The sequence below is a fragment of the Ochotona curzoniae genome, unplaced genomic scaffold (assembly GCF_017591425.1).
Source record: "Ochotona curzoniae isolate NIBS_2020 unplaced genomic scaffold, NIBS_Ocur_1.0 scaffold_3835, whole genome shotgun sequence".
Taxonomy (NCBI): Eukaryota; Metazoa; Chordata; class Mammalia; order Lagomorpha; family Ochotonidae; genus Ochotona; species Ochotona curzoniae.
Window position 1 is genome coordinate 23,223,618 of NW_024467114.1, and position 121,896 is coordinate 23,345,513.

Genomic DNA, 121,896 nt, shown 5'->3' on the forward strand with positions numbered 1-121,896 from the left:
CAAAACTGCTTTGAAGTAACTACGGGTTAAAATTCTGCATGTTCTTTTAAATGATGTTTTTCCCTTAATTTGGAGGCATTGTGGGTTGTTTGCGATGTAAATTAAAGGTTAATTGCTTTCCATAGCTTTGGTTAGAATGCTCAGTTCTAAACTTTTACTTTGACCAAATGGTTTAAACCTTTAACAATTAATTTGCATCTGAAGCTTTAAAACTAAACCTTCAACCTGGAATTCTCAAAAGATAAAAGTTCTGAACTAGGAGAGATTATAACCATCTAATAATGCCTCGTTATTCAAGACTAATCAACAACAAATCTTCAGGCTCCAGGCAGTACCTCAGACAAACCACTGAGAAAATCTACATTCTACCTTAAAACAACCCTAAGGATGCCTGGGTGCAATTTGGACTTCACTCTCATATCCCTAGGTGCAATTGAGTTCATTTTCCTGGGAGAGGGAATGTTTTAAGAAGTTGATTTGAACCAATGGACACTTTGCCAAAGAATAAGACTGATTATCTCCTGCAACAAGTTTAATTTTTGTCTAAGTTATTTAAACAGAAAAAAAAAAAGGTGGGGGGAGATATGTGGCAGGCAAAAACTAAGTGTTTTAAGATCCAACCTCTCTAGGACAAGGCAGCAGTCAGCCAAAAGCCGTGAGGGGCACGTGTTGCTCTTAGCATAAGGAGTTCAGATTCAGAAAGTCATTAGGGAGAGCAGGAGCTGGAGGACAGAGATCAACTAGTGCCAGGCTATAGAGATAAGTGGCATGACTGGCAAGCCAGAGCCCCAGGCAGCACACATTGGTAAAGTGATTGACCGTGAGCTCTGCTCTCCTCCTCCCCCTGAACAGGATCTACCTGAGGACCTCCTGGCTTGGGACAGTGATTAGTAAGGAAACAAAAAGTTTCCAAGTTGTATAAAAACTAGTTCCCCAACAAAAGGCACAGGAAAGGCATGGAGTTGCTCCTCTCTGGCCTGCTCCACTTGCAAAACTTTTTTCTTGTGTCTTTGTTTCCTTTTCTCATTACCGGTCACTCTTTTTTCAAACCCTGGTGCGTGCTGCATGGTGCCAAGGCACCATACTTCAGGGTATTGCATTCTGAATCCTGACAATAGTTTTAAGTGTGTTCCTTTCTCTTTTTCTATCTTTCAACTCTACCCAACACATGATTTCGACATACTTATCTTCAGCCCTCTTCTCTTGGATCACTTTATCCCTCCCTTTATTGCTTTTCTCATGTTTCTAATATAAAATGTGTTTCAGTCTCTGTTCTCCCGCTCGCATCCTAATCAACAGCCAGATACACATACACAAAAAAAGCAGGGGAGGTTGTTGGGATGGTGGTAAAAGGCTAGCGTTAAAACTTGCCCCAACACTTTGAGACTGTCTTTGGCTTTATAATAAATGACAGTTCTGATTGAGGACTTTTGCTATCTGTTATTACTGTGCTCTCCTTTGGACAACTGAAAAGATGTCTAATGTGCACCGCTTCGGTCAATGATTACCTGTAATTAACATCTACTTGCGACCTCCCCTGGCACTGCCAGGCCCCTGAAATCTGTAAAAACAATATAGCAGTTGGTACCTTCTATCTTGTTCTATAATGCACTTATTTATCAGGATTGCTTCATTGTCTGTGCTGAAGAGCAAATATCTGTATCTGTTGTGTTGACGTATCCCAAGCACTGGGAACAGTGCCTACCTAGTGTATAGTACAAATGTTTGCACCTGGCATGTAGTCAAATATTTGATAAAGCCTACAGGAGCGAGTGAGTGAGTGAGCTGCACAGGTGCTGCCTGAACTTTTGATGGTTCTTTCTCACTGTGTCATTTTGACTCCCAGGAGCCAGGAAGTTCTTCTCTAGACACACCTTTATTACCTGCTTCAATTCTCCTGCAGGTAACAACATCTTAGAGCATTCTTTGCCCCTGCAGTTAGTCTGTTTGTGTTTTAAGAATTCATTGTCGGGCCCGGCGCGGTGGTGCAGTGGTTAAGGTCCTCGCCTTGCACGCCCGGGATCCCATATGGGAGCCTCGTTTCCCTTCCAGCTCCCTGCCTGTGGCCCGGGAAAGCAGTCGAGGACGGCCCAAGGCTTTGGGACCCTGCACCCACATGGGAGACCCGGAAGAAGCTCCTGGCTTCAGATCGGCATAGAATCGGCCGTTGCGCTCACTTGGGCGGTGAATCATCGGACGGAAGATCTTCCTCTCTGTCTCTCCTCTCTGTATATCCGCCTTTCCAATAAAAAAAATAATAAAATTTAAAAAAAAAAAAAAAGAATTCATTGTCGGACCAGGTGCGATAGACTAACGGCTGAAGTCCTCACCTTGAACGCGCCAGGATCTCACATAGGCACTGGTTCTAATCCCGGCAGCTCAGCTTCCCATCTAGCTCCTTGCCTGTGGACTGTGAAATCAGCCAAGGATGGCCCAAAGTTTTGGGACCCTGTACCCATGTGGGAGATCCTGAAGAAGCTCCTGCCTCCTGGCTTCTGGTTTTAGATCAGTTCAGCTCAGGCCATTGTGGCCACTTGGAGAATGAACCAGTGGACGAAAAATCTTCCTCTCTGCATATCTGACTTTCCAATAAAAAAAAATAAATCTTAAAGAAAAAAAGAATTCATTGTCCTGAGGGGAATATATTTGCAAACCATCTGCAGGCCTGGTGGTTCCCACAGGGTCATGTATCTTCCATGAGAATCATACCCCACATCCTGCCTCCACTGGAGGTGCAGGGTGGTTTCAATGCCATCCTTCCTCCTTGCCTTTCTGTTAGGCTGATAACTCAAGTCAGTCCTTGGACTCAACACTTCCAGACATGCAACACAACCACTTCCCCTACCTCCACGCTGTGGATACCCAGTTCTTCAAGCCTTTCTTAAGAGGGGTTGGTAGAAGCAAGCAGACCCTCCTTGTACCTTTGAGAGTAGCAGTAGAAATGACTCTAAACTCCAACAATTTTTTCTCACAGTCTATCAACTGGCCCCTCAACCTCTGGGCTTCAGGTGTCACCAAGAATGCTCAGGCATCTCCTTTTGCAAACCTACACATTGAGGCATATTCACATTGAGAAATTATGTGTGGCCAGAAATGCAAGTTGAACTGGGAATGCTATGTTGTCCCTGACAATGTTAGCAATGACTAGTAAAGTCTTTATATTGAAGAAGGCCTGCTGAATACCTATTATTTTTCTCCCCTTTGTCTGTAGACTTCAAAGAAATAAAGAATGTCATTTAAACATTGAAATTTTGTTAAATTAATTCGTCCACAGGAAAACATACTAAGCCATATGCTACTCTAGATGATTTATCTCATTTATAGAATTCTTTGCACCCTATCTTATCTGTACAGACTATTCTCTCTTTTTTTGCATTTTGTTTATCAGAAAGAATTCCTTAAGAAACCATTTATTTCAGCTCAAATCTCTAGAAGTCATGTTAAAACTTTTTATGTTAGAAGTGGGCATGAATTAGTACAAGATAATACCCAGTATTCTGGGTAAATTTTTCTGCCTTTAGAAGATGGCTTGCTTAAATATTCAGAGCAGATCCAAATAATTTATTCTTTGTGAGGTGCACTTGTCTGGTTTGCAGATAATTCTTGGAGAACTTTCTGTGCCAAGATCATTGCCTGTTTGTGCTATAGTAAGGAATGAAATTGTAGCCTGTTCAATATAAGGTTCTGCTTTGAGTGGCACCTGCTTTTCCTCAAAGCTTTATTAAAATAGCTCTGCAGATACACAAAAATGAACACCCATAACACCTGTGGAAACTAGAACAATGAACTTTTGTTTTAAACCTAAGAGGATCTGGACCTCTCTGGGACAGTTTTTAGAGAGAGAAAAGCAGCACATCTGGAAGAAGAAAGAAGTTATCTCCTCCTCTGTTATATGATGCTTTATTTGAAAACACATGACCTGTACCTACAAGAAAATGAGCTGGCCAGATCTGCACTGAACACAGTGTAAGTTCCAAGACAACCAGATGGTAATCTCATTGCACTCATTCCCATCTCATCCCTAGCTTCATCCAGCTACTGTGACTCTTCTAAATACACCTGGGCAAGGCTTGGGTTGTGGGTTACCACCATAGTGGTCTCCAGAAATAAAGCACTCAGACTCTGGGAGAAGTTAGAAATAGAAACAGTAAAAACCAGGGCTAGAGTTTTCCATGCAGTCCATCTGTTCCACGCATTTGCAAGCCGGCAGTGGACGTAGGAGTGGATCCCATTTCTGTTTGAAAGAGCAGAAGTTACACAGGAAATGTGTGAGGCACTGCGCTCTCCACCCCACCTGCCATCTGCAACTCCAGCAAAGATTCAGCCACCACCCAATGGTCAGAGTAGAGAAGATGGAGCATCCTCCCACCTGCTCCTGTCTGAGAGTAGAGCAAACCACACAGCCGGGAAGATAAAGGAAATGTCCCCCTGGGAGACTCAAGAGGAGAAATTCTACTTGTACAATTTCTTTGTTCAAGGAGATAAAAGAAAAAGACTAAAAACTGTGTGCTTAAATAAGTGTTGAGATGCCACAGAAAAAAAATTTCAGTGAGAACATAACCTATAAGCAATGAGATGGGAAGAAAGTAGGATTTATTGAGGTGAGAAATACTGTAGGGAAGCAAGCATTTCAGAAAGCAGAATGAAGTCATCATTTAAGGCAGAAATAGCAGAACTGACACTAGCAAATTGAACGAGTAATGTGGAGGACAAACTGGAAAATTCCTTACAGAGTAAAGTGGAAAAAAACAAAGGAAGATATGGTGAAAAAGAAGAAGATGGCTGCAGAAGCCCCAAACTAAAATCCAGGTAAAGATTTAAGTAATATTCTGTGGCCCAGCATGGTAGTCTAGTGGCTTAAGTCCTTGCCTTCCATGTGCCAGGATCCCATATGGGCACCAGTTCGCATCCCGGTTGCTCTGTTTCCCATCCTGCTCCCTGCATATAGTGTGGGAAAGCATTGGGACCCTGCACTCACATGGGAGACCCTGGCTTCAGACCCTGGCTCCTGGCTTCAGATCGGCTTAGCTTCTTTGGCCATTACGGTCAGCTGGGGAGTGAACCAGAGGATGGAAGATCTTTATCTTTGTTCCTTTCTCTGTAAATCTAACTTTCCAAGAAAAATAAATAAACATTTTTAAAAGATTTAAGTGATATTCTAAGTGGAATTATCAGGGTACCAATTACAAACTGATGGATCAAAATACAGACAACAGAGCAAAGCGAACAGGAAAAGGCATAAGGTGAGAAAAGATGTGCAAGATGCTTCCATCTGATGACAGATCATCACCCAGAACTGCAAGGAAGGCTCCAAATTAGCAAGGGTGGATGGACAGATGGATTTATAGATAGATGGGCAGATAGGTAGATAGATGATAACCAGAAAGAGTATTAGATTGGACCGATAAATACATGATAGACGGATGGATGAATGGACAGATGATAAACCTAATCAAAAAATAGACAAAGTCTGAATTCATAGAGAAGTCCAGATGGCTCATAAACTCATGAGAAGATTTCAACCTCATTGGAAGTCACAAAAGGCAAAATTCAAAATAACGCATGATTCTTCACACAACTAAATGGCAAAAATAGGAGCATTTTATGACACGAGGGCTGGTGAGAATGAAGGTGGGGGGTGGGATTGTCTTGTGGAGTGCCATCTGGCAGTGAGCCAAATTTGTGAATGCCTTTTGACTTCTGCAGATGAGAAGTAGAAGATGAGAGGGGAGAAAGAAGCAGAGAGAGAAGGACCCCAGAAAAAAGTAAAGGTATATCAGGTAAAACAGAAGAAGTGATAGCCCATCAATAAGATGGTAAAACAATGGATAGAATTAGCAAAAATGAGCCAAAACCATTGTATTGTCTCTCTGGGCTTCTTAAATTTTTTATTTTAATAATCTAATAATATATACTATACATAAATTGCATAATATGGCATACATAAGTATCAGAAAAGAAGTTATGTTTAAATATACATAATCCCACCAGTCAAGGTTTATAACTGCTATTAACATTTGATATATTTCTTTTGGAACATTTTTTATGCATAAACATTTTCCCAAGTCATTAAGCATTCCTGAAAAAATGATTTCATAATTTCTAAAGATTAGAAACCATTACAACAATTGAATGTGCCATAACAATTTTGAATTTTCCCCATTGTGAAAAATGTGTGCCATTTCCAAACCTTAAAATTACAAATGAAATAATTTTACATACACTTTATTAGCATTTCTCATTCTATTTTTTGATCATTCATTCACAGATGTGAAATGATTCTGTTTCAACATTATGAAGGCTTCTTTCTCCAGCATGGATTTTATGGCACAGCCAGTTACACTGCTGCTGGGGGCTCCCATATTCCTGTACCAAAATGACAATCCCAGTCTCATAGGTAAGTAGACAAATAGATAGATGATAAACAGAAAGATTGTTAGAGTGGGCAGATAAATGCATGATGGGTGGGTGGATGGATGGATGGATGGATGGATGTGTTCCTCATTCAACTTCCTGCTAATGTATCCTGGGAGACAGCAGGCGATGGCCTGAGTACATGGGTCCCTACCACTCCCATGGGCGAACCCAGGTGGAGTTCCAGGTGCCTGGTGTTGATCTGGCCCCAGCTCTGTTTTAGGTATTTGAAGAGTGAATCATCTAATGGAAGATATTCTCTCTCGCTCTCGCTTTCTCTCTCCCTCTCTTTGTATGTAGGTGTATCTTTCTCTCGGTGTTATTTTGCTTCTTAAGTACATGTAAATACGTGATTTTTTTAGACATTTTTCCTTATGACTTCATTGCCTTCAAGAACAATTATGCAAGGTGGTACCTCTTTTAATAAGAAATCTTCATATAACACCATAGAACCTGTATTTTCAATAGTGCATGCCACACCTTAATAAGTGAACTATTACAATATTGTTTGAATTTGTCTTTTTTATTAGTAACTAGAGATTTTTTATGATTTCTTTATTTTTATTGGAAAGTCAGATATACAGAGAAGGGGATAGACAGAGAGGAAGTTCTTCCATGTGCTGATTCACTCCCCAAGTGGCCACAATGGCCAGAACTGGGCCGATTCAAAGCCAAGAACCCAGAACTTCTTCAGGGTCTCCCATGAGGGTGCAGGTTCCCAAGCCTTTGGACCTTCCTTGACTGATTTCCCAGGACACAGACAGGGAATTGGATGAGAAGTGGGGCCTGCGGAATCTGAACCGGTGCTCCTATGGAATCCTGGTGTGTGCAAAGCAAGGACTTTAGCTGTTAGGTTGCTGCGCCAGGCCAGGTAAGTAGAAAGTTTTTAAGGTTTATGTATTTGTTGCGGCCTTAGAAAAGTCCAGCCAATCTGGGCTGAAGCATGATCTTTCCAAAGGTTCTGGCCTCTCAATTCAGAATGGTCAATGGCTGGATTCTGCTTTTCTCATTGATTCTAGAAGAAGGCCTGACCTGTGTGAGGCTTCTAACAAATATCTGACTTTAATTTTGTTTTCATGGATATTGCACAATTTTTAAAGTATCAGCTAGGTGAATTGACTTAAGAAAATTCTATCGGTACATCAATAAAATGGAATATTTTTTTTGTCAATAAAAGATAAGTTACCAAGCGACAGAAAGACAAGGGAGAGCCTAAAACATGTCGGCAGATTTCCAGGGACTTGAGAGCAGTGCAACAAAGTAACTGATACCCCTCATGTAACTGATAGCAAGATGTCAAGATGGGCTCCTAGATAAACACAGAACCTACTGCATCAAAACAAGGGATCAGACACAGTTAGCAGCAGAAGAGGGAGGGGAATCCTGACTGTTCTATGCAATCATTCGAGTCAACTCAAAATGCTCTAAGAAAATCTAACGTAAAAGACAAGTATGCGTTCTTTCAAACCTCCCAGGTTTGTTTCCTTTGCATGTAAGCCTCTCTCTGGAAATTATTTACATCTTGAAATGGGAAGCAAGATTTATTTTTCTCCCCAGCGGAGGCAAAGCAAATGCAAACATTAGTGCCCAGTTCCAAGTGCTGGAGAGCTGGGAGCTTTGAGGGACCATGTTTCCCAGTGAAAATCAAGCTGCTTGAGCTGCTGGCAGGAATACCCCCCCACTGGTGGAGACACTGCAAGAATAACTATAGGAAGAGAAAACAAAGCATCCTGTCTGGAGCTGCCATAAGTAAACTTTAGAATAAAGCATAAATCAGTTATCAAAAATTTTTCATTTCAAAACAGTTTCTCTCCCATTGGTACAGAGCAGCCATCATCCTAACTCATATGTGTGATTCTAGCTTTATTTTCCATTGGGGTTTTGAGTGTAAAGACACCTTTTATTTTCCTTCTATACTTACTACTCTGACTCAATTTTGTGAAATAGAAAAGTCCTTTCAGGATTTCATGGGACATGCATCTTATGAAATTCCATACAAGGGTTACAACAGTTTTATTTCTTTTTCTGTATCTAGGGTAAGGGGGGAAGATATAATCCCATATATCTATAGTTCGGCCATATGATAACTGCTAGTGAATGTGCATCAGTCATGATTTAGAAGATCAAATGCATCTGCCTTTCAGGCATCTACACATCCCTTTCCTCTCACCCGTGTCTAGCACATGATCCTGCTCCCATTACTAAAGAAGTTTGATCTACTCAAGGAGATTGCTTGTGAGGTCAGTAGAACGTGCATCGATAACCATGTAAAGCCACTGAACTGGCACTGCAAGTGCCCTTCTTGTATCCTGTTGGCCCCTAGCAGTACACCACACAAAGCACAGATTCTACCTGAGTCTTTGTCATAAGGGTCATCTCTGCTGGTTAAACTTCATTCAGCATGATTGCCCTCGGCCCTTCACACAGACCAGGAACACAGTTCAACCGGCCCCTGAAGTTTACCCCAGCCCCTCTGCCCATCAGGTGGCACAGCTCTGAGATACATATGTCATTCACTTTTCCCAGGGTCTCAAGTAGCAACAGGCTGTATGTGCCTACAGTGAAAATCTGCTTTCTATTGCCTTTTTTTCTCTCATCCTTCTCCACAACCTTTCTGTGCTGGAATCCCAGGACTGCTTCTAGGAGAACTCAAGCAGAGTCCCAAGTTACTCAATGATGGAGCTGTGCCTTGTGGCTCTTTGATTACGCAAACAACTTCCTGCACTCAGCTGATCAATCCAGGTCCTGTTTATCTGGGACTTGAAATTTTCAACACTAACACCAAGGTCTTGGGAAAATTGGGATAAGAAGTCTTTCTTTCCACACATATCAAACCAACACTTGTAAATGTGCCTAGCCGTGTTCTTCCTCTAGACCCTACTTTGATCATCATCGTCTTCTACATAGGTAGGCAGCTAACAGCTGGGTTGCTGTGGCTCAATCAAGGACAGAATCTGTATCTTAGCATGTGGATTAACTGGAAACAAAGCAGAATTCTCCACTCATTGTGCAGCAGTACAGACAGTGAGGAAGAAGAATAAAGAGACAGAGAGTGACCCTGTGGCTAGCGATCCTTGCCTTGCAATGGGAACAAGCAGCTGTCATTGAGCAGTCATTAATATTTCCTAGCTGTATCTTGCACAAGGATCTCACATTTTTCCAAAAGTCTTGCAGCACTTCACGGATGTGGAGAAAATTACGATGTTCATTAAAGCAAGTGTCACTAAGTGCAACGCTCAGCTCTTAAGCACATCAAGGTATGTTAAGGTCTCTTGCGGCATTTACTAGCTGACTTTCTTACTAATTTCTGAAATGGGCTCTCAAGCATATCTTCTTGAATAGGAAAATCCAAGCATGAACAATGCTCTCACAACATAACAAAATGCTGCAACCAAAAGCATCCTTCTAAATCTGAATGTTGAGCAATACCTGGAATGTCCAAATGTTTCCACAAGGACACCTGAGTTGTAATGATGCATGAAAGCATTTTATAAACCATAAAGCATCATGTAAGTTGATTAGCCTATGATTCACCCATCACGCACCAGTGTAACAATTAAAATTGTGAAGTTTTATATTAATGCGTTAAACTCATTTTGATGTGGACTCTGAGCAGAGAATTTTTCCTTTTTAATTTTTTTTCATTTAATTCAGATTTTACAGATAGAAGGAAGACAGAAAGGTCTCTCATTCACTGCTTTACTGCCCAAATGGCCCCAACAGCCAAAGCTGAGCCAATCCATAGCCAGGAACTTCTGAGTCTCCCACATGGGGGCAGAGTCCTAGGGCCATCGTCCGATGCTTTCCCAGGCCTTAAGCCAAGGGCTAGATCACAAGCAGAGCGGTAAGGATGACACGAACTGGAGCCCTTGTGGGATGCTGACACTGAAGGCAGAAGATTAGCTTACTACATCTGTTTTAAGAAAAAAAAAAGTGTGATTTCTTTTTTTTTTTTTACTTCACTTTAAAAATTGTATGTGAAAGACAGAGAAAGTCTCCATCTACTAACTCCAACCTCCCCACGGCCTCCCAGATGTCTGCATCAGCTGACACTGAATCCAACCAAAGGTAAGAATCCAGACTTGATTTAGGTTTCATGCATCGATGTCCAAGCCTCCGTTGTTTGAGCCATCCAGGGTGTGAAGAGCATGAAACTGGACTTCACCACAGGCATTCTCATCTTGCATTGGAGTATCCCAAACAATGTCTTAATTGCTGCATCAAGCCAGTCCTACTCTTTCTTTTTGGATCACTCAAGCTCAGCCCTAGAAATGACACAGACCAGGTAATCAATAAATGGTTACCTTGTTAGTGCTTCTCTAAACAAGGGCATCGGTGCTGCATTCTGAACCAGGATCCATGTTTCAGGACCAGTGGCTCTCTGACCTCCCCAACAGTAGTGACCTGGGAGGAACACTTGCTCTAGTCTAGGCCTTTTATTTTTAGAGATTTGATTGTTTTCGAAATTCGAAGTTCCAGAGAGAGGAGAGAGACAGAGAGAGATCTTTAATCTGCTGATTCACTCCCCAAATGGCCACTACAACCAGAGCTAGGAGCCAAGAGCTTCATTCAGGTCTCTCACATGGGTGGAAGGCTCAAACACTTGGATTATCCTGTGCTGCTTTTCCCAGGCCACCAACAGGGAGCTGGATCAGAAGTGGAGCTGCCAGAACATGAACTCAAGTGGGATGCTGGTGTCACAGGCTGTCACTTTACTTGATACTTAACAACGCTGGCCTCTTAACAACTTGATACTAAACAACGCTAGGGTTGTTTTATGTTTTTAAGACCACATTCCATTAAGGCTCTTTGTTTTCACAGAAGTCTATCACATTATAAATACTTATTTTTTTCTTATTTCTAAAGGTCAAGTTAATATTTTGTTACATTTAGAATTTGTGTCTCCAGTTCTCTGAGCATTGTGTAGGATTTCTCTTTTTTGATAATGAAAAAGAATGCAGTTTTCCATTCTTTTTCTTTGGCCTCCAGGAAAACTGGAAACAAATTTTATACATATTCTGATCAAATCGAATGTTCTCATTTTATTCTTTGAATCTTAATTTTAACAATTACTTTTATTTTAAGATATTCAGTATCTTTCTGGGAGATAGAATACAAAAATACACACATATGGTGCCATAAATTTTATAAGTTTAAAAATAGGTGTCTGATTTATAAATGGATTAGTCTAGAACTGCAATGGTAACAGTCTTATTTTGCAAACTTCTAAAAGTCACCACATGATAACTACAGAGCGTGATTGTTAACTCTAAGACTCACAAAATCAATCCATCTTGCATGTTTTTAATCAAATTGAAAGATGGCTATGTGGGCTTGGGCAATGGGAACATTGCTGGGGATATGTTAGTGAAGGTATCCACAGCTTCTGTGTGCCTGCAGATCTGAGACCAAGCTCCTCTTCTACTCAACAGCTTAGATTATGAGTGTGTGTTTCTACTAGTCGTGAGGTTAGAACTCCAAATCTCACACCAAGGGAAAAAATGAACAAACCTAAATTCCTCTATGTAATGGATCTCTCAAATATGAATTTCATTATCACCGATGAAACAATATAACTCAGAGCATTTGAGTTTGCCTTTCAAAACATAGGGCTTGGTAGGATTACTCAGTGGATAGATCCTCATTTTTTCGTGCTTTGGGATCCCATATGGGCACTGGTTCGTGTCCTGGCTGCTCTATTTCCCATCCAGCTCCCTGCTTGTGACCTGGGAAAGTAGCAGAGGAAGATCCAAAGCCTTGGGACCCTGCACCTGCATGGGAAATCTGGAGGAAGAGCCTGGCTCCTGGCTTTGGATCAACTCAGTTCCAGCCACTGAGGCCACTTGGGGAGTGAACCAATAGACAGAACATCTTTCTCTCTAAATTTCCATCTGTGTAAATCTGCCTTTTCAATAAAAAATAAATAAATATTTTTTAAAAAGATTAAATAAAATTCCAGACTCTGCTAGGATATCAAGTGTCCTGGGGCAAGTCAATACATATTGTTCACAACCTAAGTCCTCAACAAAGGGTGTTGGTGCCCTCTTCACAACCTTTCTGGGCTAAAATATCTAACACTGGACATGATTTTCTCCAGAAATGAGCCCTGCTCCCTGCACACTGTGGTTACTCTTCCCTCTATTTCTAACACATCTCACACAATATCGGTGGCCTCTGTTACCTTACAGTCTTCCTCGATGACCAAACTGCAAGTCTTGAGCGGGCAGGGACTGCAGTGGCTGTTTCATTCCCCATTGTCTAACATAGGATCTAGGTAGCAGAACATAGTAGGCACACTGAGGGAATGAATTAATGTACCAAATGAATGAGTGAATGAGGAATTATAGATGCCTTATGGTACAATCTATATCATAGGAGACTGATCATGATGGTTTTAACATTTCAAAAATCTATCCAAAGATGCTGGAGCCTTCTAATAACTAAGACAGCACTATTCACATGCAAGCAGTGGGATCCATTTAAGTGATGGCATACCGTGGTCTTCTTTTTAAAGAGTTATTTATTTATTTATATGCTGGGCAGAGTTACAGAGACAAAGCAGGGAAGGAGGGGAAGAGAGAGAGAGAGAGGTCATCCATTGTTGATTTATGCCCCAAATGATCACAATGGTCAAGGTTGGACCAGGCCAAAGCCAGCATCCTAGAACTTCATCCAGATCGCTCACATGGGTGGCAGAAGCCAAAGTACTTAGACCATTTTTACTACTTTCCTACACACATTAACCGAGAGCTGGATCAGATGTAGAGCAACCAGGATTCAACTCAGCACCTACAGGAAATGCTAACATTATAGACATTCACTTAATCTGTTATGCCTTTTTTAACTATTGTTTTATCCAAGGCCATGTCACTAAATAGACAAAGCACACTGCAGCAATTTGGGCTGGATGATCATTGTGAATATAATAACAGCCCCAGGCTCAGAATCTTCTCTATATCTGTCATTTCAAGAAGCCATTCGGAGTTTGGAAAGGAAAGAGAAGAGAGCTGTCCTGGTCATTCTGAGAAATATCATCTACCAGGGTTCACGTGTCAGGTGTTATCAATCAGGGTTGGGAAACCCAGAGCCTGGCCAGTGGTTCACAGGGACAGGGTTACCTGCTCTGGTCCTTCAGAATTTTCTTCTTGACTAGAGGCCATAGCCACCCCTTTGGTCCTGCAACTGGGCCCCCCAATCCCACCTTGAGTCTGAAACTCCTCTCTGCTACTGTTGGAATCTCTTCCAAGCGCTTCTCAGAGGAGGCTTGTGACCCTCATTGGTGGTCACAGCCACCAACCCAGCTGTCACAGATATATTAGTCTATTTCCCTTACTGTAATGAAATGCCTGAAGCCAAGTACTCTGTAAAGAATACAGACCTACTTACACTCCCAGTTGGGTTGTCCATCTGTTTGATCTCTAGTAAGGACCCCCTTAGCTGCTTTACAACGTGATGGAAAAGCAGGAAGGGAAATAGTCAGTGCAGAAAGGATCACGTAAGAGACCAGGGAGAAACCCACCTGGCTCTTTATTTAACAACTCACCCTCACAAGTACTAACTCCTTGAGATTAGCATTTATCCTTTCAAGGAGCAGAGGTCCCAATGACCTTGTAACCTTGCACCAGCCACAGGAAGCTAAGGAAGTAGAAAGTTCTAGCTAGATGATTCACACACAATTTTTCAGCAGGTTCATAATGGATCAAACGACTGAAACAGAAGATTCTACATCCATGCTCTGACAAAAAGCTGCAGAAAAGCTTCTGGAATGAGCTCAGAAATGAACCCAAAAGGTAGATTTCAGTGTTTGAATGGCACAGCATGTATGAAGGTGTGGTTGCCCCCAAGCTACTAAATTTGAAGGACTACACCTGTCTCATGTGATGAGGTCTGTAACAAGATAAATCACTAACAAGATAGGTGACTAACAAGATAAATCTTGTCTTACCATGGGTTAGGAGTAAACAGGACTCTAACACATTGTCTTTCATCCACTTTCTTCATGAGAATTAGAGTGGATAATTTGTTCTCTGAGGAAATATGGAGGTAGGAGAGAGTTCCACAGTTAACAAGTACAAGGGAATGCCAAAGGGTCTTGGGAAAACAGAATTTAAAGCTAAGTTAATTTTGGTGAAAAAAATGTTTAATCTATGCAGTTTTTTCCTAGTAGCAAAGTCTGTGAACTCTTTGGCAACCCCTCTAATGCATGGTTTGCAATTTATTTTTACACCAAAATAAGCTTATCTTTTCGTTCTTTTTCTAAAACGTTTTGTAACCCGCTTGTGTTTACCCTTGCCACCATCATTCCAAGCTGCCTTCCTGGCACCATGGGGCTCTCAATGAATGGAAAAGACCAGTATGAGGGAAGAGCAGACTAGCTCATGGCAGTAGCCAGTGGGCCAGGTACTTGAAGGACCCTGTTAAAGTGTGCAACGATCCAGTATGTGAGATTCAAAGAAGACAAGTGAGTTGTCAAATGAAATTGGTGAATGCTGAGATCCATTCCACCCCAGATTTGTCTGACTCTGCATTTGGCAAAATATAGACCTGGCCCCAAGGTCATGTTTGTATTCCCAACTTAGTAGCCGTCAGCAGAGGCTACACATTCATCCTGAAAGCCCTGGCTCTCAGTTTTATGCACCTGGCATTATCATCTACACTGCTTCCTCTTAGCAATTCACAGAGGCACAGGTATACCTGTTGGGGAAAGAAAAAGATTCATTAAGAAATGGTTTCTACATTATGAAAACAGGCACTACAGGCTTCCTTTTAATAGCCAGGTCCCCTAGTGCTTTTATTATGTAGGTCTATTTACAAAAAGAGTAAACTTATTAAAAAGAACTTTTTAAGGCTGGCTTTGCACGGTAAAGCAAAGCACAAGACGCATTGACATGCTTCTGGCCTGCAGTGGACTGCAGAAACAGCCTAGGGTGCAAACCAACGGGGCAGAGCCAGCAGCAACAGGGGCCAGAGTGCCTAGATCACAGCCCTGGCCCAGAGAGCTCCTGGCCAGTGGCATTTGTAGAGCTGTGTTGTGCAGTGATGAAGGTGCAAGCCCCCACCTCTCAACTTGGAGAGCATACAAAGTTCCCTGGCCCAATTCATTGACACCTGAGCCTGGAGCCTGCATGCTAGGTAAGGAGTTGGTGTATTTGCCTGATCTGTTTCATGATGCAAAATACTGAACGATCTGCCTCCTTTCTCGGCTTTTCCTCCTGCCTCATCCTTCCCTCACCTCTTCCAGGAGAGGATCACCTCCCAGACTCCTACCAGTATGAGTGACGGACGGCTTTAGGATGGCTACATCTGCCGTATGACATTACACACATTGCATCCTGTGTATTGTAATTATCATTTTAATTCATTATACTTTTAATGCATTTAATAATTTAGTGATATAATGTCCTAATTATACATGTGTGTATTTGTCTCCCATCCTAGGCTGGGAGCTTCCTCTATGCAAGTTCTGTCTCATTCATCTCTGCACCTTGCCACCCATCCCAGTGCCTCACAATAAACGCATATCGGTCTATTCTGATTGCACAGGAAAGAACAAGGGCACAATTTTCTAAGGGCTGCTAGTTCACAGTTAAGACCTGACATCAGAAGTATCTGTCAGCAGTAAGAGTGTCCCATAACTGCATTTTGAATTAGCTCCCCTTTGCTGTTCCAAACAACTCAGTAAAAGCACTTCCCAATTCAAATAATTCTAAGAAAACTTTTCTATTTCCTTCCATAACAATACTCAGTGGAGACGGCAAGTCAAAAAACTGCATCATTTTTGACTGGATTCCAGGAGATACTGCTTGACCATTCTATTCCACTTGCTTCTTCATCTTCAATTTAAAAAGAGAAAAAGGAGGTGAAAAGTTAAAGAATAATACTGCTGTACACACAGTTCCCCCCCGCCACCCTTCCCAGTGTTTTTCTCCTCAATATATGCAATTGGTAATTAAATATATTTCTGCTGGTCTTGTGGCCATATGCCTACAATATGTAAAAATACATTTGCACTTTTTTCCCCTCCATTCCTTTTGTTCCCAGTGCTGACTGCTGTCAGAGCGAACCGTCCAGATTCCCGTGTGCTGGTATCCATGGGCTCCGTCTTGCCAAGCTGCCAATCTGGAGCGTCACACCTTACTGCTTTTAAAGATTGCCCTGCAGAGATACAGGGAAATGGCAATTTTTACATGATGCAGTCTGGCGACCCAAGAGATTTGAAGTCAGAACTGGTGCCAAGATTTACCCAGGAGAGTAAGCAGAGGCAAAAAACAGAGAACCTGGGCCAACAGGAAAAAAAAAAAAAGAAGAAGAAGAAGAAGAAAAAAAGAGAGAGGCCTGGGGGAGGGGCAAGCAGAGTCAACTCTCCAGGGGGCTCTCTCCAGAAGTCTGCACGGAAGGCCACTGAAGGGGTGAGGGCCGTGGTTTTAGGGCTGTGTGGCTCCTAAAGAAAGTCGAAGGGAAGGGGTCGGCTTTCTTTGCATGCCCTAAATTGTAGTAGATTGCAGAATGTAAATGAGACAATTATTACACCAACGCTCATCAAGCTGGGCTGGAAAGACTTCAATAGCCTGATGAATATGCATGCAAATTTGTTAATTAAGTTAATTATTCTGCTGAAAATTCATTTGTCTTCCAAGGGCATTTTCCCAATGATTTTAACATGCTAGCGCCATTAGTCATGCTCCATGCTATTTAACATTACTTTTTGTCCACTTTCTTTCCCCTCTCAACCCCCCTTTTTGTTTTTTGGGGCTTTTTAAAAAAAATATTTTAAAGTTTTCGAAATCGTTGATTCTTTGAATTGACCCCTGCAATGTTGGACGATGCCTGGAGCCAGCTCGCTAGGCATTCTCAGAAACACGTTTCAATTAAATATTTCCTTGATAAAGAAAATGTCTGCAAAATGTCACATTGATGGGGAGGAGAAGAGCCCTACCAGGGATCATTAAAGCTAGAATCTGACTACTTCTCCAAAGCGGCTGGAAGAAGTAATCTGTCCCCGCTGTGGGCAGATTTTCCAAGCTCAGGGCATTATTTGAAGCCTGAATTTACCTTGCTGGGGGGAGGACTCTTCCAGTCTCCTCTCTGCTTCCTTTGCAAGGCAAAACTCCGCAACCATGTGTGTTCCACAGGAACCGGTACCAGGGTACTTTTCTGTCATCCATGAGGGCCCAGACCTGTTACCATGGTAACAAAGGGGGCTAGTATGTTTAAAATCTTATCTAAATGGCAAATGAAGATATTTGAAAGAAACAGCTGAGTTCAATCTTGTTAGCCACCATAGCCAAAAAATCCTAGTACGGTATTAAAAAAAAAAAAAGGAAAGAAAGAAAAGAAAAGAAAATCTGCCTGTTATTCTGCTGAGTGATTGAAACCTTGCTCACGGGCCTAAAAACTGAAAGCTTGGCCTGTCTGGGAAGTTGCATTCAACTAGATTCTGATCTTAAGACGCATGTATGCATATGAGCCTGGCTTATTTAAATCCAAAAATCTACACTCGGCCGTGATCACTTGCCATCCCAACTCTAAAAACTGAACATGCAATCTGATCGAGTGGAACCGTGGAACCGTGAGAGGGGATGCATGAGGTCAAGATGACTCCAGAAAATCAGAGGAAGATGGCTGCCTGCAAACAGGAGGAGGCCAACAACAGTGCACCTTGCTGGTGGGGACAGCCATCTGCAGGCGTAAAGGCCTTTCTTAAAGTCATTTGTTTTCTGTTGAAAGAAGGTAAATTCAGATTCTCCCCACCCAGGACTCATAGAAAGGAAAGCCTTCAATATGGTTTCAGGTTACAGCCTGTACCTTTTCATTGAGGACTGATCAAACTCCCTTGAAGGCAGGCTAAGGAAAAGAGGCTAAAATAACAAAGAAAGCAACATTTAATTGAAAGAGAAAGAAAGATTAATTGGCATGCCATCTTTTTGAAACCATCCGTATATATTTTATACAATATGAATGGCATTGTGTCACGTAGATGGTAAACCAATTAAGATGATATTTTAAACCCTGTGCTTTCTATAATTCCATCTGTTTTCAAAGGTTTAATTAGCAAAGTTACAAAAGCCAAATAAATGTGAATATTTTGAAGGCAGGCCGAACGGCAAAAAAAAAAATCCCATAAACATTTAACTACCAACCATGTACGTTTAAAGCACTTTAGATGTACTTTAAAATGACACACATGGATTTTTCTAAATTTTACCAACGATGAACCAAATCCAAGGGAAATTATGATCGTATGGCGTCAGGCTGTGTAAATTAATTCAGTTTCTTTTTTCTGGTTTTCATCAAACTTCCAGAGATTCCTTGGGATGAAACTCCCACACCTGTCATTTAATCTCTGTTGTTTGCACAATGGAATATGACAGACAGCTACAAGGCACTAAACACTATTTGAACATTCTCCTTTCAGTAGGAGAGGTTGGCCATTTGACAAGTAGAAGGGCATATTTTTCAGATATGTTCCCAAACCACTTCCCCGTCTATCAGGGAACATATTTTTGAGAACTAAGAGTATATGACGTTAGTTCATCTTCAAAAACTAAAATCTGTAGCTAAAGATTTCAGAATTCAACCCTTATCTCCATTATTGGAGGAGAATACAACTTCGAACATTACAAAAATGGGCCAAACATCGGATCTTGCCACATTCTTTGGCCTGGGTGTTATGCTGAACAGCTGTGCGTTATCCTGGGCCTCCTACGGCCCCAGTTACCAGTGACTGACAGAATGACAGACACATGTGACGCGTCCTGGTCTTCCTTCTCAAAAGGCCTGCCACATATGACTGTGACTCCCTAGGTGTCCAGCTCTGTCTTTCCTTCCCACTGGATTTCCAACATATAACAAGGTGTAATTAATTTTTTTTTGTATGCTTATTTTTTTTTTCAGGCCTAGGAAGCACAGCAACCACGATGTATCACTAATTCAGCCCGTATTCCATACTGCCTTGAACAACTACTACTGTTTCCATTTGCGTCGAGCATTGCCAAGTGAGGAAAAAACAGCTCAGAAAGGAGACCCAAGTCCCTTGAGAAAGTCACATCCCTCTGGAAGCTTCTCATTTATTAAACATCTGCTGTCGCGGCCAGTGCTTTCTGTGCATCCTCTCTTGCAGCTCTTGCATCAGGTACCCCCATTTGACAAGTGAGGAAGGCAAAACACAACGGGGCTAAAGTCCTTGCCCAATGAACAAAAGCAAAAAAGAAATGGGATACCTCAAGAAGCAACCAGCAAGAACCAGAAAGTGCATCTGGAGTGTTTGCATTGCTGCCAGACCTGTTGATATCCTACGATACCTAACTGCCACTATCACTCTTTCAAAAACTCATCTCAGATTGTCACAATACATACAATGTTTGGCACTTGATTAGATAGGTGGATTACAGGACCTCAGTGTAAATTCAAAAGCATGAATACTGAAGTCCCTTAAATGCAACATGTTTTTAAACACTCCCTCTGTACACTTTAAATGATCCATAGGTCACTTACAATACCTAGTGCAACTCAAATGCTATGTAAATAATTGTCACCGTGTATTGTTTAAGGAACAATGACCAAACAATCTGAATATGTTCAGTTGAGGGGAAACTTTTTTTTTTCAAATGTTTCTGGCCTGCAGTTGATTGAATCTGAGGAGACAGAGCCCACAGACATGAATATGGCTGAGTGAATGGCCACATGTACTTCCTGGGCTTCCCAGCTTGCTTTCTCCTGTTCCCTTCCATTATTTAAGCAACTACCCTTTTCACTTGGATGTATTTTGAATTTTTAAAAGTGAATTATCCTAAAAAGGAGGCTAAATAGATTTTGTTTGTAAATAGTTCAGCAGTTGTAGGAACCATCTGTTCTTGTGGGTCTCACCTGCAACGTCTCTTTCCCTCAATCTATTTGGTATTGCATTCCCAGTCATCTCTCGCCTCCACATCTCCTTTAGTGATGAGAAACAAGTTTATATGAAGTCTAAAGAAAAAATATCAAATACAGCCTTTCAAAGTGCTGAACTGGAAGGACCCAGTCTAACTTCTGTCTCTCCAATTGAAGTCAAAGAGCTCACCTGAGGTTGACCACTGAACATGGACTTGTAAGGTTTATATGACTCCTGTCTCTGCTACATTACATGGTCTCTTCTCTCAGCTCCTTTCTGCACAAGACTGCCATAGGATGCACCTATCTCTGGTGCATTGTATAGTATTCTTGCTTATACAATGACTGCTTCATGTCTACCCTTCCTGCTCTGGCCACAGCAGCAGAATCTGCCCCATGCCATAACTGAGCTGGCAAGGCCATCTTATTAGTGACCACGGAGAGGGGACAAAGCAAGGCTCACAGAAAAATGAGAATGAGAGCCCCTTAACCAACAGTTTCTTCTCTGAGTCAGGAACAACTTGCTTTCAGACTGCCTTTCAGTTCAAAAATCTCCCCACTTGAAAGAGATGGTGAAATTTTATAGGTGAGGTCTTAAAAAAATTCATGGGAATGTATGTACGGAATGTATGTAAGTATGTATGTATGTATGTAGGGAATCTATGTAGGGATTTTTGGGATGGAGGGCATACCTTAGCATCGAAATAAGTGGTCTTTTAATTTGACTTTCCCATGAAGTTTTCAGAGTACCCTTATGTAAGTCTGCTGACCATTTCAGACCATGATCAAAGGATTTTGGAAGGATTTTTTTTCTCCTCTTACCTTACAGGGCATATACTCAGTATACTTACTGTCTTTCTTTTCTGGATAAAAACATAAAACATTGGATTGAGCATCATAATCAAACCACCAAGTTCAATCCCAACTCATATAAAGCCTTTCAGGATCTTTTAATATTAACAAAAATTTTTTTTTTACTTTAGGCAATACTTTATCCTAAATAGACTTTGTACAAAGTTATACTATCTTTTCATGTGTACAGACCATGTAATATTGCTGATATTAAATTTTCCTTTTAAAATTGGTCACTTTGAACTTGGGAATGTGTCTATAAACACTGTTGACTCAAAGGCAGAGGTGTTTAATTACAGTGGTACAAGGAATTAATATGCATCTGTTCTACACAGACTCATTTTAGTTACATTTTTACCCATGTCAAGTGCACTGACATTGTATGAAAACGGTAAAAAGGTGGCTGGAGTTGCTATTAGCACTGGGGGTGGGGATGAATAATTGGGTCAGTGGGGTTCCTATGCTGTATTAAAGACTTGTCTGCCGGCTACTGCATTGGCTGTCACAATCTGTCCCCATCAAGTGAAACCACAGATCTCGGATGGATGATCAAAACAAAAATCCACATTTTACTTAAGTTCAAACGAAGAACCTGTGCTTATACTGACTTTATGTTCTATCACCAAGTGTGTGAGTTGAATATTCAGTTTTGTTATATCATTTGCTTGCTTTACAAAAAAAAGTCTTGACTTTTGAAACAGATAGGTTTGATTTAATCATCTCAGTTTGAGGGAAAAGAGATTCACGTGGGAGGAATGCATGTGTGTTTGAATGATGTCTCACTTCCAAACACAACACAAATATATATCTCTGTATAAACCCCCATCACAAAGATTTCTGAGTCCCATAATCAATCAACATTGGCTGAAGACACAAATGCTTTGCTCCACAGCCCTTTTAAGTGACTCAAAAGCAACATGGCAATGGACAGACTCCTTGTTGAAGGAAACAATTACTTGGTGGGACAGGTTATTTTAATGGACATAGCACTTTAAACAAAGTCATCACATCTGTTCCACCTTCTAATTACAAATGCAAAAGGAATACAATTCACCAATGCATCATAAAAAAGAAAAACATAAGTGATTTAAATGCATATGTATGTTCCTCAGTCAATACAGCATGCAATCTGTGGTGTTTTTTTTTACATGTTCTGGGCACAAATCAGATGGAAAACCTGTTCTCTGATGAAATGGGATGTCTTCTCCCTGGATAAGCTTGGTTCTGTGTGGAAGCAGTGGTTTGCATAAATGGTTTATAATGTGCACTACAGACCTAGCAAGTGCTTGAGCTAAACTCCTCCTGGGGACTAATATTTTATGGTCAGGGTGATGGATCACACCATTCTGATGCAGGTTGAGTACTAAAATATATGAACCTGGTGACTAGGAAGCTGATTTATTAATACAAAATTATTTTAAAGGGAAAGAAAACATGCAGTGTTATCAGAATAAATAACACTTTCTGCTCTCAAATGACTAAGGAATTGTGTGTGGTTTTTGTACTAAACACTGGAAGACATAAAGGATGACATCATTTTCTCAAAAAAAAAAAGAAAAGACTATTGGCTTCTATTAAAACTAGTCACATTTAAAGAAAACGCTTGGATGGAAGTCATTGTTTTGGCTTCAACTGGGGCAGAAAGAAAGGAATTGGGTTAAGTGGTGATTAGGAGGCCAAACTCCATATTTCTATGAATTTAGACAGAGCACTACAATCAGATTGCTACAAAATCAACCAAAATCAAATGAATAATTTCATCTTAAATATTACGAAAACATTTATTTATTGTATATTTTCCAGAATTGAGTTTGAATTCATGCAGGGATTTTTTTTTATCCATTTTTGAGCAGAACTTGTGAAATGTGGTTGGATCACAGTTCTCCCAAAAAGTGGTTGTCTCAAAGGCAGGTGGCCTGGGAAGGTAATTTAGTTTGTGGGAAAGTGGAATAAAGAGATACATTTAATGCAAAAAAAAAAAAAATCTCTTAACCAATGCCTAATTTTTTTTTATATAATATGCATTTCAAAGAAATTTGTGGAGACCTCTTGTGTTTTACCCATGGATGTATTCCATCTCAGGGACTCGAACATGACAAATAGTTGGTCACAAATGTTGTTCGAATGAATGAATAAGCCTTTAAGTGATTGATTCCTACAAAATTCTGCTCCCTAAGAGCCACTTTATCTGAAAATAGGAATACAGTTTTTCAAACAGAAAGCAAATTCTCCACATTGTTTATCACTAGGACAAACTCTCTTAGCGTGTTCCTCTCAGGATTTTTGAGAAGATAAATTGAAATTCATACAGGTAAAGCACTTACAACCATGCCTGGCCTGGAAACTATGATTATTTGGTGTGCTTTCAAATTACTAAACCAGAGCTCCATCCATTTCTTACCCAACAGACAGTTATTTATAAACCTATTTGTAAAAAACACCTTGGACCCAGCTAAAGCCTTCGCCTTGAATGTGCCAGGATCCCACATGGGCACCATTTCTAATCCCGGCAGCTCCACTTCCCATCCAGCTCCCTGCTTGTGGCCTGGGAAAGCAGTTGAGGACAGCCCAAAGCCTTGGGACCCTGCACCCGTGTGGGAAACCTGGAGGAAGTTCCTGGCTCCTGGCTTCGGATCGGTGCAGCACTGACCGTTGCAGTCACTTGAGAAGTGAATCATCAGACCAAAGATCTTCCTGCCTCTCCTTCTCTCTGTATATCTGTCTTTCCAATAAAAATAAATAAACGTTTAACAACAACAAAATAAACCCTTAATTATATGGCAGCATTAAAGTTCAAATTCTTTGGATACACAAATATGCATCACACACACATACACACACACACACACACACACACACACACACACACACACACACCCATACCATCCCTCCATATCTTCAGGTTCCACATCCTTGGGTTCAATCAACTGTGAAAAGAAAATAATATTTGTATTAACCATGCAGACTTTTTGTGGTCACTATTTTCTGAACAATACAAGGTAACTTTTATTTACATAGTGTTTACATTATGTTAGGTATTATAAGTAATCCAGGGGCTATTTAAAGCATTTGGAAGGATGTGTTTAAGTACACCTCCATTTTTTATAAGGGATTTTAGCACCTGTAGGGGACCTGGAAGGAATCCCCTGAGAATATGGCAAAGTGCCTATGCTTGAAGAGTAATAGGCAATCTTCAGGGTTACAATGACCTTGAAACTATACCTCTGTGTTAAAACAGAAAATAAAGATTCAGAATACACAGCACAAAGGTGATCTGTACAATCTGAGAGGGCCAGTCCCACTCCTTTCTGTCTACTCAACATGGGGCTTCATTCATCTGACCCTGTCTGTAACACGAGGCTAATAAAGGACAGCACTTCATAGGCTTGGGGGTGGTGATGAACAAGTAGATAATGGGAAGTCCACTCGACATGTAAATCTTTGCCGTTGCTATGGCTACCACACCAGTACCAATTTTAATCCCTTTCTGTCAAAGCATTTAAAGTGGACTCTGCCGTTTGTCTGGACAAGAAGACAAATCCTGGTTGGGTTGACCAATAAGGACACCAAACTCAAACAACATTATTCTCCTTTAAATATACAACCGACTTCTCATATGAAACTTCTATATACATAGAAATGGGAAAAGACCAAAGGTTCTCCACATGAATTTAGTCTCCCAGCTTCAAGAGCAGAGCTCAGAGGCAAGTGGCTGCAGCGTGTTACCCTCCCTGCCTGCTGACCAGATGCTCAATAATCATGTGTGGTAAATTTCTATTTTTATTCCTGTTGTGATTTTGATTCATGGCTTTTCAATTAAGGGGATGTATAGCAACTGTATAATGAGACGACCATATCCAGATGTGAGGATACAATGCAGTATGCATCTGTACTTCCAGATCAAACATGGGCTCCCAATGAAACTGTCAAATGTACCGTGGCAATAGGATGCTGAACCCTCTGCCATTGTCCATGCCCGCAATGATGGACTTATGACTGTTTATGATTAACTATACTATTGTAATTATATAGAAGGACTCAGTTTGGTGAGGGAGGACATGGAGAGGGGTTAAGAGAAATCCCAGAGCCTATGGAACTATATCATAAAATGAAAATAATAACAAAAATGGCAGAAAACAAAAACCCTGATCTTCTGCCCAGTGTAGTATCCTTGTGGCTAAATGCTCATGTTGCACACACCAGGATCCCATATGGGCACTGGTTCATGTCCCAGTTGCTGTACTTCCCATCCAGCTCCCTGCTTGTAGCCTGGGGAAGTGGTAGAGGATGGCCCAAAGCCTTGGGACCCTACACCTGCATGGAAGATCCGGAGGAAGCTCCTGTCTCAAGGCTCCTATTTTCAGATCGGCTCAGTTCCGGCCATTGTGGCCACTTGGGGAGTGAACCAACAAATGAAAGATCTTTCTCTCTGTAAATCTGCCTTTCAATAAAAATAAATAAATCTTTTTTAAAAAATGTTACTCTTCAAGCAGGGATTTATACCACCTCATTGTCATAAAGGATGCACACACAGTGCTTTTGCCCCTGTCTTGCTTGCCACTCTCTCTGAGACACTAGCAAGTCTTCCAGACTATTGGCTGCCTAACACATCACCCTCCTCTAAATTCCCCAGGCTTTCAGTGCACATATAGCTTTTAGTCTGAAACAGAACTTGATGATGCTACGTCTCTCCTCAAAGAATTACCATGTCTTCAGCCATAGAAATAGTTGCTCAGCTGAGCAGTGAGTCTTTAGCATGTGTTCCCACCCACCCAGTCCCACTTCACTATGAAAGAGAAGCAGTAGATGACCTTTAAGAAAGAAGATGAAGTGTGAAGATATTTGAGGTCCACATGTAATCTAGAGACTCTACTAAAGAGAAATGTCCCAGTAGTCTGATGGACAAAGTGACCTGGTTGGGGCATGTCAATTGGTTTCTATTTCTAGTTAACCATCTCCTACTATCACAAACACTTGAGTCAATGTCCCCTCTGCAAAGCAGCCATGGCGGCAGACACGGAGCCATGCCTGGGCACAGGAAGACAGGTCTTCCCTCACCAGTGCTGAATTGACTACCCTGCATTGTTGAGTGCCCAAAGCTGAGCTTCCCCTGTGACATTTTCTTGGGCAGCAAATATGACAGAGCTTTTCATAAAGTTCAATAGATCCACTTGATGAGACTATTCCCTATCCTGAGTTCAGATCCTTGTACTTTTTGGCATTTGATTACATACTGATGGGAGAAAATAGTAGGGTTTGTTTCTTTTTTATTATTTGTTACTCAATGTTCATGATTGAAAAAATAAAATGAGGCTAGTCTTAGCTGACTTCAGGAAGTTCTGTTAAAACCATTGCAGTATCTGGCAATAGACAGGTCCAACCTAAAATCTCTAACATTTGAAGTAAATTTACTTAATCTGTCTAAGTCTCAGCTTCCTCTTGACCTCAAAGGACTTGGGAGAATAACGAAACAAAGCATTTCACCAAAGATGGCTTTTTTCCCCTCAGTATCTGACACCAAAAAAGAACACCATAAACAGAAGCCAGTGCGATGGATCTACTAACTAATCCACTGCCTGCAAACCCTGGCATCCCATATGGGTTCCAGTTCATGTCCCAGCTGCTCCACCTCCCATCCAGTTCCCTGCTTGTGGCCTGGGTAAGCAGTGGAGGATGGTCCAAAGCTTGGAACCCTGCACCTGCCTGGGAGACACAGAAGAAGCTCCTGACAGCTCTCTTTGGATTGGCTCAGCTCTGGCCATTGCAGCCACTTGGGGAGTGAACTAGCATATGGAAGATCTTTCTCTCTGTCTCTCTTTCTCTCTATAAATCTGCCCTTCCAATAAAAGTAAATAGTTTTTTTTTCCTAAAGCATAGTAAGCTTACATTATTATCAGGTTGATATCTTTTTATAAACTATTCTTTTTTTAAGTTTTTTTTTTATTGGAAAGTCAGATATACAGAGAGAAGAGACAGAGAGGGAAACCTTCCATCTGCTGATTCACTCTCCAAGAGGCTGGCAACAGCCAGAGCTGTGTTGATCTGAAGCCAGGAGCCCAGAGCCTCTTCTGGGACTCCCATGTGGGTACAGGTCCCAAGGCTTTCCCAGGCCACAGACAGGGAGCTGGATGGGAAGCGGGTCTGCCAGGACACGAATCAGCATCCATATGGGATCCCCAGCATGTGCAAAGTGAGGACTTTAGCCACTAGGCTACTGTGTTGACCCTCAATCTATTCATTTTAAAACTAACAAATAAAAACTCTACATATTTTTCCTGTACATTATGATCTTTTGAAATGTGTATGTTCCACATGCGGAGTGGCTATATTGCATTCATTAATGCATGCATTACATGTCATTGTCATTTTTTAAATTATTATTGCTACCATTGTTATTAGTAGTGGCATTATTATAATTACAAATGCTACCACATTGATCCAAAGCATCGCAGGAAAAGCAATGCTACTGTATTTTCCTCCACACTTGGAAAGCTATGTCACCTACTCTCAGAACAGAGTACCATTTCCTGCTATAAACACTGATCTAAGAGTCAAGCAACTTCGGTTCCGATCTGGATGTCTCCCCAGCTTCCCATAAAAAAGAGAATGGGAGGAATGGTCTGCAAAGTCCTCTAACACACTGAGCTCCTTTGGCAATTGGAAATATATCCACAATGGACCCAAACTCTAACCCCTTCCATCAGTAGAATGGATATTTTTAGCATAATACATATTTTTAGCATAGCATTAGCCATACCAGAAAGTTAGCCACGTTAAAGTGTACACACTAGCCTGTGGTGTTTAGTACTTTCTCTAAATTGTATAACCGTATCTATCTAATGGCAAAACATTTCATGATCTCACAGGGAAACCCAAAACCCACAAAGCATCACAATCCACTTGGTGAAAAAAAACAACAAAGATGGCCCAAGTGTTTGGACCACTGCCATCCATATGGAAGACCTAGGTGAAGCTCCTGGCTTCTGACTTCTGCCTGGCCAAGCCCTGGTCATATGGTCATCTGAAAAATGAACCAGTGGATGGAAGATCTCTCTCTTTCTCTCTCACTCTCGCTCTCGCTCTTGCTCTCACTCTGATGTTCAAATGGATAAATAAATCTTGAAAACAGAGAGAAAATGAACTTTGATCAAGTCAGTAAGATAGAGGAAGAAATCCATCTTGGGAGTGAGTGATCATAAACCAGTTCAACTTGGGGTATCTGAGAGATTTCTGTACCTCTACCCAGTCACTCAGTCCTCTCTACACAAGCTGGGGCCATTTTCCCCAAGTGAGAAGCCAACTTTTAGGAAGAGGATACAGAGGGTGCCAGCAGTGATGTGACCTGATGAGTTGATCCAGTGATGTAGAAGTGAGTTAGGTGCCCGGGGTGCCACTACCACCTGTTTAATGGTGCCTCTTAGCTTCTGCTGCTTTTACATGATAGATCTTGTTCCTGAAAATGCCTTACCCAAAAAGTTGTGTCTACACTCCACTGAGAGAAATAGAGATCTGGCAATGATCCAGTTCATTTGATCAACATAGCTGGCGGAAACAGATAATTTAAGCTCCAAATTTCCCCATTAATCAAAATAGCCTGATGACGGCTACATCTGCTTTTACTTTGGGTTGTGTGGACACAGTCTAATTGTGCATTTCCTACAAGCAGAGTTGTGTCATCTGTAACATTCACAGAGCTCTTCCTGCCCACATTTCTTTCCCAGCCTGTTGACTGAGCAGATAACTCAGTAATTAAAATTCATAATCAACACATGTTGAGTATTTTTCCTCTTTCCTCTGTTTTTATGATCCTTTCCCCTAACTTCTGGGTGATTTGCCAACTGTTCAACTTCTCAAGAATAAACAACAGAGATTGCTGTTGTGTGGGGCCACTGCATTGGCCATCTTTCTTCATCCCGTCCTCTTCCAAAGCCCACCACCTCTGGAGGCAGAAATCAAATAAATGTTGATAGCGCTGACTAAATTGCAACACAGTAGGATGTTAGGCTATTAATATCACTGGGTTTGTGTCCATGACTTTCCTCTTCAGATGGTCTGCAAGCCCTATACAAGTTTTTCCCCTCGGACTTGGGTCACTAGAATGGAGGCTAAACAGATTCTATGTTAACAACTGGAAGGATAGGCTGGTGAACTGCTAGGCAGCTACATTAACAGGAGGTAAGATGCTTGTCTAGAGACAGAAAAAGAATGAACTCTACAAAGGCAGGCAAGTGCTTGAACTTGACTGAGTCTCTTAAGGACTTGGTCATACCCAGCTCCAGAGGGTGTCAAAATGTGATAGTGTAATGGTTAAGGTCCTTGCCTTGAATGCGCCGGGATCCCATATGGGCACCGATTCTAATCCCGGCAGCTCCACTTCCCATCCAGCTCCCTGTTTGTGGCCTGGGAAAGCAGTCAAGGATGGCCCAAAGCCTTGGGACCCTGCACCCGCGTGGGAGACCCGGAAGAAGTTCCTGGCTCCTGGCTTCAGATCGGTGCAGCACCGGCTGTTCCAGCCAAATGGGGAGTGAATCATCGGATGGGAGATCTTCCTCTCTGTGTCTCCTCCTCTCTGTACATCTGCCTTTCCAATAAAATAAATAAATCTTTTTTAAAAATCGCATGACTTGTGTAGCAAGTCTGATCTAAAATTGTCATCTATGACCTTAATTGGAAAGGGCCCTAGTTCAGGCCTTCTGGAATCCTTGCACACCATCCTCCAGCCTGCCTGAAGTTTCTTTTTGCCTCAGCACTTAGAAATAGTCCTGCTCTATCTCACCTCCTAATATCCCTATTTTACCAGACAAGCACCAGCTGAAGTGACACAGCCATTGAATCAGCAAAGCCCTGATGTCTTGCTCAGAGCCATAGGCCCTTTAAGGGTTCGGAATGGATGCTGATTCTTCGAACCAAACACATGAAGATTCAAGATTCCAGAAGCTGTCACAGACTGCAATTAGAAACCCCACTTGTAAGTGGTTTGTGCCTTTCTCCCAGACCCACCTGCCCTAGAGCCCATAAATGAGGGTGTACCTCACAGTTCCAAAAACCTGTGAAACTAAGATATATTTTTAACACAACCATTTTAAACAATGTCTGTGCCGAACCACTTTTGCTTTAGCTGTTGGCGCAGGTGAGGAGCTGCCTAGCAGCTGAGCTTGGATTCGACATGTGTGGCCCAGGGTGGGCCTTGGATTTCTCAAAGGGTAAAGCTTTCACACGTGGAAAAACACCATAGTGTTTGCAGTACGCATAGCTCAGTATAGCTACTGCATGTGCATCTCACAGACAAACAAGAGGCATCTAACAATGGAAATTCTATCACCATATCTGCTCCCCCTCCTCCCATCTGCAAGGCACCAGCAAGCACCTGAGGGACGTCACTTTCTTCTTCAACTCCAAAAACTTTCAGGATTGTTGTATATTGTTGTCTTCTTAGAGGATTCAGAGGCCTTGGCATGCTCCTTAAACCCTGAGGAAAATGCACACACTTGAACTTGAGGCCCAGAATTCTCAACTCCAACCTGAGCTGGAAATAGTACAATGTACTGAAGTGCTGCAATAAATAACACATTAACATCCTGGCTTGTGGACTACCTGTACCAGGTTTGATGAAAGATGGGACATGCACGTGCCTGGCCCTGCAACCACACCCCACAACAAAGGGGTTGAGATGGCACCTTGAAGCTACACCTCTGCAGAAGCAGCTGTTTCAAGACACTTTCCCTCCAGCGATTTTTTTAAAAGATTTATTTATTTTTATTGGAAAGTCAGATATACAGAGAGGAGGAGACACAGAGAGGAAGATCTTCCATCCATTGATTTACTCCCCAAGTGACCTCAACAGCCAATACTGAGCCAATCCAAAGCCAGGAACCAGAGTCTCTTCCAGGTCTCCCACACAGGATCCCAAGGCTTTGGGCCATCCTTGACTACTTTCCCAGGCCACAAACATGGAGCTGGATGGGAAGCAGAAGTACCAGGATTAGAACCAGTACCCATAAGGGATTCTAGCGTGTGCAAGGAAGGAAGTTTAGAAAAAGTTAAGGGTAATCTGAGCCAAGGTGGGTGTGAGGAGGAAGGAGAACTAGAACAACCTTGGCTGTGACCTTGGAGCTGTCAGTGAGCCTAGGACCCCAAGGAGCAGGACTCAGTGTGGAGAGCTGAGACAGTTCCCAGGGGAAGCCAGGGTCAGAGCCTCAGCTGCTGTAGCCCACCTGGCCTGCTGCACCAGGGAACCCGGGAAGGGAGGAGGGAAGCTGGTGAAAGGACAGGAGAGAGGCAAACTTATGGCCTCAGAAATACCAAATCCAAAAATATTTGGGGAGATTAATGCATGTGGATTTTGATAAAACTCTGTGGAAGATTCTGGATTTATTCCCAGTTAAAAACTCTGAAAATATGAGAATTCCCTCCTGTGTTCTTATGGGTCAAGGGAGTGTTATACATAATAAGCACACAAAGGTGTACAGAAGACAGGGAAATTTATATCTGTTTAAGGAGAAAGTGAATCTTTGATAGAGGTGTGGACTTTCATGAAATGGTCATGAAGTACATGGGGCCAGGCCACAGGGGCAAGTATAGGTATATAGAAATTATACTAGAGGCGCCCAGCAAGGTAGCTAGTGGCCAAAATCCTTTCCTTGCATGTGCTGGGATCCCATATGGGAACCGATTCTAATCCTGGCAGCCCTGCTTCCTATCCAGCTCCCTGCTTGTTGCCTGGGAAAACAATAGAGGATGGCCCAAAGCCTTGGGACTCTGCACCCATGTGGGAGACCCGGATGGAAGATCTTCCTCTCTGTCTCTCCACCTCTCTGTATATCTGACTTTCCAATAAAAATAAATATTTAAAAAAAATTATACTAGAGAAATTTTTTAAAATTCTAATTTAGTAGAAATTGACATCACAACAATTATTGGAACCTAAGTTTTCTGAAAGATAAGTATTCTGTTTAAAGCCATATTCAAATTCCATAAAACAGCCCTAAATCTGGTGTCATCTTCAGCACTTCAGACAGCAACAGGTGCATAATTTGCGCTCCATTAATATTTGTTAAATTAATTAAATTATTAATTAGGTAATTCTGAATTAAGTAACTGAGGATTCAACTTTAAAACTCCAAGAAGGTAACTGATGACTATTAGAATAATTTACATTTGATTTCTCCTGTGGTTTTATTTTCCTTGAGATTGAAACAAGAAGTTATATGGCCCATTAATTCTTTTTAATAATACATACGTCACTTCTGCTTCCATACTGACACAAGCTGAAGAGGACATTGTGACTGTGTGAAGGACAAGAACACGGCACAGGGAGGCTAATGCAGCACACTGTTGTCGTCACAAGGGTTGGAATCATGTCGAGCTTGCTCTGCCACTGATGAGCTGTGCCCTTTTGACAAACTGCCCCACACGTCTAGAAACTCATATACAACAGATAACTCACAATACCTAAGGATTAAATTGCATTAAGATCACAAAGCCAGTTGAGAAAAATCCGGTATGGTCACGGCTAACACAAGATAATAATTATCTGGAACACACATGTTGAGACAGGCGTCCAACCCAAGCAACAAAATCACCCACACGGTAAAATTCATACAGAGGCAAGGGATCGCCACCTCAAATGGATATTAGAATTTATATTTTTTTAATTTACACAACTGAATGAAAAAGGCTGGACATTCTGCCTTCTGCTCCAACTACCTTGCCGATACCAATCGCTGCATTGAGCGCGCACAAATCACCGAGCTACAGATGATTTGGCCAACAAACTTTCTTTGGCTTGGCCTGACCTGTGTTTACAGGGTTCTCTTGTTGGCCATTCTACCTCGTTCCCTTCCCAACCCTGTGCCACCAGCTTAAATAAACACAGACATCTGCTCACAAGGAACACACTCAGGTCTTTGTCTCTTCCAGGCAAAGACACAAAACAAACAAGTAAACAAAAAAGGTTGATATGATAAAAGCTGAGCCAACCAGTTTTTGGCCTAAAGGACACCAAACTGGCTAAACTAATTTTAAAAATCGAAACAGACTTGATGGGATGAATGTACAACGCGTTGAATACTAATCCAATGGAGTGGTCTTGTAGCTGATCAAATAAAAATAATAATAAGAGTAGTTAGCATTTAAAGCATACACAATGGGCCAAACATTACGCTAAATACTTTATATGGATTATATTGTGCTATAACTCAATAACCACATAGCAGAGTACTGTTTTATCCACATTTCTCTGACCAGGCAACGACACTGAACAATTAATTAATTTGTCTAAACAAGCTGCAGATCACCAAAATTCGAGTTGTGATGTGCTAGCCTCATCCCCGGTGCTTGGTCACTGCTTTAGAGCCTTGGCAATTACGTGAACATCTCAGCATCTCGATTTTCACCCAGCATTCAACAAAACAAGCCCTGTGGTCAAGATCCAGAACCTGAAGTCAGACATTAGCATAATAAAATAAAACTAAGTTTTATAAATCAACAATGTTAAGGTCATTAATTGCTGTAATTTTATGAAGGATGTTTTCAGATTCTATGTAACTATGTCTTACCCATTATATTGCTGATTTGGGATGAAAGCATATGGTATATTAACAAACTTATGGATTTGCATATGATATATATTACAGGTAACATGAATAGCTATTAACTATAGTTAATCAACTTAGGGCATTCCAAAGAGCTGCAATCACTTATTATATAAATCTTTGTTAAGTACTTATGAGATATCAGGCACTGAGATAAACAGAAATACAAGATTGAGGGACACAGATCTGACCTCAAGAAATTCAGTATCTGGTTAAAGAGAATGACAGTCTGAAAAAAAACTAAGAAGTTTCTACGGATGAAATAAATAACAAAATCCATTTTTTTTATACTCAAACAACCAGTCAAGGACAGGATAGGGGATAACATGGGTGTAAAAAAGACTTAGGAGCCAACTTTGTCGCAAGAGCACAAGGCTGCCATCAGAGACACTGATGGACGTGCCCATGAATATGTAATATTCAGAAACTAAGATGACCAGCTAGCAATGGTGGCAACATCAGTCTCTGTCCACAGGACCAGATCTGGGAGATGATGAGAGCCATTTGTGAATTGGAGATCTGGAGACTAATGGCGACCAGGCAAACGATGGATCTGCACACCATGCTCCAAGAAGAATGTTTGGAAAGCAGCAAAGCAGGTGACTTCAAGGAGCCTTGAGAGGACCCTGCATACCTCAAGACCCGTTCTTTTGCAGAGGGTATACCAAGGTCTAACAAGACCAAAACAGACAAGGCAAGATCTGTGAACATCACAAATATAGCTAAGACAATGGAAGGGAGGCAGGAAAGCCCCGGGGGGTGGCCAGCAGTTGGTTCGGCTTTCATACCACTTGCCCTCTATGGAATATCCACATACAAGGATGGCACCCAAGGTCATTCACAAAGGAGGGGAGTGCAGTGAGCGTGTTGTCCAAACCACCCAAGCAAATACTCACATAGGCACACTCAGTGCAAGTGGTTGGGTGTGGATGGACTCTCCATCCTGCAGGGTGTGAACAGCTTGCCCCTGGCTGCACCACCAGGCAAGAAATAAAAATAGCCCAAGCCCCATTAAACATCTCCTTCCTCTAAGGTTGAATCCGCATCCTGGAAACTCTCCGTCCAAACCGAATGTCTCCTGGAATGGATTCGGAAGGAGCTCCTGGCTTCATCCTGGGCCAGCCCTGGCTGTGTGGTCATTCGGAGAGTGAGCTAGTAGAAGGAATAACTGTGGTGTGTGTGTGTGTGTGTGTGGTACCTGGGTGGTGTGTGTGTGTGTTTGTGTTGCCTGTGTGATGTGTGTGTGTGGTGCATCTGTGTGTAACTGTCCTTCTTGTATCTTCCTGTCCAGCACCTGCCTGCTTCCCTGGCCCTTACCCCTCCATCCTGATCCCGTTATCAGATTCCCAAGTGTCCTTCTACTTCAGGAGTATGTTGGAACTGTGTATTGGGATGGGAGAGGGACCCTCATAAAACGTATTTTAAATAGCTTGTGCAAGAGACATGCCAGAGCAGTCAAGGTATTTCCCAAAAGGAAAAGGCATTCCAACCCATCCCCTGGAAATTCAAGGACTTCCTCCACATTGTTTGTATTCACGCCAATCAACATCAGCCGAGGCACAGAATTTAAATAATGTACCTGGGATCTTGGGAACTCCCACCTCTGTCCCTCCTCCCACATCTGAAGGCAGACACCTGCCTCTGGATGCCACTGGCTTGAGCAACGACACGCTGGGGCAGCCAAGGGTTGGGCTTACCTGTGCCCTTTCCTTCCTTGTGAAAATCCAGCTTTAGCAAGATCTTTGCGAAGTCGGCTTAGCCGGGACCCCCACCATGGGTCCCTGACCAGGTTCCTCCTGCCTTGCCTGCCTTGCCAGTCCCTGGGTGACCCCTGCTCACTGGTCTGTGCACAGCAATAGTCTAGCTGAGTGGGCTTAGCCAGAACTCCCCTGGCCTCCAAGGTGTCCTCTTGGGAGTTTGCTCTGCGCTGACCCCTACTCTATTCTTGGGCTTTAAGTTCTCTGTTGCCCAGGCTGTATTTGGAAATAGGCCAGTGTCCATCACCCGGGGCAGAAGCTCCGTCTCTGCAGCTGTGGTCTGGAGTCAGGCCTGCCTCCCTGTGCCTTAGCAAGCCGCCTGAGAGGTTTGTAAGCCCCGGGAGCAGGAGGCTTGCCTCTGAACCTCCTCGCTCCTTCTCATATCAACACAACCAACAGTCATTCCTGATGTGACTGAGGCTGAGGAGGGCGGCAGTAACTCTGAGATCAAACCTTTGCCGCTCTGTTCTCTGGCTCTCTGTCTCCAGGTGAGAGGCAGGCCTGGCACAGAGGGAACCCAGGTCTGCTTCCCAGTCCCTCCCCGGCCCGGCTCAGCGCTCCTATTTGTAGTTCTCTGAAGGACAAATGCAGCACAAGGAGAAAAAAAACCAAGTTTATTAGAAAACATTTCAGAGCCTTTTGTAGTCTTTGTTTCCCATTCTCCAGTGAGGCTAACCCCCAGGCACATGGATAACTGAAGAAAAATCTCGCCTTGTTCTGCCTTTGGCCAGAAGTGGAGCTGGGGCAGTGCCCGGCGGCTCCCAGCAGCTCCAGGGACTGCTCCGGGATGGCCGCGGTGCTGGACGCCCTCGGATCCCGGCCCGGGCTCCGGGAAGCCGCGTGGTCCTCCGCCCGGCCGGTCAATCCCTGGATCAGACTGCCCTCTAGGGGCCGCGCAGGGACCTGCCAGCCGGGCCTCCCGCACACACAAAGCCGCCGGCCAAAAACTCCGCGTAGAGTGTTCTCAGATGCAGACACCACAAAGCCAAAACATTAACATTTTGCCTGCTATTTATTCAGCTTCTCTGTCTTTAATTCCTCCTCGCAAAGAAACCTCCAAATGCGTCTCGTTGAGTATCAGAGTGATCACTTTGGATTAAAGTATTCTTTCTCCAAAAGATACCTTAATTAAAATGTGTGTGTGTGTGTGTGTGTGTGTGTGTGTGTGTGTGTGTGTGTGTGTGTGTGTGTACTGGGGACGAGAGAGGTGGGGGAAGAGACATCCGTATTTCCAATTTCTCTGGGAGGATAGAAAAATAGGAATGAATAGGTTCGAGAAAAGAGAAATGACCTTTTCACAATACGGCATTTATCTTTAGGCTTTTTTCTGTTTCTGGTAAAGGTTTGCATACTTTGAATAATGATAATAATAGTGTCAGCAGTTGGTAACACTGCAGGATTACTTCTTAGATGCTCAGTGCTACTCTAGGTGCTTTCATTTATTCTGAACATTCATGAGACAAGTCTGGCACAGAGAGGTTAAGCGGCTTGTGCAAAGCCACACAGCTGGCAGAGTTAGGATTCAAATCAGACTGTCACATTCACAGTGTCTTCTCTTCTCTCTACGCTGCAGCGCTCAAGGCTTTTTCAGAGTTGAAAAAGATGTCTGTGCCGATGAATAGTAAAACATCTGGGGATCTGCTGGACCACTAGGATCCAAAATGTTATCATTGACAACCATATCTCAGCCCAAATATCCCAGCTAAGTCTCATCAAGCCTGGACCCCTAACTGCCCATTGAGGATGGTGGAGAAGAGCCTGTTAAACTACACTGTGGTGATACGATCAGCACAGAGCAGGCGGTGGGCCATGCTGCAGGATGCGTGATCCAGTTTCTGTAGCAAGTGGATGACAAGGACCAAAAGGGACGGTGGGAATGTATAGCTTCACACTGACTGAAGAGACCTATCAACCAGGCGTAGTGAGTGGACTTCGGATCTTAATGGAACGACTATTTAAAAAAATAATAATATACTGTTGTGAGACAGAGCTCAGGGAAAAAAGAAAACAGAGTCAGCCCACCCAGAGATTGCTTGCTGAAGGACATAAAGGGTAGGCCTTTGCAAGCAGAAAACCAGAATAGCTTATGCCTACAGTGAGGGATCCATGCTTGAGTTAAGAGCTGGAAGCAGGGCCCAGCACAATAGCCTAGTAGCTAAGAGCCCTCACCTTGCAGCTCAGGGATCCCATATGGGTGCTGGTTCATGTCCTAGCAGCCCTGCTTCCCATCCAGCTCTCTGCTTGTGACCTGAGAAAGCATATGAGGAAAGACCAAAGCGTTGGGTCCCTGCACCCTCATGGGAGACCAGAAGAAGCGCCTGGCTCCTGGCTTCAGATTGGCTCAGCCTGGTCATTGCAGTCACTTGGGGAGTGAATCAGCAGATGGAAGAGCTTCCTCTGTGTCTCTCCTCTTCTCTGTATATCTTACTTTCCAATAGAAATAAATAAATCTTTTTTAAAAAACAGTTGGAAGCAGCTTGCATCTCCTATAAGAGGAGCATCGAGCCCAGGCAGGGCACTAGTCCAACTTTACATGCGCTGGCTTTGGCAGATGCTACCTAGGAGCCAGTGTTCCCGGGGCCTCTGACTTGGTGAACCCTTGGCTGTTTATCCCTGGAGCCTTTGAAGGGCTGAAAGTACAGGTGCCCGAAACAGTCACCATGTCCTGTGCAGTTGCCCTGGTCAGCTAACTCCTCAAGCTTTTCAGATTAAGAGACCGAGATACAAAAATCACGGGAGGAGTCCAGCATGATAGCCTCATGGCTAAATCCTCATCTTGCATCCACCGGGATCCCATATAGATGCCGGTTCATATTCCAGTTGCTCTAGTTCCTGTCTAGCTCCTTGTTCAGTTCCAGCCGTAGCAGCTACTTAGGGAGTGAATCAGCAGTCAGATCTTTCTTTCTATTTCTCCTTCTCTCTATTTCCCTTTCCAATAGAAATAAAACAAATCTTAAAACACAAGCACACACGCACACACACACACACAGGAACTATCTAGGAGTTTGTCTACTGCTTGCTGATTAGTAACTGGATTTAAGCTAGGATTTAAGAGGATGCACTTGCAAGCATGGCCCAAATGCATGATCCCACTCCCCAGCACAGCACCAGCTCAGCCTGGGTCAAGTGAAAGCACGGTGTCAAGCTCTGAAGTGATGTGCAAGGCAAGATGACCTAGGAAACACTTTGTTAGCTTAACACCCTTTTGATGCATTAACAAATGCCAGTTGACCAGGCGACCAGGCGCTGGTCAGAGAACTCAGTGTGTATTGAGAAAGTCCCCACACTGGGGGCAGGTAGGAGAGCTTGCTCCAACATCTTGGCCAGGCATCCTTGGCAAAGTGACATTGTCATGGATGCCAATGTTTGCTAGTGCCAAGGCTGCCAGAGGCACTAGACGACATCTGTCACTCTCTGGAGAAGGCAGAGACTCCACATAGCAGGAAAATCCAATGAAAGGAGCAAGAGGAACTGTGCCACGCTACGCTGCTGCTGGGGGATTGCAGCCGACCGTGTCAGCAGAGCCATGCTGCCTGCCAACCTCCACGCGCAGAGCAGGCTTGATGGTAAGTCTGTGAGGGCTGCTGGAAAGTCACCCACAAGCGCAGGAAATGCACAGTGGAGAGCCTGTGCACACTGGCCCCGTGTGACCAGCAAGAGCTACAGTAGCATCTCCCACCTGGGCTGCTCTCTTCCACTTCCTCTCAGACACACACAGGGCAAGGCTTTGCTGTACTCAATCATGGGCGGAGAGCAGCCACGGACCCAGAGCACCAGAGTGTGACAGGCGGGAACTTGGTCTGAAACCTGGAGAGTCGATTCATGCACATTGGTGATGACCATTGCTGACTCCTTTACTCAGTTCCTGGGCCAGGCACTGTGGCACTGGATTGCAGACTGAAGAGGGTTTAGATCCTCCTCAGTGACTTGCCAGTCTAGCAAAGGATGATAAATGCTACTCACTGTATGGGGTTGGACCTCCAGTCAAGGAGTAAGGGAGAAAATACTGTGGGGACTTAAAGGAGAAAGGCCCTAACTCCATCTGACGGTCTAGGAAGGCTGAACAATACGAGGGCCCACCAGGTGGATCTCCCAGGGGATTAGTTGTCAGCTCAGGAGAAGCGGTCTTCCCTGCAGTGGCATTCGCATACAGACCAATGCTGAAAGCAAGAACAGAGTCCATGGCCTCGGCTTGAGGCTTCACAACTACACATCTGTGGTGTTGGCTTTCCCAAGGGTACAAATTGGGTTATCTGCATCATCTGTCACGTTAGTTGCTGCTGTTATAAGTGCTCCCATCCAGCCAGTGATGGAACGAATAAGATGGTCAAAAGGTAAGACTCTGGTTTAATTTAGGAAGAACAGAGAAATAAATGTTTAAGATAGGGTGTTTTAAAAGCCACTGTTAAGCCACTCCCTCACAGTCAGCTCCCTGAGGTAGGTTATTTGCCATCAGCCATCTACATGGCTGGCCATGTCCCCTAGTATTGCAAAAACACAGATGTTGCCTAGAGCTCAAATATGCTAGCTCCCTGCACAAATTTTCACTCATCTTGGACAACCATGTTGGATCGTCCCCTCATACCATTGATGGTTGATTCCTCATCCCTTCGTGTTGAAAGATGTGAAAGGTGTTATGCCTTCTGCCAATTTCTGTGTTTATTGAAATACTCAGTTGGGAACTTCAAACTTTGTTTGCCAAGTCATTTGTAACTGAAACTGAGCAAAGAACATGTGATCCAAATTCTGTAGATTTTTCTCCTGACTTCAAAGACTTCCAGTCCCAAGAGATTGGACTCTGGCACTTCACACAGCCATGCGGTTTAAATGTGTTGGTGCACGAAGGGTAAACATTTCCATAGGAATAGCATTTGGAGATAAAATAATAACACCCCAAGTCCCAGTTGGGGCATCCCTTCCAGCCTGCCCTTGTGTCTGAATCTTTGCTGACTTTGCCAGTTGTTCTGGTTTCACCATGACCCCAGCAGGAAAGGAGAGAAAAAGCAAAGAAGAAAACAAGAACAGCTCCTCCCAAATAATAATCAGGAATACCATGGAAATTCTCCACACTGTCCCTCTGCAAAGTCTGCCAAACAATAGCATTTGTTGACCGTGTAGAATGGACTCGTAGAACTTGCTATGAAAATAAACTATGCCTGGATTTCAATTTTGCTTTGCACCAATTTTGCTTTTAATTCTACTTTCCACGAGCTATTTGAAGTGTCTTCACATATCCCCCAAGCGCCCATGGGTTGAAATTTAACCCTCCCTGTAAGGCACCGTGAGGAGAAAAACGTGCTCCTACTGTGGTGCTGGTAGGGGATCCTTTGGGAGCATCTGTTAATTTTTAAAACTATTTATTTAAGAAGCAAAGTTATACACACAGTGAGTGATAAAGGGAGTTTTCTCCCATCTGCTACTTTGTTCCCCAGGTGGCTGCATCAGCCAGGGCTGGGCCAGACTGAAGCCAGGACCAGCAGCTCCATCCAGGTCTCCCACAGAACTCCTGCAATAATTCATTATCTGTATTAACAGAGAGTGTGGCAGGAAGAGGCATATCAAAGACTCGAACCGATACTCTCCTATAATACAAGTGTCGCAAACAGAAGCTTAACTCACTGCGCCACAATGCATACCCGTATGGCATGTATGTATGTATGTGACTATCTATTTTTGAATCTTTATTAGCGTTACAATGTACGTTTACCAGAATGCTTATAATAACTGCTTTGTTCTCTCAGATAAACATCATCTCAACTCAATTGCATGATTTGACACTCGGTAAGTGAACCTAGATGTCAGCCAGGACATGAAGTGACAAGTTCTCTCCTTTTTTCTTTCTTTTTTTTTTTATATTTAATTTTGAAAGTTAATTATGAAGGTGATTACAGACTTATGTGGGCCCCAGATTGGGATGGAGTGGGTACAAGAGCTGTTGTGTGATTAGGTTAATTTTTCAATGTGACTGCTGGTAAATTTTTGCTATCATATGCTGATACAGCCTTTTCATCACTTTATCACTAAATCTTGTCCAAGAGTGAGAAAGTTGACTAAGGGGCCAGTGCAGTGGCTCAAAAGGCTAATCCTCTGCCTGCAAATGTCAGTGTCCCATTTGGGTACAGGTGTGTGTCCTTGCTGCTCCACTTCCAATCCAATTTTCTGTCATGGCCTGGGAAAGCAGCAGAGAATGATTCAAGTCCTTGGAACCATGCACCCACATGGAAGACTGGGGAGAAACTCCTGGCTCTTGGCTTCAGATAGTCTCAGCTCTGGCTGTGTTGAGAGAGACAGAGTGAGATTGAGGACTCTCTCACAAGAAAAACCAAAAGATAATAACTTTGTCTCCAACCAATATCATGACACTTTTATTCTTCTCTCCCTTGCTTGTTTATGCTCATGCAAATTTTTGTTTGCTTAATGTTTGGAATATGAGTTCACTTCTTTGGGAGCTTTTAATCTATCTTAGACTTTCTCGTGACTATTCCTACTTTTTGTTTATTTAAAACTCAGAGAGACACATAAGCAGAGAGATGGCAATACCTATAAAATGTTTCACACCCCCAAATGCCTGGGACAGACCTTACTATGCAGATGGACGAATTTAAGGGAAGTGGAAGTTTTCAGTTTTTGGCTGGGACCGAAACCACAGCAACCAGGCTCTCCAAAAATCTGGTCTGGGGGAGAGAAGTGGGCAGTTGGGTCCAGCTCCAAATATGGTCCTTTAATTCATGATGGCTGTGACTCCACATGGCTATCCTTACTCACCACGTTGGCCAGGGCTAACTTCAGGACCCCAAGGTGTGACCATTACCAAGCATGCTTTTGTTTTCCCTTTGAGTAAAACTGACCACTGAGCACTTTTATTTATTAAGCCTCAGGACATTCCATTATAAAATGTATTCTTGCAAATTGCATATGTGTGTATACTTTGAGTATAAAATGCGTGTGAATGCTACGGACACGCATGTTTTACTACATCATGGGTGACCGTTAATTCCTGAATCCCAGAACTCACTTTGCCTTGTTCTCTCATTCTCGCTCATTCTAAAGGATTGGCAGAAACTGTTAGGGTTCCTGGGTCCCTTATTTCATACTACAAAATAATTACTTTATTGACTTCTCAAGGAGCACATGCGGTAGGGTTACTTGTATGAACAAGCACCACTGGAATTCACAGACCAAAGACCTTTATGCATCCAATTTTGTTCATCAGTTTGGAAGTATTTGATATGATTTCTTCCCACCCACCAGACTCCGGATAGTTTCCTACAAGAGGAAAAAAAATAGTAAAAGGCCAAAATGGTATGGGTTTTTTTTTAAAGTGTTTGAAGAAATAAGGAAAGGTAATCATTAAATGCTTTAATGTAAGATTCATTAATAAAATCAAATCTTCCTTCTCCCCATAGAGCATATAAAAGTTTTTTTTCTGCAAAAGAACCACCTCAACAGATAGCACACATGAACTTGTGCTTACTATGCAAGGAGACTTAAATTCCTTAATACAGTTACTCAGCTTCAAAAGCCTCAGCAAGAATGCTGACAGCATCTTTACATGCTCAGAAGCGGAGACAAATTCTTCTTCTTGGAAATCTGTTTTTGTTCTATCCGGTTCCCACGTTGTTGCTTGTGTTGCTGCTGGCACGCAGTGCTTGGTGATGTTGGGCAAGGACCAGAGGCGGGGAAAACGCAGTGCTATGGGAAGAAAACGAGTGTTTGGAGACCCCACTGTTGAATATTGCAAAAGCCTAAGGGAGGTGTGTTTCAGAAAAGCTCCATCCAAGTCAGTTCCTATGTACACCCAATGTTTTCCAACTTCCTTTAGGGAAAAAGACCTGTCCCTTGAATGTCTCTTTGCATAAGGTCTGGGACGCCTAGGCAAATGAATCCCAACAGGTTCAGCCTGGGATGTCTTCTACAATGAATGAATTGGTTTAATATCCTCAAATGCTGGGGCGGCGGGTGGGGGGGGGGCCGGGGGGGAGGGTGTTATTTGTGTTTTGTGTTAAACCAGCAGATTTCTGGTTGTGAATGAAAGTGCATATCTGGGCAGACCCTCTGTTCTGTACAGAAGCTGGAAAACACCTCCAATCAGTATTTCTGACACTTTGGGGGAGGGTCTGGGTCATCCCTGTGAGAACCTAATTAAAGTACGAGCTCAGTTTATGAGTCACTCGCGTATGGGCACATGCAGAGACACAATCATAGACATAGGCCCGCACGTTACAAACTCCTGCTTTAAATAACTTTTCATGGTTACATCCCCACAGTTTGATAACTTTCGGTATGCTTTCAGGTAAGTGCAACAAAATTAAGCACATTCCCGTGATACCCTTGCTGGCCAGCTCACAAGTATAGTTTGAGTTAAGAAATGAAGCAAGGTGTAGCAAGGTGAGGCAAATGCAGCCTGGAGTTTAGAGTAAATGACCCTGGTTCATGGACTGGTTTATCTGCTCTGTCCCTTTGGGCAAGTCACAGGACCCCCAGCTACAAAGAAGAAATAGACTGGGATCACCTCATGTGACAGGTGCAACACTGCCTAGCACCTGCCATGTTCTCAAAGTTATGCATTATGATCTATGCTTTAGGTGAACGAGAAGACAAGTACTTCACAACTCAACTCTTCTCTTCATTCTCTTCATTCTGTCAAATCTAGTCATTCAGAAATGCAGATTCTTGAGAAGGGGAAGAGAATTGGGAATCCTCTCCCCAAGGTTGCACAACTTAATCTCTCCCATACTTACCACACAACCTCTGGATTCCTGTGTTATGCTCAGCTCTCCTGAATCAACAGAACAGGGAGAGTTGCTGTCTCTTCAGCAGCCCTTCCAGTGGGGAGCAGGTCTATGTGTAAGGACCCTCTGCCTTACGTGAAGCTATAATTCTTCTCCCCTTCACTGTTGATCACAGCTTACGATTTGGAAGCATATGGGACCAACCTTCTTTTTCTTACAGCCTTGGAAGATTTCAGAAAACAGGACTGTATTCATGTTCACCTGTATTCACCCCCCAACAGCGTGCATGGTACTCAACCTTGAGATGTTGCTCAGTTTTTGTTTAATCAGTTCAAGTCTACTTCCCATCCAGTTCCCTGCTTCAGACCTGGAAAAACAGTGGAAGACGGCCCAAAGCCTTGAGACCCTGCACCTGCTTGAGAGACCAGGAAGAAGCTCCTGGATCCTAGTTTCAGATTGTCTCAGCTCCAGTAGTTGCGGCCACTTGGGGAATGAACTAACAGATGGAAGATCTTTCTGTCTGTCTCTCCTCAGTAAATATGCCTTTCCAATGAGTTTTTTAAAAGCTATCAAAGTACCCCAAAATCAATGAGTTGTTCTTATTTACCTACTTTTACAGAGAAAGAATCCAAGGCCAAGGAATTCTGGAGCGTGCTTCCAGGGGACTTAACTGAAGAGCCAAAGGAAATTCAGGCTGTGTTTACAACGGTTTTTCCCAGGGAAGGATCTGACTCTGGAAGAAAGAGGAAGTTAGGACAAGTGAGGAGTGGCGCTGGATGTTTAACCTGCATTTGGTGATGGTGACCAGGTGCATGAGAGAAAATGCATCTCAGGACCACTGATCCGAGAAGAAACTCCTGTCAAGTTGTTGCTGAAGAGTGCAAGAGGGCTTTAGATGATACACAAGAGAAAGCTGCCCACAGGAAATGGCACAATCACAGCATGATGGAAGACAAATCAACAATGATACCTTAAAAAATGATTTTTTTGTTTCTTCAGAGAGTACATATATCATCCCAAACTCATAATATCATTATTATTTCTATCAGTAGTATGAAACAAATGACTTAAACGCAGCATGAAAAGAGTGTTTATTATCTATTTCAAAGGAAATAATGAGCTAATGCACCCAGAAGGCTGATCAAATAAAATTCTATCCATTTATTTGTTTGTTGGTTGCATAAAGATTTACTGCTTGGCAATTCCACGTTAAATCCTGCACTGTACACACAGAAGCTGGGTAAGCAAACATGACTATTTCTTCCTCTTACAATGCTCATTCATGAAGCAGGCACTGGGATAGTGGTTAAATCACCAACTGGGATGCTTGTATCCTAAACTGGAATGCTTGAAGTCAAGACCCAGCTACTTCTCCTCTGACCAGTGTGTGTCCTTGGAGGCAGTGGCGATGGCACAAGCACCTGAGGCCCTGCCAATCATGTGCAAATCCTGGGTGACGGCTCTGGCTTCAGCCTGGATCAGCCCTGCCCTATTGCGGACATTTGGGAAGTGAAGTAGTCAGTGGAAAAACACTATCTCTCTACCTTTTAAATAAAATGAAAATAGATGGATAAAATTTAAACTATTTATTTATTATTTAAAAAAAAAAGGATCTTGGTAGCCAGTGAGTGCTTCATGGTACATGGCATCGCAACAAGAGATCATCACGTGATCACGTGATTCGAAGACCACGAAGAACAGAGCTACGGTGAGGTTCAGACCTTTTATCATTGCTGTTGGAGCTGTTTTGGGTTAATGAAGACCTAAGAAATGTCAGTCAAATGTAATATGTGATCCCATATTGCATCCCAGATTTTAAACAAACAAACAAACAAACAAAAAAACTATTAAGAATATTGTTGCAACAACTGAGTCCATTTGAATCTGGCCTATATTAGATAACAGTGTTTGTTCAATAGTCAGTTTGTGCTAAGATAGATAAATGTCCCAAGTCATAGAAGACACGTGGGGAATTATTTAAGGATGAAATATCCTAACAGCAACTTAACTCTCAAAAGTCTGAGGAAATAGGAATAAATACATAACATGCGTTCACTTACAGCCAGAGATATAAAACAAATGTGGTGAGATGCTGACATAAATATGAATGAATCCTATGTAGACATTCACTTTCATCTTTTCTGCAAAATTAAAAGGGAAGGGAACTTCTACTGAAGTGATCAGCCTCCAACTTTTAAATTCTACATTGCAAGGACAGTACTAAATTCAAAAATTTGTCCAGAATGGACACACATTAGCAATTTTGTCAAATTTTGAAAAAGCAAATACTTTTTGCATAGCCCAACAAAAATATAAAGTCATTGACAGGGGAAAGGAAATTGGAGTGTGAATGGTGTTAGCAGACAGCAGGCCAACAATTTATGACCCTCAAGAAAATAAACTGTAAGCCAAGGATGTTTTTATGCAACCAAGGTAACCTCAGGACTAAAGGACACAGAAGGTGTAACATTTTCTGCTGAAATAATTTCACAGACACAGAACAGTGGCCAAACGCAAGGCGAGGAGAGCCAAGCGTGCCAGTATGTCCGGTTGACCTTTTCCATAGCTGCAATTTTGAAAAGTTCACCCTGGAGAAAGATCATGAACCTGAGTGCTGACCTGATTTGAATTTCACCGGTTTTTGCACAAACACCCTCTCAGTGAGACCCTACACAGGATCTTAAATTGCATGTGGTCATTACTTCTCTTTCCTGACCCCAAGGTGTGACGATTGCTCAGTCTTTCCTTGTCTTTTGTGACCTTGGCATTTTTGAAGAATGTTACTCAGCCATTGCATACCACCAAGTCCTTTAATTTTTTTTTCCTGATTTAATCCTCTCGCTTACATTGAGTTTGTACCTTGAGTCAAAAATACACAGAAAATAAAGTTCTTGTATTTGTCTCTCACATCAGAAAATATACGAAACCAGTGAAGCCACCCTCTATAAAGTGATCCTAAGTGATGTCTGTTGGGTTCTCCCTTACAAAGTTACTATTTTTCTCCTTGTAATTAAGCACTATCTTGGAGAAAATACTTCAAGGCTGAGACAACATCCTATATCTTCCCAAAGTGATATCCACTGGTTTGGGCAACTTCTGGGGAGCCCTGCCTGCAGCATTTAGCGTTGGGATGTTTAATGGTAATTCTAAATAATTTTCTCTGTTTGAGAGACAGAAAGCAAGAGATCTTGACGATGAGAATCTATTCACTGGTTTACTCCCCAGATGCCTCCAAAGACCAAGGGTGGGAGTATGCTGAAAGCAGGAACTCAACCCTGGTCTCCCCCATGGTGGGCGTGCATCCCACCACTTGAGCCATCACCACTGCCTCCCAGAATCTGTATCTGAGGACAGGAACATAAGGGGAGTTTCCGACTCAGCTACTCTGGTTTGAAACGTGGGTGTGCTGACCAGTGACATGACTGCTATGACTAACGCCCACCGACTCAGCAGGGGTCCTGCACTTTCCCTTTCCTTCTGCATTCTAGAATTAATATTCTTCTACAAGGAACAGCTGTTTCTCTCTCTACCTTTTATGTGTTTCCTCATTTATTGATACAAGCTCATAGACGTCTTAGTCTATAACTCAATATTTTTGAGTTGCTTGGGATGTTGAGAGCAACTTCTGATGGCTTTATGTGTGACAGAAAGGGACTTTAAAAAAAAAAGACATTAGATCACTACTAAAGAAAATAAACACCTACCATTAAAATAAGGGGAAAAAAAATCTTACGTTTCTCAAAAGAGATTAGGAAAAGAATGAAATGCAAGTTTCAGAGTGGTGAGTGTACATAGTATGTATTATATCTGGAGGTAGTAGATTGCATTTAGGTCAAAAAGTAAAAGTCAGATGGCCAAAAGTAACATTTGAATGGACATTTCACAGAGGAGGAGGAGTTTCCAATGGCTGCTGAATAAACAAAGAACCAGCTCTCATCAGCAAACAAGCAACCACTGCTTACTTGCTGGATTGCTTGGAAATGAAATGCAACCGTTTTGGAAATAAGCATTAATTTCTCTAATACAGATAAAGATACCAGAGAATTATTACCTGTTGGTGCTATTCCTAAACATGCATAATTATTGAAATGCAGGCTGATATAGGTGCAAATAGAGATGCAATGTCATTCATAGAAGCATTACTTATAAAGACCACCAAAATCGGAGACTGGAGACGCGCATTTGTTGTAGCAAATGGAAGGTCATGGAAGGTCAAGCTCTGACTCCCACCTTCAGTCGCTCAATCTCTCCCCTTCAGCATGGGCTAAGCTGCCTTACTATAATTTTGTTAAAATCCTCATCTTTCACAGTCCAGGATCTGGGATTCCTTGGAATGGTCCAAGTATAGTCTTTTTTCCAATCTGTCCTTTTAATTTTGCATGAATCCCCTTTTATTTTTATTTTTTTCAAAAAGAAGCCATTTCCCTACTTACCACTTTGATTGCATTCCTTTGTCCTTTATTTCTATTCTAATAGCCATGGCATGGAAGACTCTAAGAGGCTGATACCCTACAGATGTGCTTACCCCTTCAGCCCTCTAGGAGATCGCATAAACAGTCTTCTAAAGTGGATACACACTATAGCAGTGGATTTGTGAAAGGCTTCTTGATGAAGCAAGGTTATGCATTTAATAGTCTTCCTAGTTTACGAAAATCTTTTAACCTACCTGGTAATGAAGCAGCAGACAAACAACATCTGGGCAGATATTTATCTTGTTAAGTTAAACATGCACCTGGCCCCTTAATTATCAACTCTAATTGACAACTTCATCATCACAGAGCACTTTTCTGTCCATGCCACAGTGGTGCAAGTAATTAGGTAATAATTAATGATTCTTTAAGTGCATTATTTCCTACGAGTTCCGTTTTCACTGTACGTATATTTAAAGAGCAACAAACTCTGTTTGTTTTACTCTTATGAGCAAATGTTGGAATGCATGGAAATTGCCACACTTTTTGTGACTCTCTCAGGAGGTCATCTGTATACGTTCCTGACCGTCTTCCCCCAAGTCCATTCAACCACATCACTCAACAGAGCATTAGAGCCACTAGTGTTTCTAAACACCCTCACTCAAAAAAGTGATCAGCATTGAAGAGTAAGTCAACTATGCTACCTAAACAGAATATTAGCCAAAATGTTTTAGTAATAAACTGAAAATTAGTGTAACATGAAAAAATGGTCCCATATCTAGAAAAAAATAACACGAAATTTCTAATCATATAAACGACATTTTAATAAATATTGGGAGAAAATAAATCATAGAACAATGCTCACAAATAAGAAGTATTTTATTGGAGGGTAGTAAAACACACTTTTCAAAAAAAAATTATCCCACTGATATTTTTCAATAGGCAACGCATGCCCATAGGACAACAACCAGAGGCAGTGCATTGTAGAGTTCCCACCTTGGACCTGTCACTCTGTGATCTTGCTGCATTCCCTAGATGAAACATTTCTAGAAACTGGGAACATTGACCAGTTTTGTATTCATATATATACATATATATTTTTTGTATTCATATATATATATGAGTATATATATGAATATATATGAATATATATATGTTCTTTCTTAGTTAATAGTAGCAGTAATGCCACATGCATCCTTTTACATACTACTTTTCTCCCCTCCATAATTCTTGGAACAGTTCCATGTCATTACACAGAAAGTCACCTAATTATTTTAATTGGTATGATGTTTTATTAAATGGATTTATCATAATGTATTCAACCATCCGCATTCTTGTACGTGTAGGCTGCTGTCAGTATTTTGCTTTTTGAAGTAGAGTTCCACGCAATAGCTGGATTTACCCACTCGAAATGAGAATGGAAGTGGACCACTAAGCTGAAGCCAGCGCTACAAAGTTAGACTTTCTTCAGTCATCTTTCTGGAAGCCTGTGCAAGCTTTAAAAGGAGAAGGGGACATAAACGCAGGCATTGCAATCAGTGAGACAAAGAAAAACTATCACACATGTCTATCCAGCTTTTAGAAAAGAAGTGAAAGTTAGATGAACACGTCACATATACAATAAACCTTGCAGCATAAAAACTTGGTCTAGCTTGAGTGAGAGGCCTGATTGTTATTCTGCACAAGCCTCTGATGGATGGCCGATCCAGGAACCTGTGCGTATACTCCGTCCTCTAGGCCTCTACAGTTTCCATAGGTAAAGACTCAACCAAGCACAGGTCAAAATATTTGGAAAAAAATATAAGACCTGAACATACTCAGACTCCCTAAACAATACAGCAAAGTGAGTATTTCTATAGCATTTACATTCCATTAGCTATTATAAGTAATCCAGCGACGGCTTCCAAGCATACAGGGGGAGACTATGCACAGGTTATTTTGCAAATACTTTGCCACTTTACACTTGGAAAAGGCATTTGAGCACCCACCTGCAGGCAGAGCCCTGGATATAAGTGTGTTAATGATCAAACTGAGTAATTGTGATCTCCTTCTCAGACGTTTTTCTTTGTGTGTGTGTGTGTGTGTGTGTGTGTGTGTGTGTGTGTGTGTGTGTGTGTGTTGGGAGTTTTTATGCTCTTATCTTCCAGTTGCTTTGAAAAGGCTAAGAAATGGTTAGACCATTTTTTCCCTATTTTGCCAGAGAACCCCAGGCCTGAAGAGCTGCTTTCAGACCGATTTTCCCACCAAAGAGTAAATATTGGCAAATGTGTTTTAAAAATATTTGCTTGAAGATACAAGAGCCAGAGAGGTAGCAAAAACTTGAACCCAACGTTCTGGAGAGAAGAACTCTATAGGGAGGTGAGTTACTGTTCATTTCATACTGTTTTCCTGATAAGAAGCCTGATGATTCACAGTGGGTGGCTAAAAGACAGAGTCTGAGCAAGAATCGCCTCTATTCTTAACAAGATTTCAAGGATATACTCAGCAAAGCATAAACACATATGAACTTAAACACATAAACACATATGAACAAAGAACTTAAGATATAAAAGTAAATGGGTGTGTTGAGCCCCAAACCATGGAGACAGAGATATACTGTCACATAAAGATGAAGTTACTCGTAGATTCTGAGTAAGCTGGCAAGCTTTCAGAAGAACACATGAAAAAACAAGTGTGAAGAGCGAGCATTTAGCCAGCAGCCACGAGGCCTGCACGCTGTACTTAGGTTTGAGTCCTAGTTCTATACAAGGTTTGAGTCCTGGTTTTGGTTTTGAATCCAGTGTTCTGTTCATTCATACCCTGTTCATTCATACTGGCAGCCAGGATGCTCCCAGTAGTGGGATTCCTGCCACTGCTGCAGGACATCTGGGTTGCATTCCTAACTTCAACTTTGGCCTCAGCCCAGCCCTGACTTTTACAGGCATTTGGAGAGTGAGCTAGTTCTTGGGGACTCTTAATCTCTCTCTCCAACCCTCCTCTTTCTCTGCATGTGTGTGTGTGTCTTCTCTCAAATGTGTATAAATTACAGAAGCATGAAAAGATAGAAGGGTGAGGTTCAGAAGCGTGGAAGGCTTGTGTAGGTGTGGTCTGATTAAGAGTGTAGAGAAACAACAGGCCTGGAGCAATACTTGAAGTGATTCTAGAAAGCAATTCTCTGAAAGTAATGAAATACATTGTTGAGTAAAGAGGCACAATTAAAATGTTAACTACTTATTTGAGTATACAGCGGTTCATACATTGCTCGAGCCAGTTCCAAACCAGTAGTTTGGCAGCCAGCACCAAGAGAACATAACCAAATGGCTCCTGTAGGACGGACTGGGAAACATAACAAAGAAAATACCTGACAGATGATAATTACACCATTGTCTGATTTGGCCTATCCTGTTGGAAAGATCCTAGTGGCTCTTTTTCACCAGTGGAACCCACATTTTGTTTCTCTTTAACCTAGCTAGACATTTACATGGAATGATTCAAGTATCTCTGATATTTTCAAATCAAACAAGATTGAGGTCTCGAATGGTCCTAACCACACTTGTCTTTGAGAGGTTTTCTGAGGCAGTTGAGTCTCCATTTTAATTTACTGGAGTAATATCAAGCTGCAGATCTGAAACACAGAAGGGAAATGTAAAGAAAAAACATCCCTACGTGTATCATGTAAAGTGGCTGGGGATAACAATGGCAAAAAATCTAAACAAAACAAAATAAAACGGTAAATACAGGGAAAGGGGGACAATGCCTTCAAGGAAGCAAAACAAGAAGACCTACAGCTTGTGTCTCAGAGAAGAGAGGAACTCGGAAGTCAGCGGATAACATCTTCGTGGTATTAAGAAACAAGAATTTTTTCAGTGAGAGAGAGAAAATAACATCTAAACTAGGATATTTCTGAGGAAACTCCTTCAGAAAGTAAAAAAAGACATCAGACCATGAAAACTGAGAAACTTTGTCAGCACCAGATTCACAAATTAAACAGCAAAAAGCATAAGGAAAATGATCCCAGATTAATCATGGAAATGAAAGGAGGGTCATGAGAAAAATCAATGAGAGAGTGAAACTTAGTGGCTACTGAAAGTATAAAGATAGTAATTGTATGTAGGAATTAATACATGTGGAAAATTAAGATATAGTTGGGGATAACTACAGCTCACAACATTGCATTAAATTCTGATAAAGAGCTGATGGAGAGACGCTGATACGCTCCACTAGAAAGAGAAGGATAAAGAAACGCAAGGGCTGGTTGTCAGGTTTGACTGGTTTATACTCTGCTCTTGTGTTCAATATGGCCCTGGATGCCATAACAATGTATACATGTTGTAGGTCAATCAAAAGTTAAATCAACAGAAAGACAAAAACCAAGAAGGCCAGATTCAGAGTGGTCCCTGGGAAGGTGTCTACATGTTTGCAAATTTCCATAGCTCCTCACAGCTGTCTGGGCTCTTGGAGCAAGGTGTCCAGTGGTCACTTTGCTCTCCACTGAACAGTGCAGGAGTCAGCCCCTCTCCACCAGCGTCTGAAGTGTGTGTTGTGGTCTGTGCTCCCAGTGACACAGGGTAGAGACAGGACTGCTTAAATCAAGCCCTTCCCCACCCGATGCATGTCCCCCTGCCATCCCTCTGCAATTCCAAGCCAATCAGGAACATGGAGCATCCAGACCTTGATGCAAAAGACCTCCTCCATCCGCCCCCATTAGGGACTTGCCTTAACCTAAAGCATGCCAGGTTAGCCCAATGTCACTGATAACATGTCCTTCCCAGGGGGTGGTAGTAAGCAACACTGGGATTCTGAGTGTGCATGTGCAACAAAATAGCGGCATCTGTGCAAAACACCAGGCCGGGTGCAAAGTGAAGTGTCGTGTGCAGCAAGGGACCTGACTTGCCTCCCTAGTCAATGCAATCCCTGCCCGGCTCCTCTCATTGAGCCAGCTGGCAGAACCTCTTCCTGCCATGACTCTTCCCTAATGTCTGAGCGTAACCCCCAATACTTGGAACACAAACCTCCCCAATACTTTGGGCATTTCCACTGCCACGAGGTCAAAACAACTGTGATATCAATATCTCCAGGCACCCATTCCTCCTGGAGTAAACCTTTTCTAACTCCCCCAGAGAAACTGCTGCTGCTTCCCTCAGCGCTGTTGACATTCCTGGGGCTGGGGACTGTCCTGAATGTCACGGAATGGTTAGCCGCGTCCTTCCCCTCTGCCAGGAGCAAGTGTCCCTGCCTCGCTAGGCAGTAGCAACCCAACCTCGCCCCCTGCAGGGCAAAACTGTCCCCAGTTGAGAACCACTGTGCTGTCCGGCTCACGTTAACTTGTCCTCGGACGTTACTGCTGAGTTCGTGGCTGCACCTGTCTTGTTCAGAGTTCATGCTGTACCCTGAGGGGTTCTCCCTAATTTTTGCAGAAACCACGAAACTCTATCTCTTCTAATACCAGCCCATACCAAACACCAGGAATTTTCTCGATCTTCAAAGATCACCAAAAGAAGAAAATTGTTTCTCTGTAAAGAAACGTTTTTTTGTTTGTCTGTTTTTTGCAATTGACGTGGAGATGGAGTCACAAAGTGGAGACAGACGTGAAGGAGCTAGACAGGGCAGAAGAAAAGGCCCTGTCTCCAGGCCCAGCCTTCACTAGCCTGAGTAGCTGCTGTCATCTAGTGGCCGAGTCTCGGAACTGCTGGGGAACCTTGTGAGAATTCAAAGGACCAAAAGCTATCAGGAGGAGAGGGTTGGTGGAGAGAAGAAAGCTGCACGGGTGGGGTGATGGTTCGATCGACCGACACAAGTGATGCGCTTGAGACCCACACATACAGTTCAGAGAGATCCGGTCTGCCCATTGGCGGCCTCTCATCTGCCCTCGACCCCTGGGAAACCTGCCCACTCAGAGCCTGGCCACACTGCCCTGTCACCTCCACAGACTCCCAAGGCCTCCCTTTCGCCTGGTCAGAAGATCCCTCACATCTGGACGGTGTCCCCTCTTGCTGATGCTTTTATTACCAGTGCTGGGCGTATTATTTCCTATTTGGAAATCCAAAACGCATTTAATTGGAGAAGCAACAGGAAGAGGTATTTGGCTATATTAATGCGTGTGGAAACACAGCACAGCGGAAACAAAGATTACTTGGAGAGCAGCACCACTGAACATTCCAGTAAGTTCGGGAATGGAAAGCCCCGGAGAAGGTCAACTGTCACGGATTCACATGGACAGTGAAATGCGGCGCTTAATGACGCTGCGCCTCCTTGTGCTCGTGGGAGGTAAATCACGTCCTAACTCCAGTTCATCGTTAAGGCCCCCTGGTCCTGCAGCAACGCACTTAATGGAAATTAATCTCAGAAGTAATCTCTCCACCCACAATTCCCAGAAGGGACTCGAGGATGCTTTGCCTTCCAAGACGTGTCCCAGGATGAGCTAGGCACTAAAGTGGATGGTTTGATAGCCAGGAGCAGCCCCTTCTGCTTCCTCCTCTGTGGACCCAGGAGAAAACAAGAATACGAAGCATTTGTCCCACCTTCCTTCCTCCAAAACTGACCCTCCCCACCAGAATCAGAGGTCTACACTGGTGCCCATCCCTCTCAGCTATGTAAACAATATTAAAATTAAATCTTTTAGAAAAACAATGTCCATAATTATTTCGTCTCCTCTATTTGCTCCTTCACTCTTTTTTTCTCATAAAAATCAGCAGGAGACAGTTATCAATGTGTGGGACCTGGATGGTTCAACTCTCGTGGCCGCTGAGTGCTGGGCCCCAGGACGCTTGATATAGGGCCATCCAGCCCAGCCAGGGTGCTCGCCCAAGATGGGCAAAGACATCCACAGCCACACGAGAGGATCCGGAAAGCAGCAGAACCTCCATCTCATCCCAGCACTCACAGGCAAACCAAAAACTCCTAAGGCAGAATAGATGCTATTTTGTAAGAGCCTCCATTTTAGGGTAGCTTGTGATACAGAAATAGCTAATAACAGACTCGGGTTGAATCTTCCTTATCCAAAATATTTGAGACCAGAAGGATTTTGGATTTCTTTTCTTTTGGGAGAGGAGAAATTTGGGCAGATTTGCGTATGCTTATACATGAGGTAGCTTAGGGGTTTGATCAACTCTAAACACAAAAGTGATTGCTATATTAGATACACCTGACACACAGAACCTAAAAAAAACATTTCACAATGCTTTAGCAGTTTTGTGAATATAACAAATTGGTATGATGTGGAATTCACCAGCCACACACTCAAGAAACTTTGGGTTTTGGAGAATGTTCCATGCACACTTGAGTGTCTAATCCAGTCTGCAGATTCCTGTCTTTTATCGCACTACTTAACTTTTTTACTGAATGTCAATACAGGTAAAGAAACCATACAAAACACACATAGTTTTCATGCATGCCAATAAGATAAATACTCTTACAGCCTGCCTGCACCCAGATAAAGAACAGCACTTTCCTAGGCTGCTTAAGAAGTCACACCAGGGTGGGGGGAAGCTACCTCCTGGGATACCAGCATCCCATTCGGATGCCAGTTCTGGCCCTGATTGCTTCACTTCCTATCCTGCTCCCTGCTAATGCGTCTGGGAAGGCAGCAGAAGATGGCACAAGTATTTGGATTCGTGACACCCACATGGAAGACCTGGACACAGCTCTGGCTCCTGGCTTCAACATGGCCCAGCCCCAGCTGCTGCAACCATTTGGAGAACGAACCAGTGGATAGAAGTGTGCTCTTTCTCTCTCTCTTTCTCTCTCTCTCTCTAACTCTGCTTTTCAAATAAATACACCTTAAAGAAGCCACTCCATGTAGCACTCCTCCATTACTGTCCTGTCGCTATCCTCAAAATTAAACAGGATCTTGACTTTTACAGTAATTAGCTCCTAACTGCCATGAACAGCCAAATGCACTATGGCTGCACTCCCCTGCTTCTTCTAGCCCCAGCAAGCTTCTCAGCAAAAGCAGTATGATTGGGTACAAGCCGGCCTCAGTGAAGCACGGACAGGAACAAGACTCAGAAGGTCTTAGAATTTGAGAACCAGCAATTTCAGATTCTGCAGAATTGCCAAAGCCAGATGTCTTCTGGATCCCAGAGCCTGCATGGTCTGAGATATAAGACAGAAATGTAATCAGAAATAAGATTGGCACCAGAGCAAAAGGGCATTGGTTCTTTCAGGTAGCCTGACCCCAAAGACAGGCTGTGGCCATCGCAGAACGTGTGCCCACATCCTGGTTGTAAATGGTGACCCCAAGAGAGCCAGGAACCACAGTGCCTGGGCACAGAGCTTCTGGGAGAAAGGTGGGCTGAATGGCTGGGCGCCCGAGGGTGCCTTTCTGGTGCACTGTGGACAAGAGCTGGCAGAACTCGCCCATCGCTGGGTTTTAGTCTCCCTGTAGAGCTTCGCTGGATTTTTCTGCTCGTCCATTCCTGGCGGCATGGTAGGGGAAGAGGAGAGCTGGGTGGGCGGAGAACAAGGCTGGGCTTGGTGATGATGCCGCCAGAATCCTCCTGACCCTGCTGGAAGCATCACTGTGCACGACGCCCCACAGGGACTGTCCCTCTCGGGGTACACGGCAGATGGCCCCCATCTCAGACTACATCCAGGTTACAGTCACACTGATGGGAAGAGTGGGGTAGGCGACTTCCCCGGCACCTGCTAGCCAGTGGTCCTCAGGAGAAGGGGGCAGAGGAACCTGAGCCGGCAGCTGTGCCTTTGGGGGGCTCCATTCCCCTGTCGGCACCCCGTGTGTATGTGGGGGTGTGTGTTCCAGGACCCCGGTGTGATCTAACCCCACAGATGCTCCAGTTACTTCTAGAAGCTGCAGTGATATCTGCTTGCAACCCACATGCACCCTCTCTATACTTTGGTCAACTCCAGGTCACTTGTAATAGCTGAAGCAGGAGCCATCCCACTGTGGTGTTTGGGGAATCATGACAAGGCCAAAGTTAACCTGTGTTCTGTACAGGTGCGACATTTTAAAAACACTTTTAATCTGTACTTTGTTGAATCCAGTGATGCAAAATGGAAAACTGGCAGATACAGAGGGCTAATTGTGGAGATTGATTGATATTGATTGTACTTGAGAGGCAGAGAGAGAACTCCACTCTGCTGATCCACTCCCCAAATGGCCCTTAGCGTGGCCAGGTTTGGGTCAAAAACTAAAAAGAAAAAAAAAGCCAGGAGCCAGGAACTGAGTCCGGGCGTCCCACATGCCCAGCAGGGGCAAAGCCACTTGAGCATCACTGCTGCCTTCCAGGTTTGCACACTGACTGGAAGCCAGGAGCTGGAGCCCAGAATCAAACCCAGGCTTTCCAGTAAGGGATTCAGGGGGTCCTAACCAAGTCTTCATATCCTTACCCCTCGTACTCAGAAACATCAGGAGAAGACCATAGCAAGCCTTGCTGAAGAACATGTGTACAACTTTACAACTAAGTATGAAAATCCGCAGACACGCACTCACGCCCAAAATGCCATCAAAGGCGCTTTTCTTACATCTGTGTGTCCTCCTCCCCAAAGTAAACCCTCCCTGGACTCCAGGGAGAACAAGTGAATGTGCAGGAAACACCACGGTAAGAATGCCAAGTCCCCGCTTGGTCACATCCTCTCTACAAGCAATTGACAATGTGTTTCCTCCCGACGGTAATTACAGTCAATACCCCAGCTTCTCTCGCCCCTCATTATCTCATTTGTGAGTCATTGTGTGGAAACAAGCCTGGTTGGCAGAGAAATCCGGGCTGGAAAGAAAGACGCGCCATGTTATGCCGCGCTCAGATGCACCTGTCAACAACACAATGGCCAGCAGAGGGCAGTGCAGACCCATGGCATTCCCCCGTCATCAGGTCCCTGGCTAGTCCACGCCGCACACCCCAATGTGTGCCCCCGCTGCGCTGCCCCGTTCCTAGGAGGGCGGGTCTTACGCAGCCCCCAGTGTGGTTCCCATCAGGGACCAGCTCCAGCTAGTTCTCGGGAGCCCAGTCAAAGGCGAGGTCAGTGAAGACCCCTTCAGTGTTCTGATGGTTCAGGTGGGCCTCGGAGAGCAGTGGTACCCCGAACTCCTAGAAGGATGGACATTGCCTCCTGCTGCACCTGGCCCTGTCCTCTGTGTCTCCTTCCCGTCCACACAAGGATGCTTTCCAGCAAAATTCTTTCTCCAAGGTGAATCACCTTCCCCAGGCAGAGTCTTTCCACCCACTCCCTTCTCCAGCTTGTGACTACCCCTGGGACCACCCCCACCCTCTTTGCCTGGTCTCTCCCATCATTCCTGGGGCTCCTGACTGGTGGGGGCAGGACTGGCCTTTAAGGGAAGAGGCCCTTGAGGACCCTACAGCTGAGGGTCTCCCCCGCCCCCCGCTGACTCAGCATCCAAGAGGGCTGGAAACCCAGGGGAGCTGCACCAGGCTCTTGAGGAGAAGCTGTGAGCTGCTTAGAACAGTTACCCTCCTCCAGCTGCTGGCACATCTGTCCCGAGGACCAGCCATTCTCTTCTGGGAACTCCTTTGGTGGCATCACTGTCGCTTTCTCACCATGGAGAAGCCCCTGCTGCTGTGTCAGGAGCCACCTCCCCAGCAGGCAGACACCCAGAGCTCTGGTGACAAGGACAGGCCACGGTTCTCCAGGGGCCTTTGCAGGCAGGAGTACCAGCAGAGGGTCCTGACCACCTGCCTGGTCAGGCTCTGCTTTGGGCCACCTGCTAAAGGAGCTGGGGGCTGTTACTTCAGAACCGCCCACTGCGCTGTTGCAGGCTGGAGAGGCCATGGCCCTTCCCAAAGCCCCTTGCACTGCAATGGGATTCCAGGTGAGTCCTCGGAATGCAGCTACTGGGCGTCGAGAGAGCTTCCTTCAGCCTTCCCATAGTGACATCCCTGACGTTTGGAATGTCAGGAATGGTCCTGTGCCTAACTGACCCCTAACAGCTCCCGTCAGTGTGTCCATCACATGCTCCTATCCCAGCCTGTCTGCATGTTTGCCTTTGTAATGCCGGTTACCAGCCAGGTCGACCAGAAGTCCCCATTCCCATTTCTGTAGCATACCTTGCTGTTTAGACATCTGATGTTACTGGGGAAGGGGCAGGCAATTAAATATTTCCAAGTATCTCCATGGAGAAACTTGACAAAGATTATGGACAGCGATGGAAAGATAAACGTAAGTTTATTTTTAATACAAAATGTAAGATCCATGCACAGTGTGTCCCTTGAAGTGGTTGAAAACTGTGTGTGTGTGTGTGAGTGAGTGTGTGTGTGTGTGTGAAGAAAGAAAGAAAAAATCCCCAGGTGATAGATCTCAAGATTTAAGCAGTGAGCAGAGAGAAAGATCCAGGGGCCCAGAGGGGTAGTGGGGGCCCAAATGCCTCAGAGAACAGTTTCAGCCACAACCCGAGGGCAAGACTGAGGCCACAGTCACCGCGCATGGCGGAGAGCTGAATGGAGTTTTAGAGCACAAAGGGCTGTCCGCTGAGGGACATTGTCGGCATGCCGGCAAGCCCCTGAGCCGGGGTGTGTTTCTGGTCTACTCCTACAAGTCCTGGGCTCTCAGTGCCTACCACGAGGAGTCTGTGAATGCAGAGGTAACCATGGTAACATCTAGCTCCTCCTCTTCCCCCACATCCACTCACAAGCCCTGGTCTCTCTAAGCACGAGGCCACAGAAGCCTTCCTGTGAGCTCAAAGCCACAAACCTGGGCCACAGCCAATGCACCGATCCTAAGCCCTCCCGTGCCCCAGCCTAGAAATGTGCTCACAGTGCTGAGGCTGTTGGGAGCTTGGCAAAAGTGGGCTCTCTGCCACCATGGGATCATGAATTCAGTCTTTGCCACACTAACTTCTCCATTATGCCTTCTCCCCTGCTAGGGAGGGGAGATGGGAAGAATACATCTAGTGAGGGTTGCGAGTTAGGTGTGAGTGGTGCCAGAGATGTTGCCATAGAAGCCAGATCACCAACATCCCTGCTGTAACTCGGCAGTTTGCCCAAGTCCCATCGTAACTTGATATGGAAATATTTATACAAGGTTGGAGAAGACGTGTCTGGAACCAGGTGCTCGTCTGGGGTGGGCTGGGAACCTTAGCATGATCATGTGTAGATGCTTACAGTTGAAGATTTCTATTCCGGGAGGTAAGTCCAAACTACTACTACTAAAATACACATTTTGATGAGCCACTAAAGAGGACTTCCCAAGTTACATGAGCTCAGGGTCTGTCAGATCTGGATCTGGGCTGTGTATTTGCCCACAACCCCTTCTCGAGATGTCAGGTTCAAATCCCGGCTCCTCTGCTTTCGACCCAGCTTCCTACTGATTCCCTGGGAGCCAGTGGTGATGGCTCAAGGATTTGCTCCCTGCCACCCATGCAGGAGGTCTGTATTGAGTTCCAGGATCCCCACAACTGGCTGGCCCAGCCCTTGCTGCTGTATTTTGAGATAGAAGATTCTTCTCCTTCTCCCCTCTCTATGCCTTTAATAAAAATGAAAAGGAATAACTATTTTTTAAAAGAAGGAGTAGTAGCAGCAGCAGCCTGGCCCTGGCCCTGCATTAGCAGGTCTGAACGAAAGGCCAGTTCTGTGCTCTGCAGTTGTGTGCGGCACTCGGAACTGTCTGTGGTGCTGGATGTGGAGGTAGCTTGGCTCTATCCATGGTACTTAGTGCACAAGCTCTTGCCTGTGCCCATACACTATGGTGGGTAAGGAAGTCAGATTTATCCACTGCAGTCGTGGTTGATGACAGAGATTCAAGAGCTTACCCCATAGAGGGAGTTTCCAGGAAGAAGAGAGAGGAGATCACCCCAGCCGACCTCCAGTATTGGGATGCCCCAGAGAATAGATTTAAGGATGACATGACTGAGCACAGATCAGGGGCGGAGAGAAGGCAGGCCGTGCAGTAATAGAACTCCATAGACCAGGAAGGTGCTGTCTGTGAGGGGCAGTCCTTGAGGGCCAGAGCAGATACCCCTCCCTTTGGGTTGGCAGAAGGTGAGCCAGGGATAATTGGGGTCACTCCCTAAATCCTCATTTGCTTTAGAGGTCACTTAAGTTAGAAGAGACATACTGGACAGATACGCATGCGTCTTTTGAGGTCCCTGGGCACGTGCGAATGACTTTCAGAATCCTTGGTAACATTGGGTGTGCTTTGAAGCAGGCACTATTTTCCTGTGAAATTTGGGATGTTTTGGAGGTCAGTGTCCAGCCTGAGTAAACGAGTTCAAGAACTGGGACACCACAGTCATCTGGCAAATAGGAGAACTTCAGAAGTCAGCAAGTCCACAAGAGAAAAAATAAGAAGAGCTTTGAATGGGAATGCTGGGAGCAAGGCAGGGAGGTTCTCGACTAGGTTGATGCTTCCTTATTTTTTTTAAGATTTATTTTTATTTTTTATTGGAAATTCAGATATGCAGAGAGGAGAGACAGAGATCATCATCTTCCATCTGATGATTCACTCCCCAAGTGACCGTAACAGCCAGAACTGTGCTGATCTGAAGACAGGAGCCAGGAGCCTCTTCTGGGTCTCCCATGTGGATGCAGGATCCCAAGGTTTGGGCTGTTCTCAACTGCTTTCCCAGGCCACAAGCAGGGAGCTGGATGAGGAGTGAGGCCACTGGGATTAGAGCCAGGGCCCATGTGGGATCCCAGCACATGCAATGCAAGGACTTTCGCCACTAGGCTACCATTCCAGGCTCAGGTTGATACTACCTTCAAAATTGTAAATGCACAGGTGGTGCTGAAAGTGAGTGAAAATGGACGAGTCCCTCGGCAGCAGCAACGCCGACCTTCCAATCAGCCATGTATGGAAGCAGTGTGCAGTCCAGCCAGGGACACCTCAAACCTGATTGTCTTGTGTCTTGGGGTGAGTTGTGTCTCCCCAAAGACATATCGCAGGCCTATTTCTAAATATCCGTGAATGAGCATAATTTGAAAATAGGATCGTTGCAAATGTGATTAGTGGAGGGTGTATTGGATTAGAGTGGGTCCTTTTAAGGGAGAGTGGAACACACTGAGAAGGAGACGCACGTGATGGCAGAGGGAAAGGGCAGGGGAACAAATCTACAAGCCAAGGAGCACCAAAGAACAGTCAGCAATGCTGGAAGCTTCAAGAAAAGGACGCAATAGACACTCTCCAGAGCTTTCACGAAGAAGGCTGCGCCTTGGGAATGTCTTCATGCTTGTGTTTCTAGGATTCTAAGAGGGAAAGTTCTGTGTTCTCGGCTATTCGGCTTGTGCTAACTGCTATGGCCGCCCTAGGAAGCCAGCACACGTCGCTTACCAGTCCACTCCCTGTCTTAGCGCACTGGCCCTGGGCAGTCCCTCTGCCTGGGATGCTCCCCACATAGGTGTTTGCAGGGATATACAGGAGATGGTCTAACACAGCTGGGAGTCTGAGTAAGTGCCAGGGGAGCACACACCTACATCTCTGGCCTTCTCTGACTGCCTTCTGCAGAACACCACCCATCCCAGCACTGCTGCTAGTTCTTTCTCTTCTTTGACTCTTTCACCCCACTTTCTTGTCTGACTCTCCCAAGTAGACGACAGGCTCTTGGGAACAAGTATCCTGTCTGAGATGGTCACCGGAGCCTGAGCAGTTCTTGGCCTCCAAACAGGCACTTGGGGAGCGTTGGTTGACTATACAGGAGATGGTGGACAAGTAAAAAGGAACTACAGTCCTATGGCTTCGACTACCTGTGAAAATACTAATGCTCACCATAGAAATCCAGCAAAAGCACTTTTCGGAAGCCAAAAAAAATGATTTCTACGTGAGTGTGTACAAGTCCCTCCCCCTCCATTGGAAACTGTTTCTGTTTTCAAAACCACAACGTGGTCAGCTAAAGACCTCGAACGAGTGCAGGGAGAGCTTTCGGAAACTGAGTCTCACACTTGGAGTTTATAACCTCACATTTAGGCAGGGGGAGGAGTCGTGTGTGTTCCCAACAGAACAAATGCAGAGGCAGTCCACTAGGGGCACTCCAGCAAAGAGGGTGGGCTCAGCGCCAGTAACACGGGTCCACGGTCCGGTAACCATGGCGTAGGAATCACAAGATTCCCCGTTCACTGTGCACCAAGAAGCCACACCACTGTGCTGGGGATCCCTCCAGTCAGAAACACTAATCAGGTAGAAAGGACCAGGGCCCAGAATCCACTCAGGAACTGCAGCCACCAGGGGGAGCTCAAGCGGTTGATGGAAGACACTAGATATCAGGCAGCCATGCCACACCGCTCCCCTCCTTGCCTTGGAACCAGACCCAGGGTCACTGCAAGAGGCTGAGCAGTGTCCCCTGTTCTAGCAGGGCTCTCCTCAGAGTCGTGCAGTCCAGGTAGGAGCATCCTCCAGGTGTTGGATGAGCCCTGTGGCCATCACGGAATTGTCCAGACATTTGAGGGATTGAAAGGTCAGCATTGTGTGCAGGGAAGTGGGTTGCCAGAATCCCACATGGGTGCAGGCTGGTGTCCTGGCTGCTCTACTTCCACTTCAGTTCTTGCTTGTCCTTCTCTTCCCCATGCCCTTCACATCCACCAAGCCAGAGCCACCAGGAAAAAATGAGAAGACATTTATTGAATCATCTACAGCAGTTGGACATCTTTAAAATCCCAGACAAGGTTGTGAGCACAGCATTAATGGCAGTTGCGGTAGCATTGAATCTGTGGGCTTATCGTTGTTGTGGGAGCTGAAATCCAGGCTGTCCAGCTCCAATGAGTGATGAGCCTGGATACACATCTGGGATGCCAAGGGCTGCACCACTCCAGCCCCGACAGGCACAAAGCTACAGAAGACAGACATAGACAAGACAGACACGGCCAAAGTCAGACACATCCCAGGACCTTGAGTTCAGGGAAGGAGAGGAATGGGAATGTACCACATCCTCGAGGGATTTCCAGGTGGTTAATGTCACCCTAACCAACAAAGTGAATTGGCTCATCATGACAGAGCTGGAATTGTGTGTCCACGAGAGCCCACTGGCCTGCAGCTTGCCCCCAGTGCTGGTGGTCTTACAAATTGGGTCAAGGTTATCCCAGGAGGGCTCAAACAGCAAGGAGTCCCTTCATCCCAGTAGCAAGCCAATAGCAAATGTCCTTTCATGCAAGAGGGCATCTCACTGGAACCCTGTCCTCGGCCCGGGAAGATGATGCACTATTGCCTGTGTCTGTAAAGGCCAGAACTTTCTGAAATATTCAAAATATATCAGATAGGGGAAGCACTGTGCTGTAAGCAGGTAAAACTACTGCTTGTGGAGCTGGCATCCTGTGTGAGAGTCAGATCAAAACCTAATTGCTCCACATCTGATCCTGTTCCCTGCTGATGGCCTGGGGAAGCAGTAAAGGATGGCCCAAGCCCCTGGGTTCTTGTACCTCACATGAGAGATCCAGAAGAACAAGCTCCTGGTTTTGAACTGGCTCAGCTCTGTCCTTTGAGGCCATTTGAGGTGTGAACCAACAGATGGAAGATCTCTCTCTGTAACTGCCTTTTAAGTAAATAAATCTCTTTAAAAAAACCAATACATCTACTCACAAGACCAGGGAAACATCATTTGGATAGAAAAAGGACTGCCCACAGGAGACAGGGACACCAGAGGCCTTGCCTTGTCTGCAGGGCTCAGGAGGCAGTGCCATGCATGGGCTTGGGACTGCCTGGGTTTCTGCTATCGTGTGACAATGATTCTACCAAGTCAATGCTCCTTCTTCCACAGCACAGCAATGCTGCTGGGGGGCCAATGGCAAATGAACGGGCCACACTTTGGGGACTCTCCTTGGATGTGGAGTTGGCCAATGCCCATCTCATCAGGCACTTGCCTCATTCACGTACATAGGGCTATGTCTGAACACCATGCTAAGGTGCCTGTTCAAATGCCCATGGCCTGTTGCTTCCCTCCAGCCCACCAGCTTCCACCGTGGTGTCCAAAAGGAGAAAACAGAAGCTCTGTGACTAAGAAAGGAAAAGCAAAACAACATCCCACCCCACCTCCTCAACACACACACAGAGACACCTACACATCAAAACCTTAGCCAACACACACAACGGTAATGATGCATGCCTTTATCTGCCTTCACTTTGAACAAGCAAATGAACAAATACAGAACCTGGAGGTGCGTTAGAAGCTGCCTCATCTCTCCATGGCAAGAGCTGAGGCCCAGAACAGGGAGCACCGTGCCACAGTCACAGCAACTCGGTCCAATGGAGGCAGATTCTAGGTTTCTGAATCCTTCCAGAAATCCCAGCCTGGATGCCTGTTCCAGGCAGGGTGTGGGGACCATGAGGTCAAGTGCAGCGTGGCAAGGCCACTGCATGTGCTCAAGAAGGGGGCAGCTGGCTCCTTCCTTCCTCCGGCTCTGCCAAAGCCCCAGGAATCGATTCTACTGGCCAAGCACACGGGGCTTCTTGCTAACTCACAGCAGGTCCCAAAGGTCCCTTCTTCATGAACCCAAGCCCCCTCCACTGGGCCCCCTAAGCATCCTCGAACACGACCATGACACAAATCCACAAACACAGGCACAGGAACGACACAGAGAGCTGACACGGAATGAGCTGCACCGCCCCCACCCCCCAAACCAGGGCCTTGGCACTCCAGCGCTGGGCTCCACCTTTCTGGAAGTTGCTTCTACCCTTGGTGCAGATCCCTAGGCTGTGACTGAGGTGCCACGACGGGCACTGGAGAGCAGCGACTCCTGCTGCAGGTCTCTCCACCTGCTCTCAGCAGCTTCTGCTAATAAGCGTGGAGTTGTGGCATCTCTTTCCTGCAGAAACCCAGGTGGCCCTCAGTGGTTCCAATGTCAAGGGCACAGGAAAGGAAGTCTGAAGAGGTGTCGGGGAGATCTCAGCAGCTAAGTCCAGGGCCAAGGACCTGGCGCCTGGGGTTCCTCATTATTCTCAGGGATGCAGGGGCTGTGGTGCGAGGGCAGGAGCCGAAGCTCCGGACCTGGAGGTGTAAGGTGCTTCAGGATTGGCTGACACAGATCACAGGAAGGCGGCTGGTTCATCTTTGTCATGGCTTTGACATCAGGGGAGATGGGGGTCAGGAGACAGCTGGTGGATGTAGTTGGGAAGCAGTGTCTCTGGGGACAGGAGGAGGTGACCTCATGGTCCCTGCCCATCTGAGTTGGGGGTGTGATCCTGGGGACAGGGGAAGTCTCCCTGCACACATCTCCCCTCCTGGCTCCTCTCTGTCCCAGTTGCAGCCACACCACAGGCCCTCAGCTTGTCTTGGATCAAAGCACCAGGACCTTCCACCTGCCCCTGCCCGCTCAACCCCACTCCATCCCTGCCAACTCCAGTCTCCGACAGAGACGAGCTCGGAGCTGTCCTCCCACCCCAGCGTCCAAGACTTGGGCTCCTGGACACCAAGAAGTTGGGTGAGCACCAGGGAGCCTCGGACAGCACAGCAGGACGCTCTGGGCACCCAGCAAAGTGGGGCACCCCAGGGAGAAGGGCCCAACAGGTAGGGTCAGACAGAGAAGTGGATGTTGGGGCCGGCACCATCCTGCCTCCCAAAGCAAGGTTTCTTCAGCCTCAGCTCACAAGGCCTTGTACTTGCATCTGCAGGTCAAGGCCATCCCTGAGGCTGGAGTGGGATGGGCACCTTTCCAAATTTCAAGGGATACTATTTACATGTCCGGGTCATGACCCAGGGGACGTGGTAGGTGGGGCTAATACCAAATTGGGAGGGCCAGCTTCAGTCTGTGCCCCACCTCCTTCTCCCTGCCTTGGGTGGTGGTGGTGTGGGGGAATGTGGACCCAGCTTCCAGCCCAGGACCTGCCCAAAAGGAGAGGAAAGAGGCGCGAACATGCGTGGGCCCCACTTGCCCACAGCCCCAGCCTGTGTGTGAAGAGGAGGCAGGGAGGGTGGCTCAGGTGGCCAGGTTGTCAGCTGGGAGGCTGGACATGCGAAGCTGGGAGCTGCTCTTGCTGAGGATGGAGAGCTGGGTGCCCCCGTTCATGCCACTGCTGGCCAAGGATGGGTGCCGGTGCTTAAAGTCCACAGTGAAGTAGCGGTTCACCTTCCAGCTCCGCCACTTCCGCTTGATCTCCGCTTGCACCTGCAGGGAGCAACTCAGGCAGTCCCTTCCTGGGGAACACCTCGTCCAGCTCCCAGGTCCAGCCCTGGCTTGCACCCTCCCTGAGCTGGCGCTCACCAGCACCCTTCCCACTGCCCAGCTGCAGCCTGCAGCACTCAAGAACCATAACAGAGGGATATTTCTGGGCAGACCAGAACAGCCTCGGTCCCCTGTGTGATCAGGGATCTCTGGCCTCTGAGGGACATTCCATCCAGCGCCACCATGGGGCAGCTGGTCAGGGCAAAGTTGCCCACTTGTGACAAGGCTGTGTCACATTCCTTGCTGATGTGGACAGGGGAGGACCCAGAGCTTTCTACACCCCCAGGGTCCAGCCCATTCCCCAAGACAACTACAATGACAGCACCTTTGGTTAACAGCTAAGTAGCGCAAGCTTCACTCAGGTGATGGCCACACACTGAGGACTATTGACCAGTCTGCTGGGCTCAGCAAGGTGAGCAAGGGGATTACAAGCCAGTGCATTAGCCACCCAAGTGGACGCAGGATCCACACTGGTCTGTTCCAGTGCCACCTGCTACTTCCTCTGAGGTGCCTGACAAGCTACAAGCTCCCTCCTCCTGCCTCTCTCAGCCAACACCTGCAGGGCCCTTGCTGCCTCATCAGATCCTTCAGTAGGCTATCTTGGTGAACACTGAGCTGAACCTCTCAGGTGCACAAAAATGGGGGGCAGGGGGCGAGAGGAGCCTGCTTAGGTCACAGTTTCACAGTAATGATGCTGTCACTGGTGCACACTCCTTCAAACCCACCTACCCAACCAGCCCTGTGTCCTGCCCCAGCTCCTGGGCCTTGGGTTCTGCTTCAACGCCTCTTGTCCCACGGGCCACAATGAGCAAGGCTGACAGCTCTGGGTTTCATGTCTCTCCCCAGCAAGGGCCCAAGCCTCAGAGCCAGAACACAGGTTTGGGCCCTGGGTGGCCTGCAGGCTGCCCTCCTGTCTCCACCTCCAGTGCTATACCCTTGTCTTACCTCCCCATTCAGGAAACAGTAGAGCACAGCCACCACAAAGCCCTGTGAGAGAGGAAGACAGCCCTAAGCCAGCTGGTCTTGGCGAGGTGCCTCCTGCAGGGGTTGGCCATGGAAACAGGAAGCAGACTAGCATCATGACTTGCAGGATGGGCAGGGGGCACCTATCCTGGATTGTGGGGGTCAGACAGGACATGCATTCCTGCGGCCAGGGGGCTGAGTCCTATCCATGGCCAGAACTCCTGGCTTTGGCTTTCACATTCAAAAGTCTTTCCCCTTCCCAAAGACCAGTTTCTCCCACTTTCTACCATAAGCACTCCCTGGGTGCCTCCAGAATGTTCTTTGGGTGTTCTGCTCAAACTTCCAGTTCCTGGGGGCAGGACCCCTCCAGGATAAGACAGATTAGTGTGATGCCTGCCTTCCTGGAGCCAGTGGGGCACCCATCTGTTCACACCCCCTGATTTGCTCTCTCAGACGCAGCCCCCTCCACCCATTCCTTTTTCTCTCCTCTCCACTCCAGCCACTTCTGTAAACTCTTGCTTGTGCACTGTGCAGCCCACACAGCTCTCTATACTATGAACTCTGCACTGGGATTCCCAATGAGATAAGACAGAGCTGCAGCCCTCCTGGAGAGCACAGTCGAGCAGACACATGGGACTGTCCAGGCCATCTCACCCCATGCCCCAGGTGACGGTGAAGGACACAGGGCTGCTATCACATCACACAGCGGGGAGAGGGGTGTGCCGGGGGGAGGGGGCTGACTCCAGAGTCCAGATGCAGTGACAACCAGATATTGATTAGGGCATCTTGCTACAGGGCAACACTTCTGTACCAGTGCCCCTTTTACAGAAGGAAATACTGAGGCTCAGAATCAGAGCAGGGCCCTAGTTCCCCATGAGTTCTGCCCTCCTTACCTGAAAGGAGCCCAGGCCCAGTTCAAACACGAGTCTCTCCCTCTTGCTGACATTCTCTGGTGAGAAGGCAAACACCGTGTAATGGATCCCAAACAGCGGTATAAGCAGCAGCGTGGACCGGGCCAGCCGCCTGCCAAGAGAAAGGAAAAGCTCTGCTCCAGGGGCTGCTGGGGCTGGACACCAGGGCCCAAACCTCATTGTCCTCTGGAACTGGGGCCCCTGTCACAGACACCCCATGCATACCCTCTTCAGGCAAGGGGCCCAGCAGAGACAGTGGCCAGGAAGACCCTGGGAGTATGGTTGGTTGGGGTGGGGGGGCATCCCCAGCCTGCAGGGTACCCAGTGCTTATCCTGCAGAACCACTCGCTTGAGCGCCCATACAATTTGCAGGAATCCCTGTGTGGTGTGCAAAACCTGGTAGGAGGTGAAATCAGGGCCATGAATGGGGTGGGAGATGCAGACAACGTCCTGTTCTGGAAACAGCCTCCACGACTTGTCTAAGTCTGGGGGTTGGCTTGGGACACACTGATAGCAAGGAGCAGGGGCAGGCACAGTGAGTACAGCACAAGGTACAGTCCCGAGAGGGAGTAGAAGGACTTACTAAGCATACACAAAACAGACGAAGCTGCTGCCTGGGAAACTGAGTCAAAGATTGGGGGGGAAGGGTGTCTTCTCTAAGGAGGGAGGAGCAAGAAGAAGAGGCTCTACGGGGGACCTCCTCACCTGCCCCAGGCCCCAGAGAGCTTGGGGGTGGGGCTGCTCTACTCCCATGCACAGGGACACAGAAGCCCAAGGTGGAGAACATCAACAGCAGGTGCACCGCGAGTCCTGCCGCAAGGGGAAGGGCTTGTTCCTGGGGCTCTCCCAGAGCGGGACCCCAGCCCACCCCAGCACATTCAAAGGGGACTGAGCTGGTCCCCCAGGAGCACAGCTCTGCCCCTCAGCCATACCCAACCTCGATCCTCTCCGGGGTCAGCCTCACCCACTCCCAGCACAGCCCTGTCCTCGGGGGTGGCCAGCAGGCTTGGGGGCAGCCGTTTGATTTGGAGGCAGTGACACCGCGGGCCCCAGCTTCTCCCTCATCCCAGCCTTCCTGGGACAGAACGGTTCTGCGGGATGTGGGGGTTCCAGATTTCTAAAGAAACAGAACCCACGGTGGTGTGTAAGGGCCTTTGAGAAGGAGAAAGGCAGCAAGGAGAGGAGGGGGAAGAGGAGAGAAGGAGAGCGGCAGGAGGAGGAAGCAGCCCCACCCTCACCCGTGGGTGGAGGCACCCACCTGTTCCCTCCCCAGGGTTCCTGGGCAGAACTGTGCTGACCAGACCCCCAAGACTCCTTGCCTCTGGAGACAGGGGCTCCCTACAGCCCCCTCCTTTCAGTCTCCATCCCCTGTGTCCATCTCCCACTGCGGCTCCCGGAATGCCGTGTGGTCTCTCATTGATCTCCATTATCTTCCGGGGCAAGCACCAGTCTGGCACCAAGCTGACATCTGGAAGGTGCCTGTTCCCTGAAGAAATAAATGGATCTCGCATCCTGAAGACCAAATGCCTCCTGTCTACGGGTGCCCAGGCCTGGCACCCAGCAAGGCATGGGGCACTGGAAGCAGAAGTTGCCCTGGGGTCTCCTTCAGGGGCCTGTCCACAGGGGCACCTTGCAGAGGATGCTTGATTGGAAGAGCTCAGAGAGGGCTGAACAGGCGATTGCTAGGAAGAGGACACTGTCATGTGGACTAGGGGCTCAGAATGGAGCCATGAGGTGTGAACCTTATGCTACAAGGTCATTAACTTGGAGATAGGACCACCAGGGGTCTTGATCTCTGTCACCCATCCTGAGCAGAGGCACCCTTGACAAGGAGAAGCACTTCTGAGTGGCCAGACACTCTCACTTGACTGTGCCCCTCTTTGTGCGACACCCACATTGACGCGAAAGCCCCCATCAGAAACGTCTTGGGGCACGGTGCTTGGGATTGCTTTGGGTTGAAATTGTGGCTCTGCCAATGCCATGACAATGAGGGAAGTCCCTTCTCCCTGTGGCTCACTTTCCTCATCTGTGAAATAGGGCTAATACACAGAAACACCTTACAAGCCGTGTGGGAGGATTCAGCATGTCGACGGCAACCCCACTGTGAGCACTGAGTTGGGCACACGGGCTGGATGAACTTAAGTCTGCAGGTGCCAAAACTGAAGCCCAAAAAAGTGTGCAGCTGCAGAGGCCACATGGAAGCCAGGAGCAGAGGCACCTTGAGCTGTTTCCTTTCGGCACAGGCCAGCCCCTGCCCCTGCCCCACTGTCCCACCCCAGGGATCGGAGAACTCACAAAACACATAGGCGTCAACATGCAGCAGCCGGAAAAACAGAGCCTGGACTGGGAGGCACGGGAGGCCGTCCACTCCCCTCCAGCCTGGCGGGACGCAAGCTCAAGGCAGCAGCCAGGACAGCATGCGTCCCCCACCCCTCCAGGGCGCACGGGCACGCACACTTACAGAGTAATGGTGGACAGTTCTGACATCTTGCAAGGGTGCTGCTCAGCCCGCTGTGGCTTGCAGTAACATTTCTGCACGCAGCTGCTGGGTGTGACAAGATTAGCACTTCGGTCAGCCGGGGGGGTATCGAGGTACGGCTCAGAGCAGCACAGTTCCCAGGGGAAGGGGGAGCGGCCGAAGGAACAAAGGTGTGGAGGAGGAGAAGGAGGAAGCCAAGTGCCAAGGCTGGGTCAGCTCTGGACAGAGAAGTGCATGCCCATGCGTTGTACACTTGTGTGTGCAGGGGTGAGGAGGCACACATTGTGGACAGTGGGAGGTGGGTGGGCAGGTGGGCGAGCTGAGCCCAAGGAGCCCAACACGACTTTGTCGGAGGGAACTCAGTGAGACAGGCAGTCAGATGCTCACGCCGGGGATCTCACTCACTGCCTAGCGTAACCAGACTAAACCTGGAGTCAGCCAGTGTGGCCTTGACCATCAAGATCAACCTGCATGTCCACAGGTCTTCTTCACTCTCCTTTGGCCCATGCTTTCCTGGCGTTGAGCCCAGAAGCTTCAATGTTAGTGCCTACAGGAGGGTGGGATTGGGGCGGGGGACAGAGACAAGCAGGCTTGGATGGGTCACAACATAGTCCACATGTGACCGCTGCCATTCTACTCATACACGGATGTGTGTGTTAAAATTCATTAAAGTTGACCACCTAAAATTCCTCTTCTCAGCCAGCCCAACCACCTGGTAGGGCATCTGCTGGTGAACATATTGGGCAGCACAGCCTGGGGCACTGAAGTTCAACTGGGCAGACTAGCCCGGGCTCCATGATCGAAGTTCAAGGGGCAGGGACTGAAGGCCAATGGCTCCAGCAATGAGATTCCCTAAGGCTCTGTGCCTAGGCTGCAAGCCAGCTCTGTAGTCTATCTACCAAGCAAGGGCACAGCCTCTGTGCATGCTCTCCTCTGCCACGGGGCTCACAAGCTGCATTTCAACCTCCTGGAAGCCCTGGTGGTCTGGCTGCACTTGAATCAGCACAAGCCCCGGGCACACCATGTCCTTCCCTAACAGACATGTTGGAGGTGGCTTCCAAGCAATGTCATCTTCTGACTCCTGTACCAGACCCTCTGCAGGCACCCCATGAGTCTGACAACATAGGCAGACAGGTGCAAGCAAAGCTAGGTGTTCTCAAACCTGCCAGGTGCGATCCCAGTTCCCAAAGTGCCTGACCAATGTATTGACGGGGCAGGAGGCAGGAGGCAGGAGGCAGGAATGCATCATGCACTTCAAGGCCAGGGCAACCCTTACCCTCAGGATTGTGACTGCCATTTAAAATATAGTGTCTTTTAATGCCTGTCACGCTGTGTGGTGGGCGTCACAACTATGTTTCCCAGATTAGGAACATCTGTGAATTTCTTACCAGCTGTGTCAGCATCTCCTAAGAGCCCCCAGAATTGCAGCGCCTGAGGACCCCCGCTCCCCAGTCCCTCTGGCTCAGAAGCAGCATTGAAGCAGGTCCCCAGGGAACCCCTCCCTGCAGCCATGGAAGCTGCAGGCACACTGTCAAAGATGTCCCTGTCTCTGAGAAGTGTCCCCAGTGAAAGTCAGGGACCTTGCTCAGACTCACACAGAGGCAGACTCCACAAAATCTTTTTTGAATCAGCAATCACAAGAGCACCATTGGATATCCAAAGAGCTGCCGATCCATTGTCCAGACTTACAACCTACATGAGATGGAGACTGTCTACACTGAGAGCTTGGCTGATCTTCCATATTGGCTTCAGCTGACCACACAAAGGGAAACCTGACACCCTAAAATCCACCCTGCTCTCTCCAGCTTTGGAGATTCTCCTCTGAATCCTTCTTCCTTTAGCACCCAAGATGTCCCTGTCCTATCTGGACTTGAGATGGTGCCCACAGAAACCACCTTTGACAGTGATGCCTTAGCTGGGATAGTGACTCCAATGGAGAGGGTAGGGAAGGCAGACCAGAGAGCAGCAAATGTCTCCAGCGGGACAGGGATAGAGGAAAAAGGGAAGGCACTCCCATCTCCGCACCTTCAAGCAGGTGATGCAGATGGATGGGCTGAAAATAAACAGAACAAGGCAGTGGCAGAAAAACCAGAGGCGGTGGGTGCCCTGAGAAGGAGAGACATGTGCAAATTCCTAAAAGCCAGGACAATTGCACCTACAAGGAGAGACCAGCCAGACTTGCTGAGGACAATGAGGCTGAGCTAGTTCCATGGGGGTGGGAGACACCTAGCCCAGGGCGGAGGCTGCACAGCCCACACGAACCAGCAGGAGACCCCGTGCCAGGTGCAGGGACCCTGCTCATATCTACAAGCCAGGGAGCTGTGGCTTCCGGGCTCAGCTCTGTCCTGGCTTGGCTGAACAAGCCCTGGGAAGGCTGGGCCGTTTCTAGATCTCAGCATCACATCCATCACCCACGGTTTCTGTCAGGGGCAACCTCTCTGGCTGCTCCGGGCAGTCTGCCAAAGACCCAGCAGGACACAGGCTAGAGGCACCTGCAGGGAGCTCCTTGCAGGCCGCACCCCTGTTCTCTTCACCCTTTTACCCCTGTGGTCATGGAGCACAGTGTGGGCCTGTGGTGGCCAACAGAGCCTGGCTTGATCACCCTCCACAAGGTCCCTCCTAAGACTAATGAGCAGTGCACCCCCAGGACCTGCCCAGGCCCCAGGAAGCACATGCCAGCAGGTGACCCCTGCCTGCAGCACAGCTGAGTGGATTTCAGCAGCTCCCATGACTACATTGTCTCCTCTCCCTGCCTGAGAACAAGCCAGAGCCTCTGCTCCCTGCCAGCCTGTGCACCTGAGCGTAGGGTTTCTTTTGGCCACTGACGTGTTGGTTGATCTTCTGCAGGACCACTTTCCTTCTCTGGGTCTCAGTTTTCCCACCTGATAGATCCTTTGTGTAAGGATGAGGTACCCCTGCCTCTCACGATGGGGGCAGGTTTCCTGCAAGTGGAAGATGAGCCAAGAGAGCCTTGGAAGAACCATGTTGGGGCCAAGAAGGTAGAGAGGTGAAATTGTGCAGAGCCAACAGATTTCCCACCCACACCCCAGACCAGGATGCACTAGCTTTAAACGCCTACCTTGTGGGCACAGACCTCCAGAATGCTGCCAGGACCCTGAGGCGTGTCTGATCCTCTCCCTGCATCATGCACATGCCCTGGAAGTCCCTCCCTTACCCCAGACCCTGATCCCCTAGGGAACTGAGATGTAGTCCACCACCCCAGAACAAGCCTCAGCCTCACTCCTAAACTCCTAAACTCACTCTGACCAAATCAGCTCTGAGTCCATGCAGCCCTGAGCCAGCCCAGGGATCTACCTCTGGCTACTGACCCAGTCCCGATCCCTGCCATGGCATGCCAAGGGGGAGTGTAGAGGGAGGCAGGGCTCAGTGCCTCATCCCATGCAGAGTGCTGAAACCTCCATGAGACCTCCTGAGGCAGGATCAGGAGCTATGAAGGACAAACCGTTAGCATCTGAGTGGATAGAACCAACCTAGAGGGCAGGGTATGAATGTTGGTCTGAGGGCACAGGCACAGGTCCACTCAGGCTTTCCTGGGGACTCCCTCTGCCACCCAACTCTGCCTTCTACCTTCCCCTCTTCCCAGCAGCATCACCGCCTGCTCCCAGACACCATCCAGCTCACAGCCACACCCCCTCCATGCCCTGCAGAACCCAGCAGGAAGCACTCCTCCCAGGAACCCTGTTATGTGTGTCTAGTCAGCTGGGAAGGGCCCACCTGCTTCACGCCTCCCTGATAGCTGGTCTCTTGCTGGCTTACCTAACCCTGGCCCTCCTGGCATTCCTCCTCGCTGGGTGTGTGTGAGCCGTGAGCTTGTACAGACTGTGGGGCTGAAGATTACCAGAAACCTGGCTTTTTCTCTTAATTTTTTTAAAGCACCTGCTGAAAATTGCAAGAGGAATTTTAACAGGTATGGGCAAAGACCTGGCCTGACTCTCAAATGGCTAGTCCATATGCTAATGACATATAGTTCTGATCTATGTATCAGGGACCAGGAGTTCACAGCGCCCAGCCTCCGGACATCCTGCAATCCCACTCACCTTGCCTGCCAAACCCTGGGTTCCTTGCTTCCAGGGCAGGACATGTGAGCATCCATACTTAGGCTGAAAATGAGCCTGCTCTACACAGGCAGAGTGAAGGGAAGCCAGGAAGGTCCCCCAAAGGAGAGGATGCTCGGGAGAAGAAATGGTAGACCAGATGCAGGCTTCAGGGGGCCAGTCTACTATCTGTCAAATTCCTGGAGTGGGGCATGCTGCAAGTGAGCAAGAAATCCACCTGCAAGCAGGTATCACTGCAGTCCCACACAAGGCCATCATTCCCAACAGTGACAGGTAGGTGGGGAAGAGCAGGACCCTGATTTCTAACTCCTATGAAGGCAGCAAGGGGCTCTCGCTGCTAGGAGTAGACCAGGGAGCCTTATGACTTGCATTGCTGAACAAATGTCCACTCTACACCAGGCCTGTGTCAGCAGGGGTTGACAAAAACGTGCAAAAATATGAAAACAATAAGAGAGCCTAAATGGAGAGCCAACAAAAGATCTTTTCCAATGTCAAGCAACCACCGCGCAGGAAGACAAAAGCAGGCTGAGCAAGCTCCAGGCCCTGTTCCTCAGGGAGGATCCCTGGCTGGCCAGCAGACAAACTGGGAGCAAGCCCCCAGAGGCCCCGAAAGGCGCTGGCATTTGGTCTCAGGGCAGCTCCCACCTCTTCCTGCTCTGGGTCTGGAACAAGCCCTCCAGCAGCTCTCTGCTGTCCCCCCTGTTCCCTTGGCAGCCATCAAGATTTTGAGTCCCCTGTTGAAGTCTTCAGTAAAGGCAGAAACAATGCCATGAAACAGCCTATCAGCTTCTCACCTGCTCTCTTCAAAAGAACCAAGAAAGTAATAGCAGTAGCTTGTACTTCAGTGGCAGATGCACTCCAAGCACAGGTGCCCATCTAGCCTTTCCAGCACACTCCAGGGACAGGTGTCCATCTCGCTCCTCCCACCGACCACAAGGTTCCCCTGACTCTCCTGCCTAGCATCAGATGTGTCCCCCAACCACCACCCCATGCTCCTAGTTGTCCGTGCTCCTGTCTGTGAGGTCAGAAAGGTGAGGTTCAAGGAGCTTTTTTGATTTCCTAACTGGATAAGGGTTGGGAAAGCCATGTGCCAGGGCCCATGTGATAAGCCTTCAGAGATGTAGCTACAAAAAAAAAAAAAAATACTCCTGGGAAATTAGCCATAAAGTGGGAAAGCCCTGCACTCCAAGCAAAAACCCAGTAAGTTCCCCAAAAATAACATGCACCTCTGCTCACAAGGGATGAAGTGGAGAAGTTAGACCAGACAGAGAGAGTGTGAGCTGCTCCAGAGACAGGCAGAGGAGAGAAGGGATCCCCCTTGGAATGATCTGCCGAGGGAGACTCTCTCCACCTAACCTTGCAGATGGAGTTGAGCAACTTCTATACCCAGTGCTGCAAGGTGGGAGATAGGAGGCTCAGACATCAACGCACTCAGTGATCTTCACAATCTTGCCTCACATTCCCAAAGGAAACCCAACCAGTAACAGGCCCAAACTCAACCCACTCTGGGGCATCTCTGTGTCCCAGCATCACACACAGTGTCTGCCTACCTCTCCCATCTTCCTTTTCCCTTCCATGCAATGTCCATGCAGATCAGAAGCTCCCAGGCCAGTGGAAGTCTAGGAGGGCAGCTGGGTTTGCAAGATGCCTTAGTCAGGAATATGTCTTATAAAGCCTATGTTAGGTGGTACTGGCAGCCAAGCCTAGGCTACCTCCCATACTTGCCAACTGACTGCAGGGTCCTCAGTTGGTTCTCAGAGCTACTTAGAGGCAATATCTACACAATGATACTTACAAGTAGATGCTGGATTCGTTCCCGCCCATGTCTGGAGACTGAAGTTTCTGCACCAGGATGATGATGATACCAATAAAAAGCACAAAGTTCACCTAAGGAAGCAAAGAAAAGAGTATGGAATCTGTTCTAGGCGGCAACTTTCCACACCCTTACTACAACCCCCAACAGGCTTCTCTCCCCATCTAGCACGATCCCACCCAGACTTCTAAACCAAGGCAGTGACACGAGCTTCCAATAGTGTGTTGAAGAGAGGGCAGGAAGGACAAGAATCCTGTAAGAACTGTGGGGAAGCAAGAAAGGGTACCGTGCATGAGCAGAACACTGAGCAACTTCTTGCAGAGAAGTGGGAAATCGGATCAAGTGGGGGAAAAACAACAATGAGAGTTGAGGGGGAGAGAGAAGGAGGAGGAGGAGGGAAGGAGAAAAAGAAGCAAGGGAAGGGAAGGGAGAAGGGAAAGGAAAAGGAGAGGGGAGGGGAGGGGAGGAGAGGAGAGAAGAAGGGAAGAGAGGAGAGGAGAGGAGAAGAAAGGAGAGGAGAGGAGAGGAGAAGAAAGGAGAAGAGAGGAGAGGAGAGGAGAGGAGAGGAGAGGAGAAGAAAGGAGAGGAGAGGAGAGGAGAGGAGAGGAGAGGAGAGGAGAGGAGAGGAGAGGAGAGGAGAGGAGAGGAGAGGCTGCCACAGAGGTGAGAGCTATTACCCTCCTGGGGGGGGACCCCAAGTTCAAGGTCACCCAATGCAGGGAACCAGCATAGACAGCTGTAAGCATGGATGACAGGATTTTTGGGAACAGTAATCTCAGCCTGTACCTTCAGAAAGGGATCAGAGACAAAGGCTTTCTACACCAAGTGGGAAGCTGAGAGACTAGTAAGGAAGGAGGAGGGAGGGAAGCAAAGCAATAGGAATGAGGCACAACAAGGGGGTGACATGGGAGCAACTTTGGGGCCTGGCCAGAGTAGCCCTTGGAGAAAATGGAGAGCCTAAGGTGCATTAAGACATGGTAAACACTGAGGTGGGCATTGTAGCACTGCAGGTTAAGCCACTATTTGCAATGACTACATGTTGTGTTGCTTTGATTCTCAGCTGCTCTGCTTCCAATCCAGCTTCCTGGTAATGCACCTGGGAAGACAATAGAAGATGACCCAAGTGCCAGAGCAGAGCCCTGCTGCCCACATGAGAGATCAAGGTGGAGTTTGGCCTGGATTGGCCCAGGCTATTGCAACCATTTGGAGAGTGAACCAGGGAATGTAAGATCAATTAAAGAAAGAAGAACATCATGACCATTCAATTTTCATCCTAGGAATGCAAAACATAATTCTAACGTATGATATAACAGTAGATTAAAACAAGTTCCCATTACCCCCTCATAAGACTGACAAGTAGTTCAGTAAAACAGATATCAACTAAGACATGGGAAAAATTAAAACAATGAGCACTCCCTGTACCTTGCTTGCAGAGTAACTTAATATCCATGAAAATACTAAGTGTACAAACCCTCTGTTCCAGAAATTCTACCCCTAGAGATTGATGCTAAAGAGACTGCTGTAGTGTAATGGGCCTTGCTCCCCAACTCACTCAGAACCTCAAGTCCTCCCAACAGAAATTGACAGTGTGTGTAGAGTGCAGGCTTATTCAGTTGCAGTGTCTGAAGACAGGGACTTCTGGAAGTGAGCAGGTGGGATTGTGAACTCAGCCTTTGGCTTGGATCACACTGGCTTCCTCATCACAGATGTGTGGACATGGAGGAGGAGCCAGTCCTGGGCCTCCGCTCCCAGGCTCACCATAGAATCCACCCTCTGCATATACCCTAGTACCACCAGCCTCCAGCCAGATCAGATGCCAGACTAATGTGGCTGTCAATCTCCAAAACCATGAGCTGAAATAAACCCCCTTCCTCCATAAGAAATTTCTCTCTGGTATTTAATACAGTAACCCAAAGCTGACCCGTGCAGATATTGGCTCATGCCCAAAGATACGTACTAATATATTTCTTACAGCATGATTCATAATGAAGAAACATTACTACAAAAGCTCATCACCAAGAGAATGAATACATTTGATAAAAATCAGCACCCATCCCTGACATATAAAATACATATGTCATAACATGTCAGAAAGAGAATCATTCCTAAGTCAGGGAAGGACAGCATTATTTCTATGAAAACAAGAAATAACTAGTATATAAACTGGAAGGAAAGGCACAAACTAATTTAATTTGTTGATTATGTAATTTTATTCCTAGGAAGTCCACAAAGACAGCTGGAAAAGGCTGAATAATCGACAAGAGAATTGGGAAACATATTTATGAAAAGTAAAAAGTACTCCAAACTCAACAGCTCCCATATACAACAGCAGTAATCCACTGGAAAATATAACAAAAGACAAACTCCCAGAACCATTGAAAGACCAAATTTTAAAATACGATAGAAATAAACAGAATAAAAACAAGGAAAGAAACAAAAAACTTTATGGAAATTATCCTACCTAAAAGAAAGATAGAATAAATGGAAACTCATGCCACATCTTTTGAAAAGACTCAACGTTTTTAAGGAAACTACTGCTCTTCCTGGCAGCCCCGCTTCGCATCCAGCTCCCTGCCTGCGGCCTGGAAAAGCAGCTGAAACGGCCCAAAACCTTGGGACCCTGCACCCACATAGGAGATCCAGAAGAGGCTCCGGGCTCCTACTTCAGATCGGTGCAGCTTTGGCCATTGTGGTCACTTGGCAAGGGAATCAACAGACGGAAGATCTTCCTCTCTGTCTCTCCTCCTTTCCGTATATCTGACTTCCCAATAGAAAAAAAGTAGGAACATTTTGAAGAAAACAGAAGAATGAAAGGGAAATTCCTATGCCAGGTTATTCCAGATTCAAAGCATACTACAAGATTAAAGTAACTAGAACAGTATGGCATCTGTTGTGGAAATACACCAAGGTTAATAATAACACATGAAGAGTCTGGAACCCAAACCAAAGATATCATATACTTATGATATGGCAACATCCTAGTATAGTGGAAAAGTACTCAATAAAAAGGATTGGAGAATGAAATATCTATTCATTCAAAGCAATAATATTAGATAAAATTAAGTTTCAGTCCATACAAGGCAAAAAAAAAAAAATAAGCTTCACCTGGATTAGAGATACAGTAGGCTAATCCACAAAAATGTTATTTGAATGTAAAATTATTTTTGTACTTTGGGAAATGCCTTCATAAACAAGAAATAAGGCTCGGAATTCAAGCAAAGAAAACATAGCTAGTTGGCTGTTCAAATATTTTTCTGTCTTGGAAATTCACTTAATAACACATAGAGCAAATGAGATGGCCCTACACTTCAGTATAAAAGACAACCGACTAGAAAAATGAGCAAAGGAAATAAACAGGAAGATCCAGAATACAAAGGTCGTATCAATGAATACTTGAAAAAGGGCTCAATCACTTAGCAATCCAGAGAAATGTGCAAGACAGCAATCAGCTGCTGTGATCCTAGTGGCCCAAGCTGAACAGGTGGCTGATGTGCAAAGCGCAGAAGGCGAGAGTGCAAGTGCTGTGTCCTCCCAGAGTCCAAGCGTGGGGAGCCAGGTTCCCAGGGTGGTGGGACCTTAGTGGGTGGGGCCTACTGGGAGGTTATTAGGCCACTAGGAACACAGTCTGGGAAAGGATTAAGGGAGTTCTCCGACGACCCTGGTAAGTTCTTGCACCAGGATTATTATACAAGAACAAGCCGGGTCTTTCCCACCACCCTCCTCCCTGGCGACCCCTCCCTCTCCCTGCTCTCTCACACCACCAGCAAACCCTTGCACAAATCCCAAGCTCAACAGATCTCTTTTCTTTACAAATTATCCAGCCTCAGGATATTTTGGTGCAGCCACAGAAAACAATGAGTCACCTTCCCCAGCAAAAAGGGTTTGTGTGAAACAACTTGGGATCTCAGATTTTAAAGGTACAGCCTTTCTTGGCTTAGCAATTTCACTTCTAAGGATCTGCTAAAGAAACATTCTCTCGAGCTCAAAATTATGCACAGAGCTATCCTCGGGTGAATCTTTCATAATGGAAAAAAAAAAAAGGGAATACCACAAAAGACTAACTATCAGAGTGTCTCTGTTGCAGGATACAGTGTGGCCACAACAAAGATGGGGGTTAGGCTGCCTAGAGACCCTTTCATTCCTGTCCAGACTCCCAGTTCTTCCTCCCTAACACTCCCTGTCCCCTCACTCCATCCCAAAGACACTCACCATTATGGAACCAACCACAGGGCCTTTGATCACCCACCAGAGGGCCGTGCTGTCATTCATATCCCAGCAACTGAAAGTACACAAGCGGATACAAGGGGCCAGGTTGAGGCTCGACCTAGACACCTGCTGAGGAGGACCCAGCTAGAAGGACAGCTCTCAGGGGGATTGCAAAAACAAACTTCCCTTCTCCCAACCCACCCAAGGACATGTAACAGTGTAAGTGGATATTTGCAAGACATCTGGGCTCTGGCACAAACACCTTTCCTGGTCCAGCAATTTCACATTTGGGGATGCATTCAAAGAAATATTGGTACCTGTTCAAAATGGCACTAGCAATTCCTTGAAGCATTGCAAGGATCTCAAGACATCCTTCATCCAAGCCTTGATCCTGCCAGGTGAGCCACTGTTGGGCACGTGTAAAACGCCTGGAAGGAACCCTGTCTCTCCTTCTTACCTTGGCTTCTTACACCCCACCCTCAACATTGCTCTCACAAAGGGAAGCCAGCTCTCAGAAGAGCTGGGCTCTGAAACTTTTTACATTTTCCTTGCTGGGCTGCCAACTGAGCCATGGGGAAGCAGTGTCTGGTGTTGGAAGGTTTTTGTAGGGGGCAGCTCACAGGCGGTCAGGAGAGGCCTGGCTTTTAGGGGTGCACTCACCCTGTGTCATCCAGGTAGAGCCTCAGGGTAGCCCACACCGTCACACATACAGTTGGGGTTCCTGGGAGGGTAAGTAGTGGAGGCCATGACAACAAGAAAACCCATGAGCACTATGTCCCCTCCTCAGACCTGGGACCCCCACAGACCTCTGCTACCCCAACATGGGTGACCTAACTATCCCTTCCATCCAGACCTTCTGGCATCTGTGTTTCCCCAGCTGGTGGCTTCCCACACTGAGGAAGTGCAAGGATCCATGGGTTGCCATCCACACTGGCTAGGGATCTGCCAGCAAACCCAGCTACCTCACTCACAGATAAGGACTGTCAGGACTGCAGCCAGTGACCTACCCCAGCCGATGATGATGTACCAGTAGAAGTATCTCCTCTCGGGGAAAAAGGTCTCCACCAGCAGGGTGAAGAGGTACAGGCCCTCGATGAACAGCCAGAAGTAGTTGGACACAACGCAGTAGTGGAAGAAAACCATGACGGCCTTGCATTCTACCTACAGGGACAGCCACCGGGGCCAGAACGGTGGTGAGCTCCCCTCTCCCTACACCCAGCGAACCCCAAAACCCCCAGAATCAGCAGCAGCAGGGGTTTGGGGAGTCCCAAGGGCTCTGCACTGCAGAGCTCTGAAGGAGTTGGCATGCCTAGATGGAGTTGCTGACAACTGCAGCATCCTATCCCCAGGGAGGGGCCGCTGCCCGGGAGGCAGGACAAGAATGGGTGGGCAACCACAGAGCCTTCTCACCTGCCCACCCCTCTCCCACCACCATCTTATCAACATTCAGAGCCCAGATGGGCAGGGACAGCAGCCTGGTAAGATGAGCATTTGAACACGTCCCAGGCGGGGGGGGGGGGGTACACAGCCAGGGCCCACAGGTCTCTTCTCTCACTCTAACCCAACCCTGGCACATCCTGATGTCATGCCCAGCAAGCCCTTCCTTGAGCCTCAACTTTTTCCTCAGCTACATAGCACACATTACTCCCATCGGATACCCTTCAACTCCTCTGCCAAGTACAACGCCTCAGCCAGGAAACAGGACACATCCTGGCTAGAAGGGATGCTGGACATCGGTCCCCAGGAACTTCAGAGTGACACCTGGATTCCCTCAGGGACAGGGGACAGCACTTTCTCCTGGCATGGTGGGGGAGGGGGTACACAGAACCTCGCCAGCAGGTGACCCTGGGCCTTGGTTTACTCACAGTGGAGATGAAGCAATGGTTGCTGTCTTGTTCGGCATAGAGAATCCAGTCTTTGATGAAAACAGAGATGGCCCTCAGCATGAAGGACACGAACAGATTCATGTGGATGAAATTCCGGGTGCAGTGCAGTTTCCTGTGGGCGCGCACCAGTGCAGGAGGAGACCTTAAGCCCCACACTGGGGAGCATTCAGCCAGCCACAACACACCCTCCTCCTCTGGCTGAACAAAGGTCATCCCCCGCTACCCCTTTGTTATCCCCCGTGGTGGTGAAAAAAATGTCTGAAAGGAACCTTCCAAGGCTGACATGCTAGGGGGCTCAGGCCTGCTGGCTCCAGGGCTGCTGGGGGATCTCACCGGAAGCGACACAGGATGACCATGGCAGTGGTTAGGGTGACAAGGGAAGTGCTGTAGCCAACCGTGTAGAGGGCCTTCACCGACAAGTAGTAGTAATCCTGCAGCAGGGCATAGAGGGAGCAGGGCTCAGCCGTTCTCACCCCTGCCCCCGCTGACTTCATCCCCATCTCTTCTGCAGTTGCCCCTTCACTCAACTGCATTCTGCAGCCACTCAACATCAGCTGGGCTTGTCAAGGCAGGAGCCTGGCCAGTCGAAAGTCAGCTCCCTGTCCCCTGCCCCCTGCCCCCTCCAAGACCCTTGGCTCTAACTTTTCAGTTGCTGGGTCTTGGCAAAGCCAGCATTCTGGCAGATACATGGGGAGTTTGGGCAGCAGCCCATCAGCTGTTTCTCAGCCCCAGCAGGGGTGGGAGGTGGGGTATTGGATGAAGGCCTCGCCCCACTTAACACACCTGCCTCGGTGCACTTGTGAATGCAGCCCAGGGACTCAAGCGTCCTCAGCCCCTCCCCTGCCAGCTGTGGGCACAGGATGCAGGCACACTCACCTGGTCCCCAGGCTCAGATTCGTACTCATCAAACCCACAAGCATCGAAGTAATGAGGGAAGGGCTCAGACCACCCATCCTCTGTGCAGTTCCGGCTCACCACCCCCATGTCTGCAGAGAACAGAAAACTGCATGAGCATGACGGTGATTTGAAAGAGCCCTGGAATCCACAGGCACAAGCGACATCTCACAGAAGAATTCCTGGAAAAAATGCACATCCAGCTGCCCACACCAGCCGACACATAGAGAGTGTGTTTAGTTAGCAAGGGCCTGACCTCTGCTGACCTAGCTGTGCCTCCTAGCATCACCTCTAGGTTAAAAACTAAGGGGGAAGGACAGGCGCTGGGGATTGTTCCCATCACCAATGTTCTTTAACTTTTTTGGATCAAATTCGAACAAATTTGGTAGGATAGCAGGGGGTGATCACCACTGAAGGTACTCTTTGCTGGCTACCAAGGTTCCTGCCCTAATTGAGACTGAGCCTTGAGCAATGGCTCATGTACTTATGTCCCTTCACCCTCTGGTCTGTCAGGGGTGGGATAGGGTAGGCAAACAGCCACCCTTTCCCCCAGGCAGCCCCTTAAGTGTTACCCCAGCAGGACTTTCTGGGGTATTTCTCTGGTGCATTGGGTCTGGCCTTCAGCAGATCCCAAAGCTAGGGGCAGTGTAAGACAAGAGACAGTTGTAGAAAAGGGCTTCGGCACCTGGCCTACCGGGAAGACTCCTCTATTGTGTGGCCAAGGCCATTTCTGGGGGGGGCCACAGAAAGGGGTCAGGTGAGCACTGGGTCATAGCAGACATGTGGCAGGAGGCAGAGACCAAGAGAGGAGGCCCCTCCACTTCTCCAGCCTGCCTGTGTCCTTACTGATTGAGTCGGGAAACCCCAAGGTCCATTCTCTATTAGCCAGGAGTGTCAGAAACGTGCCATGAAAACCTGGGAAAGTGGCCGGAGTGAGGAGGACTCTGTGCTACAAAGAAGAGAGCTCCCCTCCCAAGAGTGGGAAAATGGCATCCATCCCCATCTGCGGTCCCAAGTGCCATGGCACAAGAAGGAGGGAGCTTGGCAGGCCCAGGCAGGGCAAAGGAGCTCGCTTCTGTTCCACGGTTTCATGCCAAATGGTCCCTTCTTTGAGCCAGTCTGTCTCAGGCTGCCACTAGCATTGTTCTTCCCAGTGCCTCCCAAGGTGTCTTGTGAAAACCCTGGCCAAGTCCCTGCTGCCCCCAGCTCAGGCCTCCCTGTCCTCGACTTTGCACACCCCAGGGTGCTGGAAAAGGAGAGGCAGGTTGCTCTGAAAGCCAATTAAAAAAAAATGATCCAGAGGAAAAAGCTATTTCCTTTATTTTTCTTCTTTCTCTCTTTTTGCAATACAGCATAGGCTCAGGAAACGCCTTTTTTGTCCCCAAGCTGTTTTGTGACTATTACTCAGAAAGAGCTCTCCAGCTCACCACAACCCTGTAAGGACTGTGTCCACTTCATAGGACCTTGTTGCTGCAGCAACTTCACAGGAGTCAAGGATTTGGGGGTGATAGTCCCCAAGGTGGTTGTCTGCCCCAGGTCTCCCCACCAACATCACGGGAACACCAAACAGCTATGTTCACCCTCAGGGGTCAGAATGCAGTTTCCAGAGGGTGAGGCCTAGGAATCTGCATCCTGACCATCATCACACAATTACAGCATGTCAAGGTTCAAAACCATGAGGAAGCAGCTAATCCAATTATTTGCAGTGGGGTCCCAAAGGGCTCCCCTGAATTTGCAAAAGAGCATTTCAAAAAGTTCTTGGAAAATGTAATTAAAGGATGTTTATTTTGGGACAAATATTTTTTTTTAGATCCTTGTCTGGGAGAGGTCTTCAAAAAGTTCATGAGAAATGAGTATTAAGAGAAAAAAAAAAGCTATGCACAAATTTCAATTTTCTTGCACCAAAATAAACTTGTAATCCCCAACTTGCCACAACTCTTCTGAGTTAATGTTCAGAAAGTAGGATGTTGTGGATACTGAAGTGTGGCTTTCTGCAGAGACAAGTTGGGAGTTTTAGCAGAGAGGAGAGAGGACCTGCCTAAGAAGACACTATCTCATGGGGACACCCACCTCCGGCCAGCCTGACCCCTTTACCTGCAAGATCCAAGGAGTTACTCTCAGCAAAACCAAGCTCTCCTGTAAAACACAAAGTGGGCATGCCTCAGGAAGGCCGGCCACTGGCCTGCCATTCCTCCAATCCAAGCCAAGGCCAGCCCAGGAGTGCAGCAGCAGCCTGCCGACCAGCGTGCACCATCTGGCACTTGCCCACAGCTCAGCATGCAAAGGGGGACTCTTAGGAGGAAGGAAGATAGGCCCTTTGCAGGAGAAGGGCAACAAACAGCAATGTGGGGCTAAGTCCTGAGGTTTCTTTGATGCCCAGCCCTCAACCAGGCTCCAGACGTGCTGCATCAAGGGCAACTCCAGAATGCCAAAACCTTTGGCCTCGGGAACCTCTCCGATTGCCCTCCAACTTGTTCCCATGGCCTCCTTTTCTTATGCCGAAACCTCTGCTTTTCCAGGAAGCCCCTCCACTTCTCAAAATGCAGTTTCTAAGGCCCAGGTGACATGGCACCTCCTCCAGGAAGCGTCCTCTGACTGCCCGACTAGTCTGCCTGCAAGGGGCAGCATTCTGGCTCTTCAGTCCGCTTGCTTGCTGGACCTTCCAGCTTTTTCAGCCTGCTGGGGACATCACTCTCTGTATGGATTCACACATGAGTTCAGGTCTCTGCAGACACACATGGGTGGCCTGGTTTTCTAAGCCCTGTCTTCCTGAGCAAGCACATGAGGAACCTGAAGTCAAGTCTTCCACTTTCCCAAGCTCCCCACCCCAGTGTCACCAGGTCAGAGAGTGGCAGAGGTAACCCAGCCCCAGTGAGGTCTCATTCCCCCTCCACCAGACCCCAGCAGCCAGAGCCCAGGCGTTCCCGAAGCAGGGCCCCTGTTGCACAGACTGATGGACCCATGGACGGTGGTCTGTCCTCAACATGGTTCTTCTTACCAATGGTTTCTGTCTCCCAGACTGCAAGAGAAAGAAAGAGTAAAGTACAGTGATGAGTAGGCAAGCCAGAGTCAGGGTCTGCTCTGCCTCCTGCCCCCAACATGAGAGAGAGCCTGGCTGGGGGCTGCAAGTTGGAGGCCTCCGTGTCACCTCCATCTCCAGAATGCACAGAGGCTCCCGAGAGGAGAAGGGAAGGACCAGAGCAGCTGCACTCCCGGCACCCCCCACCTCCCGCCCATCCACAGCTACCCTAGGAACTCCCGGCTCTGCCTTCTCACTGTGGAAGTCTCACCCTACAAGCCTGAGAGTGGAGGTGCCAACAGGCCCTGCTATAATGAGCCATTAAGAAGCAGGTGCAACAACAGGTTTCTGGTGCCAGCGCCAGAGGGAGGAGGCAGTGACAAGAACATGAACGTGAATTCATTCTGCTTTGAGGAAGGCAGTGCCTGACAAGCAGCCACAGCCTAAACCTAACTTAACTGCAGGAGATGGATCCACAGTGGAGACTTGATACAAAATGACTATATGAATCCACAAAAGACAGAGGGAGTGGCTTGCACTGGTTAGAATTGGATCTCTAACTGGAATTGGCCCAAGTCACAGCTGCCACCTCTCACATCATGTTCCCGTGCCCACTAGAGACTGTCTGCCCCTGATTCCTCTTTCAGATTCACTCCGGACCAGCCCTGGGTCACACAATCCCTAAGCCCTCTGCGCTGGCAGGTGGGAGGTATGGTGATAGATCTGAGTGAAGGGGGGTATGGCCAATAAACTGTTTTCTCTGGATTTGGGTTAGTGCAGTTGGGCACCACTCACTCCTTCTGCTGCCCATGCAAGCCCCTCCCCACCCCAGGGAAGAAGCAAGGGGGCTGGAGTTCAAGGTTTGAAAGTCAGTTTGCCTCTTGTTTCTTGGGAAGAGCTTGGCACTGCAACAGAACTGGAAGACTCCACCCCTGGAAGATTTTGGGCCTGAACTGCAGGACAGGAGGCGCTGAGGCCAGCCTGTAAAAGGGTCCTGTGCACAGATACACAGCACTTAGCCCATACCACCCTCGAGAGGCCCTGCCTTCCAGCCTCTGCCCCAAGGCCCATCCAGAGACCAGTGGAAGCCAGTGAGCACTTTCCAGGAAACCCCAGCCTAAAGGCAGCTCAGCCCCAGCTCAATGCCCTCAACAAGCTGCTTTGCCTGCCTGGACATCTCCAAGGGCTGAGGAGGAGGACTGAGTGGCCCTATGAGTGACAGGGGTGACAATATCTGTCCACATTCACCTGCAAGGGTGCCAGCTGCTGCAGGAGGCCACTTTAATTCACAGTGCTATCCTTGAGCCTCCCAGAGATTCCCAGAGTGAGCTGAGACCACATCTGGCCCTGCCAGAACAGGTGCCTGGCTCAAGTTCCCAGCCTTGCCTACATTCATGACCATGTGCCAGAACAGGTGTAGCTGGGAGCCATGTAAAGGGAACGCATATGTGTTCACACGTGCCAGCATATGAGCCATGAGCCAGGAGTGTCCACCCAGGAACCAGCCCCAACTGCTGCTCTCTCCTAAGAGGAACTTGGTGCTGAGTTCAGGGAGCAGCTGGGACGGAGGTAGGCACCCAGCTCTGAGCTGAACACACCTTGGTCAGGATTGAAGATGCGGAAGAGCTCAGGGCAGCTGACCAGGACCATCTCACCCACATGCGCGGGCTTCCAACACGTGATGTTGTCCCACATCCCAGGGCAGCCTGTGGGCAGAGAATGACGGTGAGCACACGTACACACCGCACTCACATTCCACGGAAATACACGCCACAATGCACATCACTCATGTTTGCCCATCTGTACACCACATACACATACCCACACAGGGAACACATGTGTGTACACACACATTCACACATCTACTTGCACACACATGTATACCACACACATGCATCACAACACACAAACATACCACACACATATAAACATGGCAATACACAACACACATGTATATACCCATAGGCAATAGATACAGTCCACATAACAAACATATAACACACATCATAGATGCATACCAGCTATATCTCCATCCCACACTTGTGGGTCTCCAGGCAGTCCCTAGGGGCTGAGCCCATGGCTGGCTGCCTGCCAGATACCCCAACCTCCAGGGACTCCTGGGAGTAAGACTCAACTTGCTCTCCACTACTACACCATCTTCCTCCCATGCTCATCAACTTTTCCTGAGACATGATCTTGGCTTCTGAAGATGGAGATGGGTGTGGAGATGGTGTGCCCCTATCCCATATCAGAGCACCTGGGCTGAGTCCCAGCTCCTCTCTGCATTGCAGATAAAGTGCATCTTGGCAGGCAGCAGCTGACAGCAAATATACTCGGTCTTGGTCATCCATATGAGAGACCCAGCATGAGTTTCCAGCTCTTGGCTTCAGCCTGGCCCAGTCCCAGCTCTTTCAAGCATTTAGGGAGTGAACCAGCAAATGGAAAATACTCCTCTCTCTCTCTCTCTCTCTCCCTTTCAAACAAAATGAAAAAAAAAATTAAGTCTTTTAATGAGATTGTCATATGAAGGAATCTCAAAAAGCACATGGAAAATCCCCATCAAGAAAAATCTGTGCAGAGATTTCAAAATGTTTGACTTTAAAATAAGCTTACTTCTTAATTGCTCTTTCTAGAAACTGAAGTACCCTTGTCCACTCCACCAGCAGCAATGAAAGTTACTGGTGCTCTTAACACCCTCCATCTTTGAGCATGGCACCTACAGCCCCTGCTCTCCAGCCTCATGGCCCCTCTGCTCACTTCTCTCCCCAGCACTTGGGTGATGGCTGAGGCCGTCAGGTGAGAGAGCCCACTCAGGGAGAGGACATGAAACAATAAGAACATGGAGGAGGAAGCCCAGCGTGTACAGAGGAAAGACATATAGCGATGCCATCGAGAGACAGGAGAGAATCATAATGAGAAAGTGCATATGTCCGACAGTATGGTAGGATTTCAGCAAAGTGACCCTCCTGGGCTGGTGCGCCCAAGGGGAGGGCTTCTGTTCCGCTAAGGGACAGCAGGTGCCTGAGAGCATCCCACCTCCTAAGCTGTCATGAAGATTTCTGAGTGCACACAAGAGAAGCCCTGCCAACCATGCCAGGCTCACTGATGGCACGCTCACTGTGTTAGCAGTAATTGGATTCTTTCAAACTGGTACCCGCCGAGAATCATTCCCCTGAGAGAAGTCTACCAAGGTGTGGAGACAAAGCGGAGTCCCGCAGGTGCAACCAAAGCCTCTGAAAGCCACCACCGGGTCCCAGAGGTCACCTGGGCAGGTGCTAGGAAGGGGATAGGCCTGGAGTGGACCTGATCAGCTCCTGGTTACACCACTGGGGTCCATGACTCCTCGGTGCAGTTTGGAACAGGAAACAATTGCAGTTCCTGAGTGCGGAAAACCCTGCCTCTCAGAATTTAGCCCTCAGAGTGATGGAGTTCAGCCCTAGTCACATGGGCCTGCAACATCCTGCTTGTGTCAAGCAACCTGACAGCACCACCTGCACCTGGAGCCCCTAGGCTTATTCTCAGGGGCTGGCGTCAGTCCACCATGCCTCTTAACTTTCTGGTAGGGCAAAGCAGAGGGCTCAAATCTGCAGTAGGAATTTCCCTGGGAACTGCTGACACCTTAGGAGACAGCTGGGAGTGACAGGGCCTGCCTTCTTCCTACATCCCTCACCCCACCTTGTTGCTGGGAACTCTCTGGGAACTACCCTCAAGTTGTGCCTTGTCCTGTCCCTACCCTAGACCTCTCCACAGAACTCGTGGCAATGCCAACAGTACCCGGGCAGGTGGTACTGTGTGGAGCCCATAGCTCTCCACCTGTTCCTCTGGCAACATCCCTGGAGTCACTGGAGACTCAGCACTGCCGCTGGCCTGAGGCACATTTCTTCTAGGTCACCTCTACTCACCCCTCATCACCAAGGCCCTATGGATGAGCTCTGTTCTGGCCTGGGGGACCTTGGAGTTGAGTCCTCCCAGGGGCCATTCCCCTGCATGTTTAGGATGGTGGCAGCTAAGCTCTGCAGAGAGCTCCGGGACTTCTAATTAAGAACTGAGCAGCAGTTTCCTTCCTCTGGCACAGAATGTGCCCAACTCCTGCAGCCCCACGGGTTCTGCAGCCTGGTCTCAACAAAAGCTTAGTCCCCTCGGGAGCGGAGATGTCAGGACGCTTTTCTCCTCCTCCTCCCCTCCTCCTCTCACCCGTTTGTTCTTCCCACTCTCTCCCTTCCCCTTACTCACTCCTGTATTCAAGAAGCCCTCGATGAGTCAGGCACTGCAGAACGAGACAGGAAGGAGGGAGAGGAACTCACTGGCGGCCTTGCACAGTTCACAGTCTGGGGCCGCATTAGTTAATGATCTTGGGCTTTGTGCTGAAGGCTAAGAGAATGTGCCAGCCACAGAGCCCATTTCCTTTCAAGGCTGCAGGTATATAGCTAACTTGATGCTTCCAATGGTACAATGGTACATTCTGGCAGGTGTGTGTGGGGGGGGCGGGGAAGTGGGGGGTGTCAAAAGCACAAAAAGACTCTCCCTGAGCTACAATGAAGGAGCTGAGAGTCCCACATTCCTTCTGGACAGTCTTAGGGGATCTCATTCCCTTGCCAGTTCCAGAACCCACAGGCTGCTCACCTTCCTCAGCTGTCTTTTCTCTCTTATCCTCCTCCACTCCCTCTCTTCCTCTGACTCTCCCACCTTCTCCCTTCAGGTACCAGACCCCTGCAATCATCCTGGGCCCAGCCAGATAGCCCAGGCTAGTGTTCTCCTCTGCAGAGCCTGACACTAACAGCAGGTGCAAAGCTCCATTTGTTGGGTAAGGGGAGACAGTCACAGGCTTAGCAAGGAGACATCTGGAAGGTAAGGAAGATGCAGGGCTGCTACCCAATAACAGGAAATGGGAGACAAATAGTCCCATGACCTGCTTGGGTAGCTTAAGGACCACTGTGTATAAAGCAGAGACCTGCACAGCAGTTAAGATGTCACTGGGGTTACCCACTTCCCATATCCTCAGGGCCTGGGTGTTGGCTCTGCTCCAAATGCCAGCTTCCTGCTAATGAGCACCATGGCAGATGGCAAGTCAGGGCACCCATGAAAGAAACCAACAATGAGTTCCCAGCACCTAGCTTTGTCCTACCTCAGCCCCCAGCTATAGAGAGCATTTGGGGGTAAATAAGTAGATGAGAGATTTCTTTTAGGTAAATCAAATAAACACTTTTTAAAAAAAAAAAAAAGTAGAAAAATGGCCCAGCATGATAGCTTAGTGGTTAAAATCTTAGTCTTGCATTCCTGGGATCCCATATAGGTGTCAGTTCATATCCCTGCTGTTCCACTCCCCATACAGCTCCCTGCTTGTGGACTGGGAAAGCAGTGGAGGATGGCCCAGAGCCTTGGGACCCTGTACCCATGTGGGAGACCCAGAAGAAGCTCCGGGATCCTGGGTTTGGATTGGCTCAGCTGCAACTGTTGCAGCCACTTGGGGAGTGAACCAGAAGATAGAAGATTTTTCTCTCTGCCTTTTCAATAAAAGTAAATAAACCCTTTTTTTAAAAAAGCAGGGAAAAAAAGGAAATTGAGTCAGAACAGGGCAGGGAAAAAGTGAAAGCTTGGTTTGGAGCAACAGTGGAGAGGAGGCCTGTGTAGGACAGAGTCTGAAGGCAGGACCAACAGGACTAGGGTGACAACCAGCCGGATGTAGTCAATGAGTTGGTAGTGCTCATCCATCAAGTGACTGAGTGCTTATTCACCAAGTACTGACCTGATCATCACACATGCCTCCCAGGCATGCCTTGCTCTCCCTCTGCAGCACCCTTGGGGACCACATGCCAAGGGTGGCAGTGTCCCAAGGTGAAGGGAACCTGCTGCCTGAATGGCTGTGTGAGGTCCAGCTCCCCTCACATCCCCACTCACTGCACTAGCCTTGACATGTGCACTCTGACTCCTGAGGTTTTAAGGTTGACTGGTTCCTGAAGCAGAGTCTAGACTATCCTGACTAGAGAGAGATCCAGAAGGTGTCATTCAAGTTCCTGGCTTGATTGTCAGATGGACGGATGAATGAGTGGATGCACATGTAGATGAGTGGATGGGTGGATGGATGGATGGATGATAGATGAATAGATGGACAATAGGTGCTTTGTGGATGACAGTTGGATGGGCAGGTGGCTGGATCAGTGGGTAGATAATTGGACAAGTGGATGAGTGGATGAATGGGTTGATGGATGGACAATAGATGCTTTATGGAAGATGGATGAATAATGGATGTATAGATGAGTAGATGGGTGGATGGATGATGGATGGTAGATAATAAATGGGTTATGCATGATGATGGATATACAGATGGACAGAGAGCTGCTAGCTGACTGGATGGACAGTGGGGATGGCTGGATGAGAAGTAAATCATCAGGGCACTAGGCAGATTAGACATGAAGAGCTCAGTCTGAGATTAGGCAATGCTAACTGCATCCATGTGGAGACAGCTGTTTGCTAAAAGTCTGCAGTGGAGTCAGTACTGGCGGGAGATGAAGGGTGGAGATGGTCAATCCATGCTGCTCTTTAGGCCATGGGTCTGGCCAGGATGTTTGATGAAAGAATGCACATCAAAGGAAAGAGGCAAGCAAGGCCTGGCCCCAACAAAAGCAGGAATGCCTCTATTTCCAGAAGGAGCTGGCAGAGATGACGAGAAGGGAAACCAGGACAGGCTGGGGGCCCAACAGCCGGGAAAGCATGTTCCAGGAAGGAGCCTGTCAAATCAGCCAAAGCTCAGTTCCTCTCCTTCTCTTCCTCCTCCAGAAGTGGTAGGGAATCAGAGCAGAGTAGGTCCCATTCTCAGGGAGACCTCCGAACTTTGTCAGCCCCCCAAAGCCTCTCCCTTCACCCGGACACCCTCCCAGTTCAATCTGCCCAGCTCGCCATGTTAGCATTCCAGTGGCAGAATTCAGTGCTGTTGGCAGACCAAGTGTAGGCAGACATGCCATGCAGGCTCTCTGAGCAACGCCTGCCTCAGGCCTTCTACAAAAATTAGCCGAGAGGCAGATGGGCATCGTGGCAGAGGGAGGGACAGAGTCCGACTGGGCAGGTCGGACTGAGAGAATGCCAGAGCTATTAGCCTGCGACTGGAACACAATAAGGTGCTAATCTCAGGTTGCCATGGCAATGAGCCTGTCCATTTCCACATTGTTCAAAACCCAGGAGACCAGGATGCCAAGGAGACTCAGACAAAGCCAGGTCCTTCCTTGGAGAAGCCCCCCAGGATGCTTGGGTCAGGTGTGCACAGAGCCCCAATTTGAGCACACAGCATGAAGGTAAGGAACAACTCCATCTGCTGAAATGGGCTTTGCAGCCAATATTTCTTTCCCTTTGTATAGAGCTGTGAGCAGAGTGCTGAAGGATGGGAGTGCAGCTGAAGTCAGTCGAAGTCATGGTCCTTAACGTGGGGAGCTCAGATCAGCAGTGTCACTCAACACAGATGTAAGGGTCAGCACTGTGCATGGCAGCTTAAGCTGCTGCTTGCAATGCCAGCATCCCATATAGCAGCACCCTGCTAATGGGCATGGAAAGTAGCGGAAGATAGACCAAGTGCATGGGAGCCTGCCAGCCACATGAGAGACCCAGATGGAACTTCAGGCTCTTGGCTTCGGCCTGACCCAGCCCCAACTGTGTAGGCACTTAGGTGAAGAGAAGATCTCTCTGCCTCCATCTATCTTCCTCCCTGTGTCTGTCATTCTCTCTTTCAAGCAAATAATCCAAAAGAGAAAGTGCATGACCACCTTGTACCTCAGTTTATGCATCTATAAAATAGGATTAATGATAGACCTAACGTCCTGGGGTTGCTATGGTGACAGAATACAGTATCAGCACAATGCCTGGCACACAGTGTCTCTGTAAGTGTTGGTCATCAGCATGGTCTCCCCTCTGTGGCCCTCCCTGAATAAGACAGGCAATGCAGGGACAGAGCCATGGGGCTGGTGGTCCTTCCAGGCCTCACTTTCCTCTTTCCCATCCATTGGCTGTCCTGAGCTGCTGCCAAGTTCACTCCCAACTCTGTCCTGCAGAGCTCACCCTGCAACTCAAAATAGGGACAGTGTGGAGAACCAGGGCACCCTCTGCTCTGGCACACCAAGGTCTGAGCACACAGGCCTGGAAAATAGCACTTCCCTGATGAAGAATCCTTCACTCTCTGTCACCCTGCCCACCTGCCCTTCCCTCAACCTTTGCGGGACACAAACAGATAATACACCTGCTTCCTGGGCCCTCAACCATGGCCTCTGCTCGTCCACCCACACATTGCAAAAGCAACTCCCAGTCAGAGGAGTCAGTGCCCCGCTCCCAATGCCAGGCTCCTACTTCCCAGCCTAGAATGTTCTCCCAGGGAGACAACCCACATATGTTAACCTGTCATCAAGTGCTCATCCCCACCCCATCCTCCAGACGGGACCTGGCTCAGGGTCTCATCTCTAGTGTCAACATGAGAATCACCCAGTGCTGCTACCCAGTGTGTAGCCACTGAGAGCCCAAGCTTCTGCTTGCACAGATCACATTGAGCCTTTCATGCATTTTCCTAAACATTCCATCAGCGATTCTGCCATGCAGCCAGGCTGGAGAACAACAGCTATCGTCCAAAGGACACGTCTGCCAGGAGTCCTTCCCAGACCTCCCCATGGACCACACAGGGGTGATGCCTCCTTCAGACACTGCCTTTTCCTCCCAGGATAGCAGCCCTGCTGCTCACTTCTGCCACAACACCAACCCTGCAGTCAGCATGCCTGGATCTCAGCACTGGGAACGACCAGCCAGAGCCAGGCTTTGGCTGTTCATGGCTCCCCCTGCAACCCCAGCCTACCTCTTCACTTTCCCCTTTAGAATCACCCCCAAAAATGCACCTGGGACATGTGATGCAAGAACAACAGTGCTAGGGTGGAGGCCAAAATACCCAAGTTCCAGATCCATTGGTGATTAAAGTCACTGTCCTCAGGGCTCTGCATCCCCCAGATCCCAAACAGGACATTTGGATCAGATATGTCAGAGGTCCTTCCCATCTCCTCCAGGAGCACCCATCTGGAATCCTTGCCTTGGTTTCTTCAGTGGGTGGGGCTGTGGTTAGGGCTGAGCAGGGGCTGAGCAGCTGGATGGGGAGAGCAGTCTGGCAGGGAGAAATCCGCCTACCAATTCGCGTTCACTGAGAAGCTGCTGGCCGCCGCTGAGCTCAGCCCAGGGGGACCACTCCATTTAACCGGACCCAGATTAATCAAGTCTTTAAGCAGATGGCGCTCAGAAATCCTGCAAGCACCCAGAGGGGAGGTGGATCCCTCTGGCCCAAGCCCCACCCTCAGGCACACAAGGAGCCAGCTGGCACTGCCGATGCTGGAGCCTGGTGGGGCTGGAGGAGAGGACTCTGGGGTGGTTCCAGTCCCCAGTCGAAAGTCCCTTCTGGCAGGAATCTGGGGCAACTTCATTTCTGCAGAACTTTGCTGCCCACCTGCACAGTGGGGAGGGTGGGGAAGTCAGATGAAGGGGGCTTGGGGACACGGGGGGTCATATCAAGGTGGTAACACTCAGAACATGTGAAATGTCTGCTTAGTCTTGGGGCCAGGGATATGTGAGTACAGAAGGAGAGAAGGCAACGCATGCCTGCCCACCCCTACCCAAGCAGGAAGTGCCTGCTGTCCCCTACCCTGGCTTAGAGCAACCCCCAAGGGGATTCCTGCTGTATCGTCTCCTGTGGTTTCCCATGGGATAAGCAGGGAAGCAGTCCCCACAGGTCCACCCTGGGTGACCAGTTCTTCAGTACAGCCACTGGCAACAGCTGTGTCCTTGAGGCTGTTTGCTAACAAGTCTTCTGACAGCCAATGCCCAGCCCAGGCAGCCGCTCTGGCTGGTTCCCCAGGGCAGAGAAGTCAGCCCCATTGGCCACCCAGTACAGCCCTGGAGATAGTAGGAGACCATACCCCGAGCCAGGGCAGCTCCAGCACACCATCGGCAGACCTGGAAGATCCCCTGCACCACCGCCTGCAGGCAGGCTGGATAAAGGCTGGGAACACTCTATGGCCAGCCTGGATGGATGTGCTGGGGCTGCTGGGCCTCCCCAAACCCCTGACTTGCCCCATGCCCACAAACTCACCTGGGAAAGAATCATTCAGGCCCAGCAGGTCATTGGCTCTCTGGATCTTCTCCAAGCACATGGCTTGCTCCTTCTTGAAAATGCAATCTGAGTGCATGGCAGTGGCCTGCAGGAAATATGCAGGGTGGGTGATGAGAGGGGATAGGGCGCTTCCTCCTACCCAAGCACTAGAAGCAGCATCCCAGGAGTAGGGACAGAGGCTGCAGGAACAGAGTGCCAGAGAAATCTCAGGACCAGCATGAGTCCCAATGTCCACACCTGGTCTGGAGAGGACTGGACTCCCTGCTAGCATCTCCATTTGTGTGTCTCAGTAGCATGAGCAAGTGCACAGCACTTTGCCAAGGCCACACATTGCACCAAGTACCAGGCCTGCGACTCCACAGTACCATAAAGTCAGTACTGTGCTGATCACTTCCCATCTTACAGTTGGGAAAATGCTGATGGGAACTTGCTGAAAAGCAAGGGCTTGGAAGCCTGGAGAGTCAGGTTGCTTGCCCAAGTATCCTGGCTCCAGACATCATGGGGGCTGCTGCTGCACTCCAGGCATGTGAGGAGCCAGGCACACAGGCTGGGGGACTCAGCAGCAGGCAGGCAGGCTGCAGCAATGGCAGGTGAAGCAGCAGAGTGGGTGGGCAGCTTATTCTCAGAAGGGGAAGTTGAGGTTCAGAGGGTTTAAGGCATGGCTTCAAGCTCAGAACCAAGAAATCCCACAGTCCACACCATGCTGCCATCACAACAGCCACCTCTAAGGACTGTCACTCCAACTCAAAGCCCTCAGGGCAGCGAAGGCTCCCAAGGGGCCATCAGCCAATGCACGGGCAGTCACTTGGGCTTGTGGAAGAACAACCCTGTCTGCTCCCAGGAGGAGGGGTGGCTTTGACCGGGGGCCCCCAGGGAGGCCAGCCAGAGGCAGGGCAGACACCCAGGGCTCTGGGGATAGTGTCATTCATTGCAGGCTGACCTCCCAAGCCATGTACTGGGGGCATCACCTAGGAACCCATTCCACCCTGCAGGTGCGTGGGCTGGAGTCTAGAGGACCCCAAGAGCCCTCTATAGTCCTGATCAGCACTAGACAGTGGAGCAGGCTGAATATTACGCAATTCTCATATCTGCACAGGTCACCATCCTCTATCTGCAGGAATCATTTCCGGTCCAATCAGGTCCGGGTATTGGGAAAGGGACACATGTTTGGATCCCCCAAAATATGGCCAAGTGATGGTGCTGGCAGACACCAGTTCAAGTGGATGGCTTGACTATAGGCACAAAAGATAGGTTCTCTAGCGGCAGGGAGAGTAGTTCAACCAGTGGGCCAGGCAGGGGAACGTCCTGGGCTCTTACCATAGGCAGCAGGAGGAACGCAGCCAGGGAGACCCACAAGATACCAGTCATGATGCTTCGAAAGCAGCCCTTCTGGGCTCTAGCTCCCACCAGTCGTTGCTCAGCCCCGAGGTGACCACAGTCTGGGAGAAAGGAAAGATACGTATCTGGTTACCAGGCCCCTGCCTGCAACTGGCACCTGCCCTCCATACTGCCTCTCTCTTGTCCTTTCATCTCCTGTCTCACAGACACCTGCCAGGCACTGAGCCCAGGTGGCCATCAGCACCACCCTGGCTTGGCCCTGTCTGTCTCCTGGGTTGGACTGGAAAGGATCTCCCCTTCTGCAGCAGATAAGCTGTCTGCCACATCTTGGTACCCTCCCCAAGTGATAAAGCTGTGGCTGGCATACTCACATGCTAGCCCAGAATGACAGGTACCAGTCTCCCTTGCTCTCAGAGAGCAGGCACATGATGACATTGACCCCCATGTCACATGGTAGTGGCAGCACGACATACCACTGATCCAAGAAGCATAGCCCACCCCGATCCTGCTGTTCCATCTTTCCTGGCCATGCCAAGGCAGACAAAGATGACATTGGAGAGGACAGGAGGAGCCAGATTCACAGGAACAGTAGGGAGCTAAGCCATGGCTCCAGCCAAAACTGCCTACTGACACACCACACTGTCCCAAGCCAGATGAATGCGAGTTGCTGTCTCTAGCAGGACCTGTCTAGCCCAGCTGCCCAGCCCAGTACCCTAAACAAGAACACCCTCAGTCCACTTTGCCTTCCAGGATAAAGCCTTGAGCAGTGGCACGGGACATGTAAGTGACTGCTGGAGAGCCTGTTCAGGCCTCAGAGGAGTAGGAGCTCCCATGAGGGCAGGAACACAAGGACTGGGGCCACGGGTAGGGACCACACAGGTTACAGGAGCCCAGCTCGTGCCCTAGGAAAGTTCTCTGCTTGAAAAATGTACCATTGATCCTTAGGGTCTGCATCCCAGCCATGCCGCATCTGGGAAGCCCTTGTACTTGGACCAAGAGGAGCACCTGTCAGGAGAGTTGCCGCAGCCAGCTAAAATAGCAGCAACCACAAAATGTGGGGTGGCAAAACAGCTTGCCAGCAGACACAACCACACTCTGGGATACAAACCTGTGATGTTTCAGTGGCAATTAAGTTGTTACAGGGGAGATGGAGGAACAAACCCGCAGGTGCCTGGCTCACAAAGCCCTGGGGGCTGAACAAAATCCTTCTCCTGTACCCCTGCCAATAGTCCTTGCACGCATATCCCAGCCAGAGCCATGGCTCCCAACTCCATAAGCAAGTAGCCAAAGGGAAGGAACAAGACCCCATTGCAGGAAAGCTCAACTAGAAGGAGCCCCATCTTATCCATCTCAGAGACACCAAGGGAGGTCACAGGTGACAATGAGAGAAGCCCAGAGGACCCTGGCCAGGTCAGTTCAGACAGTCACAAAGGACTGGTATGGGGAGAGGCTGGCAGCACTGGCCTCAGTATTTATGGGCACCCTGAGGCCGAGCCTCTTCCGTTGTGCCTACTCCCAGGGTTTCACAGGCTGCCTCTGGTGTGATGGTGCCATGGGACTTGCTCACCTCCTCCAGCCCCAGCAAGAAACATCATGAGAAAAGAGCATGTCCCCATCCAGTGACACAGGCTGCAGGGCCAGGAGCTTCTCTGTACTGCATTTCTGCTGGAGCTACCCAGGTGGCCTGACTCCTGCTGCAACCCTCTCCTGTTCTCCCCACTGCCCTGTCCCCCCGCACATGGACACACCCAGCCATGAGATGGACATGCAGGATCCGGTAGCTCCCAGGCCTGCACCTCTTCCCTGCCCTCTTCATCAAAGGATCTCAGGAGTCATCTCCTATAGTCTCATTCAGGTGCCCCTCTGCCCTCACCCCCTGCAGGACAGGGCTCAAGAGCTGGCAGTCTCGGGCCATCTGTCTCCAACCCAGGCTTCTGGGAACGGTGCCTAACATGCCTCTCTCAACCTTGTCATCAGCTCCCTAGCCCAGCTGCTTCCACCTGAGAGACCAGGCCAACCCATGCTTCGCTGTCTGCCTGGGCCCAGTTACAGAGGCAGCTTGCCACAATGCCCTCAGCCCATGTCCCAAGACACTCCATGTCAGGTCCAGGCTCTTCCACAGCAGTTGGGATTTGACGACAACCAAAATCCTTCCCTCCTGGTGTTCTGTGGGGTGGACTTGGGGACCCTGGTGCAAGCCACCTCATCTTTCTCTGCCTCTATTTTGTCACCTGTGATATGGAAATAAAGTAGCATCTCCCACCTGGGGCGCACACATGGCAACTACTATCTCCATCTTCCCACCTGACATTCAGGCTTTCTCAAGATAGGGATGGCAGGCCTGGGTGTACCAGGCTCTGTCTTAAGCAATCAGCACCTCAACTGCCCCAAAGCTACAAAACAGGTACTGGCATCCAGAGCAGAGGTGACTGACGCACAGAGAGGCTAAGCAACCCCCCACTCCAGGTTACACAGCAATGGCAGAAGAGCCATGCAGGGAGCCCAAGCACTCTGCCCTGGGGCAGGTCAGGCCCTCTGCTGCCCCCTGTGCCTCCTCAGGAGCAGTGAGTTAGAGACTACAGCCCCGAACTAGACGCTGATAGCATCTCCCCTTGGGGCAGATAGGAAGACTGAGGTCAGAGATCACACAGCTTAGAGCCTGCAAGTTGCCTCCTAAGGAATAGGATGAGTGACAGGTGCCTGGACAGCACCAGGCACTGCCTATCAGGTGGGAGGGACCTCTCTGATGCACCCAGGGCTGGGCCACCTGGCCCCTCCCAGGTTAGTCAGTGATGCCCATGCTCCTCTTTCACAGTGTACAGCAGGAACCAGGAGACCAGAGCAGTCTCCAGCCATGATCCCACCACACCCTGCATTGCACATTAGCTGGAACACACAAGTGTGTGTGAGCCATGTCAGGCCATTCCACTGGTTAGGATCTAAGGCCCTGGGAAACCAGAATATTCTAGCATCCCTCTACCACATGCTTTTCATCCACAAATGTGTCCTGGGAGAAGTCCTCTTCCACACTGACACATTCAGGGCTCTCTCCTAACTTTGCAGGAGGTAGGAGATGGAAGATGAGGGAGGAGGAAGGTCAGAAGGGTAGCAATGACAGGTGGGAGGGATGGGACCGGAAGCTGGCAGGAGCCAGGAGGAGCTGCATGTTTGCTAAGCACCTAGTGGGCAGCACAAGGAGTGGTGGCTATGCTCGCACAGTCACCTTGCCTCAGGACTGACCCTTGAAACCTGCAGCTTCTCCTGAGTATGGACAAAGCCAGCACTGATGGGCGGCTGTCCCAGCACCTAGCCCAGGCAGGACTCACCTGAGGTGCCTGCTGAGCTGTGTGCCTGTGTGATAAGCTTCCTGTTTAGGGAAGCACCCTCTGCAGCCAGGAGCAGAATAAGGAGGTGAGAGGAGGGAGGGCAGGTGCAAAGCCAGCCCCCAGGGCCTCTTCTGGCTCCAGAGATGACCGGATGCAGTGGGAGGAGGAGGGGTTGTGTGGAAAGCTAGTGGATGGAAATAAAGGAGGAGCCTGGATAAACTTGAGAGGGAGGCCTCTCTGGGCTACTCCAGAGGGGGCAGAGAAGAAAAGAGTGGGCAAGGGCAGAGGCAGAAAGGGAAAGTATGCTTCATAACACACATCTAAGGTAGCTGAGCCATCCACAGGGCCCTCTGAAGAGAAAGCATACTGTTTTCTCAGCCAATCTTGTGCTGTGCCCATTAGTCAAGGTAGAATGGTGAAGACACCTAAGAAAATGTGTCTACCAGGACGGGGTAGAATGAAATGCCCAGCTATTCCCCAGGACCAACCTGGCCTCCCAACACCACCTGCAAGAAGCCTGTGGTGGCTGCACCTGCCCCTTTCGATGTCACCGTCCTCTGAGGACTCCTAGCTCTAGGCAGAGGAGCCCCCTCTCCCTGTTGGATGTTTCAGGTCTCATCACAGGTTTTGTGAGTTCCAGTCTTATTGGAAAACCATTCAGAGCACCAGGAAGGGTGCCATGCAGCATCCAAGGTCCCCTGGGCATCTCCGCTCACCATTGCGCCCCTCGCATCTGCAACCTCTCCCCATGTGTCCTTGCTAACCTTGCAGCCCAGGACTTGGCAAGGTCCTCCAGCCAGGCAGATGATGCAGCCTGATGCCTATTCTATGTGGCCTGTGAGCCAGGAAGGGTTTTTAGTTTGCCAGTTGGTCAGAAAAGCATACCCCACTACACACACACAACCTGCTTCATGATCCATGCAAACTCCCTGAAATTCAAATTTCAGCATCTGTAAGTGAAGTTGATCAGAATGCAGGCATGCCCCTCTGCTGTGTCTGGTCTACAGTTGCTCAGGAGACAACAGCAGCAAGACAGCCTTATGTCACAGCACATGGTCCCAAAGCCCCCAATATTTACTACCTGGAACTCCACGAAAAAAGCTGACCACCCCTTTTCTGGGCTTATCTCTCTCTCACTCTCTCTCTCTCTCTCTCTCTTTCTCTCTCTCTCACACACACACACACATGCATACACACACATGCACAGAGGCCATCACATATACATGCACACACCCATACACATTACATAGTACACACACATACATAATACACAAAATTCATATAATATACATTCATATAGCGTATACACAGACACACACATACACACATGCACACAGATGCACACACACAATGCATGTACATACACACACCTTTTCCAGTCAACTAAAGGTGTGTGGAGAGGTTCATGAAGAAAAGCCATGTGCTCTCCTTGGGTCAATACCAAGGAGCCCTAGGCATGCCCAGTCCATGCGGAGGGAGCGTGTGTGTGCGTGTGCGTGTGTGTGTGTGTGCTGCAGTGTTGCTCTCTGTTTTGCCCCAGTTCCCTGGAAGGTGTCATGGGATGCCTCTACGCCTCCCCAGCTGTGTGTCACTCCCTCTCTGTGTGTCACTGTGGGGGTGGCTGTCACCGTATGTTCTGACGGCATTCAGAGCTCGGTACAAACACATCGCCACTGAGGAGCTCCCAGGCTCCTTGTTGCCAGGCAGCCAGACCCTCTGGCCTAGCTCCATCAGACCCTGGACGCTCACATTCCTCCACTTGGGAAGCGGCCATCTCAAGGCCTAGAAAGTCCCCAGGGAGCCCTTCTCTGGTCCTTCAGACCTCTGCTCACACACCTCCCAGGACAGGGATGTGTCAGCCCAGGGAAGCTGTGTGGTAGGGAACTGTTCCGGAAGCAAAGCCATCCTGGCACTGTGCAGGGCTCTTGCTCCGCACTTGGCACACCTTGGCTCTGCCCTCTGGCAGACAGCACAAGGTGTCCTCCGTTCCCTCAGTGCCAGCCCTTGATCAATGAAATGCTGGGCCCTGGCAAGACAGGTCACCCGCAACATTCAAGCCCAGGCCATGTCCCCAAGAAGAAAGCCACCTGGTGTCCTTCCTTAGCCTCTGGGTCACAAACATGCACCTGCCAGCACCCTCTGCAGGGAGTGACTGACTCCACACAAACTGAGGGTTATCCCAAGTGGGGTGCAGCAGAGAGGTGACCCTGTCAGACGTAGGGGTCCCTTGCTTTCCCATCATATGCTGCACAAGTAAGACCTCCTTCTGCCTGGAGCTGAGCTGACAGCTGGGCAGGGTCCTCGGGTTCCTTGTTCACCTCCAGCACTGCACCTGTACACAGAGTCTTGTCCCAGAAGCACCCCTGAAGCAAAAGAGGGAAGAGACCTGGAATGCCTGCCTGATCCCTTCCCCCCGACACACACACACTTGTTGGCTGATTGATGTCGAGATCTGGCAAGAAGCTGCGTCAGTGTGTTCCCGCTCTGTTTCTGATTTCCATGTCCAAATCCTCCTGGGGCACCCAGACTGGCCCCTCTGCCCGCCCTCCGCAAGGTCGGCTAGGGGAGATAGCCCCATTCCCAGGACCAAGTTCAGATACAGGCCTAATGAGCAGACCTGGCTGCCGCCTGCTCCTGGCTCCCCCGCTTCCCACCTCACTCACACAGATCTTATCCTCTGCGCCAGCCCATAGCCACCCCCACCACCACCTCCCCTCCAAGCTTCTCTCACCTGACCTTCAGGATGCCTGTCTGCCTCTGGCCAGGCGCAATCCCAGGACAAGGCATCCTCCCCCTCCTCCAAGAAAAAAGCCAATCGCTGAATCCTTGGGTTTTGTTTTTTGTGTTTTTGTGTTTTTTTTTTTTTAATTTGGGGAGGGGTTGTTTACAGGGCGCGTAAGGCTGGGGGAGGTAAAGCAAGAATCTGACGCACCTTCACTGAAACCACAAGACTTTGCCAGGAGCCCCCACCCCGCCCCCAGCATCCATCCATCTAGGGCTATGCCAACGCGCCCAGCTCCACGTGAGATACCATCAGCTTCCCGCTGGCCTTCCTCAGGCCGGTCTAGCGCCAACCATCCGCTAGAGCTGCGGTCCCTCCGACCACCCCCTCGCACCTCCGCCAGCACGCCAAAGTCCTGCCCAGGAGATGGACCCCCAGCTCCCCGAAGCTGACGCAAAAGCCTGAGCCTTTAAGGGGGCCGGCAAAGGGTCTCCTCCGGCCGGCCCACTAGAGCCCCGAGAGGCTGGCGCGTTTTCCTTACAGGCCTCTTGGGCGTTTCCTCGCGAGACCGCCGCTGTCCAGACATCCCCGAGCCAGCTCCTGCCCGCCGCGGGAAACCGAGAGAGCACTCTCTCGCCAACAATCCAGAAGGGCTCGCCACGCGGGCATTGTGCACCAGCCCCCACTCCACCCCCTAATCTTGTGCCCACTCCTCAGAACCCCCTCGTAAAGGACTGCGGCACCCAGTCAAGGGGGAACTCGCCTTCGCCGCCTTCCCCACCCGCGCACACGGGTCCACCCGCTTAGGGGTTAGCGAACGAGTCCCTCTGCATCCCTGCAGCCACTGAGCCCGGGTCTCCCTTCTCCGAACCCGGATGGGCACGAGACGGTCGAGCCGATCCCCCTATCCCATGGGACTGCGGGGATAGGGCGCCCCAAGCACGGCCCCAGACACTCGCAGTGGGGGCGGGGAGCCAGACCGAAGCGCAGGAAGCGGATTCGGCTGCTGTGCCCCGTGCTGGCCCTCGCCCGCTCTCCGTCGGGGAAGGACGCGTTGTGCAGGGGCCACGGAGCTGCCGGAAGAGTCCGAGATCCCTGGAGCTGCTGGGAATGAGGGGCGATCCTTACCTGCTCGCTGAGGGACCTGGCCGCGGGGCCACTGGTCGGCTTGGGGCAGACTCAGCATGGAGAGCACGCAGCCGGAGCCCCGAGCCCCGCGCCGCCGGAGCTGCGATCGAGCGCGCCGAACCGATTCTGGGTGCCCGTCGGCCGCTGGCGGCGGGGTCCGTGTGTCCCTGCGCCGCGGCGGGTGTGTGTGCGCACGCGAGGACCGCGCTGGCCCGCAGCCGCCGCAGCCGCCGCCAGTCACCGCCCGGGGCCGAGCGCAGTGCCCCCGCTCGCCGTGGCCCGCCCCGCGCCGCGCGGCCGCCCAGCCGGGCTGTGTCCTGCGGGAGAAGCCGGGCTGTGGGACAGGAGGCGGGCAACCGACCCCCGCCTCCCTCTCCCCCTACCCCCCCGCGGACTTTGGCAGCCTTGGGGGGTGCGGTGCAGGCCAATGAGCGCCCGGAGGCGGGGTTAGACCGGGAAATGGGGGACAGTGCAATGGGGACCTCGCCAGCCCGTGCAGACCGGAGCTGGAGATGCAAAGCAAGAGCCCCTTCTCTATCGCAGGGCGTGGGGGCCTTTCCCGGGCTCAGCGCCAGCCTTTCCACCCATCCCGAGATACGCCAAAGCCAGAAAGCGTTCTTGCTTCCCTTACCCAGATCCTTGGGAGTACCTGCGTGTTGGAGCCTGCTCTTCCTCCTCCAGGGAGTCCTCCTCCCTGCACAAGCCCCAGGCCCACCCCTGTTGGCCCCAGAGCCTGGGTTTGGAAGCTTTGGCTGGTGTATGGGCATTTGCCTGTTTGCCCTCAATTGTGATCTGAAGAATGCGTCCTCTTATTCCAGAAAAAGCGGTGAGAGTACCTAAGGATGAAGACACCTTACAATGACTCAGACTGCCTGGGCTTCCTCCGGCTGGCTCTGCTGTGCAGGGTCAGTGACTTGGCCTTGCCAAGCTTGGGTTTTTCACTTGCAGGTGGAAATCGGTGCTGTCCCCAGCCCCACCTGCCTTCACACGGCAGCATCAGATAAATTTGGCTATGCAAGCTCTGCAGGGTAAACTGCCTTGACCAGTACTACAGTGGTCCTGCTTGACCTTTCCCTGGAGCACATGCGTAAATACAGACCCAAGCGGGTAGTGGTACAGCCACATGCTACAGCCGAGGCAGAATTTGCATCCCCACAGCTCACTGGGCGCTCCATCCTAGGCTCTGTCCTTGCCCCTTTGTGGAGGTGGTTGGCTAGCTTCCCTGTGGGCTGAATTCTGTGACCACCCAGCTGACGAAGGTCCAGGGAGGAGGAGGAGGTGACAGACACTAGAGCTTTGCCTTGGGGACTGCGGCCTGAATAAGGAGGAGAGGGCCCCATAGATAGCCAGCCACTCTGCAACCAACAGCACTTTCTCTCTGCTCCTTGTGAACCCTGGCACCTGTCAGGATTTTTCCAGTCCAGGAAGGCTTTCTGGAAGGGAGAGCAGGTCAGCCTTCTGTGTGTCAGGAGCAAAGAGGGACAGGTGCTAAGTGAGCATGGGATCACATCCAGACTCCTGGGCCCACCTAAGTGCTGGCATGGAGCCTGGCTGTCGTGGGGGCCAGAAAGTGTAATCAAGGGTCCTGGGCAGTCAGATTCCCAGAGTGAGGCCCATGCAGGCTCTCCAGGTCCCACTCTGGGTGCCACACACCCTGCTCTCTATCCCCTGTCTCAGGTGTGAGCTGTGGACACACCTTCCTCTATGCCTGGGAAGATGACTGGGTAAGGGAGGAGGAACCCCAACACCCTCTCCCCCACTTTGCCTTTGGTCTGGGGCCTTTGACAGAACAAGAGCACCTGGCTGACCATAGCTAGAGGTCATTTGGGGCTCTAATGCTCCCGGAAGCTGGACACATTCTGAGCCCACCCAGGGTAGGGGAGGTGTGTTTGCTTCCCAGCTGGCCTACCTGGAGGGTACATCCCTTCCATTCTCTGCAGGGTACCCCATGAACTAACAGCACCCAGAGGTATGGGTGCTAATCACAGCTCCACCTGGCAGCAGGAGCCTGCAAGAGACATGGAGCCCCACTTCCGATCTGACATCCAGCCTCCTGCCCCCACCCCCAGAACTTTATTACCCAAATGGACACATCTTGGTGGCCAACCAAATGCCATCCTACCTCGCCAGCTTCCTCTGCATTCTGTTCTCTGCCTGCCTGGCCCAGGCACACGACCCAGGCCTCCCAGACAATCTGGGCTGTCCATGAGTAAGACCAGCACTAATTCTCTACCCTGGGGTGCTCCTGGCCTTGCTGCCTGCACAAGCCAGCCAGCCAGGCGGGCAGCAGCTGAAAACTATGGCCTTTAATTTGATTTGCTGGGACGTTGCTGAGGGAGATGAATGCCAGGCCACCCTACCCAGCATTCATCTCTCCAGAGCAGCCACCCCCTCTCACTCTAGAGCCTCCCCACACACACATACTTTGTCCCAGTCCAGCCCAACCCAACTCAACCCAGCCCTGGTGCTGCTGAGACCAGAACGACATAGGTAAAAACACAGGTGTATGCAGTGATAGGGCTGACATTGGCTGAAGGCTTGCATTGGGCCAGTAGATGGTTTCAGAGATTCTGCAGGGAGTTTTTAAAAGGGCAGCTCTGCCCAGGCCTCAGTACCAAAGGTAATTAGACAGCTGGTCTGCAGGGATGCCCCTACAGAAGCCGTGTTTAAAAGCTCCCTCGGGGACCTTTGCGTGCAACAGAGCTGAGTCAGATCCTTGGGGAATGAGAGTGGTCCAAGATGGTGCTAAGATGTCCAATGTGGGTTCTAGCATAGCAGCTGAGACGCTGGTTCCCCCACCAGTCCTAGATGGTGCGGCTCAGGAGAGAGCTGAGCTTACAAGCACTCTCTGGTCACCCTCTGTATCTGTGCTGGAGACAGACAGCCAGAGAGGTTGCCCCGGCCCACTTGGAAGGCAAGCAGCACAGGTTCCAGGGAGCTCAGCCTCATGAAGGTGGCTCAGCCATGCCTGTGCAGCCCTCCATCCCCAGTCACAAAGGCTTCCAAGGCTGCAGGTGGCAGGGCTAGGTGTCCTGGTCCTGAAGGTCAGGTTCAGCCCTGTCTCTTTATCAGGAACCAAAGGCATCTTTGGTGGTTAGACAGCCCAAGGCCATCAGGGTCTTTTCAGTCACTCCACGGGCCTTGGTCTTTGGGACCCTGTGGAACAAGGGAAATGAAGGTGAGGCTGTCTAGATCAATGATTTTCTTTTTATTTATTTTTAATTGATTGTTTAGTTGATAGGCAAGGACACAGGTGGAGGTGAGGTTTTTCCATCCTGCAGGACCGAGGCAGGTGACAGTCCTCATTGTGTGCAGAGGCATGGTTTCATCACCGTCATGCCACACTGACAGTAAGCGACAACTCCCATTTACCTTCTGCATTGCCCTCCCTCGGGACTTGGCTGCTTACTACTGGCAGCCCAACCCACAGCAGGGACCCAGGAGTCAAAGGAGACTGAAGTAGCCTCCTGCTTACCCAGTTCTTCTTCAGGCACACAGGCTGTCCTGACCCTGCCCTCCTCTCTCTGCAGCCTGCCCTAGAATTCATGCAATCTTTGTGGCTGGGGAGAGGACCCTGCCGGAGACTGTACAAAGAGGCCACACTGTGTGCATGCTGGAGCCTTAACGCATGTGTCCTGCCCACTGCCACAGGCCAATTTGCTGCCCTCAACCTGGTAAGTTTGAGGGGGCAGATGCCTGCACCCCTTCTTGCCATGGCCTTGAAGGCACCACAATCAAAGTTAGGTCCTGCTTTTGCAGCTCCTGCAGCTGTCTACTGTCTCACCTGGCGGCTTTAGCAATAGCCATGTGTCCCAGCCCCGCACAAGCCTTGGGCTGTCATTCCAGGGACCTCAGCAGGCAAGCACGGAGGTGTGGAAATTACAGATAATTCATGTGGGAGGAAGCACGAAGACAGTAGGGCCCAGGAAAGCAGCTGTGGGTAAGATAGAGCTTGTGACTGGCTGAGCAAATGATGTTGATAATTATATTAAAAGTAGGCCAAGCAGAATGTTCTTTGGTGACAAACTTTGGGGGCAGACTGGCAGGTGAGGAAGCAATCTCGGTTGTGGCTTGATGGGAGAAGTCAGTGTCTGTGATGAAGGAGCAGGGACTGGGCAAGATGGGGCCGCCCCATCTCGGCTGTGCACATGGTTAATGTGGGATCTGCTATTACCTCACCACAAGTGCCTGGGGGTTAGTGGTTTATCTTATTATTTCCTTATGTCAGGGGCCTGGATGGCTGGGGTACATGATCATGGCCTTAGGATGCTGCAATAGAACATCAGAAGGATTCTCTCCCCAGGGTCTTGGCGAAATTCAGGGTCTCCGGTTGTAGGACAGGGCACCTCAACTTCCAGCTCCATCTCCACACAGATTCATCTCTGTAGCCCTCTGTAGTCCTTGGTCTCTAGAATTAGGGCTTTCCCAAGACAATCTCCCTCTGCCTAGACTGAAGGTCAGATCATTCTGGATTTTAATCATTTCAGCCAAGACCTTTCTTTTGTGCCATGTAACTGGCACAAACCAGAGAGTCACGTCCTACCAAACTTATGGGCCCTGCACACATACATGCAAGAGAAGGAATCTGGGGCCTTGGACTCCCAAGAGGCACACCCTTTGGCATCCTTGCACTTCAGTGTCTTCCAGTGCCTGGTCTGTGAGGGCTGGGGCAAGCCAAGGGCTTCTCTGAGCTTGCAGCCTGCCTGGGTCTGGCTTTGTCTCCGGGAATGAGCATCCAGTCTGTGCTCAGCCAGTTTATTCACCCGATAAGTGGAGCAACAGCTTTAGTACCTGATGCAACTCCTCGGGCAAAATGGAGGCTGCAATGTTCCCTAAAGTCACAGGTGACAGAAGAACAATAAAAATCACTGCATGTTGGACACTTCCTACCTGCTAGGCCCCATACAGAGTCCTGTTTCTTAGCATGTTCCAAGCATGTTCCTGTCTCCTGGTAGGATGGTGGGATTGGGATTAGCACAGGCATCCAAATGAAGGCCCAGTCCTGGAGAAGTGCAGTAATTGGGCTCACTCAGCTGCAGCCTGGTGTCCCTGAGCCCCCATTTCCATGCTGTGTTGTCCGTACCAACAGCAGGACAGGCCAAGAGCAAGGGACAGGAGGTCAGACATGCAGGATGGCCCAGGAGGCTCAGCCTCCTTCCTAGCCAAGGGGAATTGAGTCCTCACTCTGCCTCCATGGATAGAGATGCTCAAATGACATGCAGTTAAGCGGCCTGATGAGCCTGTCACCAGAGGAATGTTTCTTCAGCTCTTTTTCTTTTGTGCTCTGAGGACAGTTGTCTAGAAAGGAGAGGACCTGAGTGCAGTGGTCAGGGAGAAGAGGATGACACAGAGAAATGGTAGTGGAGCCACCATGCAGGTGTCTGTGTTTGTGTAAGAAAGTGGTGACAGATACTTCCTCACAGAGCCAGAGTAGGCCTCTCAGACCCCGTGAAATATTCCCTCCTGGGCTGACCATGCCCTCGCTGCCACACCCCATCCCACGAACCACATGCATCTGCCCTTCACCTTCCAGCCCTGTCTAAATGTCCCTGACCACCCTTGGTGAGCCAGCATCCTTCCCCTGCCATCTGTCTCTACCTCCTTATCTGACTGAGCATGAAGGGGTGCAAACAGCTGTTGGAGACAGACTGCTGGATTCAAATTCTGCCTCTGTGATTTGGACAAGCTATTTGACATTCTGTGCCTAAGGTTCCCTTCTCCAAAAAGTGGGTTTAAACAGTAGCATCTTCTCCCTTAAGGTTGTTGTAAGACTGAAAGAACTAGCCCAGCACAGGAAGTACAAGATAGTAATGGGGCTAAAGCAATGGCCCAATTGGCTAATCTTCCACCTGTAAGTGTTGGCATTTCATATGGGCACTGGCTCACGTCCTGGCTGTTCCATTTCTGATCCAGCTCCCTGCTTATGTCCTGGGAAAGCAGAGGAAGATGCCCAAGTCTTTGGGACCCAGCACCCATGTGGGAGACCCAGAGGCAGCTGCTGGCTCATGACTTTGGATTGGCTCAACTCTGGCCATTGCAGCCATTTGGGGAATGAATCAGAAGATTTTTCTGCCACTCCTCTTCTCTGTAAAGCTTTCTTTCCAATAAAAATAAGTAAAACTTTAGTAATAAAAAAAAGGAACTGCTGCTTGTTTGCCCTTTGGCCTCAGAGCATGCTGCTCTAGCTGACTTAAAACATGCCCCCTGCCTATTGTCTAGGCTCTGCTTTCCAAAGTGGTCCAAACCACCTGAGAATAGTGTTTCTACTGTGAGGTGCTCCATCCCCAGGCCCTCCAGCCAGTGGACAGCATTTGTCAGTCCAGATAACAGTGCCACCTTCCCACTGTACATGTTTCAGAGGTTTCCATCATTTTTATTATTTTCTGTTGGTTTGAGAAACTCAGAAAGGAAAGTGAACATCCCATCTGCTGGTTTACTCCCAAAGTGCCCCCACAGGATGTGGCCAGCCCAGGGCCAGAGCCAGGAACCAGAGACCCAGTCTAGGTCTCCCATGTGAGTGACAGGAGCCATCATAACTTGAGCCATCTACTGCTTCATGATCTGCATCAATGGGAAGCTGGAGTTGGAAGCCTGAGTCAGGGATCAAACCCAGGCACTGCACTATGGGACATAGGCATCTTAACTAGCAGGCTAAAGGCACAGTCCCACAAGTTGCAATTTAAAGATAATAAAAATGCAACTTCTCTTAAGTCCCATCACTCTGATTCATGGCCCACAGCCTCCATTTCCAGAATAGCAGATTCCTCTGGGATACAAAAACCTAATTCTAAGACACAACCAAGTTGGCTTGAGACTCGTAATAAAATCGTGGAATTCTAGAACTCTGTTTCCTAGAATGGGTTCCAGGACTTGAAGAATTCCAGCATGAAGCCCCGGAATGCTCAGTGTAGTCAGAGACTTGCTGATAGTGCCTTGGTGTCTGGGATAAGGAGCCTGGAATTTTAGAAGAGACTCCTGAATCACATCACTGGGAGAATCTGATGAGCCCAGCTGGCTCCCGGTTGCTTGCTGAAATTTTTTTTTTTTTTTGCACTGATAAAATAGGCAAGTAGTGCTAATGTGAGCCCAGTAAAGTTAGGTAGGGTGAGGGGCCAGGACTATGGTGGGAAAGGGCTCCCCTGGGAGGGTTGCTAGGCACTGGCTGAGCTAGGGACTCAGAGGACAATGGGGCCCAGCTTGGCTGGGAGAGGTGGAGCTGAGACTGCATCCTAATCAGGATGCCTAGAGAAGGAGGGAGGGAGGCAGCGCGTGGGGGTGGCGTGCAAAGAGGTGGACACAGTCAGCCCTAATCCCATTACAGCTGCTCACGCAGCTGCCAGGGCTGGCAGGGCACCAGGCCCCGGCTGTGCCCTCTCCTTTCTTTCAACAGTGGGCACAGGCCTTCTTGGTGTTCAGAGAATCCACATCCTATCCTGAGTCCCTGTCCCAGGACATGGGTGAGTGGCTGGGTTCAGTGCTAAAAGGGAAGAGGGTGGAGATGAAGATGCTGGAGGGTGCAGGCATCACCTGCCCAGGAGATAGACTGAGCCCGCCGGGAGGCAGGGCACTTCCTAAGACACATAAGAGAGAAGTCTTGTGAAGCTCTGACCCTAGTTCTACCCTGAGAACAGACAGACACAGAAGACTAACTCATCTCAAGTGGGCCTCTAAGCTTAGTCTCAGATCCACCCCTGCTCTGACCACAAACATACCACTGAGCGTCAAGCAAGACAGAGTCCAGGCCCCAGCTATGGAGTCCCTTGGGACATGCATGGCTGAGTCCACAGAGCTCTGCAAACAGAACATACATTAAAGATTCTAGAACACCACTGGGCTTCCTTAGAACAGCCACACAGCATCCCTGAGACATCTACAGCCATGATGAACTGGGCTGAGCCTTCTCCAAGCCCCAGCCAGCCGAGCCATCACTGGCAGGGGAGCAAGTCTGGCTCCCAACAGATTTGGTACTAAAAACTGACTTGAGCTTTTCTCCCATATAGGCAACAGAATCTGAACAGAGCATAGAGGACCGGGAGTCCAACCTGACCCAGATTCAATGCTGGATGGGTACAGGAGTGGGTGAGGGACCAGACAGGTGGCCTGGAGGTACTGGAGCTGGAGGGGCTCACCTTGATGGCTTGGGCAAGTGGAGATGGAGACGCGGGTGAGCACTCCTGGATGTGGCATGAGAGCCTCCTGACTCTCGTTCTCCTCCTTCACTGGTTTTCTTTCCCCAACATGGAGCCTTTGGGGAAGAACTCGGAGAATCCAGATGACCAAGGAGCCTCAACCCAGGGTGTCTTCTGTGTCCCCTTTCAGTACCTCCAAGAAGCAGTTGTCTTCTTCCTGCAGTGTGGCTGTACAGCAGAGTGCTTAACCATGGGACACAGCTATCTTACCCTACTCCAAAGAATCCCTCTCTGGAATGGATAAATCGGACCCAAACACGTCTCAGAGTTTCAGTCCCCTGGGAACTCCTGTGCATTTCTTAACAGCCTATTGAGTACTTCTTGTTGTCAGGCTGGACTGTCTATTGTAATTAAAACCTTTTGCATCCCTGCTCTAGCACCCCATTCTAAACACCGGCAGCATTGCACAGTCATTGTGACCCTAGGCATACTGCCAGGGGAATGACCGTTGGGAGAAGCAATGGAGACACGGCTTAGAATGACTGGGGCCAGTCCCAGTGCTGCTCCAGATCCACTGTGCGAGGTAGCAGGTGATGATTCAAGTGTCTAAATTCTTGCCACCCACAGGGCATCCAGATTAAATTCCAGGCTTCTGGCTTCAGCCTGGTCCAGCCCTGGTTATTGCCAGCATTTGAGGAGTCAACCACATGCAAGTTCTCTCTGCCTCTTTTGCTCTGTCTCTCTCCCTCTAAAAAGAAAAACTAACAAATAGTACGTTAAATTAAGAAATAATAGATCTGCCTGTATGCATCTCCAATACTGCCCACATTGAGATCTTGAGAAGTTGAGAAGTCCAACTTTGTGGAACTTGCAAGGGGTGTGGCTTTCCCTGATTTTAGCCAGTATCATGGCCCCCACTCCTAGGTGCTAGGAGAGAGCTTCAGAAAGTGAAAGTCTCTGAGGATGCATTTGTTGGGTTGGGGGTGCGTCCTGAGCATGACAGGGCAGGTGTGGGCCCTTCCATCCTCTCCAGTGGGGAGAGAACATTGAAGACAGCCATCCCAGGAGACCTTAGTACGTTTCCTCTGGCATTGGCTAGTGTGGGGTGTAGGGGTGGAATTGGGAGACACAGACCCAGCTTCGGTTGTTGGGGGTAAAGTCCTAGATGAGGGTATGAAATGGGAGGGAGGGGGTTACATTGTGGAAAGTTGTACTTACCCAAGAGATTGCGTTTGTTTGTGAAGAATGCAGGGTCAGGGAAGGGTCCAAAGAAGGGATGTTAAACAGGGGTACTTGGGAATGAGGGAGGCAGTCAGGCACCTGCCGTGCTTGTCCTGAGGACACATGATGAAAGATTGAGTGAAACTAAGATAAAAAAGAGGAATGAATAGGAACTACTTTTAGTCCCAACAGGCAGAAACCTCCCCGCCATGAAGAGTCTTGCTATTGCTATTGATTTTTGAAAAGGCAACCGCCCCCTCTAAAAAGTGAGTTTGTTGAGCTGTTCCCAGTCACATACACTTTAGCACGAATCAGCTGATTCGCCCACAGAGCAGTGTGAATTGAGAGTGTGAACTGGGTGGGGAAAGGAAAAGGGGAATTTACAGACCTGGTGGTCAGACAGGATGCTTTCTGTTTCACCCAGTCAGGGCACCTCTGAACTTGCCAAGCTCTATAATGGGCTGGGTGTATTTGTGCCAGTTGCAGCAAGTTAATTTTGGAGCTGGCTGTCCATCACCTCTGCTGAAATGCAACTGCCCGTCTTTGCAACACTCATTGACTCTCTGCCAGGGAAACTGTGACTCATTGTGATGGATACAAAAGAGGAAGGACCCCAGGATGGTGGTGAGAAGGAATGCAACTGTTCTATTTACCAGAACCCCTTTTCTGACCTCAATTTCCCCCATCTGTCCAATGGAAGTCATGGTGGCTATCTTTTACTGTTCACAGATAAGTCTTGCCCCTGAACCTTTTAAAACTAACAAACTATACAGTCTTTCTTTTTGTTGCCACTTGCTAGCCATTCTCTTGGTCTTAATATTTTATTTCCCCAGCTGGAAACTGCAGAGTACTGTGTTGTTGTGGAGGTTAAATGTGTTGAACATATACAGTCCAGGAAAAACGCTGGTACATGCAAGTTCTCATTGAGAAATGGTTATTGCTAGCTCCCTGCCACCCTCCACAGCCTGGCATTTAATGGTTGTTCAGTGTTGGCTGAGCCTGTCTGTTGTTGCAGTTGGGTTTGTGGTGAGAAGTTGCCGTGCTATCCAGGTGAGCAAGGACAGATAATGACACTTCTGCTCTCGCTCTCAAAGAAACAAAGCTTCCTAGACTGTTGAAATGGCTTGGGAGAAGCTCTTTTTGCAGCCATTCACACATCCACTTGCTAATTCTTATTTGGGAGGTAGAGAGATGAAGACACAGAGAGAGCTTACTCAGCCTTTAATCCACTCCTCTACCAGCCATAATAGCTGGGGCTGGGCCAGCACAAAAGCAGGAACCTAGGACTCAGTCTGAGTCTCCCACATGGTTGGCAGGCCAAGCCCACGGAGCCCTCATCACTGCCTTACAGGGTACCAGTTAATGGAAGCTGTGGTGAGCAGCAGGGCCAGTCCTACTCAAGGTGCTGGCATCCCAATGGGAAGCCTGCTATGTGCTCTTAACACCTGCCACAGAAAAGGCTCTTTCAAGAGCAGGACTCAAGAAGGTGAAAGGCAACGGTTCCCACTTCCCATGCCCCGGGTTCCTCCTCTCCAAGGCAAAATGCAATTCTAGAGACACCTGCATGCATGACCCACATCAACCTTAAGCCACATACAAATCCAGTGTCGGTTAACTCAAGTAGGACATTGCCCAGGGTGACAAGATCCATAACTCTGCTGCCTTGTCCTTTGCGAGTCCCTCTTCATACCTGCCCGGGGCCTCACGACTAACATGAGTGAGGACTTCCTGTGGCAGCAACCCATGCCTCCTAACATTATAATCAGATGGCGGAGGTCACAGATTCTACACAGTGATCCCACAGACCAGGGGGAAGGGATATGAGTGCCAGTTGCTGGGAAGCCTGCTCCTACCCATGGAGAAGTCACAGCCTATATGTCTGACACCTGCAGGATGAACATAGAGGGCCCATGGGAGGAAGTGGGGAAGAGTAGGGGGCTGGTGGACACAGCAGCAGAGAATGAAGGAGGTACAGAGACTGTGAGTCCAGAGGGAGGCGCCATTTACTCAATCCAGGGCAGCTAGAGTCAGCTGTGGGACACAGGCTGCAATTGAGGCCAGAGGGCCAGGTCAGACAGCAGGGGCCTTGGGAGCTCATCAAGGCTTGGGGGTGACCCCTCAGAGCAGCAGGAAGCTGCTGGATGGAGATCAGGTTTCCCATGCACTTAAAATACAGCACCCAGGACACAAACCACAAATGAGGCTGGAGCAGGCGACAGCTAGAGGACTTGCTCCAGAAGAGATCCTGGTCAGGGTAGCCAAAAGGATGGGCACAGCAGGTGGAGAGAGCCTGAGGGTCTGGCAAGCATCTCAGTGTATAAAGCCAGCAGGGTCTGCTTCTCCCCCAGCCTCCTGCAACCAGCTGGGAGCCCTGCAGCCAGCTTTGAGACCATGCTCACAATAACAGGATGCAAGCAGGAGTGATGCCAACAATGTCCAGCATGTGCCCCTGAAGGAAGAGACAGCGGCTTCTCTTTCACTTTCCCCTTCCACAGCAGCTGGAATGGGGATGCGATGTTAGGAGCCAGAGCAGCCATCTTGGACAAAGAGGAGAATGTTAGTGCTTGAGGAAAATCAAGCTACTGACTTAGGATTAAAGACGCCTGGTGATGATGGGACTACTATGTCAGCCCCACGTTTCTGCATCCAGCTTCTGTGTGGGAAAGGAGATAACATCCATCCTCTGTTACAGCTGCTTGAGTGAGGCTCCTTGATACAGGAACAAATCTTCAGAGTGGTGAATCAGACACAAAGAATTTGAAAAAGACTTGAGTCTAGCATTGTGATATAACAGGTAAAGCCACCACCTGTGAGGTCAGCATCCCATACAGGTGCCAATTCAAGTCCCAGCTGCTCTACATCCCATCTAGCTCTCTCTTAATGTGCCTGAGTTATGCAGAGTTAAAGAGAGAGAAAGAGATTTAAAAAAAAAAAAAACCTTTTTTTTCACTTGTTGGTTCACTACCCAAATGGTCACAAAAGCCTGAGCCAATCCAAAGTCAGGAACCAAGAACACTTTCTGGATATCCCATGTGAGTGCAGGGGTTCAAGGACATGAGACACCCTATACTGTTTTCCAGACCATTAGCGTGGAGCTGGATGAGAAGTGGAGCAGCCAGTACATGAACTAATGTCCATATGGGATGCTAGCACTGCAGGCTGAAGATTAACTTGCTACACTATGGCACCAAACCCCAAAGAAATCAATTTTTAAGAAGGATATGGCCATGAGGAACATGGATGAGGGATCAGATGGGGGTTCTTAACCCTTGCTGCACATAATGATTATCCCTGTTCTGATACACTAATCCAGCTGCAAAAAAAACCCTGGTTGCTTGGCTCAGGCTCACGGTCTGGAGTGGGTAGCTTTTACATAGCTGCCCAGGTGACTGCAGCAGGCAGCCAGAGAGGAGAAGCACGTGCAAGGACAGTAATTGAAACAGCGGGAGTGGATGAGCTGGCCAGGGAAGACGTGGAGAGTGAGAAGAGAATCAATCCTCAGGATTGTAGTCCCTCTCACACTTCCTGGGCCCTGCTGGGAGAGAGAACAGAGTGGAGGACCTGCAGCAGCTGCCCGGTTTCCTCACAGCCCTGCTTAGGTCCCAGCAGCAAAGCCAGGAAGCCAGCTGCAGGGCCCGAGCGTGTGGAGCAATGCTTAGGACTGACTCCCTTGGGGGACCCGTGTCCCAAAGCAGGTGCTGGGTTCAAGTCCGCACTCTTCTGCTTCCCATCCAGCTTCCTGCTATTGAGCACCCTGGGGAGCAGCAGCTGATGGCTCAGACACTGCGTGCTCTGTCAGACATGCAGAAGGCCCAGATGAAGTTCCCAGCTCCGGGGTTCAGTTGGATCTGTCTGCTTGGGCTGTTGTGGGCATCTGGGGAGGAAACCAGCGAATGGAGATTCATATTCTCTCTCTCTGTTACTCTGACTTGTTGATCATCAGAGAGCTGCTCGGGACACAGCTGGCCAGCCCATGATGCCAGGGAGCAGACAACACAGCTCTCCCTTGTGGGCAAGGGTCTTGCCCTGTGATGTCTTGCCAGTCTCTCACTGCAGCTGATCATACTGCCTGCAAAGACCAGCCCACATGGGGAGCACACAGACGCAGCCTTGGGGGCTCTCAGCCACTCCCTCTCTCCTTTTCTCTGCTCTATCCTGCTTTTCTGGCCCTCTGCTTGCTTCTGTAAAATGGGCTTGCTGTGCTCTACCCTGCCAAGCAGGACTTGGTGAGCATCACAGTGGTCATTAATGAATCAACGAGAATCCATGAATCAAGTCCCCTTTAACCAGCCTGTTTTTGCTTTCTGGCTAGGATGGAAGGCACAGTAAGATGGGAAGGCAGAGAACTAGAAAGTTCCATGCTCTTGGCAGCTTACACAGAGGAGCTGGACACAAGCAAGAGCCAAAGCAGACAACTAGCCCTGAGCACTGGGGCAGGAGGAAGCCTATGGTTGATGAGGGCAAGGGGCAGGGGGAATGAGGCAGTAGTGGGGATCTCAGCACAGGGACCAAAGCCCAGGCTGCCTTCTCTGAGTGCTTGTCCTTCCTGAACTCATTCCTTCCTCTGCAGCTTCCACAGGGTAGTGCCAAGAATGTGGTGGTCATCAGTAGGGCTCCACCTGACTCCCAGGGTGGTGAGCAAATCCCAAGAAGCCTGACCTGCAGCAGGTGCTCATTTGTACCTGCTCCCCCTCACCCTTTATGTTAAGTCCAGGACAACCTGAGTGTGGAGCCTAGGACTGCCAGCAACTCAAAGAGCTGGTATGCCCTGCAGGAGTCACAGGTCAGAGGGAGAGAGCCCAGGAGCTCATGTGTGCAGTCACCAAGGTGAAAAGTCGGGGACCCGAGCACCTGCTAGGATTGACTGTACAAGGTCAGACACAGGACTAGGAAGAATTGCCTGTCCCAGAGGGGAAGCATTAGGGAGAGCCAAAGCCACAGTATGTGGCTGGGGAGCAGGGGAAAAGGATGTCACTAGGCAATAGGTCAGTGAGAAAGAGTGGGGCAAAGAAGACTCACTGACAAGTGTTTTGAGGGGAAGCAGGGTTGTTTGAACATGCCTCTCTGCCAAGTCACCTGCTAAAACTTCATCACCAACGAGGGAAGTTGTGCTCAAGACTGTAGTGGGTGATGCAGCCACCAGGGTCGGGCCCTGGTGGAGGGAAGGGGTGACTCCATAATATACAGAAGAGAGCACCCTTTGCCCTTCCACCCTCTAGCATGTGAGGATACAACAATCAGCCAACGTCTTAGAAGCAGAGAGCAAGTGTACAGCAGACACTGAGCCTCCTGCCACCTTAGCCATGAGCCTTTCAGGGTCCTCTACCACTTACAGGTCACCTGGCCTTAGGTATTCTGTCACAGCAGCATGAGCAGACTCAGAAAGTTAGATGGCTGCCCAGATGAATGGGCCACACCCAGCATCCCAGCTGTGCCAACTCAGATCATCAGACCTTGAGTCCCTACCCTGGTGCTCCCTGGTTCTCCAGCCCCCTCTTCAGCCACTGTGGCCGCACAGGCTGCACTGACAACACTCAGAAGGGAGGAATCCCAAACACACCCAATCCACCCCTGGTTTTGTAGAAGGAGTTGTAGAGCTGTGGAGAGTAACACTAACCTGTTGGGACCAGGGTGTGCTGGGTTCCTTCCTCCAGTCCCTGTAGAAAACACAATGGTGAGTTGCACCTGCTTGCCTCTCCTCTGGCAGAATTCGTTGTCACTCAACTGGCCATCAATCAGCAAACCCATTGTAGGTGTTAACCTCTGACAATGACCTGAAGGTTCTCTCCAGCCAGCTGACCCTGATGGCCAGTGACCAACCTCCTGGCCAGCAGGCATGGGCTGTGGAAGGAGAAATCCCAAATGGGAATTAACCCCTATTCCTACCCCGATCCTGCTCAGCCCCCATGGGTGTATGCAGCAGCCACCCAGTGCAAGCCAAAGTAATCAGATTGTGAGAAGGAATGGATTTTCTTCCTGCGTGCAGTCTTTAATTTCCT

General features: G+C 48.4%; 1 protein-coding gene across 4 annotated transcripts; it reads right to left on the reverse strand.

Moving 5' to 3' along the window:
* Positions 1 to 67,135: 67,135 nt before the first annotated feature.
* Positions 67,136 to 99,404, reverse strand: ADCYAP1R1 (ADCYAP receptor type I). 4 transcript variants are annotated; one of them, XM_040964694.1, is made up of 16 exons: positions 99,351 to 99,404; positions 98,013 to 98,118; positions 89,506 to 89,613; positions 87,887 to 87,907; positions 86,983 to 87,024; positions 84,871 to 84,980; positions 84,328 to 84,425; positions 83,974 to 84,106; positions 83,116 to 83,269; positions 82,769 to 82,829; positions 82,112 to 82,181; positions 77,885 to 77,976; positions 71,996 to 72,079; positions 69,517 to 69,646; positions 68,606 to 68,647; positions 67,392 to 67,603 (listed from the first exon to the last, which is right to left on the reverse strand). In XM_040964694.1, exons 1-16 carry the CDS (start codon positions 99,399 to 99,401, stop codon positions 67,415 to 67,417), a joined length of 1,491 nt encoding a protein of 496 aa, XP_040820628.1. In that variant the 5' UTR covers positions 99,402 to 99,404; the 3' UTR covers positions 67,392 to 67,414. The 4 variants fall into 4 exon arrangements, with proteins under 4 accessions (XP_040820629.1, XP_040820627.1, XP_040820628.1 ...); XM_040964692.1 differs by having other exon boundaries at positions 71,996 to 72,076; positions 99,351 to 99,403; XM_040964695.1 differs by lacking the exon at positions 71,996 to 72,079 and having other exon boundaries at positions 67,136 to 67,603.
* Positions 99,405 to 121,896: the final 22,492 nt, after the last annotated feature.

Coding starts and splice junctions, on each gene's coding strand:
- ADCYAP1R1 (XM_040964694.1), bottom strand. CDS start 99,401: ATGACTGGTATCTTGTGGGTCTCCCTGGCTGCGTTCCTCCTGCTGCCT. Junction 84,981..86,982: donor TAACTCCTTGGATCTTGCAG/GTAAAGGGGTCA, acceptor TGTTCTCTGCAG/ACATGGGGGTGGTGAGCCGG. Junction 67,604..68,605: donor ACTGTTTCCTGAATGGGGAG/GTAAGACAAGGG, acceptor TGCTCCCTGCAG/GTGCAAGCGGAGATCAAGCG.